The following is a 144,179-nucleotide window of genomic DNA, read 5'->3' on the forward strand; positions in this document are numbered from 1 at the left end:
CAAAATAATCAACCCTAACCTTTATCCTAACCGATCCCAATGACAACTCTATAACTGTCAAGTAACTCAATAAAAATGCTGAAAAAATTGTATAACTTGTTTTACCTTTTGTTTCTGAATGTTTCTAATATTTTTTTTCATTATAAGAATGATAAACGCAAATGCATTAAATAAGTCAATGAAAGTAATATATCAACACTTACCTAAAACTGAGAAAATTTCTAGTTTTTGGCCTCTGACCGTGTTCTAATGATTAAAGGTGCTAAATAAAGGCAACAATAGTATACCGCTGTAAGAAAGTCATAAATCGATCAAGAGAAACCAAATCTCATTATCAGTTTGCTACAATTCTAGACTAAATCCAATTGTACTACGTAGAATGTAATAATTGAAAGAACAAAAATTTGGCTCGGAAAATCCTATGGCTTACACAAATTATTTCTTTGGTCGAGTGGATTTAATAGTTTCTTGACAAGCGTCGTTCCAGCACTTCAGAAAAGGTTTGGACATCAAACAAAACATCTACTTATTTTTATCAAGGATGTTACACAATATTACAATTTAGGCTTTTCTTAGACCAGCGAAGCAAGATGTCAGCAAAGATCGGATTTTCTCTAATGTGTACCATTTTAGCATGATCATATTCATTCAATAATAATCAAATGAACTGTTTGTGGTGCTTTGTGTATATTGGTTCTGTGTTAGTTTTTTTATGCCATGCACTGATCTTTTAAGTTAAGGCAAATACAACTGATTTTTACAGCTGGGTCAATATCCCTAATGCGCCTCCAATTGAGGAACACAAAAGTTATGTGTAAACAAAAAATCTCTGTGTAGTGATATTGGACATGTTTCTATTTTTAACCATTGACTGAGCTTAACCATTTGTGTTGATCTGGAAAGTACATGAACCATAGAATAAATGTGTAAAAACTATGGAGTTATTATATGTATTCAAAGTATTAAATTTTCAAAGAAATTATTGTGTGAAAAAAGGGACTTTTTACCATGAAGAGCCGCATCATGAAAAGATTTTCGGGGTATGCTAATTTACGGAAAAATGAATCACACTTCGTACCCCGAAAATTTAACCACATATGTGAAAATGTCTCAGCTTCGAAACGAGCCATCATACATATCCAAGTTTACGATATGGACTGAGCTACAGAAGAAAACGTTACCATTACCGCCTATGGAAAAACAATTGCGCATATTGCCCCAATTTGAGAGATGGATCTGAGAAGTTGTCAGACTGATTTATCCATGATTGCATCTTGTACACAAGAGAAAATTGTGAAAATTAAGGTTAGTTGTCTTTTATAAACACCAAGTTATCATAGCTGGTTCTAGATTAAGATTATTTATAAAGATCAGCATCAATTTTCGCTTTTGAAATGTATTACTGGCACGGGGCTAGTGCATTTCTTTTAGGCACAATAAAAACTATGTTTACCCCGAGAGATTCCGAAAGTAACTTAAAAGGCACTAACTTCAATGTTCTTTTTATGGATACATTTAATATTGTTAAATTGTAAGTGAATATAACACACTAAAGACATTTTTATGTCATTATGGTTCCAGTCACTACACACGTGTTGTGTTGAGGAATAGCTGATAATCAAGGGAAATAACACTTTGTATGAGTATAATTTGACACATGTGTTTTAAACCATTATTTGATCATTAATAAGCAGCTGGTCACTAAAGTATGCAAATAAACAGACAAATATATTAAAGAAAAGCATGTTTTTTATACATTTTAATGCACAGTAACAAATCACAAGATAGTTTCTTTTCTCAAAGAAAAAGGGGGAGGGTCAAACCTTTTCACCTATTCAACTATAAAGGTACTATTGATTGTTCCTCATTAAAAAGGTTAAATTTAAGATTGTGAAACCACAAGGGAGAAGCAATTTCCTTTTTATTGATAAAACTTTCAAGAGTGTGATTTTTTTTCTCTCTAAATAATACAGTTTGTATTGAATGAAATGATAACACAACCTGAGTCAGTTTTTTGTTTTAGTTCAGTTTAGACGTATCGTTCCAGTTTAACCTGAGACGGCAAATAAGAGGTTTTAAAAAGTTCTGAATTACTGGTAAGCATTTGGTTTTATTAGGCAAAATCTAAATTGTTTATTTCTGGTATTTATGCAATTGAAATTACAGTCAAAGTTTTGAAAATATGCTGATATGTAAACTGTTGCTATGGTCTTGATATTATGTAAAAATGCTTAGTTACTGATCTTTTCTTCTCGACATTTCAAGTTAGACCATGAGGCAACTGTTCGTTATCCAACACTGCAAGCTGTACTTAGAATTATTTTAATCGATCTTTATTTAATGCCATCATAATACGTGTGATGTCATTATGTTGTCTTAAAACCTTAAATACTCATGTGCATTCTTACTGAAAAGGAAAAAGGGTTTCACTGTAAAACATTTAAAAAAAAACTTTTTTTTTAATAGAATTATGTAAAAGGACAAGTTTTGAAAATTTGCACTTCATTGCAATTTAATTATATGATAAATATGACATTCACAGCAGTTTAAAGTGGTTTCTATAGTTGAAAATACCTGATTTCTGCTGGTAAAAAAAATTAAGTATTTTAGTGATTTTTTTTATGAAATTTACATTTTGGCATAATTTCTCAGTCAAAATGCACTTTTAGACATATGAAAATTTTAATTATGCTTAGACTGGGTCTGTATTTTGTAATTGAAGGTTAAAATCATATGTTTTATCCATATCGTGACTTGTGAAGGTATACTAGAAGAAGTCAATTATACTTACACATTGTATTCAGAATTAATAAATATAGCGATAAAAGTGTCATTGTCGTATAGTGCTGAAACAACTTTATTTTTTTTTTCAGAAATGGACATAAATACACAGATTTATTCAAAAAGTCATACCGATGAAGATGACACAAGAATATTTGAAAAAATCAGAACTATGGATTTCAATATGGGTCAATATCCCTAATGCGCCTCCAATTGAGGAACACAAAAGTTGTGTGTAAACAAAAAACCTCTGTGAAGTGATATTGGACATGTTTCTATTTTTAACAATTGACTGAGCTTAACCATTTGTGTTGATCTTGAAAGTATAGGGCCAAAAAATAAATGTGCAAAAACTATGGAGTTATTATATGTATTCAAAGTATTAAATTTTCAAAGAAATTATTGTGTGAAAAAAGGGACTTTTTACCATGAAGAGCCGCATCATACATATCCAAGTTTGCGATATGGACTGAGCTACAGAAGAAAACGTTACCATTACCGCCTATGGAGAAACAATTGCGCATATTGCCCCAGCTTGTTCTTATGTTGTGCCGTTACACCACTGTCCCATGTTAAGGGAGTGTTGAACACTTACAAACATGATCAACTCTGCCACATTCTTTAATTGCCTGTCCAAAGTCGGGATTCTCTATATAGCAAGTTCAGTGGTTAAATTGAATCCCGTTTTTCAAGTCGAAGCCGCTTAAAGCCGATTATACGATATGGTTTTGTTTGCTTTACGGTGAACTATAATTGCTTATATCCACTTCATTGGAACTCTGGTTAATAGTTGTCTCATTGGCAATCATGCCAGTTTCCTTATCTGTATATTGCTTGTACATCAATAAGTACTAACTCGTATACAGTAAAACTTATTCGAAAGAGAAGAGCATGAAAACATATAATTTAATGAAAATTATTTGAATGAAATATAGTGAGTTTTTTTTCTCACTCAACACTTATTTCCAAAGGGAACGAACTTGTATCTTTTATATATCCATAATTATATAAACTTTAAATTGGTGATACTACAGAAACAGGCTAGTCTTTTTCACATCTACATATTTTCCCGTAATTGATTAAATCCACATGTCCACTTATATATATGACATTGCTACATATTTATTTAATCCTCCTGTGTTGCTGTTAAGAGTGAATGGTTAACAATGATTGCTGATGCTTTATAAGCAGAAGGTGTATTCCGTGTCAATGCATCTTGAACAGGAAAATATTACCGATATTTTTCTTTATTATGCATTCCATTTCGATATGTTACATGCATGTGTTAACTTAATGTATATAGGAACTCAGTTCGTACGTATATCGAGTGATATGGGTATTAATTGTTTATGCAAAAGTTCTTGAAGACCAAAGGAGGCAGAAATTCTATAACATACAGTTCAACTGCAAAAACCACCTATTGAACGCTTCACGATAAAGATAAAATATTTTTATGGTTAATCCATTGTTTTTTTGTAATTCCATTTTTTAAATATCACAATTTTTAACAGTCAACACTATTGGAATTTTGCCTTAAACTTCCTATGAAACTGCCGCAGCAAACCATACAATTGCTTTATTTCCTACCTCAATAAATTTGCTTTACATGAAAAATATATCTATACTTTCAAAAGATATCAAAATTACTCCTTAAGATATAAAAAACAAAAGCTAATGATATAGCTATTATACCTGTTTGGTCAACTTTCATCTTTGATTGACGCACGTTAGAATGCATTGTAATAAAGTCGGAAAGAAGTTTGACATACGAATTCTTATCTTTAACTCAAAGCAGTATAATGATCAGATTAATGCAACAGTAGTTTACAGATGTTCAAGTCCCGTAAATCGCTTCTCCCAGAAATTAGTTATATCAGTATTTTAATCCATGAACGCATACTTTTAATGGCGGTTGTAGACTATAGAATATTGGTTATTTCATCAGGGCGGTATGGGCAATAATATATTTTAGCATATCACCAAAGAACTAAAAACGCATATCTGTGGTAATATTTTTTCAAGCAGAATGGAATTGTAGGCAACATGATCGTTTATTTGCCAGATTATGAATAGAAGACTTCGGACTTCATAACAGTATAAGCAGTTCATTTGACCAAATAAATTTAGATGTACGAGTTTGTGTGGGCAATGGATCACTAATATGATATGAGTCTAATCATATATGCAATTTTATGAAAACACATAGTTTTATTTTGTTCAGATACAGGTAGCCATGGTTACATTATGATAATACAAAGGTGGAAAACATAAGAATCTAAGTAACAGCTCTTTGTAAATGACGACTTTGATGTACATTTATAATATTAAGGTTTTTTGTTGCAAAGAGGATTAGTCGGTCTTTCGTTTCCAACACTTAAAAGAACGACTGTTGCCCATGAAACAATGCAGGCAAAACAACTTGTCAATGTATGTAATTATTTACAGTCGACTCATGTTCTTGGACATGTGAGAATGGTGACACGTGCAATACAGATATGTGTTCTTGTAATTGCACGAGTGGATATTATGGTATGTGATATGTATCCGGAAACGTAGATATATTTTCATGTAGGGTTTTTTCATAAAGATATAATTTCTTCAGTTGTAAATGCAAAAAAAGAAAAAACAAACAAACAACCAAACAACCAAAACCAAAATAAAAAGTCGACCAAAGGCCGCACATTCTATGACCAAAAACACAAACCGACGAAATCTGGTAAAATACGCATGCAACATTAACCGAACATTGAAGCAATGTGTTTTTCTGACTTCCACTTACTGTACTGATGAGTATATCTTAGTATTTTAAGTTAAAGAATTCACAAGTTAACCTATACTTGGGGAGGTACAGTTTTTGACTGCCAATTCAGTTTGCCTTAGCAGCACCATTCACTCATAAACGTCTAAAAAGTAAAATAACAAAAATACGGAACTCCGAGGAAAATACAAAACGGAAAGTCCGTAATCAAATGGCAGAATCAAAAACTCAAACACATCAAACGAATGGATAACAACTGTCATATTACTGACTTGGTACAGGCATTTTCTAATGTAGAAAATGGTGGATTTAACCTGGTTTTATAAAAGATCCTAGACCAAGATGATCTCCATTCACATTCATTTATGGTCAGTCCATTCCCTCCATAACCTTCAATTCCCTTATTAACATTAATGGTTAAAGTTTACTGCATCAGATACGCATCTTCGACAATCAATGTCTCCTCAGGGAAGCTCGAGGCTATAATATTTAAAAATCCAAAATTTTATACAAACACTGACAAACAAAAAAAGACTTAAAGCCAAATCTGGACAAAAAAAATCAGTCATGAGGAAGACATATTCCTTTATTAATTAGCATAATGTCAAGAAATTTTTAAAAACAATGAGAATTTGATTAACTATTTGATGTAATGGAACACTTTTTAAAAATGCAAGCAAAATTCCGAAAACAATTGTCAGAGTTCGTTTACTACATTCATTAGTATTTATTGCAAATCAGCAACGGAATAATAAAATATCTAAAAACAAAATTTTGGAAGATCTATAAAACGCTAACAGACTAAACCAACTATATTTTTTCCGGTCAAAGAAAGACAACTCTAATGTGAAAATATGTTTAGTTGCATCCATCCATAACTTATCTATAAAAAGCACGTGACATAAGTTTGATATGTATATGAAATACAAATGGAGAAATTTGTTTACCGAAATCGCACCTGTAGCATTTTTAAGACACTAAATCCTGTCAAATGTCTGCCAATGCAAAAACATTCTGGCGTCAAAAAGATTTTCATTGCATGGAGTGTACTATAAGAACACGTTTTACATGTCTTTGCACTAAACAAAGTATTCAGTGAAATGGAACCTATCACATGGCGTTTAATGAGCTTCTTATGTGGTGATTTAATTTGTAATCTATAAAATTGCAAAAGAAATGTGAAATGCATATTTCATTGTATTACATAACATCTTTAATGTTGGTTTTTGTTTGTTTTTTTTAACTATAACTTTCCACGGGAAAATAAACTTTGTATTTTTGTTAAAGTAAACAATCCACGTAGGCTATATATTTTACTAGAGTAAAAGTAGTTTTAAATATCATTAAATAGGAAATCTATGCACCAGTCGATGGATGTTCTACGCTATGTAATAATGGAGCAGCCGTCAACGAATCCACTTGTGAATGTATATGCAACGAAAAACAAAACGGAAGCAAATGTGATTGTATATATCCCTTTACCGGTGGATACTGTGATACGTGTACATTTGTAATTTGTGAAAATGGTGGTGTATTCAATGCCACATCATGTGGTTGCGCATGTTTAGATGGTAATGATGAACCTCAATATAAAGGTGAGTAAAACGATATGATGTTATTGTATATTAAAATATGCAAATTAATATTTTAAATTTCCTTTTCTGAATGACGTTAATGTTAAGTCAATTAGATGGTGTGACTTTGATTAGACATGCTATACTGATATTATGCAATTGATAAGTCTTCAATATTGCCTTTTACCCTTGTGCAATACTGTCTATTTTAAATGAGAGTTTGTCGATACATCAGAAACAGGCGATATTTTAAGTGGAACATGAGGGGAAACCGAATGCTTGGTGTTTTAAGTTCTATGAAGTCTTACTGACATCGTCAAACATTGCTTGCATGGCCAGCATTGGTGAATCCTTATAAACGGATACCGATAAACATGTTATTAATTAATAACATTTCTATATTTATAGATACATACAAATATCACAGTAAAACAGAATACAAGCGTTTTATTAATTTTTGTTTGCAGTGAACAAACAAAACGTGACATAAATCGAAGATGAATGTTTATTTTTGAAATTTCAGATATTGCAAAATTAAATTATTTTATTTCAGTTTGAAATACGGATTAAAACCATGAAAACATATAATTGAAATTTTTCATGATTGAGGAAATTATCGGAATATGGTGTTTTTATTATATATTATTTATAAATGGGGTATTTGAGGGAAGAAGTATTACAAAGTTCGTTGAATCAAATAAGAAATAATCATAATAACAATAATCATAACTTTATCTGAGAAAATAAAAATGTATAACAAAAATACTAAACTCCAAGGTAAATTCAAAAGTGGGAAGTCCATAAAAAAATGATAAAATCGAACGTTGTCAACCAACGGAAAGAGCAGGACTGTCATATTCCAGACCTGGTACAGGCATTTTCCGAAGAAAATGGTAGAATAAACCTGGTTTTATAGATATCTAAACTACCAAATTTTATGACAGTTGATTATAATTCCATTGTATTGACAAAATTTTGTGAGCAATCCACACATAAATTATATGTTAATTTTACCATTATTGGGATGCAGCAGCAAAAACTTAGTAAACATACATCACAGAGATACAACACAACTGGCTAAAATATTAAAACAAACATTCAAATGAATATGATAAAGACGCCAACAAAAAGTTATTGTAGTTTAATCCTTTATTTTGTTATATCTGTTAAGATTTAACCCCATATGAGATCATGTCTGCAGTGCATTTAATCAATATCAGTTTTTGTCTGGGGTAGATTTCAACCAATAAAAAAGAGGCAGAATATACCAAATGGATAAAACAAAACATAAGTCGAAGATTAACCATCAAAACCATGCACAAAAAATAAAACGACGAAGACAAACAACAGACTTAAAGACAAAACAAAATAAACTAAAGATTATGAAACAAGAACCCTAAAAAAAACCCGAGTTGAATAAAAGTTCTAAAGAACAGACTGTAGATCTTGCTCCACATATGACGCCTATCGTATTGCTCATGACAAGGGGATGGGGGTACAATAATTGAGGTATATACGTGGTCATCTGCGACACAGATATCTCATAATGTTCGAACACAACATGATAATGTTCGCAAAATATTTGAAAGGGATGAATTCAACTAACCCATTGACAGCTCTTGGATTAACAGCTTCTCTGTAAGCCGCAATCACGTAAAGATGAAATCGTTACAGGAAACACAACCTCTGAAATATCGTTTCAACTTGGAATCATATACTCCATATGCAGGCGTTACAGGAATGTTGATGCAGAGAAATGAAAAGCTTAAAATTGACAAATCGTCTCTGAAGTCGTAAAGTTTTTTTCCCTAACCAACTCTCACTGTGAATTTGTTGATGATGTGCAAGATAGTTAACAGGCTTTAATATATCAGTGAAATCTTTCATTTTAATTCGTTGTAATAGACGTATTTAATATTGAGTTATGTAATGAGAGGATATGATCTTTTTAGTCCTCGGAATTCGGTATTTTTGTTATTTTACATTTTAGCCGCATGTAAAGTCAAAGGATTATGTTGGCGTCTTTTTATTCCTCTTAAGAAGTCTTCCTTTGTTGATTTCGCCCTATATGAATAAAGGACCACAGGGGTAAGACGAGAAACACATTTCCATTGCCGATTGATTTTTAAAACCATGTCCTCCAAATGAAAACAAAACATGTTATCAATACAAAAAATACAGCATCTTGATAAAATCATCTTCAGCCATTCTTCTTTTTTAAATAAGTAGATTTGTATTGGCAAAGCTGTTAAAACGTTAAAGAGCTTGTATGCTACAGTTATTTTATTAAAGATTGAAAAACAATAAATTATTGTACTTGTGTGAAATAAATTCAGGGGAAATTGAGCCTATTTCTTTTAACTATATATACACCATGTTTTCCAAAATATAACATCAATCAGTACACCTCAAACGGAGGAAGTGTTAAGAAATCATAAGCAGATATATAAAATAATAACCTTGTGTAAAGCCAAAACGAATGTGTCGACAGGATGTAATCGTTAATACTATCTAGGGATATTTATTTCCCTGTATTTGTGTTTTTTGTGTGATTATTGTGTATGATGTTCATTATACCACAAATCTTTTATGATTGATATGAGAATAAAATATTTTTAGTTTGATTTTGAATTAATAACCTGATCATTTAAATTATACTATAGTGTTTGACTTGGCTGTTTCTGTATTGGCCCTGTTATAGACTCGAGGTTAGCTGTATTGGACCCGAGTCGAGGGCCAATACCGCTAATTGAGAATCTATAACAGGGCCAATACAGAAAAAGCCAGTTCATAACACTTTTATTAAATGATTTCATTTCTTCGATTAAAATCCGAAACTTACCGTGAAAAAGATACAGAATTTAATTCATATCTGAACTTGTCTTTTCGCATTTACGATGGATTTTTTGTCAACATTGTCAGATATAATTTCTGATTTCTCGTCCAAGTACTTAATCGTATGCAATTGCAATTCATTTCATCCAGCAAATATAAAGTAGCTGGTAATAAATCAGACACTTTTACTCTTGGACTTGAATCGTCTGCGTTATGATGATTGATCAACGGAAATGAAACAGTGACAATAATCGAAAGTCGTACTCGAAAAGGCTGTGAAATATTTCCGTTTCAAGACGTTACAAAACACTGAACACAATTCAAACTTTTTTCTTATGATATTAGGTGAAAAATATGAAACAAATGTATTTTATGCATAACGATATGTCGAAGTTAAGTAATCTTAGGCGTAGGAAAATCGAAACCAGAAGTGAACGTTCCGTATTAGCCCGTGGGCAAATACGGCTTTTTCCGTATTGGCCCGGTCCGAAAAGCAATAGTAACTCTTGATTTGTATCGACAGGACAACGTCATCAGTATTGCACATGCTGATTTATCCGTATTAGGGCTAATTTGCTCATATCATTTAATAAAAACCAACAATAATATAAGTGTAAAAAGGAACATTCCAATTTTTGCTTATATGAAAGCATTTACACTAAGTAACTATTATATTATATAAAGTAGTGCATAGATTACGGTCATAACTGACACGAAAGGGCATTGTGGTAGATTAAGAAAGTACATATATAGTTAGAATTGTCTATAGACACATCACCGTCTAAAGAGGTTAAAAAAAAGGAACGAAAAATGTGTTTTTAATGTTTTCTTTTTACAATTTTTGTGTAAGAAATATTTTTACATGTTTCTGTGTTTTTAAATTATCAAAATATATTAATTTAGTGTTTTGTTGCATTGACGAACACCTCGCAACTTTTATTTTTCGTGTTTATACTTTTACCATCTAGATATCATATTAATTACGAGAATTGAAGTGAAACAGTGTATAATTTTACCACAATAGATAAGGAAGTTACATCTTAAAATACGAGATATATTGTGACCTACAAGTAAGATATGAAATAAAGGGGAGTATTTACGTTTGTGTATTCATACTTACTAATGGTAAGTTTGTTTTTTTCTAGAGATAACAGTAGTAGAATTTTGCAACATGTCCCCGGATCATCAAAATTTAATCACACATTTTCAGAAATACCTATTATCTTTCCTTTAAGGAGATATGAAAATGTTTTAATAAAGATACCAAACTTCCGAGATACATTCAAAAAGGGGAGAATATAGGGAACCTGAAAACAAACAACTGTTAAGTATATTATTTTGCCTTTGGTAAATGGAAAAGTCCACGACGTGTCTAGTAATAATAAATATCAGTTCACACGAAGACTCGGATAAGTCGTACCATTCATTCTGAATATAAAAAAATGATTTTCATTTACTTGCGTTTAAAGTTAATGCAAATGGCTGATATTTTTGTTCGAGCATATTGTTTTTCTTTAAATGTTTAGCAAGTCATACCGATATAACATGTTACTTTTATTATTCTTGCCTTAGTTCATTTATTTTGTATTTACATTGTATCATAGGTCAAGTTTATTTGTTCAGTGTATGTTCAATGGTGTTACTATGTCCTTTGATTGAGTTAAGCTATTTCAGTTGATATTTTATAGTGTGTCTTTCTATGTTGTGATGTTACAATATTGTTTCAGAAAAAGGATGAAGGTTTGGTACAACGTTTAAACCCGTTGCATTTGTTTGCATCTGTCCTAAGTCAGGAATCTGATGTTCAGTAGTTGTCGTTTGTTGATGTGGTTCATAAGTGTTACTCGTTTCTCGTTTTTTATATAGATTAGACTGTTGGTTTTCCCGTTTGAATGGTTTTACACTAGTAATTTTTGGGGCCCTTTATAGCTTACTGTTCGGTGTGAGCCAAGGCTCTGTGTTGAAGACCGTACTGTGACCTATAATGGTTTGCTTTTATAAATTTTGACTTGGATGGAGAGTTGTCTCATTGGCACTCATACCACATCTTCTTATATCTATATAGAGATGGGAAAAGGACAACTATCCAACATAATCAAATAACGTGGATTTAAACAATAAAAAAACACCGTGCTGCCTTCAACAATGAGAAAAACCCATGCGTACAGTAAGCTTTAAAATGCTTCGAAATGACAAAATGTGAAAAATTCAAACGACAAAAGCAACTGTCTGATTTATAACAAAATTATAAACGAAAATCAGACACAGCAATCATCAACATTCACTGACTTATCAATTGTTTATTATTTCTAATTTATTCAAATAAGTTCCGCTTTTATATAAATTACAACTAAGAATCTTTTATAGAGACATTACCAATTTTACCATTGTGAAATACGTTTCGTGGTATTGATTTCACTTCTAATTTGAAATTTTTTTCAATTGTGTCTACGTAATTTTGTTGAGAAAGATAATTCATTTCTATGAACATAAAATGCAAAAATGCTTAACAATTGTATGACTTCTTAAATCTTGTAGTGTATCATCACTTCACCTAAAAACTCTTGCAGTATATCGTTTCTCCTCACCTGTAAACTCTTATATTGTATAGATTTTAAAAGTGTATCATCACCACTTAACTCTAAAGGTATTTTGTTTTGCAATCTTTTAAGCCCTACGCCTCATCTTGTTTGTGTCGTTCGGGTATTAGTTCTGGTGTTTAATATTGTACTTTGTACATATTTGTTGGATACTGGAGTTGATATCAGTGTATATAATATGTATTGTTGACTAATATCTCTGAACTTCAGAACAATAGTCTTATACCCAAAACAATATTATAATTTGTGATCTGTATTCCTACAAAATCTGATTGACCTGTGTTGAGAAACATAGAACAAATCTAAAATACATCGATATATATTAATTAATCGAAATTTTCGTCTTCCAAACCGGACCTCACAACCTTTGTAAATATTCAAACTTTTTTAATTTTTTTTCCTTTTTAAAGACATTTGCGAAAATCGTAAACAACCATACCAACGTGAAATTCATTGATGTTTTTACTTTGTTTTTTTCTGTGCAAAATACCATATTGAAACTTATACAGTAATAATAAAGTTCTTTTGCAAATACAAGATCATGTCCCAAATTGATTACTTTAATTATATGATATCTTATTAAAAATTATAAGCCACTACTTTAATGTCAAAAGAATCCAATAAAAATATCGAATTTCTATTAAAGTACATTTAAATGCGGAAGTCAGCAAGCTTAAAAATAAAATAGCTAAGTACAAAAAAATGATTATTCACACGAAAAAATGGCTACATTCTACCGTAGTGGTGGAGACGTATTACTCAAAGAGACAAAAACAGTGATTAAGGTGATTTAAACATGGATTCAGCTTCAGTGCTCCAGCATGATCAATGTTTTATTGAGAATAAACCCCTAAATAAGTAGTTTGGGGATTATTCGCCCTAGTATTGTTTTGACCGAATTCAGTACCCGAAGTCAACAAAATGTAAACAACGTCACAAAATTTGGCCACGATGAGAGAGAGTGTCGAGTGCACCCTAAACTGATGTAGACGTATGATTTGCTTGTCCTATTTCGAAGTATATTTTTTCTATTGGATTTGGATTTAACCAGCCGGAAATAGTAAAAACACTTTCCTTACAGTAATGTAAGTTTTATTACTTACATTTTTTGCAAAACTTTGCGTTTATTTGCTTTTTTGTGAATTTTACTTCTTCATGTTAAAATTTGAGGTTCTCAGAAGGGATATAATAATGGAGAATTACCAAAAACCATAAGTTGCGCTTATTAACAGTATTGTAGATGAAAATGAACAATTAACATGGAATTCAAATTATTTGGGTGACAAAATGAGAATTTCATTAGTTTGGACTATGGGCGATTTAATGCACGAAAATAGAAGAATAAAACATAAGTCCAGATCTAATACAGATAGAGACAATAAACGAATAAAAACATGAAAAGAAAGAATGGTAAATTCACAGGATGAGGCTAATAAGACAGTTAATGTAAACATCGATAATTCAGAAGTTGTGATGGATTTGGGTGATGAAATACTACACGATGGTCATATAGATCTCCCATTAGTAAAAGAAGATACAAGTATACAAAAGATCTTACTTAACCAGACAGTCACCGTAGTGACAAATAGTAAATGTAAAATTTCAAATATTATTCATTTCAGAGAAAGAACAATATATAATTGATAACTCTGTGTATATATTAATGTGTTATTGTAAACTGTGATATGTATATACGAAGAGTGATTATAATAAGTTCACATATTCCCAACCCTCGCAAGAGTGAGTTTATGTTCACCAATAAGAATTTATAGCAAAATGAGACTACTGCTGATCATTCAAAACTTATTGAAAAGACAAAAAACTCAGAAGATTGCCTAACATGGTGCCGAATTACTCTAGCTAGTAGACCAAAAACTAAACAGGGGTGTCCCACAGGAAAACTTTTCAACAGAAAGTCTACGACAAAAAGCACTTCTACGTCTAAATATGTTACTATATTGCTATATCTTATATATGTTCCTGCAAGGTGATAAAACGCAAATCGATGGAGTCTTCAGAAGGATGACAATAAATTGAGTGTTGTTGATCATAACAGCGAAGTAGTTTCTAGTGAAATTATCGAGATGCACACAAATATTCACATCTATTAGAAAGAGTGTCAGAACTAGAAAAAAATCAGATCAGAAAAATGAAAAAGTCATTAAAATCTTATATGCTGACAACAATTAACTTCATAAGCAATATTCAGATTCATATACCTATATGGAGTTATTTTCTTTTAGAAAGTGCGATATAAAATGTAATCCTGATTCCCAGTTTAACAAAAATTGTATTGCCATTCAAAAGAATAATAGTTCAATTCGTAAAAAATTGTTGAAAAAATAATATGCTTTTCCACGAAAAAAATATAATTTCATCAACTTAGTTGGTACAATAGATTACTTACAAAGTGACTGATATTTTCCATGTAATAGTTATCCATGAGGACGCGGTGTGTCAATGTAAGATCACCCCGACGGCCGGAGGGTGATCTTACACTGACACACCATGTCCGAAAGGGATAACTATTTTACATCCCAGCTCTTCTAGACAATATGAAAACAACATTTACGCTTAATAACATCTAGTTAAGAATGCCATACAATAATTACAATACTTTATATATTACTTTATAGTATATACCCTTTGTGAGCCTCGGATACAATGTTTAAATATGTTGAATTAAAAGTGAGTTTGTATGCAGTCATCCTGGTGTAGAGGTATGAATCGTGGCTTCATATTCTTGAGTTCGATTCCCTGCAAGGGCACTGGACATTTAGTGGATTTTTTCTACATAAATTTTAAAAGTTAGTCTTTATTCCGCAGATATATTTTCAGTCTTTATTCCGTACATATATTTCTAAGTTTTATTGTGTGTTCGACATTTCCGCCAAAATGTTAAAGAACAAAAGAAAGCATGCAGAACAAAAAGATTCAAGGTAGGGTGATCTAGTAGGGGCGATCCGACTTAGATCACTCCTGTTAGAAAAAAGGAGTTGGGATGTAAACATCGTTATCGGGCGTTAACTTGCTTCATGCAGTTACAGATATATTCTTATTGTGCCTAGATAAAGATTTCTAAAGTTTATATCTAGATTAATAAGTGAATTTTATTTCACATAATAAATGAGTCTTAGGGCGTATCAAAACCTAAACGCACCAGTAAAGAATATCCAACTTTAATGTTTTCGGTAAAATGAGATGCAAATCCTGCAAATCCTTGCAGATATAAATATATAAGTCAAATATTGCATGTTTTAATGTTTTTCTTGTCGTATAACACACCTCGGGGTATCAGGATTGCCCAAAGAAAGAACTCTCTGCGGTCGGTCTTTCGTTTGATCATTTGATCATTCGGTGTTAATTAAACAACAAAAAAAACATTAAAATAGGCATTATCTATAACTTAAATGAGCTACTCCTTTCTCATCTAAGTGAATATGAGAAAAAATCAACACAAAGCGATGCCAAATTTAAAGTGCTATCCCAGTCGACAAAAACATAAGACGATTTTGATCTGAATAACTTTAAGAAAGATACTAAGACTACGAACAACGAACTAGATAGACATAACAAAATACAATCAACAATGCAAAAGAAATTAAATGAACTAAGATAAATTGTTAAACCTTCTTACGCATCGATAACTCCTCCTGTAAGAGATTCTGGTGAGTTAAATATCAGCATGTCAATATACTCTGTAGACATGAAAAAGTCTCAGATCAATGAACATTCAAATGTGTAGACCACCCTAGGAAAAAATAACGATACGGAAGTAACCTTACAAGAAAGTGACCATTTGTCATCTCCAGTAGACTATTCAAAACATTTTGTGTCCAATACCGAATTAGATCATTTAACGGAAACATTGAAAGTTTCAAATAAGGATCAATTAAACTTTTAGATACATGTACGTGAACAAGGAAATGCCGAAGAAATAAAACATTTAAATGAGGATATTTGTGTTGGTGTAACATACAGCAAGGAAACTATCCGCTAGATACTATTTATCCAGAATAGATCAATACGATCTGGAATTTAACAGTTTCTTGAAGTGAAAGGTGTCAATACGACGTTCCTACACCTATTTCACGGCAAATACAATTATTCACGTATATCAGCTAAATTAAACGTAACAGAGGAATCCGCTAGCATTATCGAGACCGATGCATTCTGGCCTGCCGGTGTACGCTGTAGGAGGTGACTGAACAATCACAACTGGCAACATAGATGGAAAGAAACCCTATAGAAAGATACAATTCGAACACTGCAAGACTATTTAACACTTGAAATGTTGTACAAGTATATAATGGTAATATTTAACATATGTTTTATCAAGCATGGAATGTCAGAGTTCGAGAGATTATGTCCTCTACCTTATGCCTTACAAAATTACTTGAAACTACAAACTGTGGTAGTGCAATAATATGTGAGCATAAGCCAAAACCAAATTTATTGTCTTATATGAATAGTATAGATATGAGATACAAGAGTACAACTGACAAGTTAAATGATTTTTGTAAATTCACTAGTACTCATGTTAAAGGTGGTATTTCTATTTTGTACAAAACATCTTTACAATTTTCAGTGGAAGAAATAATAGAAACAAATTCAGATAGAAATGTTGGTAATGAGCTGAAAAACAAAAGTTTAAGGACAATTTTCATATTTGGTGTTTACCTACCTGCTGATGGTTCAATCAATAATTATAGACAAGATGTTAAACGCACTTGATGATTTATACACATATTACATCAACTACGGCAAAGTAGTTGTTGCAGGTGATTTCAATGCTAGGTGTATAAACAAAAACTTACAATTAACAAACACGATAAAATCAAGAGCTGCACAACTTTGGACGTAGACACTATATTTTTCATCCATTTACTGACGCATGTAAAACACCACTCAGAGGTCCAAAGTTCACATTCACATTAAAAAGTGAAATGTTGGATTATATATTGATAGACGAGTCATTAGTCAGACAATTACGACGGTATGAAATCCTTATAAAAAGAACGTTTAGCTCAACGTCAGATCATCTACCAATTATCCAGTGTGTGGAACTAGACGAAAACCCCCAAGTTGACTTAAACAATTTTATAAAACTTCCACCTTTGCACAAGATCACAGAACATAATATTTAAAACTATCAAGATAATTTTTGTGCTCCTTTAGATATAATTACACGGAGGGCGCAAACAAATAACATTGAAATATACTTTTTTAACATGAACTAGTGAATAAGCTTATAAATACCACAAAAACACAATTCCGTGTTATTTGTATAATCCGCACACAAAACCATACTGGAATGCAGACGTGAAAAACGCACACAATAGTGAACGCAAAATGCGTAGAGTATGGATGCCAGACGGAAGACCCAGAGGTATGCAACACGAGTCGTACTTTAACTACAAACGAGTCAAACGAGATTTCAGAAACATTCAGAAACCTGCAAATGAATGATATATCAAAGAAACGTAAGATGACATTAATAAAGATGCCGAATGTGATATAAGAATATTCTGGAAATTAATTGAGCGCCAAAAACCAAAACATTCAAAAGTGAGTCAGCAAATTAAACATAATAACGTTGTTCACACATCACCAGAGTCGATTTGTAATGCATTTGCGAATTATTTCGAAGATCTTTATACACCAGTTTCGGAATGTTTTTTTATTTTTTCTTAATATTGTTATAGAAAAACAGCAAGTTCCTAATGACTGGTAAAAAGGACTTGTCGTTCCCTTGTTTAACGGAGGTGATAAACCTAAATTGAGCCCGGAAAGCTATTGGTCCGTATGTTAACTATCTAGGGATCTAGCTTTTCGAAAATGTAGTACTTATCCGCCTACAAACATTTGTCGTAATACCTGTAACGTTCCGAATTCTCTTTATCATGGATTTCAAAAAGGTCTGTGTTGTCTGACTGGGTCCTTTTGTCTTCTTGAAACAATTTACTATAATATAAAACAAAAGTGGAAAGTATTTGTAGCGTTTGTAGACATGTAGAAAGGCCTTTGATACGGTATGGCGTAAAGCACTTATGTTTAAATTATTCAACGTGGGTGTCAAAGGAATATTATGGTCCCTGACTAGTGATATGTATAGTAAAACACAAGGTGCAGTACTAGTTATTGTTAATCAATGTACCTGTTGTAGAAAACCATATTCATTTAGGCATTGAACTAAACGGGAAATTAAACGCACTTGCAAGAACGACAAAAGTTTGTATGAAGGGAAGAAACACTTATTTTGCAATTGTCAACTTAAGAGGTGATAATACAAATCCATTAGTTCTCGTGCAACTGTATAAGTCAGTCGTAATTCCTACTTTTGTATATGGCTGTGAAAATTTGGTGTGATCTGAAAAATCAAGATATTAAATTACTGAATAGTTTTTGAGGCCTTTTATAGCTGACTATGCTGTATGGGCTTTGCTCATTGTTGAAGGCCGTACAGTGACCTCTAGTTGTTAATTTCTGTGACATTTGGTGTCTTGTGAAGAGTTGTCTCATTGTCAATCATACCACATCTTCTTTTTTATATTCAGCATTTTGTTGTAAAGCACGTTCAAACATTCAAGACGACAAGAAGATCAGATATGTGTGAAAGTATGGTTGCGCTACGAAATATAATCTGAATGTGAAATCGAAAAACGTAAATTATACTTCTTTGAAAAACTTTGTAAATCAAAAAAATAATGTCCTGCAAAACAAATCTTTCTACAATGACTTTTTTCGTGCCTGTTAGATAGACGAAATCATATTGGATTTATTCCGGACGTATTAGGCATTCTAGATAAAAACAATTTGTATGACTTTTTTATCACCTATATCCGTGATGAATACTGTCCTGATCAACTGCAATGAATTCAGTAGAATCGAAACATGACAAAGACTGGCTGATTCCCATGAATTTTGACAATAACTTTAAGAGAATCAAATATATACATAAATCCTTACCTGCAGCTCATGTGTGGAAATTCCCTTCGAACAGCTCCGAAATTCGCACTGCACTGTCTATCGGAAAACTTATATCTTCCACTCCAAACCACTTTACCAAATCTTGTGAAATTTGTGAAATCTGTTCACTGACGTTTTTGTACATGCATGCTTTGGTTGTACGTGTACATCAAATATATGCATCAGTTGGCTGGATTAAATAATAGAAAACTTTTCTCTCGATCTCTATGTTAAACTAAGTGAATGTAATGAAGAATCATTATTTACAATTTGTCTAGGAAAAGACCATTCAACTGTGCTAAGCGACTTTGCTACGTCAATGTAATAAACTCTGCATCCGAATACAATCGTCAATTGTCCTATAAGATCTATAATGAGTTGATTAGATACATTCACTGTTTTAAAGATGAATCAATGATTTTATAATATGTAGATTATAAAACACGAAAGTAAGCAGATTTGAAAGACAAAGAAGTACATTATGTTTTTGTTTATTATATCAAACGATATACCTTACGAAATAAGTGCATTTCGAAATAAGGTTGAAAAGAAACAAATTGGATTTACCAAAAATAAATGTTATGTATTTTAGAAGTAATGAAACTATCTAATTGGGCAAAGTTGAAAATTGACCTTAGGTTTGATTGCACTGTTCTGTAGTGTACATTTGTTTATTGATTCGGCATATGGCTTGCTCGACCTCTGGCTTTTGGCTATCCCTAAGGAAATGAACAGCCTGTAATTCATTGGTTGTCGTTTGTTGCTGTATATCGTAATTGTTTTTCGTTTATTGATTGTTCTGTTCATAAATGAGGCTGTAAGTTTTCTCGTTTGAATTGTTTCGTTGTCATTTCGGGGATAGTTATAACTTGCGTAATATGCGATATGGGTTTACCAATTATCATGGTTAATATGTAAAAACAAAGTACTTGAATATTTAATTCCTGTGTTGTTGCCTCTTAGGTTTTACTGTACAATTTTCTATCTTAATTTTTTTTTTAACTTTTAAGCAAACAATCCTTTCCGTAGTTTATTAGGCTGAAAAAAATATCGTTTACTCTATCAAATGACAAAATATTCCTATTTTTTATAGGCGAAGAAACAATATTGTATTGCATAAGAGAGAAAACATTTATTCTGAAAAGTTCGTTAAAATTGTTGAAAAATTAAGCTGCTTTTCCTTGATTAATATGTCGTTAAACAAGAGAAAAATATAGCACCCTTTTATATAGCGTATATGATAAATAACTTGCATTTTTTCATACATCTTAACAATTCATTTGCTGCTTACTTCATGCAATTACTGTAACATATATATTTTGAGTGGACAGTGATTTCTAACATTTATATCATGATTATTCAGTGGTTTTTATTTCACATAAAAAATTAACCGTACGGCGTGTTTATTCATAATTGATTAAGAAAAGAATACTTCCACTTCAATGTGATCGGTAAAATAGGATACATTTCCTTAACATATTTGCAGAAAATATTTTTTGACGGTATACAAGTCAGATGATTTATATTTAAAAGGTTTTCTTGTCGAATAACACACCTCGTGGTCGGTCTTTCATTTAATCAATCCTGACACCTTCAGTGTGTTATACGACATGAAAAACCTTAAAATATGCATTATAATTAACATAGCGCCTCGGTTTCCACTAAGTGCTACATATATCTAGCATTAATGTTGGCTTACACCGAGGAATGCAAACATGCATTAAACATATTTGAGAATAGAATATGTTTTTTACAAAGTAGAAGAAATTATCCTGTCAGGATTCTATTATATAATTGGTCTTATCACTACTCTGGAATTGTGCAGTTTGGGCTTTGTATATTATTGAAGGCCGTATGGTGAAATATAATTGTTAACTTCTACTTCAGCTCCTACTACATTTATGTTTTTTTTATACTTAACGTGTTTCAGAGTCAACGTTTCATAAACTCATATTACATATACCCAATATACCATTTCAGTCAGTTTGCATTACTTGTTCATAATTATGAAACATCAGGTTTCTGCTTTGTAAAACATTTTCAAAAACATTTTGTTTGTTTTCTTTTCCCACCTGAATATTTAAAATTCTCAGACTTAAAGATGGCAATCTATTAGTACTGGATATACATATAATGGTGCATACTCTGTAAAGATCACGCAATTAAATCTAATGATATGTTTATGAAATTATGCAGCCCACACCGGATGTTTGACTTATGTTTAATATACATGTTATAGGTGAATAAACGGAGAAGTTGGGGAACACGCCAACGAAATCAACTCACCAATACAATATATCTCATTTATTTATATAAAAAAGTTGGATACTAATTGTTCTGGGTATAGGTTTTTCTCATTGCTGAAGGCCGTACGGTTGCCTATAATTGCTACATCCACTTTGAATTTTGAACTTTGGTGGATTGCTTTCTCATTGGCAATTATACCACATCTCCTTTTTTATATGTGTAAATGAGATATATTGTATTGGTGAGTTGATTTCGTTGGCGTGTTTTCCAACTTCTCCACCTGTCCAGAGAGTTGATGAAAAAGTCAGCTTATATACTGATTCTTGCAAACGTTCGACTATGCATTAAAGTCAATCATTAAACAGAGATTTTATTATACTGATTGGTTATTAATCAACACAGCGATTTAGTAAGTAGGTTGGTGATTTATCAAAATCGAAATAAGGTAAGATAATTTGGATACTAATTATTCTGGGTAGAGGAGGGTAGCAAGATCTATACGCTTAAGGAAAATGTTGTTTTTTAATGAATGTTAGACGGTTCTGTAGGTAGATTCTAGCAAACGTTGTCTTTTTCTAATAATCTGCAAAAGAGATTGCGTTCTCTTTGTGAAAATTCAAGGCGAGGTCGCCTTTTTCCTTGACGATTTTACAAAATTAGTCTATTAGTCTAAGCGTTTGAGTAAATATTACCCCGTTGGTAACAATTGTACAATGTAGTTACCTTGAGATATTTTAGACTAACAAATGACGTTATATTATTTCAACTATACATTGTACTGGCGTGATCAATCTGCACGATTTATCGAAACATTTACCATGTGGTGGTTGATACAATGGGAAGGTCAACTATCATCGACGAAGGGGTTATAGAATAAAGTAAAACTAATCATTACATTTAATGTTTCAGTCAAGTTTGCGTTAAGGGTTGTTTACTACTGTGGTCCATGCTTTGTAGTACTAACATAAACCCATATATGTTATAAAAGGTTAGCTGACCGTCATATGATTTATAGTGGTTCCAATTTTCGTAATGAACTGTTTGAGCCTAATTAAATTTAAGATAAATAATTATGAACTGATAATTGTTTCTGTCTTTATAGGATGATTTATTCGAAATCAGTCTGCCTATTTTGAAAGATAAAATGCATTGCATATCTCTCTTTCTGTAACGTAGAGGTAACGTGGCTGATGTTTTGAACAAATTTGAACACATATGAACTTTGTATTGTGATTTACATGACTGTAAACCCGATAATTATTTGCCTCCGCTGGATTATGAATTGTTTATTTAATATGAACTGGTGCATAACGAAACAGAAGCAAGTAAAAATAGAAATTACATGCGAGAGTAACAGTTTTACACGTTTCACTAAAGAAGAGGTTTACATGTTTTGAATTCTTGGTAAGTTCACCATATCTTTTTTTAAACATGCTCATTTTGTTGAATATAAATCAGTTGGTTTGGATGTGTATAGAGAAAAAAAGCCTCTACAAACAAGATAGGAATACCGTTACCTTCATCCCGGCAAATCCCTGAAAAACGACCTCTGTAATATTGTTTTTTGTTATAAACCAAACATTTTAAAGGACAAGACAACAAAAAACAAAATTAATCTTTAAAATTTATAACGAAAGTGTCATACCAATAACACGTCATTCTGAAATCAAATGCAACCGTAATATTCTCTGTGTACTTGTCCCAAGCCGGAAACCAGTAGGCCAGTGGTTGTCGCTGGTTGCTGACTGCCATTTTTGTTTAGGTTTTTTCATTGTTGTAGTTTAAATCATGATGATGGTTTGCTCTTTTGAATTATTTCAAATTTTCCCATACCAGCGGCTAAAGTAAGAAAACGTTTTTTCGGATAAAAGTAAAACTTCTGTGGCGTTTACATTGATCATAATGTACATCTAAATTCAGTCACGATATGTTAAATTTAAAAATTTACAATTGAAAGAAGGCAACGTCTAATTCATATTAATTTCGACCAAACATCATATTAATCGCCTTTTCCGTTTGAATACGTTAGAAAAAAGAAATCAAACAAAAAATATAATAGTTTCAATCTATTAGATTCAATTTCTGAGCAATGCACATTTCTTATACTCGTTTATTAAAAATTAAAGACAAAGTACGTTTATTTTCAAAATTTTAATTAATATCTGAATAAACTAATCCGCAAAATCATTGAATATGTATTTTTTAAACGATATCAACCTTCAAAAATGTATTGCCGTGTCACAGCATATGAACAGATATTTGGTCAGTAACGTATAATCTCAAATGAAAATTTATTATGACAGAAATTGCTTCATTTTACATAATGTAATAATATTTTATTCCATTATGAAAAATTTGCTTAAAAATGTTAAAATAAAATGTATATCATTTCAAATGATTATTTAGTTTTTTTAAAATCCAAAGAAACCGATATTCCTTTCATCAGATTTTAATTCAATCTTGTTGTAATCTACTAAATTATCGCATATCCGATAAAAATCAAGTCACGAAGACTTTTTATAATAGTGTTCCATTGAATAATCAACTCCACCTTATATAAGAATAGTGTATACACTTTCATATTTGTGTAAACTATGAACAAGTAGCCATTTGTAAAAACATGATATGTAATAGTCTTGAGATAAAAATCCACGAATTTAAGAATTATTCCGAAAACAAAATTCTTTGTATCTTTTTTAATTGTTTTATTACAAATAAGATACAATCATCGTTCTGGAGCGTGCAATGGATGACAGCATGTGTCTGAAGATTTTAATTATAACACTATGCAATTATTGGTTAGTCTTGAATACTGTTTTATTACCCCTCCACTAGACTGTCTATTTTGGGAGTAGGTCAAAACCTAATAAACAACCGACATTCTAAGTGTTAAAAAGAAGCTGAATGCTTGTTGTCCTAAATTTCATAATGTCTTTTTGACATGAAAATTTAATGAGTGAATGGTCAGAATCGAAGAATCCTTATAAACGAAGGACGATAAGCGTTAATCATAAAGGGTGTTTTGTTAATTTGAGTTCGCAATGAAAAAACAAAACGTGACATACATCGAAGATCATGGTTATCTCTTGGATAATAGATTTTGTTGAATTATAAATTTTCATTTCAATATAATAACATAAGATGTATGTTTCATTATTTTACGTTATTTTGATTGGCTAACAGCAATCTCGCGTCATTCTTCATTTCAAAATGAATTTCATGAACTGTAACATATGATGACACACGTTTCCACAATAAAGTGCACTGGTAAATAAAAGAAAAAAAAACATAGTAATCGTGTTTTCATGATCATAGCGAAAAAATGAAATTATAAGTATTGAATGCTTCTTTTAGTAATTTCATAGGGTTGTAAAAGCGTTGACCGTGCGTACATTTTTAGAATGAAGCGCTTTCGCGCTTCATACAAAATGTACTTCGGTCAACGCTTCTACACCCCAATGAATTTACAAAAAAAAGCATTCAATATTTAATTGAATTACGGATGTAAAACAGAAAAAAAAAAAAACATCATTGAAAATTGAAGATTTACAATTGATTAATGAAAATATCGGAATATGATGTATAAAACATATTTTATTTATAACTGCGGTATTTGAGGAATATTAGTATAACATAGTGTGTTAAATCGGATAAGAATTAACACTCTCAATAATCATAATACTAATTAATATAATCATAGCTTCATTTACCTATAACTTTTATTGGTCTCTGTTGAATTGTTGCACTTATTTTTATAGACTATGGTGATTTAAAGATTGGGATACAAACCTCTGTTGATGAAGACTATATATATCTCTAAATGTGTTTTTATTATGTAAGGTTGCTGTATCCCATTTCAATTTGTTCATTTTATTTATGAGATCACTCATATAAGAGGGTTTTTTTATGAACAGGTTTGAAAGGAATTGGAACTGATATTATTCTATTAATTAAACTGTTTCAACAAATCGAATAATCTATTACTTAAATCTGTCATAATAATTAAAGTTTTGTTAATTCAGTACACATATTTTCAACATTCATACTTCTATCTCTTTTTCTTAATATCAGAATCAATGTGTGAGTACATTTATTTAAATTGTTTAAATTGATATCTGGACAATAAATATGACTGCAAATAGTTGGCAATGGCGAGTTAAAACATGAAATGAAAGAAAAGAACAAAAACTGAAAAACTGAATATTTGATGTCAAATAAAAAAACGCTCACGAAGAAACTAGCACGTACCAATGTGTTCATGTCACATTTAATATTATTTTAATAAATCCACACGACCTTATAACATTATTTGCATTATAACATACATTTCATTAAAACTGATGTAAGTGGAACCTTTTCTTTTTCTAAACTTTTGTATGAGACCGCACCCTTTTCCTTATGAAACAAAACAAAAAAACTAATATATGAAATGCTTGGACTTGACAAGATTTGACAACCTGTAATCCAATACAAAAATTAATAAAGCACATTTCTGAATCATACACATATCAACATCTAGGCTACTTAAATCGATATAAACGACTACACTTTTCCCTTTTAAGCCGAGAATTTGTCGTCCTTCGACAGTTGTTTTATGTCTCCGTAAAGGGGTTTGGAAGGTGTCTGAAAATTTGGTAAATCTTATGAAACTGCAAGAAAGTATAAGTAAAGTGCACAAGTAAAATACATGGATCTACAGTAACAAAATTCAGTTTTACATGTACTTCATTGCGACGTTACTTTGCTAGCAATTTAAATCAACCAAATGAATTTTGTACTATAGTTACAGAATATACTATTGCACCAATTGTTTGGTGTCATGTTTCTTGATAGTGAATAAAACATCTGACGGAAACTGAAACTCTACTTTTGTAACCTAAAACCAAAGTGTTCCTTCGAATAACTATAAATAAAGGAGAATGGTTGATAAGGCTATATTTGTTTTTGTTCGGTTTTAATTCTTTAAATCTATTTTCATAATGTATCATTTTTTTTGGAAGCTTTTAGTCTTTTTTTTTGTATTTTTATTTTAAAAGTCAATAAAACAAGCTTATTTTTACTGGGTTTCAGACAATCTTATTGTTAATAGTTTACTTATAGGTCAAAACAACTGTCCCGTCTTGCATTATCCCCACTGATTATCCCGCATATTTCGAATGTCACGATGCTTTTGTTATTACATCAGTGCTAGAGCTGATTGTTCAATGATGTCATTGACGATCTCATTCTTAAAGGGAACTCAAAACTGTTAAATGACATCAAATTCATGCATAAATTCATGCGCGTAGGTACGTTTACGTCAAAACGCCCGGGCGTGCACATGAATTTTGGAAGAAAAAAAATTAATCTAAAAAGATTAAAGGAATTGGTTAAAACCACACGATCATTGTTCTTCTTGCTACGATGACTTGTATAATTGAAGATAAATCAGATGGTATCATATTACATATTTGTTCATTTTCAAGTCTGAATCTACTGTGAATTAATATACTCAGTTTCCTATTGATTAAAGCAATTTATTACATATAATACCACGTTAACAATTAGGGTGACGGTGTTTGACAGTCTGAGGGAAACAGCATCAAGGATTTAATAAGACAAAGCTTTTGTTGTTCTCAATTTAACTCAAGTTTTCTTTATCATATATATATGAATGCCGAGATACGATATGTAGTTTTCATTTTTATTTTACAACTGACCATCTATGATGGGATGATTTCCAATGAACTCTCGAGACTCCACCAGAGACTAAATGACGTAGAAATTACCGTCTATAACTGAATTGCAAATACCTGAATAGACACAAACACATACAGAATTCGGCTGAGCTAAGCATGTTTTCCGGCGCCCAAACCTCCCTAATCTGGGAAAGTGGTGTTAAAGTACAACATAAGAATAAATAATAAAAATCAGTTGAAAAGGACTTAACTCATTAGAACAATACAAGCAACAACAAAAAAAAACAAAAACAAAAACAGAAAAGACACAAAGTACAGATCTGAGAGTACTCGCAGTTATTGAAAGCTAGCTCAAAACCCACAACACTCTATAAAAAATCATGTATCTTAGACTAAGGTATCAATCAGTACATCCACAAGGATGCCTGGGGAATAAAAATATGGTCACTAGTAGTCTACAGCTCATCTTCCGACCGACACTAAAACTCTTGACAAAGTGGGGCGTCTGTTTGGCTGTGTGGGATGTACAATTACGCAGCCAAGTCTGACCAGAATATGGACGTTTAATCCGATGCCTCGTTTAGAGAGAGTGCCACGCTCTTTGCATGTTAAGGACCCTTGCAACCACTTTTTGAGCAGAAGGGTCCCTAGGTGACCTGTTGCAAGACAAAATTTCTGTCCCTATCCAATTTACCCTATTTTTCCAGTGGCAGTATAAATTTCCCCGACCTTCATCTGGATGGCCTCTATTACAGGACCTACCTATTGTATTAAATGTTAATTTGTTCTGGTCCTGAACATGAAATATTTGTCACTGGAAGTTAAGCAACTAACAATCACTCAATCATCAATTAGTACACATCCAACTTCTAATGGCTTTAGTGTAAAGACGTCATTAACATTCAGAGAAAAACATGACCTTGTGCAATGCCAAAATATAGGTATCGACAGATTGTAGGATCGTAAATGTACATCTGTATAACAATGATATTAAGTAACCCGGATCGCATCAAAATTAACGGGCTTGGTAAACAATGCAACATCACCGTAAAAATTAGGATGAATCGCGTTTATGTAAAGTTTTCTACAGGTAAAACCAAACTTCCAACCCAATCTTTGTATCTATGGAAGAATTAAGTGAAGGTTTTAAGTAATTTGTGGTAACGAAATCCTTGACTTAATAATTTATTGTAATCTATAGTTTACGTTCATTGAAATCCAAAACGTCACTACATACACGGACATAGCAAACGATTTGGGATATATAAACACCGTTAGGGGGTGCCAAAGGAAAATCACAGTCCAAAAAAGGAAAACTAACAATAGCGAACGAAAATTCGTTCCTTTTACCTGTAATTATTGTGTATATATTCCAGTTTAAAACTTAAATATATAAATCTAGGCCCACTGTTTACAGTAACTGGTTAGAACTGTTTTCTCTAGAACCATTAACCATTAGATTTCAAATCAACACAAGGAATACATTACAGATAAGAAATAAACATATACGTCTCCAAAGTATGTTGCTATTGATGGGTTTTTAAAAGATATCTCTTTCTTGATAACGCGTAAGCTTCCTGGGGGCTTCGCCCTCTGGAACCCGCGTACACGAGGTCTGTCACGGACCCGCTAGGGCATGTTGCGGCCACTGGGCCCCTCTCCGAGGTTCGCGCGTACACTTAAAAATTGCATAGCTACGCCACTGGAATTTACCGTAAAGCGTTACCTTAAACGATGACGTATACATGCAATAGGTGAGTATGTACATCAGGAATGTGACGCTTTGCGTTTCTGTTACTGATGTCGATAAATGTAATCACTCTTTATGTTCGTACGTCATCTTATACTGTAATATATTTTTGTTTGGTACCCGCCACAGTCATTACATGTATTTCAAATGTATATAATATTGCACTAAAGTGAAAATAATTCAATGTTTCATTTTTAATTTTAAAAAATGTATTTGCTAAACAAAATTTAATCGTGCTGAACCAACTATATAAAGATACATCTATTCATAAATGCAAATATCAAATATTTGAGAAAACAACTCGAAACTTCTAAATTTCATTTAATCGATAGGATAAATTGAAAGCTTTCATTAAAATGTTGTATTGAAAGTAATATTTGAAAGATATATTGTAAAAAAATAATCTTATATGTTACAATTGTTACGTAAAAATTAAATAGATGTTTTTAATAAGTTATGAAATTAAATACCGCCTTTTCTTTTCAGGTATGTTTTATTTTCTATTGCAACCAATCTAGATGAAGCAATGATTGACTTGAATCATTCACGTGCAATCAACTGGGTATAAAATATATGGAATACGTCTCTTTGGTCTTTTAACGACTAAACAAAACGGCAGTGCATAATAATGGCTCGAGAAAAAAGACTCAATCTTTTTATCGTTTTGATTTTAAGTATCCACAGCAAAATTTTGGTAAGTTTCGTCTCTCCATCATTCATTGCATTTTGCTCTATCATTTACATATAAAGTATTCAATACCGAATATATAAACTTTGGGGAAGACAGTTAAAATTCTATAAAGATTTATTTATTTATTTATTTATTTATTTATTTATTTATTTATTTATTTATTTATTTATTTATTTATTTATTTATTTATTTATTCATTTATTTATTTATTTGATTATTTGTTATACGTACCTTGCTTAGATATCATTCGTAAATTATCGTTCATACTTGTATGCCATCAATGGATAATGCATAATAAATAATATTCTAGCATGTTAAAGTTCATTGAAAAAATGATGTTACCACGTAAAATTACCATTTGTTTCGATCTGTATCAATTTAAACAATTTGGCTAATCCTTTTTGACTTTTCACTTTCTGACTATTGTCTTGTAACAGTATCAGGCACACGAAAGCTAAGACATGATAATATCACACCTACACAAAATTCAAATCCAGAGAAATGGATGTAGATAATCCTAATGGGATATGTTCAGATCATGTTTATTTATAGTTTGACGAAACATCCGTATCGAAAAAAGCAATTCCAGTTTTACGTACAAATACGTGATCTAAAATTATAAGATATTTGCCTAAACATTTCCACTCATCGAAGTGAAATAGAATACTACTAGCAACAGGAATATTTCGACAAACGAAAATTTAAACAACAATATAAGGCTCTATTAAGTCCTGCACTGACACAAGATGCGGTCTGCGGTCAAAAGTTTTAAATCATTTACAGGCACGGATAAAATAATTTCCTTATGGAACATTTCTTTTTTTTAAATATATATCGTTATTTTTTCAGGGTTTACGTTAGCACTTTTGCAAAAAATATATAGTTTTTCTAATGTATATGAACTCATTACAGATACTAGGATTACAATCAATTTTGCACGCGATAGGACTATTTCAACTACAAAAGACTCACCAGTAACCACGCCTGGTAAACCATCAAATCTCAACCAAATGGGTAAGCGAGAAAAAGTTTACTGGCACTTCCGGATGAGCTTTTCAGGTACAAAATATCAAAAATATAGATAGGGAAGGTCAACTTTTCATCAATTTATTGTCAATCTGTAAATATTTTGTTAAATAGGAGAATGTCATGCCATAGCTAACTGAATGAGAGCTTGTCTCGTTCATTACTCGGATAAATGCTATTTAAAATGACATCGGAATGACTTTCTCCCGCAGGTAAGTGCGGCCAGCTCAGTGAATTTTGACAAAATGACAGTGAGTTCACCAATACGAAACGTATATATCAGTATTTAAGTGTTCTTCTTAATCAATATAAACGTATAATAACAGTTTCTTTTCTATTTATTACAAATTTAATTTTATTAAGCTGAATATCTTATACAGTATGTCAGGTTGAGATTGTCTGGTATCGGTTGTGATATTCTGGAACAATGTTGAGATCAACTGTTGAATAAAACTTGTAATTGTCAATCGTATACGACCGTCAAAATTCGTGAACCCTCTGTATAGGGGTTGTCATTATGACTTGTTTCTTGTTTTCGCATTAGGTCTATTAATACAGATACTAAAGAGTAGAAAACGAGATGTAAAGTATAGCGCTGAAGATGTAAGGTCTAGCACCGAAGATGTAAAATCGAGCGATGTAGGTATTAGGTAGCAATACACAGTTAGGAGTTTGGTTTCGCAATTCGGCCCTGGTGAATTTGTCAAAAAAGAAATTTGGTGTGCAATAAAATTTTTCCCAGATAGCTGAAGAATAATATAACTTTCAAAAGAGGTTTAGATGAACATCAAACATTTATTTTGCATGTTTTACTAACTCAGTAAAGTCTAAATTGCATTTAATTGATAAATTGAACAACACTTACTGTTTTCTTGATGGTATTTGTTCGTTAAATAATCAAAACAAATTTTCTTAATATACTGCCAAAATTTACACATTGGAACTTATTTTAAATAAATCAAATATAAACGGTAATAACTGTCCTTTCCTAGATTCAGATATTTCCGTTTTACACGGGAAACTCTACACTAAAATTTACGAGAAAAGGGACGATTTTTCGTTCCCTATTTTTAATTTTCCTTTTTTGGATGGTGATGTTCATTTGGCACCATCTTACGGTGTTTATATATCACAACTCGTACGCTATGCCCGAGTCTGTTGTGACGTTTTGGATTTTAATGAACATAATCTATGTATTACTGGTAAATTATTAAGTCAGGGATTTCGTTACCACAAAAAAAGCTTAAAATCTTTACTAAATTCTTCCATAGATATAAAGATTTGGTTTTGAAGTTGGTTGTTCCTGTAGAAAACTTATTTCAAACGGGATAGCACGTCCTCATTTTTACGGAGATGTTGTTTAACGAGCCTTGAAATTTAAAAACGATCCGAATAAAGTTATCGACCCTTTAAATAAAATTATTCTAAAAGGTTACCAATTCAACAATGTAATTAAATCTTTGAATATTGTTTTTTTGGTATTAATATTGATTTTGTTATCAGTAAAGTAAAAGCACACTAAATATTATTGTTATATACATATGCACATTCTACAATCTGCCGATACCTGTATCTTGGCATTGCACAAGGTCATGCTTTTCTCTGACTGTTTATGACGTCTTCACACTAAATCCATTGGATGTTGGATGTGTACTGATTGATAGTTTAGTCTTAAATGCAAGATTTTTTTATTAGTAGTTATTGGCTTTGAACTAGCTGTCAGTAACTGCGAGTACTCTGAGATCTGTCCTTAGTGTCGTTTTGTTGTTGGGATGTACAAGTACCTGTTCACGTCTGTTTTTGTTAGATGTATTTCTATTTGTATCCTTCTGATGAGTTGAGCCTTTTTCAATTGATTTTTAATGTTTGTTCTTATGTTGTACTGTTACACCACTCAGGTTAGGGGGAGGGTTGGGCGCCCGCTAACATGTTTAACCCAGCCACATTCTGTTTGTGCTTGTCCAAAGTCAGGAGCCTGTAATTCAGTGGTTGTCGTTTGTTGATGTGTTAAATATTCGTTTTTTGTTCATTTTTTTGTACATAAATTAGGCCGTTAGTTTTCTCGTTTGAATTGTTTTACATTGGTCATTTCGAGGCCTTTTATAGCTCACTATGCGGTATGGGCTTTGCTCATTGTTGAACGCCGTACTGTGACCTATATTTGTTAATTTCTGTCTCACTTGGTCTCTTGTGGAGAGTTGTCTCATTGGCAAATTATACCACATCTTCTTTTTTATATTTACGGTGATTTTTCTGTTTTACAGTCCTTGTATCACAGTCCTTCTAAATGGTTTTCATTTGACATCTAGATAGATAAATGTCAATGGTTTCAGAAAAGATGTCACTCAAATGGATTGAATTTCTACTTTATACCGTATTTTGGGGACATTTGTGACATTTTTATCCCCCTTTTTCCAATCTTTTGTATCAAATAAATGCAAATTGTTTCTTTGGTAACACCTTAAAGAGATTACATTTTACCATTTTACCTATTGTAAATCATTCTATGGAGGATGTTGTTTCCAAATATATGCACATACACGACACAACAGTAAGCCTTATTTGTAAGAAGCAAGGCAGGTCTGAAAATTAAGATCTACAGCACTGGCCTTTGCACTTAACTATTTAGTATCCGTATTAGACCAACATGACTCCATATAATACCAACACCATAAACAAGTTAAAATGACGACCATTATATAGAAAGTTCGTGTATTTTGACGGTTGTATCCGATTGATACGTAGCTAGTTGAAAATGTTATTTAACAGTAGATCTCAACATTGTTCCTGAATATCACAACCGATACCAGCCAATCTCAACCTGACATACTTTATAACATATTTAGCCTCTTAAAATTAAATTCATAAGAAATAGAAAAAAAATACGTTTATATTGATTAAGAAGAACACTTATATACTGATATATACGTTTTGTATTGATGAACTCACTGTCATTTTGTCAAAAACTCACTGAGCTGGTCGCACTTACCTGCGGGAGAAAAGTCATTCCGATGTCATTTTAATTTATATTGGTCCGAGTAATGAACGAGACAAGCTCTCATTCAGTTATCTATGGCATGCCGTTCTCCTATTTAACAAAATATTTACATATTGACAATAAATTGGCGTAAAGTCGACCTACCCTATCTATATTTTTGATATTTTGTACCAGTCAAGCTCAACCGGAAGTGCCAATAAACTTTTTTCTCGCTTAACTATTTGGTTGAGATTTGATGGTTTACCAGGCGTGGTAACGCTCGAATCAAACAAATTAAAAAGTCCTAATAAAATAAGAAAGTGAGGAGCAAAGACGAATGATAATTTTTAAAAGTTTTGCCAAATACAGCTAAGGTTATCTATTCCTGGGGAAGAAAATCTTTAATTTATTTAAAAAAATCCATCTTTATTTACACAATTAATTTATATATATATGAACATTTCAATAATAATTCATGTCAACACAGATTAAAGAGCAGGGGAATTGAGATCGGTACTTTGTGTCAACTGTGTTTTGTTATTTGTTTCGTGCAAAGTTAAGATCTGATCAGTGGAAACCTTTTTTATTGACTATTATAGTGTGTTTTTATGTGGTATTGGTACACCACTATCCATTATTACGTCAGAGTTCAGCGCTTGCAAACATGTTAAAACACTTCAACAAACGTTGTGTGCCTGTTCCATTTGATATCGTCGGTTTCTTGTTTGAATTATGACATTCTCATTTGCAATCATACAACATCTCCATATTTTATATCACTATCATAGCAGCGATGCAGTTGTGTGAACATGAACAAAATATTTGTAGTTAAATTTCCGTAAATCAACTATGAGAAGATGTATCTGTGATGTCTTCATGAATGACTAAGATTGAATTTGAAACTTTACATTACAGCCGTTTTATCCCTTATTTTCTTATTTTCATCATTTCCTGGAATATCCCTACACAGAATACCATCATATAAATTTTACAGTATTTAGGAACAACAATATCTAAGGTGTAGAATCATCTTATTTCTGTACCGCTATTATAATATCTCGACGATGTCTTACACAATAGGTTCCCGCAAAGTTGAACTTATCAAACGCAATTGACATGGTGCAACATCAAAACACACTCCGATAAAACCACGCGGACTTTAACAAGTAAAATTGAGAATGGAAATTGGGAATGTGTCAAAGAGACAACAACCCGACCATAGAGCAGACAACAGCCGAAGGCCACAAAGACTGAAAACCCCATCGTATCTCTTTATTTTCAAAAGATATGCCTTCCAATTAACAGCCTTGTAGGAGGCAGATACATACATAACAGGCAAAAACTGTTATGCTAAAACTGATTTTTTTTTATTTGTTGATACATTTAAAAACTAAAAAAAGAAAAGATTAAACCAGAAAGAGTCAATCAAAATTGTAAAAGTAAATAAAGCATTTATGTAAAATATTGTATAACAAGAAAGATCGAATATACTGAAACCAGGTTCAGCCCACCATTTTTTTCTTAAAATTTCCTGTACCAAGTCAGGAATATAGCAGTTGTTATCAAATAGTTCGTTTCTATGTGTGTTGACGTTTGTTTTTGTTGCACTTCGGTGTTCCTGTTATTCTTTTGTTTTCCTCTTATAGTTGATGTGTTTCCCTCGGTTTTGGTTTGTAACCCGGATTTGTTTTCTCTCAATCAATTTATGACTTTTGAACACCGGTATACTACTGTTGCCTTTATTTATACTGAAATCAAGTCAATGTACTTTATTTTATTATTGCTGCTACTTAAATCATGCTTTATTGTACATTATTAATGAACACCATCGACCGTTGTACATCTAAATAGATTTCAAACAATGACCAATGAAGCACATATCTGACCCTTGATCTTCTCTGCAGATTTATTATTATGAATAGTATACACTTGTAAACAAATTATGATCTGAAACGGTTATTTGATCCGAACAGCTCTTAAAAGACAAAACATTAAACAATAAATTATGTTCAGTCTTTCCGTCAATTTTCAGAAATGTTCTTGTATACAAACTTGCATTAAAACGTAGAAGAGTCGTTTATATGTTAAATATCATTCTCACAATCAATTTTCCACATTACATATATCTATAGAAAATCACTTATTTAGAATCCGAAAATAACACTTCCAAGCAAGCGTAAAACATATTTACATTGTTAATGAAAATGATATAAAATCAACGTTTTATTGTCATTTTTATCTTAAAGGGATACAAAATAATAATTTCAGAAGGTGAATATTTGGACTCATGTTTGTTTTGCTGTTAGAACTCGTAAACACTGCAATTGTTTTCTTTCGTTGGTATATACTATTTTGCAGCTAAGTCATAACAAAATTGGTTAATGATAGCATGAAATCTGTGAATGGATTTATCACTAAAAAAATCACTTTCTCTTTCATTAAGCTACATGTACAAAGACTTTTAATCGAAACACTTACCATATTTAATTTTAAGTGGGTATGATCAATTGCCGCCGGATATACATATATAAACAATGACCCTTCTTAACAGTAGTTCTTCAGTCCAAATAAAAATTAAAAAAGCAAATAAATCATTCAAAATTTCAAATGTATGATGTTTTAAATTTTTTATGCGAAAAAACCTACTACAGATGTATATAATCTCAATATGAATGATATGCAAATTGTCTAATTCGTGTCCGACATCACTGATTCAAGTTAAATACTTAGGTAATCGAATATTTCTGAATTGTTTACATTTTTTCACGTTTCATTTTTTGGCATTTGAAAATGTCAAGTTTTTGACAATTTGAAGTAAAAATCTTTTTATTTGAATAATCATTGTCACAGTAATACTTTACGTCCGATCTATGATACTTAAATAATCATACACTTTTCTATACTCGTTAGTTGCGATCGAATCAAACTATTTCTAAACAGAAATCAATAACGAATTTGAAGAGAATTGAATACACAAAATTAAGAAAGATGTGGCAATGTTACCTATGCCTTCGAGCATTGAAGCAGAACACGCTTTTTGACGAAAAAACCATTATTTTAATATGGTTTTTCATCTGGGTAGTAGGAAATAATACGAATTCATGACAAAAATGTTTGTTTTTTCCGTCATTTGAATTCGTGTTATTTAGTTAACTAATACATGGAGAAAATTCAGTACAAGTGGGTCCGTATTTGTTTACATTTGGCTTTTTTAAATTCACATAATGAAATGCATGTTTGTCTTTCATTTACAAATATATACGTCGAATGAGGGAAATAATTTTAACATGCACTAAAATGATTAACAAACGAACATGGAGTAAGAGGGAGTTTGCTGTTTCCCCCATACAGGGGTGTGGTATTTATTTTTACAAATGCTGTCCTCCAGTCTAAACCAAGGTTTCAAAACTATATTTGAAGATGTCGAACTACAGTTTATCATTTACAAATATGTTTAGCTAAGGGATTATTATTTGATTAAACCTGTCATTAAATGTTTATATTATATCAGATTCATACAACATAAATAAGTGTAATATATTCTGTGAAAGACTTGAGCCACTGAAATGCTACAATGTTGTTTTAATATTGACTTAAAGGTGTATTACCGCAAATTTTTCGATGGCGAAGTCCGGGGATGACCCTTTTTTATACTTCAGAATGATATATTTACCTAATTGATAAGACTATAATCGACTCGAACGAGAATTATTGTTTTCCATTAAAGCTATATGTACAAGACAAACAGTGGCAAAATGGCATTTTTGTATATACTAGTAGTCAACTTATCTACAGTGTCGCATTAAAGATATTCGTAACGTTAAATAAGCTTTAGATAAAGTAGTGGTGAAGTCACTTCCTAATTGGTGAATATACCTATAATTAGAAATAAACAAAGTCAACGAAAACAGCAAGACTTCCGACTGTCACTTAACACTACACAGAAAATTGGAAGATTGTGCAATACCAACCTGGAATGAAACAAGATGCTCGTTTATGCTCATGGCGATTAAATATTCGATGGTAAGTCGCATTTACTGAGTCCAAATTGAAAAAAAGAGGGTGGGACTGTGATACACACTTAATGTGTGACATATTTGTTTGGAGGTCAAACAAAGCATGCTGGCGTCCGTAAAATGTTTGAAGAATGCAAATAACCTGCATAATCCTTTAACTTCGCCGTAAAGAAAAAATACTCTAATGGAATTATTCAAAGCTTGATGACTTCACGATATATGTGGATCGCATCTATTATAGGTTGCAATTCTGTAAATATAGACAATGCAATTTCCCATAGGAACTCCGTTTGCGGCTAAAACTGTGCCACTTTTACTAGGAAGTTTCGTGAAAAATTATATCCTAGAACGGAAAGTTGATATGCACTACTATTTTATTTCAAAGGTCAAAATATAGGGCTGTGAGGCATATTTTCAACACTTATATGCCCTGAGCTTCTAAGAGTTTAAACTTATACTAAAATTCTATACTACCCCTACGTCCACTTTTGGGCCTCCTAAGAATTAAATTTTAGGCAATACCATTTTTTGTCGATACTGGTAACATTTTCAAGATATGTCCCTATGAGATGAAACACAGAGATCATGTATGGGAACCAGTACGTTAACAAAATTAACATATCTATGAATATTATATATCTCCCCAAAAGAGGCGTGGCTTGTGAAACAGCTGTATTTACAAAGTGCAACCTATATTGAACTTGAAATAAAATACACTGCAGCGAAATATATGTAAAACATGTTTTACTATTAAAAAATATGAGATTAGGTATGATTTCCAATGAGGCAACGATATAAAAAATACAACAGGACGAGGATGTAAACAACATTAGGTTACTGTATATTTAACAATGAGCAAGCGTCTGATTTCTGCTTTCAGTTACATCTAAAAATTGACAAAGATGGGGTATTGAAAACTAACTTAATGGCAATAGAAATGAATTCAGCTTTCCAGTTTTGAACTTTCCGTTTCTAGAAAGAAATATCCAGCAACATCTTGTATAATCGTATAAAGGCGTATACATATACAAGTTTATACGGTATTTAAGGACATACATACATACAAGGAACTAGTCGTCAAGAAATGGGGAGCAGTCTCTAAACAAAGTTTACCCTTTACTGAAAAACAATAGAAAAGCAAAGGATATGGGGTATCTATCTATAACACAAAATCAGTACATGCACAACAAAAAAAACACACAAAAAGCAAAGGAATAGCGCTTTTATTGCTGTTCTTCATCTCGAAGTCACAGTGAGGCCTTCAACACGGATAAAAAAAAACTCTCACCTCACTGCAAGTTTAAAACGGCCCCTAGCACCACTGAATAAAACAAATAGATGTCAATCAAAACATCATGCATCTTGATGATTTCAGCCTTTGAAAACATTTTGTTTGAACCATAGTAGCATTTATAAAGTATGATTTGTCCTGATCTGTAAGATGATATTGATATAAACGTTGGCCATTCTTTAAAAAAAATGGAATCATTGTTTCAATCTGTACTTATTTGAAGTATAAGAAATAATAGTGGAAGCATCCTGTTCCTTTTCCGGACTTCGTTTATATTCGTGATTTTTCGTTAAACATCATACGAGAGCATACGAATTCTGGCAAATATGTATATCTGATTACCGAAAAATATAAGGATAAATTAAACAAAGTCATGCACCAATAAGTTTCGGTTCATCATCAGGTAGCAACTGTTTCATATAAACATGGAAAGAGGTTAAGTGGAGCTAGGCGATATTGCATCTGCACTGCGTATAACAGTTCTATAAATATTATTATTACTCACTATACTTACCACTAACTGAATAAAATATTAACGTCATGCTTTACTTTGAATGACTGTTATCCTACGGTAAACTTACACGTGCACGTAGTTAAAAAGCCCTTATGATTTCTTGGTGCTTTTGCACTGCTTAGAAAATATAATTGCTTCTTGTCAATATAGATCTTTAACAATGTTCGGCTGCATTTCTGATTAGACACAAAAATAATTTACAAGAAAAAAATCTGAAACACAAAACATGGAACAAATTGCATAACCTCATATTAAGTTCCGAATTTTTTCGTCGATTGTGCTGATCGCAGGAATTCTCCTTTCCTCGATTTAATCATTTTTGAAATTAAATGTTCATGCAAGGCGTCATTGTGTACAAAATAATATCTAGTGAAGGGAAACAATACATGCGATTTTTATTAAACAATGACCGTCTGTCCTTCTGATCAGTACGTGTTTGATTTTTGCGTAATTTAACAAGGACATGACACTCAGTTCTCTTATTTCATATTATTCCACTATTTAACAGGATATAGACTAAAAGATGTGCATTTTAATTACTCAATTGTTAAGCATGGTGAATTCAGATAATTTAATATATGTTACTTAATTATATGAGTGTATTGTCCAACTCAATTGTATGGGTATATTGTCAAATCTAAATATTCTGTGTACTGGTGCTATTGTCCTTTAGTTTCAAAAGCATTTAGACAAAAGTAATTGCAAGCGATGTTTAATTCCATATTGAAGAATACAATATCATGAAATTCGTTTGGATGATCTACAGTTGGCAGCACGTTATACTACATACGTCTACATACATACCTCAGTTTTAGACCCAGTGTATTCATTTATATAACTGTGCATCACGCTAATTGCATAGTACTTACATGACACACACTAAGAACCTGTAGATTTTCAATTATTTCATCTAAAGTTCTGTGATAACCAATAAGTGCCTGTCTGTCATTTTAATCGAGTCAACAATGATATATGATCAAAGGAAATTTCGTTAAAGTAAATACAGGTAACAATTCGTAGTACATAAAAAGGACAATGAAAAAGCAGATTTAAGTTTTAGGTAGAAAAACTCATCTAAACTTGTTATATTGGTAACACCTTCATTTCAGGTTTATTATTATTTATTCTTTATTATTATTTCTTAGTTCTTTATTTGTATGAAATAACCACATATGACATTTTTTTTCTGTAAAGGCTTTCAATGGTTCTTCCGAAATTTCAAGAATGTAGGTGACCTCTTCGTATCATAATCTAGATATTCTATCAGCAAATACTTATATACTATAGAATTGATAAATAGATGTTTTCATAATGGCCCGAGGTCTATAATAATGGCTTGAGAATATCTGTAATGAACTGAAGCAACACCGAAGGACATAAAAGTCATTATGAAAACACCTATAACTTAATACACGTATTACTCAACTAAACAGAGCAAAGATTTATTAACCAACTAAAATTATTACTAAATGTCCAGTTACTAAAATTGCAGCAGTGCATATTGCAGCCTACATAGAAAGCATTATTACGAAAACGTTATGAATATGACAATCATAATGAATTATTTGTCAATAACATTAACATTTAAGCACATTTAGAAACAACGAGGTTAACTTCCCGTGACCGATGATTATTAAGTCGAGAAGAGTTATTACCGAGAACTGTCAGTCATCTTCAATTTCGTGTCGTTTCAAAACTGGTTATTTATAATGGGTTTTTGTATACACAATGGCTGCAACAGGGCATTAAAACAATTAACTCATAGGCTTTTATACCACATCTCCTTATTTCATAGACAATATTACCAGCATTTCGTGTATCTTTTAGTCTAGACGCCATCTAATTAACCATCGAGATGACCTCCGAAGACAGTTCTAATATATATATATATATATTCTTTTAACGACTTAAAGAATAAGACTAATTAATATTAATCATACAGAAATAGTTTAAGTTTTCTAAATTAAGAATTTTAGTATAAGAAACATGATTGTTTTTATACATACTATTAAAACAACTTCTGTTTTAATAAACATTTCAGAATTAATAATCCTATGTTATATAAATCTTTGAATTGATTGAAAATTTGATAAATCGACAGTGGTTCAAATACCCTTACACGATTTCTCAAGAAATAATAATTGCATTACTGTATGGTTCCGGTTAAAAAAGTATAAAATGAAAACCTTTAAAATCAGCCCCGGTTTTTTGTGGGGTTCGGATTGATAAGCCTTTTCTTTTCTATGTTGTGTTTTGTAAACTATTGTTTGTTTTTGATCGTTTTTCGTTTTTGTCATGGTATTGTCAGTTTGTTTTCGACTTAAATATCCCTTGGTTTCATTCGCCTGTCTTTCAAAAGTCATACATTTCAGTTGCAATTTGAGCAACGGAAAGGTGACTACTCTACTTAATGATAGCCTTATCCTAAGAAAATTATTAATCACAGTTTACAATGTTTTGATATTAATATCAATGTATACAAATTACTTCAATTGTCTTGACACGAGTTATTAGTAATAAGAAAATATCATTTTATAAATTTGATGCGCTTTCCTGGAGTTACCGTTATCAGAAACAGTCAAACCTGAAACCTTGAAATTTAAAGATACTTAAAGAGCTAAATGACCAAAAAGTACCTATAGAAGGAGAATAGTAAAATTAACCAGCGGTCACCTTTGCATGATAATCGTTTTTCAGTCTGATAAAATTTAGGTCATAAAAGTTTTTTTTTCATATACTCACAACAATGCATCGATGACTCGGTGGTACATTTTTGATATCATTATTTCATCCATTCTGTAATGATTTCAAAGATAAGACACTCGCGTTAGAAAATTTAACAGATGTGTTTATTTGATTAAAAACAAACTATTGAACTTAAAATTATTTTGTTAAAATAGTATCAAAGAGATAGGATCAGATATGTTTCGAATAATGCCGATTTGTCGCCAAAAAAAAAGCTTCTTTTATGATTATCAGTTTTTAACTATAATAACCTTATATAGAGATCCCTGATATACTATGTAATATGTTTATTATTATTGGTGGCCTTCGGCTGTTGTCTGCTCTTTGGTCGGGTTGTTGTCTCTTTGACATATTCGCCATTTCCATTCTCAATTTTATTATGATAGTTTGTTTGTCAGTATCTGTTTATTGTTCCTTATTATAAGATATACCTAAAACATATAATATTATGCAGATAAAAACCATAGACAACATAGACAAACCTCATACATATCAATCAAAGACAACAACAGTGTACCGATGTTCAATTCTCATAAATCATATACAAATAAGACCATCAATACTGAATTATCAACCTTCTGTTTTTATGTTGAATTTTCTACTGAGTATTATTATTATTTTCTATTATCTATTTTAAAATTTTAAGGTATTGTCGATACGTTTCTGTCACTAACAAGGCATAAAGGTTCATCATCGAATTATTATAAGTAAGAAGATATCAAGGGATTTTTAAGAAATCAAACGTCAAACGCGGACAGACAAAACCGTGGACAACAGAAAATATAAATGACAATTTAGAAAACAATTAACAAAATTGTGTTTTGAGCAACGAATTGTGTTTCGATCTGATCTATCAGTTTAAATGGAAAACAAATATTTGATACTTTAAATGAAATCATAGTTGCAATGTCAATTAAAATGTAAGAGATTGCATACGGAACAAAATCGCATGAATCATTTATCAAAGACACTCAAACTGATACTAAGCTGTTCCCATATTAAAATTGATTTCAATTATTAATATAGTTATCAAAGGTACCAGGATTATAATTTAATACGCCAGACGCGCGTTTCGTCTTCATAAGACTCATCAGTGACGCTCATATCGAAATAGTTATAAAGCCCAACAAGTACAAAGTTGAAGAGCATCGAGGACCCAAAATTTCAAAAAGTTGTGCCAATTACGTCTAAGTTTATCTATTCCTGGAATAAGAAAATCCTTAGTTTTACGAAAAATATAAAGTTTTGTCAACAGGAAATTTACTAAAATGACCATATAATTGATATTCAAAACAACAACTAGAGTCTTCAAAGTTGACTAATGTATCTACAAACTAAATACAGGTTACATTAGCGTTTACAGAACCAGAAGAACTGTATTTGTTGTATTGTGTGCAATATGTTTCTACATTGATACCCAACCCAGTAATTACTGTTTGAATTGATCTGCATACATATAACACTAATCGACCGAAGACGATAACACATAATTGATATTTTGATTTATAATGTCCATAAGACACTATTTATAAATAGTACATGCAATTATATTTCTATATTACCCCGGTCGGCTTCGTATTTCCAAGTCTTTGTTTTTCTATGTATTGTTTTGAAGACTGCCTTTTGTAGCTTTTCGTTTCGTTTCGTTTTGTTTTGTTTTGTTTTGTGTATTTTTGGTTTTTTTTTTGCAATGGCATCGTCAGTGTATCTTCGGCTTATTATTTTGTTATTGTCCCTTTGGTATTGTCTGTCACTGTTTCTTTAAAAAAAAATAATTTTGCACTAATTAAAAATTAATTAAGTATAAAATGCATATTGCGTACCAATTAGTATTGTTTTATATAAAAAAAGATAGATATCCACATATGATGGACACGTTTCAAAAATCGAATTTCCAAATGTATTAGAAGAAAGAAAAAGCAATTGGCATAGTAATTGCCAGTATGGTAGAGACTAAACCAGCCTGGTAAACTTATCGGCTTCTGATTGCTTGACATTATCGTATTTAAAAAAACTTTTGCTTTGGTGAAAGGTATCAATATTGGATATTACTATTGTCTATACTCAATCTCTTCACAGAAGTGACCCAGTGTGCTGCCATCTTAATGCTCTGGGTAAAATCGTAGACAAAATTTAATTTTCTGTCTTATTCATGACTAATATAGCCAATTTGTCCATGATCACATAATGTAGTTAACTTTTCATTTCAAATTATATGAAAACTAAACCAAGTTTTTTTTTCAAAAACTAGTGAACATTTAAAATAAAATTCAATCATATGTGATTATATCTAATTTTATTTGATAAGGTCAACTCAGTTGCTTGATATATTTTGCATTCGCAACCCTTTAACTCTTTCAAAAGTATATAATCTGATTGATTGAAAGTTACATCATTAAAGGTGTTAAGCATTACTGCTTTGTTACACATATCTTGTGTAAAAGTTTAGGTAAGGGTTAAAACTGATTTACTTGTTAAAGGTCGAAATAGTTTATCATGTCATGACTTTGTAAAGTTCATTGTTAATTGAAAATGGAATATGGGCTGCGATATTTAAGTTCATGAGTAAATATAACTTGCGGTATACTCCTATTACATATTCATTTTAATGAATATTGTCAATTTGCTCGAAAATGTCCTAGTTTAGTTATATGTTTCGTCCTGAATAAGCATGTACATTTTACCATTAGACGTTAAGTAAGAAACAATCAATCAATCAACATAAATATTAAGTCTTCAACCAATTTAACAACCAGGTTGAACGAGCGCAGATATTGCGCTAATGAAATTTACTACAAATAACGCTAATATCAGCATACGCGTTGAAAATTTTATGTTCCGTAACAGGTCATTAACAAAGCGTAATTTAGGTTGGTTATGTGTGCAAGGTGAACACATTGATGGTAAGTAAGCTTCACATTATAATTTTTTGTGGAAAATGTTGAAGAAAATTATGTTGGAAACACTAAAAAGACTAGTTTGTCGTTTCGGGGCCATTTATAGCTGACTTGCGGTATGGGCTTTGCGCATTGTTGAAGGCCGTACGGTGACCTATAGTTGTTAATTTCTGTGTCATTTGGTCTCTTGTGAAGAGTTGTCTCATTGGCAATCATACCACTTCTTCTTTTTTATAGTTACTGCTTGATATCCAATGAATATCTTTTTGACCATTGTAAAGTAGGTCAACTTAACAAAAGGTATGGCCAATACGTAAATTGTCATACATATTTCCAGAATTAGTATTTTTAATTGATATGCCTATATTGACGGATTTTCTCCATTTCTGCGTATCATGTAAGCTTGAATATCGTTACCAAAGTTACACATCAGTGAATATCATATTAACTTTTTGTCAGTTAGTGGTGCAATTGTGTTTGTTAGTTTGCTATATAATAGATAAATAAATCGCTGAAAATAGAAACTGCAGTCTGTTTTCATATCATGTTTTTATCATTCAAGACAGAACTATTGCTTATATCATGGCCATACGATGGTTTAATGGCGGAAAGATTAATCAAAAACATTTTAAACAATCCCTGACTGTTTTTTTTATATCACAGATGTTTGTTATATATAGTACAAATTAGTTCAGTAATGAAAACCATGCAATAAATTATAAGTGCTCACAATATTGGCATTGGTCTTTTCTTTGAAAAATAGTTATCTCATTAGCAATCCACATTCTGAAATTTTATGCAAGTACTCAGGATTCCTAGTAAAATGCAAGATCTAATCACAAGACACCATTTACTTCCGAAACCATCGGTACATATTGATTTTCTCACCATTAAACCTGACCGAATAATGTTTGCACTGATAGACAAGACCTTTACCGTAGAGAAAACACAACAAATACAATTCTGCTAACCTATGTTAATCAAAATGATAATTTTATTTTCAAACATGCGTTTTGTCCCCATTGCCACTCTATATTACCAGCCAAGCATATTTTGTAATGATAAAATCTTAAGGAAAGGAAGACTGGATTGTGGCTACGTCAATTTGACCATTTGCATTGTCATCTGTGACACAGATATTCCATGACGATCAACCAAATCATAATGTAAGATTTTTCAACTATACAATGTTTTACCCTTGATTCGATAGCTTCCTTGTAAGCAGCAGCCATTTATCAGAAACGATCATGATAGAAAATACCAAATAGAAATTGTCACCCTAACAGCATTATTAGTGAGTGTGAAGATATTGTAAATTAAGCGGTTTAATAGCACACAGTATGTACAAAATTCACCAAAATTGACTGAAAGCAACTAACCCTGTATTATCCATGTATAAAAATCTAAATTCCTGACAATATTCACACTCAATGGTATGCATTGAAGCAATGCCGTTCTGTAATAAAATTGTTTATATTTTTTGTTTACTTTGTTTATCTAAAATTTTGATTTTGTGATGTTAATTGTATATAACTATCATTAAGAAAAAAGGTTTAAAAACTTTAAACATTTATGTTATTGAGGTGCATCTATTTGGAATGCAACAAAATTTATTTCGGTTTCATTTAAAGTCTAATTAAAAAGAAAAACATTGTTAGAATATTTGAGTCGGAATATAATTTTATCGATCTTATAAATATATGTTGATATAGTTTGTGGAGAAATGCACATGTGTTCACTATTTTTCTTTATTTTTTTTTATTTTGTCACGTTTCTATAATAATATTTTGTTAAAAATCATTAATGTAGGTGTACAGCTTTATGAAGTTTTCATCCGATGTTGAATATGGTATTATGTAACATGTAAATAATAAATAAATTCTTCGTCAGAAATTTCATTTTTATATTCCTGAATATCAACTTTATGAATTTACAATAAGCTAAAATGAGTTTGCAATTTTCCACCTTCATGGACATTTACTGCGTCAAGAAATAAAAATCTAGATAATAATATTTTTATGTTAATCAAAGAAAAAAACTCACCATCAATACTAGTATTAAAATTGTGAACGCCAGACACTAGAATAAAAAAATAAATAAAATGACCAAACAAAGTATAAAGTTGAAGAACATTGAGAACTATATGTGTATAGATCGAGCATTTGTTTCTCTCTGTTAAGCCGTTTATATTTGTTCATACCGGGGTCTTTTATAGCTTACTATACAGCATTGATATTGTTAAAGACCATATACGGCATTCTATGGTTACTTTAATCAACGTTATTGGGCATTTGTGGATCATACAGCATCTCAAAAAAGAACCGTCTGCATTTCTATTAGTCCCTATTTATATAGCGGTTCTACGTCTAAATGTATCTCCGTTGAACTGGGGTTCTTCTGCAGGAACATATACCCCATCGCTTCATGCATTCTGCCTGTGCAATATCCCAATCGATGTTCAGGTTTTACAAGTTCAATACAAATATTATACTAAACTTTACTCAATTCTATCATTGATACAAAGACTAGGTTTGAGAGTTTGGCACTATCATTTTTACGGTGATGTTGTTTACCGAGTCCGAAAATTTATAGGATTCAATTAAGTTTATAGATTTTTTAAATAAACGTATTCTAAAAGTTCAAACATTCAACACTGTTATTAGATCTTTGAAGATTGTAGTTATCGGTACAAAAAATAATTTCGTTATTAGTAAACTAAAATCAAACTAAATACTATTGTTATACACATATGTACATTCATAGTCCTAGTATCTTTTGGTACCTTTATTTTGTAATAGCACAAGTTCATGGTTTTCCGTGACTGTTAATGACAACTAAATCAATAGGATGCTGGCTGTGAACTGATTGTTTATTTTTTGGGCTTTGTATCAATCTGACGAGTAACGTCCTTTTCAAATGATGTTATTGTGTGTTTTATTTCACCAATGTTGCAGCTTAGGCAAGAGTTTGGCGCCAGCGTACATGTTTAACCCCTCCAAATTCTGTATGTCTCTGTTCCAAGTCAGGATCCTGCAATTGAGTGGGTGTCGTGTGTTGCCGTATATCATATTTGTTTTTCGTTTATTGTTTTCTACATAAATCAGGCCGTTAGCTTTATCCGTTTCAATCGTTTTATATTTGGAATTTCATAGTTTACTATGCAGTATATTTTTTGCTCAGTGTTGAAAGCCGTATAGTGACCTATAGGTGTTAACTTCTACGTCATTTGGTCTCTGGTGGAGAGATGTCTCTTTGGCTATCATACCACACCTAATTTTTATAAGCATATTCGTATATGCTTGTGTTGATACAAATTTTAAAAGTATGATTTATTTGGTGTTTTGTATCTTTGTAGTTGTTTTGTGCAGTATGTTTATCGTGCTTGTTTGCTACTTGTGGACCCTCGCTGGTTAATAATATTCGTGTTGCAAATAAAGCATTACACTAAAAATAATTGAAATTTGTTCATCACTAGTAATCACCATATTATACCTATTTCTTTTATATCTAATGCTTATTTGGCATTTTATAAACTATTTCACATCACTTTGAATTCTAGACCAACTCAAAACAAAATATTTTGTTAAAATTAGTTCGATCTACTGTTTTTGATTGTGTACAGGATATCCCGTTGATATTACTGTTGAGAAAGTGTTTGTGAAAAGATTATTCAAATGGAAAACGTATTATGATATTTAAAGTAAACCGTCATCATACTTAATAGAAATATAGTATCTATCTCACGCTGTTTATATAAGACGATTGATATTTTAACACTTTCCCAAAGATGAAGTGCAGACGATATTACCTTGGCAATACTACAATAAAAGAAATTTTAAAGTATACAAATAAGGATTGTATGTAACTGTATGTCAATTTACAGACCTTTGAATGCATAAATAGCTACAGAGTGCAAAATTTGTTATATTGTTGTTAAATACACTTCACTTTTAATTTTTACCTAAATGCAAGTAAACCTTTAAAACAAGTTTGACAGTAAAATTGAGAATGGAAATGGGGAATGTGTCAAAGAGACAACAACCCGACCATAGAGCAGACAACAGCCGAAGGCCACCAATGGGTCTTCAATGCAGCGAGATAGTGCATATATAATATAAAAAATTTTCTTTCTTTGCTACATTTGTTGTTATCTAGTTAAATTAGAGTCTCCCTTGTTGATCATCAGTGTATTTATACATGTATATTGTCGGAAAATAGTTTTGAAACATGTAGGAGCCTTAAAAAGAGGACGAAAATCAAGGCTTGTCAAGAATTTTCCTGCTTGGTAGCGAGCACAAATAAATTCTATATTTTGCAACTTTATACTTATATGTATCCTTTTATCCTGTTATTTAATTTTGACGCTTTAACGTTTATTTTTTTTCTGTTATTTCCTACCATTGTAATATCTTTTATTTTTCAAATCGACAATGTAGTCATTATGGGATGTCTCATAGTCGAAAACGGTGCGTTGACCTATAGTTACTATCATCTACCTCATTTGGTGGATAGTCGTTTCATTGACAAGTATACCAGATCTTCTTATTCTATATGGCTGAAACACAATTCGCAAAGTGGACCCTCAAATAAAATGTGACATGAAAAAGTAATCTATAACATCACTTTCTTTTTTATTGCAGGCAAAACCTTTGTTAGATGATAGTCACATCAATAAATACATCAGTTCTAAAAAACTTCGTGAAGGTAACAAAAACACTTTTTAGTGGGAAAAAAGGTTGGCAGGAAATGAACATCGATTTAGATAAGATTCATAAGTTTTACAACATATTTTAAAAATGAGTATTTAAAAAATCCATTACTTTGCTAAATATTAAGTGTTTTGCGTCTTCAATTATTATAAAAGTTTGATAGGCAATATTAGTTACTATATATATTAAATAACCAGATGACGATTAAAGCATTATTTATGCACACGGTATCAGTATCGAATATTCAATGGAATATATCTACGCCACCTTGTTGTTTGATAAATTGCTATGCATGTGACGGCGATAACAATCCTTGTTTGAAGCGAGTTTAGTGAAATTTAGCACACCAAAAAACAACATGTCATTTATTTGTTGCATCATACAATAATAATAGATTAAAATATATCAACAATCATTACATCAAAAATATAGGGGATAATATGATATCTACACTGTCTACATTCCTCATCTACTTTTCTCCAATTTGTTCGGGCATGTCACTTGTAATTCTGTTTTCAGTATATACTTTATTAACTTAAAGTTATATATTACTTTTAAATTTATCTACATATGTGTTTATGCAATATCGATCGTGTGTGTTCTATCAAAAACATACATGTATGTAACGTTTTTTTATCATGCACATCGGCTGACACTAAGGTATAATATCGATCTTTTGACGTCATTCGATGAAGTTCTTATTGGTATCTCGTAAATAACAAATCAAAGAAATAAAAAAGGGAGGAAATAAAAACAATATGAGTGCTACTTCTTGAAATCACACTAGCTTCTTAAAAACAACCCTTCACACATATAAAATGTATTTGTAAATATGTTTATATTATTTTAGATGGATTTAATGAGTTTGAGTTGACTTCAGTCCAAGAGGTAACAAGTTCACATCAACAGAGGTAGGATAATTTAGTTTTTGCAATACTGTGAGTTAAGATCAGATCATTTGCATTTATAAAAGAAATGTGCCATACGTGTATACACACTTCACAACATAGCCTTCCGTATACAAATAAGGATATATGGCATAATTGCCAATGAAGCAACTATCCACCCGGCCAAAATGACGTGGCTTAAGCAACTAAAGGTCACCATACGGCCTTCGACAATAGGTAAATCCCCTACCGTCTAGTCAGCTATAAAAGGCTTTGACGTGACAAACTTTGAAAAATTCAAATAGTACTAAATTGACTGCAAGCAAATAATCTACAGTACTGAATATACTGCAGTGGATGAGTCTGGAATTTAACTGAAACACTTAACATGACTTGTTCAGACTTTCCGAATGATATTAAGATTTAGATGACTGTTTTAGACAAGTATTTATACAATATGTCAAGGTCAATAAATACCAACAAATGTATATGCAATATGTCAAGATCAACACCAACAAACAAACGTATATGTCATATGTCAAAGTCATCAACCACAGAAAAATGTCTATATCATATCTAAAGATCATCAACACGAGACAAGTTTTTCTACCATATGTCAAGGCCAACAACAGGCAACTGTCTGTTTCATATGTCAAGGTCAACAACAAAAACCAAATGAAACTTACATATGGCAAGGTCAACAACAACAGGAAAGTGTCTATGCCATATGCCAAAGTTAACCACATAGCTCTCGACAAGTGTGCTTACCAAAGGTCAAGGTCAAAAACAACAAAACGAAAGTCTATACTATATGTCAAGTTAAACTACAACAGGCAAGTGTCTTTGTCATATGTCAAACGTAACACTAAACGATTTAGACAAGTGCAATACCATATATCAAATTCAACAACAGACAAGTGTCTATACCATATTTCAATGTCAACAGCAACAACAATAGACAAGTGTCTGTATAACCGATTATCGATAAAGATAAAACAAAAGAAAAAGAATAGAAATTGTGTATTAAACACAAATCAAAGAAGAAGCGCTTTAAATGAGGTTCATTATCTACAAGTTAACCAAAAGATTAAAACATAGTCAACAACATACAAATTGTCTGACTAAGGACAAACACACTGATAAATGTTAGAAGAAGCTATATTTTTGGTAGTTTTTTTTTATCCGGCTCATTGGGAAAACATAAGTAACATAGAACGTGCGACACGAAATCAGTATAAAAAAAATTTTTAAAATGCATTTACCACTACAATATCTGAATTGTAATCGACAAGAATACAAGTTCAATTAAAACAATACCAATGAAATAGTATTAAACAATGCTTACAGTTACAAAAACGAATGGTACATAAACCACTGTGATAAAGAAAATCAATTTAAACCATCTTACATGTTATCATAGGTCAAGACAGAAGCATAAACTATTTAAAGAAAACTTATTCTAATTGCAGCCTAGATGCTTCATCAATCCATCGACGAAGACGGTCAGTAGATTCCACAGAATCATATGATATTGAAATATCTGCATTTGGGGAATCTTACAAAATGACTTTCCAACATACCAAGTCGATTCTGCACCCTTCAGCTAAAGTTTCCATAATGATTGATGAAGAGGAAACAGAATGGAATGGAGACCATCCGGATTGTTTTTTGATTGGAAATGTCCATTCTCATGATGGAACTGTCTCGGCATCATTTTGCGAAGAATTGGTATAAAATTGTTTTTTTTTCGAAATTGTCAACTTTAAACAAAGGAGGGAATATATAAACTTGAAAATATAGTTACAAGTAAAAACTTCCGTCTACTTATTATAATTTTGAAAAATTCTGCACATGTATTTTAATAGAGTTCTCAGTTTTTGCAAAAAAGTGTTTCGACTACTTTATTTCACTTTTGTGAAAAATGCAACAAATACTGAATCTGTTAGAATTAATGAAGTTGAATAAATAACTCCATATTTTGTTCTCTGATACACAAAACTATGTCCGCCTAAATCTGTTAATGTTTAGTATGCATGAATGGTTTGAATTCGAATTCACTTGGTAATATCATACTGTACACACGTTCCAAACACGATGCACACAGTATGACTTGTTCTCGATTACTAAATCTAAACTGTAGCCACAACTGGTAACAGCAAGGATCATCCAATGAATAACAGCTACTAAGGTACTGGCAGGATTTTATATAAATGTGCACCTTAAGTTAAAACTTTAGTGTCATCATAACTTTCAATAACAACAATATATTAACCCTCATCTTAATCTCATATTGTGCATAAGAACGTAAGTAAATATAAAATTTATCAATTTAGCGAGGAATGATGTCAACTAGCGACCATGAGTTTCACTTTGAAGTTTTACCACATCGTATTCGAAAACGTAGTTTATTGAGGGATGAACCGCATACAACACTTATAGCAAGAAAACGAATTGAAGATATACAGTTCTCAGATTTAAGCCAAACGAACGGTAAGCATCGATTTTTCTAAAAACGTAAAAACGTTTATTTTAAAATTGTGCTGGCTGTTACTTAGTATATAGCTACCAATAACATAAGAGCAATAATAACATACTCTTTTATGAGAAATATACTTTGTAATATAATGATATAACTTGAATTTGTCAATAAAAGATGCTGATCTTGAAGGCAGCAATTAAAAAAGACATACGATAGTTTGCATAAAGAAGATTTTTGTTTAGGAATAGCTGTAATATTTTTTCTGTCTATGAGAAAATAACATAAAAAATGTGGAACACACTTAATTACCCGAATTCCTGTTTATTTAAAAGTGTACACCACATGTTTATGTTATTTTTCATAGACTGAACAAAATATAACAGTCATTCCTAATAATTTAATTTTTAATTCCATTTTTAAGTATTTAATCATGAAAAAACGTTGATGACGTCACGGTCACATGACAAAATTATGTCTATGAACTGATCGACAAAAACAATTTCAGCCAATCGAAAGACGTGTTACACCCAAAATTAAATTATCGAGGAAGACCCGATATCATATAATTGTAATATCAAGTAACCATGGATTTAGAACAAAGTTTACATCTTAGCAAAACATATCTGGTTGATCAATGAAAAAAATAAACGTTTCAGGCTTAAATGCAACTATTTACTACCACGCTCTGTATTGATAATGGATTATTCAAATTGAATATGTTTGTTTCGTACTCCATATCTTTAAGCTTTCTCTTTAGAGTTTCGTGAAGTACCGGATCAAAACCTTTTCATACTTTTCCAGATTACATTCCTATTAATCAAACTGAGTATAGCCATAAAAGAATACATAAACGGTCGGTACCTTCTTCTGACTTCACAATAGAATTGGCAGTGTATTGTGATGCTGACTTCTTGTCTTATAAACTACCAGCTACTGACATAACACGCAGAGTTGAAATCATGCTTTGCAAATATAATGCAGTAAGTATATTTATTTAATGTAAATAAATTTCAGAATACGCATTTTTGTTAAAAAATTGGTCCTGTCGTTATAAGATCCTCAAGATGAACATCACATAAAGAATGTCATACCTCGTCGTTCAAATGACCTGACAAATGATTATTTCACATCATGATCAAAAATAAAAATGTAGCGTTATTAAAATACCAATATTAACGTACTTTAACATTGGTTGATCGGGATGTATACATGCTTCAACTTTGGAAAGTTTTGTGTATGTTAACTAACTTGAACTACTCACAAGACCAAACAAATCGTTCACGTCCTTACCATACATATAATATTCACACTGGACATTAAGAAATCAAATCTAACAAAGGAGTTGAAATATAAGAACGTAAACAAACAGACAAACATGAGAGTTAAAAAAACCTGTCTGAATCGCACAAACCGAGTGAACCGAGATTATGGTAAATATCTAGTGATTTTATGATCCATTAGCAATCGTCATGGTCCAAAGTCTTGTGTGCTGTATACATTTCGTCTTATTCCTGGACCTTCTTACAACTATCGTTTCGGATATTGCCAATCAAAGACATAATAGTGAAAACGATGATGCAGAGATGTCATTTCTAAAACGTTTATTTGCAAACAACGGTCTTTAAATTACGCATTATACTGATCACTTATAAGCCAAATATAAAATACCCTCTAAAAATATATGTAACAATGATGTCTCATACCTATATTGTACCGAATTTAATAAAATACTTTAAATACATGTATACACACGTCTTGCAGAAAATCAAAACTGACAACTTCAAGCCTAAACCTCTTCGTTCATATATATTTTCTACGAATTATGTTAGCCAATGTTCAAAACTGGAAAAACAACTTTAGAATGACATTATAAAGTAGTGAAAGTGCCTTCTCGGGGCGGCTGAATCAAATGTGGATATTGAAACTTGTAAATATAGGATCCAGTAAAAGTTTGAGTCCTCGTACAATGTAAAAAAATATTTGACTTCTATATCTTGAAACTTTAACCAATTATGTCTGTTTGTTTTGTTCACACATTGTTGTCAATATAATGGAAATTTATGCGACTGTCATACAAGTGAGAGGTTTAGCTAGCTTTAAAACCAGGTTTTCACCACAATTTCCTACATAAGGAAATGCATGTTCGCAGTCAGGAATATTACAGTTATTTTCCATTCGTTTGATGTGTTTGAGCTTTTGATTTTGTCATTTGATTAGGGACTTTCCGTTTTGAATTTTCCTTGGAGTTCGGTATTTTTTCTTTTTTTACTTTTCAGTTGTCATCATTCTGATGGTAAAGAGAGATTAAAAGAATAAGTTGTACTTTATTTAATAAAAGAGTGGATACTGTACATACACATATCTTGTTTAAGGGAGAGAGAAGTCTTTTACTGTATACATAAAAAAAACTCTTCTTTAAACAAAACTCGAAGCTGACAATAAAGATTGACTTAACATATTTGTTAGTTTAGTGGACGTAATTTTCAACAAGATAGTCGCCTTTTTAATTGCTCATACCCATGTTATTCTCGCTAAACTGAGTCCCGTTTTGTATATAAATACACTCATCATATATATCAGGATTAAAATATAGTACGCCAGACGCGCGTTTTGTCTACAAATGATTCATCAAAAACAGTCGAATAAAAAAGTTAAAAGACCAAATAAAGGTTGCAGTTACAGTCATAAGAAACAAGTTTCTTGAAATTTGATGTTATCGAAATTATTGAACGAATGTATGTATATACTAAACTAAATATTGTATACACGTTTTTTATATTTATTACGAATCTATCGACGAAGTGCCGACGTTTAACGGATCTTGACATTTATAAACACTAAACACAACAGAACATGTGGAAAAAACGTGATATATAAGTGAATTAAAAGAATCATGACATTTGTTTTTCTATTTACCATGCATTCCCATTTGTTAATCAAAGTTTTCCTCAACAGTTGTTAAATGATTTGTTGTGTTAAATGTGTTCTTTAAGAGTCTGTTATTACTATTTACCTTCCTTGGTATGCTGTTTACATTCTTTCATCACGGCATTCCACTTGCACTGGCGCTGTGCTGTTGCCGAAGTTATAACGAGATGTCTCGGAGTTAAGGTCACTGCACACGGGAACATATCGGCAAATTAGTGTCTAGGAAGACAACAATTCACTTTTGGTACATTTATGGAGATTTTGATAATATAAAGGATTTTCTTTCAAAAGAAAGTTCATGTTCACCTCTTTTATAGTAAAACTTAGCCATTCAAGTATATAAAACATATCCAATTTTATTTTAAATTTGAAGTTTCATATGACTTTAATAAGCATTGAGAATCCAGAATGTTGAAAGGTTTTGCTAAATTCGGCTATGGTAATCTTTTCATGTGGTAGGCCATCCATCATACAGGAGCAATAAAAAGGATAAAAAAGAAAAAGAGATGTCATGTCAATAAAAAATCGAACTTTGATAATTATATTGAGGGTAGCTATCGCTTGAATTTAAGGATACCACTTTTACAGTTTAGTCCGCTTCATTATCTTGACATACCTAGAAATTGACAATAGGGGTCGATCGAAACCTAAACGTTCTGAATTACAATTAATGTTATTTCCATTTTATACGTATCAACATTCCAGTAGCAGCTTTAAATTGGCTGTATCTGTATATCTCAAAGTAAACGCGATATTTCAGAACTTGCTTTTTTTGTCATGATTTGTTTTGTCATAAATGTTTACTTTTCTGTTGAAAACAATCGTAAAGACAAATTAAAACAAAGAATGGCAAACGAAGATATATATTGCTTGTTTTAGGAACGTATACATATTAGTTTTATAAAGTCTTATGTAAAAAGTTATGTTCAAGGTAGAAACAATCTTTTATTTAAAAAAACAACGCTATGTTTGAACATAGGTCCTAAGCAATAGGATGGGTGCCACTAGTGGAGCAGATCTGCATACCATTTCATAACATTTGAGATCATCAACGGTTTTTAGAATGGTTCGTGTAACTCATTCGAAAGTTTTCAGTTTTGTTTGGTACTACTTATCCTTGCTAGCCGATTGTTGGTGCATTAGTACCCCAGAAAAAGGTGTCAAGCACACATAAATCATTAATATCGGCCCTTTTAAAACAGTTATTAATGCATTTTCCGAAATGATGAATTGCTCCAGGTTTACTGTGGAAGATAATTGTAAAGGAACAATTGAACGTATCATTCCAAATCTATTCATATTCCAAAGAAAGATTTTGTTAACTAATATATTTATCTTGTCATTCATCTTGACTGGGATCGAGGGTTGAATACTTCAATATCGCTTTTCGAATATAATCTCTTGAACTTATGAATTGTTAACATTTCTTTGGATGTAATTTGCTTATTAGATAAATTAGAACTTTATCCAAAGATGAAAAGATTAACCTAATCAGATATACAAATAAGAAGATGTGGTATAATTGTCAATGAGACAACTTTCGACCTGAAGCCAAATGACATAGAAGTTAACATCTATAGGTCATTGCATAACCTTTAACAATGAGCTAAACCAACATCGTGTAGAGTCTATTAATCTGACGATGATGTTATGATGACATCTGGAACGCAAGTCGGACACAATTCTACGAGACTTAATTCTATTACATTGTTTTGTAAGTAAGCATATGGAGAATTGTCTGTCTATCATAATTTTCAGAAAAATAATTGGACAAAAATTAGAATTGAAAAGACATTTTATTTTTCTAGCTGATTGCATCCTTAGAGGGAACACTCAGAATCACCAAACAAAAGCTTCCTAAATGTTTGAAAGTTCTTTGCTTTTAGTTGGTTGCTTATATTCATCTGTCACTAACATGAATTATAATATGAACACAAAGCAAACAAAAACACGAAAGCTGATTAAATGTATATTTTTTATCTTTGCAGGTGCAGTTTGAATGGAGTCGTGCTGATGTGTTAAATTATAACGTCACTCTATCAATCAAACTTTTGACGTTTTTTGATACAAACCCAGTGAGATTAATTATATGCATTTTTTGTTGACTTTTCAAATATAAAGTCCTCACTTTTTTCATGAATAATGAAAGATAACTACGACTTCATGTGTTGTATCTTCAATTCGTTATAAAATAACTAAAGAAGAAAGAGTTTACGGATTTAAATTTGTAAAAACGAAAGACAAACTTTTAAATCATTAAACGTCTTAAATATATTTGCTTTATCACATAAGAGGGAGTCTGAAATTATCTCTCACAAATTTGACCATCGGCGCTAACACTTAAAGCGTTTCCTCCTCGGGGGATTTGTTTTATTTGGAGGCCTCCGTATGAAATTATTCCTGTTGTATGTGCAATTCTACTGCTTTTGTCGTTTATCAATCCTTATATAAAAGGTTAATTTATTTAACAATGTTATGTGTTGGGAAATGTTCTGAGTTCCCGCACTTACTTGTGTTTTTCCGTGTTGTCATTGTGTAATACATTAAATATCAAACAATTCATTTATTTGGAAACACAGTTTCTATGTTAAATGTATTACAGTCGTAATGATACGTGTTTTGACTTTCTAATTCTTATACAGAAGATAGTTATGTTAACAGTCCTTTTTGTAAATTTAAGTTTTTGTCGGATATTCGTCCTTCATACATCAATAAAACAAAACAAACACCTGAAAAATAAAATATCTCTAACGCTAAAATCTTACTAGCATTTAGATGTACGTTAACACGTGGCGATGTTCAACGATATTTTAGAACACAGCTGTCCTAAAGATGTTACCTTTGTTATTTTTCTATTTCAGTCCTGGTACAACGCTTCCACTTCTCTGTCCGTTCCCTTGAAAACTATATGTACGGGAACTCAAACCTTAGCTTATGATCATGTACATGTTCATACAGGGTAAGAATTAAATCATTCCGACAGTATACCAAAGATAAACAGCTACATGTCGATTTGAAAAAAAACAGCATTTCACGCGTTTTAATTTGTTTGCATGTGTTGTTTACGAGTGGAATTTATTTAAAACGACATTTATACATTTACCAAAATAACTGTAATAACAGTACGTAATATTCCCATTGAATATAATTAAGAAATGTGTTATTTGTATATTTGAAGTGAATAATTTAGTCTTCACTGTTCCTTTCACAGCAAAGTGAATGCTAATTTATAGCTGACTTAAATGAAAACTGTAAGTTGGTTTTAGGTAAATATTCAAAGATCTTAAGTTTTTTGATAAATTGAGATGTCCAATTTTGTTACAAAAAATAAACTACTGGAAATTTATGCAGCAGTCAAGGATATTTTCATTGATAAAAATTTCACAAAACAAAATGGGAATTTAAAAATATTTTAATACAACTAAATAACATCTACAAAATCCAAATGAAACATAATTTTATGCCGTGATACACATAAAGCAAATACGCCATTTAATGAATTATTTATTACGATTAAAAATACGCTCAAAACGTATGCTTACTCTGTTTTTTGTGTCTTGTGTCGATTGGTAGCTGGCTCATTGATGTATACCCAAAATATCATCTTGTATTGCGCCTGACGAACGTTGCAAATGTTGCTCATTGACTAATCATTTTATATAATTATAGCATACCTAAACCAGAATTGGGAGGATTAGCTTACCAAAATGCAGTTTGCAATACTAGGTACAGATGTGGTGTTTCTGCAGATGGGATTACAACATATGTCGCAACAGTCCATGAAATAGGTCATAAGTATGTTTTTTCATGCACTTTGATAAACTACGATTTGACCCTTCATATGTGATGATTCTGTAAAATAGCTTGAAATGACAGCATAACATTTATTGATTATTTTTACATCTTAATATTGAATGTTTTCTGGATTTGTTCATCTTTTCGCGTCGTTTTGTCTGTTTTATGCCAAGTCGTTGTCAATTTTTCATCAACTTATGAGTTTTGATTGCCCCTTAATACAATAATACAAAGGAGAAATGAGTTTAAAAACATTTCACATCAGTAAAGGCCAAAAATGTTTGCAATTTTTTAAATAGTTAACCATAACTATTACAACTGACGTCATTGATTACAGCATGGGTATGCTGCATGACGCTGATAGAAATTGTTCATCTCCAGACGTTGGTATTATGGGTGGTGCTGGCGTGGGATGGAGTACATGTAGTTGCAATGATATGAACACAAGGTTACAGTAAGGAAATACAATTTACTATAGTAGAATAAAAGGTTCCTGTGGTATTTTAACATATTGCTGATTTCCTGACTATATGCTAAAAGACATATTTTTAAAGTAAAAATTAATTTTTGGATAAAAAGATAGTGACGAATTAGTAAAGCATTCGCCGCACCGTAATACATTTACAAGAAAAGATTTTAAAATAATTTTTTGTTGTTGTCCCATTTCGTATGTAACTGTGTTACTCGATTTGTTACGTACTCTTAATATTGTTTACAGAACTGGCAATCATGGGTGTCTATGGATAGAAAATATTGCTGATAATGAAGTTACCCCAGCATCTTTACAGGGATTGATATTAGTGCCAGAACTTCCAGGTAAATACACTTAAAAACACGTTCATTTCTGCAGTAGAAAATGAAAATTCAAGTTTAATATACGATAATTTGGATCATTTTCCGCTGACGTTTAAGGCAGTAGATATTGTGACCACCTTGTGCGACTAACACAATTCTATATCCCCTTGGCATGGATTATTAAATTTTGTATTCAGACCTGTGGTATCCTGTGACATCCATGTTTGAGTGAGTTCATCCAATGATTAAGGTATCAAAATTTGACCGAAATATGTTCTATGGAGATCAAAATAGGCGATTTTGAGGGACACGGCAATATATTAATTTTGTTCTGATATGCACGTACGTAGCACGTGCATATCTGTGTGCCTGGATCAAAACCAATTCAACATAATGTCTTCTTAGTCAAATTCTGCTCTTAAAAAGCATGTTACAGACTTCCTTGGTTGAAATTCTCACTAAATCATTGACACTAGCAGCCGTAGCTGTAGCAGACTGTTCGATTACATAAATTAACATCCACATATAACAATATTTGGTTGAGATAGGAATGACAGCAATTTCTATGGCAATCATATAGTTTGATTTAATGGTTGCCAAATGCGTAAAAGTATGAGTTTTGTAAACATTGAATTGTCGGGTGAATTCAACAGATTTCCAGCCTGGTTACGTGAAACAGGTTCGAATCATTACATAGCGCCATTTTACAGAAGAAATGATAAATTCAGGTAAAAAATTCATTTTTTTTTAATTTTTTTTTTGCATGATAGTTTTAGGGATATTTTTATCACAAATTTCCTGAAGGATACATGAAATGTTTTTCTGCAAGGTTACTGGAACCTTTATTTTCCAGGACTTGAAAAATACACTCGGTGAGTTGTCAAATTGCTCGTACCGACATTGTGTATATTAAATACTCGTTGCATAAATATGTAGTGTTTTGATGTTCATTTATCAATTTTTGGAATGAGTACGACTTATTTTGTTTTTCATGGTGTAATAATGATTACTTCAAACGAGCAGTTACTTCGTTTGCGGACACCAACGGTTTTAGTTTTAGTTTTTTGTTAATCAAAATTTTTCTTTGATCCGTTTTTTCATTTGGCCATGAATTTGTCCGTTTTCCATTTGGTCATAGATGTATCCGTTTTACATTCTGCCATGGATTTGTCGGATTTATAATTTGCCCTTTGATATGTCCGTTTTTCATTTGGATAAGGAATTGTATTTTTTTTTCATTATACAATGGCTTTGTCTGTTTTTCATTTGGCCATGTATTTGTCTGTTTTTCATTTGGCCGTGTATTTGTTTGTTTGTTTTTTTTTAATTTAGTAATGGGTTTCTATGTTTTTATTTTTTCATTACGTCAACACTTTGTTCGATAAGTCAAATTGACTTTGGCCAATTCTAATTTCAGATTTACATAACATTAGAATTGACGGGAAAATGCCTCATTTCGATTATTTTTATTTTTGGCTTTGTCTTTCCAAATTTTTGGGAATTTAACCGTTAGTTTTAGGGAAATTTTCATATACGAAGCACTAACTCCTGGAGTGTATTCCTCAAAAATTAACATTATTGTTATGACTGATAGAAGGAAACTCCCTTTTAGATTTTTAGTTTTCTGGTTTGTCGTTCCATAAGTTACGAGAAATTAATTGTAAGATTAAAGTATAACTTTGTCATGTTGTACATTGACTCGAGTTTGTTTGAGTAAATATTACAAACCGTTTGATTTAAAAAAAAACCAGTTTAGATATTTCATTCATTGTAATGGGACTTCGATCGTCATATACATACAAAAGTATTATCTTAATATTACATGTATGCCCTAAATCTAGTATGGTTGGATCATATACCACAAACCTAAGACTGTTGTTAGGGAAGGTGAATTTAGATTTGCTTTTGATTTTGAAAACTTTCTGGTTTGTCTTTTCAGATTTTCAGAGTGATTGGACTTTGAACAGCTATACTTTCCGCAATCATTATAATCCTAAGGACACCATCAGACATGTTTTCTATAGAGCCATTGTATTTGCTTCTGCTTGGATGCCTTCTAAATATCACTTTTAGTTTGGTAAAATTTCAATATGCATATATGATAAGGGAGTACCATGCGTTGATTTATTCATTTGGCCATGAGTTTGCCTATTTTATCCATGACTTACGTTTTTTTCAAATACTCCAGTGATATCTTCTTCCTCTCTGTGAATCCAAAAAAAAATTCTTATTCTTGTTGAGACGACCTGGCAGATATATAATAGTAGTGTGTTGAGTAATATATTGATTTATTGTAAGAACGACAATGTATTTGTTAACTTGTAATAGAAAGACCTTTTATGTGATGATTTTCAATCAGACATGACACAGTGCTTCATAAAAGTGGTATTTGGATTTGGATTTTTACATCGATATAAACCCTCAGTTTTTTTTTAGTTTTTTTTTTTTTGTGTGTTTGAATTGTTTCATTTATAGTTTTCTGTGTTGTGTTTTTTGAACTGCTGGATGTTTTTTTCTAACTGTTTGTTTTCTTTTGACTAGTGATTTTTATCTTTCCTCTTCCGTTTTTTTCCCCACCATTTTACATATGAAACAGCATGTTCACAAGACAAAGTTCCACATAAAATATAGTATATAATAATGTTCATGTAGGCATAGCAGCTTTAGACATATTGTTTTTTATTGGAGACAACATAGCTATAGAGGTTTAATATTAATTGAAAACTATATATGTTTATGTTCAATATAGGTAAACGTGCTATTTCGAACAGTTTGTATTTAAATAATTTCTGTAAACTAGCTTTCATACTTTGTTTTTATTATCAGGTCAGATGAAGACAGCAGATGAAATATGTGAACAGTTGTATGGAAGTGGATTTAAATACCGTGAATATCCGAATGTTGTGGTGAGCAAATTTTAATTTCTAAGCATTTTCTTCATTATGACTCATGAAATTGTAAAATCATTTTTAAATAGAAACTGACAGCACCAGACATTTATGCTGAGCATGGTGATTTCAGATTTAGTGATAAGCTTCATTTGTTGATGGCACGATCGAAGAAAAAAGGACGGGATTGTGGATACATTTGTGTAGTCACCTGTGACACATGTATTTGATACTTAATGGTCAACCAATTCGTGATAGCGTTCGTAATTAATTCTATCTCAGTATTTTAGTTTTATCAAATTTTAAGCCGGGTATCTTTGATGAAATTATACAATTACTTTTAATTGCATCACCTGTGGTTGTAAAAGTTGCATGTCAAAATGTTCGATGCCGTCACTAAAGTGATCACAAAAATCTAGAAATAAATGGTTATGTACTAATCAACAATACCTTAATTGAGTTTGTATCTGTCGGCAGGACCCAGTTTGTAACATTTATAGCTGTGTCGATCATAACGTTGGGAATACACATGGGCAGATGTTCAAGCAGTCTGATTCTGTTACCGGTTTATACTGTGAAGATCAAAAGGTGAATATAAAATAACAATATTGTTAGGGGTCATATATTGTGTAAAGTTCTGCTTCCAATGTGTAAAGAAACTTAGTTGTATATAGAACATTAGCACATTCACACTAATTTCTTTTCGTGCAAGTTGAGCAACTTATTAACTTTCATTGATATCAAAAGCTACAACTACGTATGCGAGTTATTCGTAACTGTTGATCTTTTTTCATGAATTGTTGTAAAACGCTATTTGTATGGGGTTAGGTTATCCCTGTCCTTGGTGCATTTACACTTTTCCTGTGAGAAAAATAGGAAAATACTCAAAAGGCATATACTCATGCGATGAAGGTTTTTTTTCAATAATAATAGTGAAAAAAATTGTATAGTCCGGCAAACAAAACACACAGAAAATCAAAACACTGGAGTAAACTCCGGAAGGGTAAATATTTTCTTTCTTTACTGGCTCCATTCTTTGTGTTGCTCATGGTTGGTACAAATGAGCAGATAAATCGCATTTATGTCATCAACTACAGAAAGAAGTGTGGAAGATGTGGCACATGTTGCTATTGTAAGTCAAACCTCGATGATTACTCTAATTTGGTAAGTCACATTTGAAAAATGAACAGGATTGTGGTTACGACAATTGGAACATGTCCCTCGTCAAAACGGTTTTCTATATAAGGGTAAAATCTCACAATGGTTGTTCGTGAAATTTTGAAAATTTTAAAAGGGATGACTTTAACCTTACCACTTGGAACTATTGGTTTAAAATCTTCCTTGCTCTGTCCATAAATCATGATAGGAAATGCAAGCTCTTGAATATCTATCAAATCGGAGATACATACTCCATATGCAGCGTTGCAGGAATGTTGCTTCAAAGAATTGGAAAGTTCACGTTCGGGAAGTTAAAATCATCTATTTTCTTGTTAAGTTTTGTTCTGAACCGACCCTCATTGTCAAAGTCCAGATGAAGTAAAAATATGAAGAACACTTAACTTTATCTGTTTTATGCTGTATTTCAAGTTCGATGGGATAGATGCGTTCAACATTGTCACCAATGACATTTATGATACCAATTTTACTGCACCAGATGCGCATTTCGACTAATAATGTCTGTTCAGTGATACACGAAGCCAAAAAATTTAAAATTCAAAAACAATTATTCAAATATTGATGAGCTGATGAAATCAAAAAGGACAAAACACTTTAAATTATTTATCGAGGGAAGGATTGAATTCAGGCTACGAGATAGTAAAATATCCGGCGTCGTCTCTGTCCTGGACAGTTCGTATCGTTTTATCAGACCATTAGGACACCAGGTTAAGTGTTCATTTAATCGGAATAAAGAATAAACATGAATATAATCAGACAGATGAAAAAACATAGGCCCGACGAAAGTAATTGTCGCGTGCATTCCAATTCCGCCAAATTAATAAACAAAGAAAATGTAAAAATTCACATGAGACAAAATTTAACATTAGAAATAACGATTTATTATTATATCGTTTGTATTTCTGGAATTGTTGTTCTTTTTTCAGCTTGCAATTATCATGTACACGAACTTTACCACACACAGTTTAATTTGATTTTTTTTAATCGTGTTATATGCCAACTTTATTAATTGCGGCACATTCAATTGAATCTTTACTTAGATCTGCTTTGGCGGTGCGTGTGTTGATTGTTCTGAAGCTCAATTACCTAATCCTGAAGTACGTGCAGGAGGATGGTCGGATTGGGGAACCTGGACAACCTGTTCCCGGACATGTGGACGAGGAATGCTTTACAGACGACGAATATGTAATAACCCAACGTAGGTTTTTTTGTAATTTCTTTATCTTTAAATGTTGATGATTATATGAAATAAAAGAAATTAAGGATATTTTGTGACTTATGAGTTGAATACAATTTGTTGTTTTTGAAATAAATCTTTTGTCAAATTGATATTTCGCATGCTACTAGACTAAAAAAATAACTTATTAAATTACTTGCTGTATTTTGACACTTCACATCTCCGAAAACGGTAATGCCGACTATTTTCATTAATATTCAACTGTTATTTCAAAACACGTTCAAACTAAATGGGTGTTACTGATAGACAGACATCCATGACTGAAATTTGGGCACTAAATCACGAATATGTACAAGATGTGTGTAAAATTCAACAGAAACTGTAGATTACTTGAACTTAACACTGAATTCTCCACTGTGTGAAAAAACTATCTGTGCAGAATTTTTACAGATCAATCAATGGAGATCTGGTATGATTTCTGAAGTCCAAAACGCATAAAGTGTTTGAAATGCGACATGAACCTAATTATGACGCAGGTCTTAGTCACATGTTTTCTCAATAAGTATGACAACAAAACAGAGGAAAGTGATTGTGACACACAAAAAAAAAAACAGCCATGTTTTGCAGATCTCAACTTATACTTTACTAATTAGTGAATAATCATAATAATTAGTAAATCGTTTTGTTTAATACTTTAGTCCAAAGAACAGTGCAAATTGCGATGGAAATGAATACGAAGCTGAAGGTTGCAGTCTTACGGTAGTTATTGGTTTGTTTTCTAATTTTTTATAATGATTGTCCTTGTCAAGCTATAATCTTTACATGATGATAAATTTATCATATTATTACAGTGTTGGATTTACTTTCTTTGTATCACATACCAAAAGAGACAGTTGATACCAAAGGGACAATAAAAGTTCATAAATCGAAGACCGGCAAAACAATTGCAAAAAACAAAAACGAGAAACACTGCATAGAAAACTAAAGACTGATCAACCCAAACTAAACCAAAACCTGTTGGTGATTTTCATGTGCTCCAGAAATGTGCGTAAAACATACCATTTGTTCTGCATAATATTTATATTTTTCGAAATAGATTGTTTGATAAATAATATAAACACTGTGTATTGGTCTGTTCATTTATTGAATAAAACTTCTAATTCATAGCCCCATTAGTTTCTATGTTAAATTCTGGAATTTCAAGCATTCATGACTACTTTGTCTTAAATTCAAATAAAGTGCTGTCATTTCATGTCAAAATTATACCTTATCCTAACTTGTGCCGAAAAAATTAAAATACCTTTAATTGCGTATTAAAGCGCACTAGTTCCCAGAAGTATAATAGTAAAAAAACATAGGTACTTCTGATCTTAACAACAGGGCAAATGTGCATTTCAATTATAATTTCATATATTCAAAAGAAACTTTCAACAAAGGTCCAGTAGTGGTCCCTAAGCATTCATTTGATACCAAAATTACCCAAATAATTTACTGATTGACAAAGTTACAGCTATGCGTAGGAAGTATTGTGTTTAAAATCTGTATACTTTCTTTTATGTTCTTTCTGAACCGGTCCGAATTAGTGGTTCCATAACTTACAGAAATATTGAATAGAAAAAACACACTATAGGTTTTGTTGCATTACAATGGTAATAGTGATCATCAACATCAAACATCCTTTTCATAATATTTTTCAGCCATGTGCTGGGGACAGTGGCACGGATTCTAATCTTATAGTACAAAGAGCAAACGAGACATGTCAAAGACTGATTGATAACAACATCATTAATGGAACAGAATATACAGCTTCCGGATCTATTTACTCATCATTAAGTATGTAGAAAAATCATTTGACTCATATCATGTTTACTTACTGTAGAATAAAAAGTGAAAAACAAAAATACCGAACTCCGGGGAAAATTCAAAACGGAAAGTCCCTATTCAAATGGCAAAATCAAAAGCTCAAACACATAAAACGAATGGATAACAACTGTCATATTCCTGACTTGGTACAGGCATTTTCTTATGTAGAAAATGGTGGATTAAACCTGGTTTTATGGATAGCTAAACATCTCACTTGTATGACAGTCACATAAAATTTCATTATATTGACAACAATGTGTGAACAAAACAAACAGACATAATAGGTAAAATTGTCAAGAATAGGGGTACAACAGTCAACATTGTGTTATAACCTTAATCACCTTAAAAAAACAAATATGTCAACAAAGAAAAACAAAAAGGCATATAGACAAAGCACATTAGCAAAAACGAAAAACAAGAATACAAAAAATTATCATAGCACAATAACACAATAGCGGGATGTATCAGTACCGAGCCACTTCTAACGGATATTACCAAAAAATAAACTAAACAGTAAAAGTAATAATTGACAAGGACAAATGAAAGAAAACAATAACACGTAATTAAGATGATAAACAACTTCAGTACCTAGAATCTATACTTCAAGACCATCGTGTATTATTTGTGAAGTTGACAAGGAAAATTTATCAACAAGTCTTGGTATCTTCCGAAGAACTTTTTTAGAAAAAGGCCGAAACGTTCTTAGTCATAACCCTGGTTCATCAATTTTTTGCTCAGACAGTGGTGTCGTTTTACAAAGTCTGAGTAGCAGCTACAAGCTCTTCAGTACCGAATGATTTGAGAAATGTATATCCCATATGCAGGTGAAGTTTTCATATTGCTACTAAGGTGGTGGAAATTGATAATTTCAAAGTTAAAATCGTCTCGTTTGTCATAGATTCTGGTACTGAGATGACCGCTTATGTCAAATTCGAGGTATAAGTTTAAAAATGAGGCAGTGGAAGCCTTGTCTGTTGTTTCTTTAATTTCTAGTTCAGGAGGATATATTAATGGAACCCAAACTAAAATATAAATTGTATATAATGTAGATAATTTGCTCACAAATTGTTGTCAAAATGATGGAATTTTAGCTAGGTATAAGACCAGGTTTAATCCCCATTTTCTACCTAAGGAAATGCCGGTGCCAAGTCAGGAATGTGACAGTTGTTTTCCCTTCGTTTGATGTGTTTGAGTTTTGATTTTACCATTTGATAAGGGACTCTCCGTTTGGAATTTCCATGGAAGACGGTATTTTCGTTATCTTACTATTTATTTGCATATCAACAATATATCCATAACGTTAGAAAACATCTCCCACTGTATAAGTTAAAAATACAAGTTCCAAATGTTCGCTCTGAGCATATACTTTTGTGGATTTGTTAGGGTTTTAACTTCCCCGCCACTGATAACACGCGTTACAGGTTTTATTGCTCTATAATCAACAAGCGTGTAATTATTAAGATAATCGTGATAATCTTAATTGCTCCTGATACTCGTACTTTATCAAATGAAATTAACGATTTCATCTGTCCAACTGAATGCGACAATACATCAGTTTTTTCAGACTTTTTAGCAATGACCGAACGAAAAATACACAATTTATCACATGTGAAGCAGGATATACTTACCCTTCCGGAGCACCTGAGATCACTATTGGCTTTTGGTGGGGTTCGTGTTGCTCAGTCTTTAGTTTCTGATGTTGTGTATTGTATACTGTAGTTTGTCTTTTGTTTTTTTTTTGTTTTTTTTTTGCCGTGGCGTTGTCAGTTTTTTTTTCGACTTATGAATTTGAATATCCCTTTGGTTTCTTTCGCCTCTAATTTTTTTTCAAGTTAAGAACATTGTTGATGTTTCTCATATCGTACTGTGTGATTATTTTTTTTGGGGGGGGGTTTGATGTAAGTAATAGATGATTGATAGTTGGTGATATATATTTATTAACTACTTTTTTACTTCGGGCGGTTTGCAGCTTGATGTATTGTATATGCAACTTTATTTTGACGTATACAATTCTTTTGTTTTTGTGTTGTTTGCTGTTGCTGCCTTATTGATGTTTATTTCGTATTTTCTTTCGAAAAAAAAATCGATTTTTTTTAGACCATGGTGTATGTGAAGTTTTTTGTGAATCAACTCCAGGGTATACAAGACCTGATTTTACTAGATTTGGATTGATAGAAAACGGTACGCCGTGTCCTGGAACCTTAGATACTGCGGATGCAAATCAATATCCCCGACGCCCAGGGTTTTATTCTGCTTGCTTAGAAGGATATTGTCAGGTAATGCATAGTGTTAATGGCTGTTTCAATATTTAGTAAGTTTAAAGTTAAGAAAAGTAAACAGTTAAAAGAAGAGAACAAAATATAACAAAATTCAAAGAGTCAGTAATACATGTCCAAGAATGACAAATAACATAAAATGGACAGACAAATTAATTCAATAAGCCTTAATGCATAGAAAGTAAAAACTGCGCAACCCCTAGAGTAGTAGATGGTAAGCAGTTCATACTGTTTTAGTTTCAACGATCGGAAAGCTTTTGAGAATTTAAAGTTGGTGCTATGTCAAGAAGGTGGAGACGGCTATTTGAGCAATTTGCAGGGTAAAATAAGTCTGATAGAACTTTATACAATTTCTTCAACATAAACTCCTTCTTGGTGATTGGAATTTAACACAGAATTGGTAAAACACCACATGTACCCTATTTGTTTGACGAAATCCTTTGTCACACGCTCATTATTTGGAGGGGCAGACATTTCAGTAATATAGAAACATGTTGATAAATATTGTTTCTTCTTATCTTGTAGAGATTTGACTGCGCCAACACTCTGAATGCTGGTGTATTTGATGGATGTGGCGTGTGTAATGGTGACAATAGTACATGCATTATCCTAGAGGGATATTTTACTGATGATGTAGCTCAATGTAAATATTAATATCTGCTAGTGATTGGTAATGTTTTTTCAAACATACAAAACAATTCATTTAAGGATTGTGTGTATTAAATGATCAGGATGAGACACTTATTTCATGTAATTTTTTTGTTCCTGAGTACTTTTACATTCGTTAGATAATAGCGACAGGTATTTCTAACACAAAATATATTACTATATTAACAGAATCAAAAACAATTATAGACTCTTTCCGCGTTTCTTGCATTGTTTTTATTTACTGTTGCATTTTTTAAATTTGAATCGAAATTTATTATTTTAAAATTTATTAAGTCGTTCAAATAAATAACTCATATCTATCAAAAATAAAATTCTGTATTGCAATCAACCTCATGCAGTTTACATTTAAAAGTACATATAACAAAAATACCGAACTCCAAGGAAAATTCAAAACGGAAAGTCCCTAATCAAATGGCAAAATTATAAATTCGAACACATCAAACGAAAGGATAATATTTGTCATATTCCTGATTTGGTACAGGCATTTTGTTATGTAGAAAATGGTAGATTAAACCTGATTTTATAGCTAGCTAAACCTCTCACTTGTATGAAAGTCGCATAAAATTCCATTATATTGACAACAATTTGTAAACAAAACAAACAGACATAATAGGTAAAAATGTCAAAAATAGGGTACTGCAGTCAACATTGTGTTATAACCTTAATCACTATAAAAAAAATATATGTCAACAGAGAAAAACAAAAAATGTTACCAGCATAAACGTTACTATCAAGCAGACACGGTTAGTCCGCACATTGAGATTTCCAATTCCCGAGAAAATGGCCAACGTCGTTCTTCTTTCATTATGAAATTATGTTTTGAAAAATATGTTTTATATAGGGCAACGAAAAGAGTGGACACAAATTCCTGTTGGTGCATATAACATTGAAATATCATTTGTATGGAACGATATGAAGAAATATTATACAGGTAACAACTCACCCACGATGTATGTTAGCTAAGCACTGCAGGGAAAGTATATTCGTTTCATTTATCATATGAATTCATACATGCAATTTCGATTTACCTGCAATACCTAAAAATAAATATAAAGACGCCATTTGGATCATTTTCTCCAGACAAATCAAGGATCCCGTAAATATCCAACTGAAAATTTTACATTATAGATTTTGAGGATTTGATTACTGTTCTTGATATAGGTTTCGTCTAACAAAATCGTTTTCATATATTCAACTAAAGTACATGGCGGCATCGGAATAACAAATTGAACCAATCGAAAGAAAAAACCAACAGCCTATTTCAAACAATTCCTTTTAGACATGAAATTTACATTTCAGGTATTGAGGAAAACAAATATAAAAGATCATTTAAAGAATGGTGTATCGATTTGTCATTTCAGAAATATTTGATGAAGATGGGACTCCAATTATAACGAGTAGCATAGCCGGTGAATCTAGAATATTTCAAACTGGAGATAGTCCGGTCTATTTTAACGGAACTTGGTGGCATAATGATGCTTATGTTGCTATCATGCATGCCGAAGGACCATTGATAGGGCCAGTGATTGTGAAGGTTTGTAAAATGAATTAATACACATTTATGCATGTGAATATTAATCAAAATCGTATTTTGAAACCTTGAAATAAAACTGTATTCCCTCAATACAAGTGCAGTTCGGGGATTATCAGTTGGCAAAGTCAGCTTTTTACTTATTGTGTAAATAATATAAAAGTAGAAATCAGGTTTGCATTCCCTATTCTTGTTTTGATCAAGATGTTTTATTCCAAAAGGCTAGTTGTAAGTATTCATGACACAAAATCATTACACAAACTTGACAAAACTTAAACTATCAGAAACATCACTATCCCAACCGAACGTGTGTTATTCTGGTAAAAGTCTCATGTGCGTCTAAAACAGTAAATCGCATTTTTTTTTTAATTTACAGGTGTATAGTTATGGATCAAACAGTAATACTGGAATGAAGTATGTTTATTCTGTGCCCATTAACAGTAAGTTTTATTAGCGTAATCGCTTACTGAGGCATATCCTTTTATTGGCATGTTACTCTTAAATCGATATATTGTATCCTTCTACATATTTTATCAGATTAAGAAAAGGTTTTATCAAATCAGTTACTTGAACATAATTATTTTTGTGTTGCATCTCATACATGTAATTGTCTTCGTTATTGACGTTAGGTTGGATGTCGACAACACTCTTAAGGCCTGATATCAAAATCTAGATCAATTTATGAATCTGAAAGAATATATTGTGATATGTTTTTATTATAAAGTTAAAAAAAAGGATAAATGTGTATAATAAACATATAGAGCAGTTACATTATGTTAAAAAATACAAACACATAAATTTGTACTAATTACGTCATCAGGACAGCTACTTTTGTTGTACTGAGAACTTTTTACAATCAAGCGTTTTCATGCAGTTTTTATACTATTGAATTTTAGCATAGAAATCAATCTTTTGTACGGTAAAAAGGAAGTGAAAAGATGAAAATGAACAATGAATCGATTATAACTAGCTACATTTACTAACACCAGTAGAAACCAGTCGTATATATCCCGGTTATTAAATTATTTTGAAACAAATGAATTGATGGTGGAATGGAAAATTATCAGTAGCTAAGTAGTAAGTGCTCTGTACTGACATGATTCAACACATGCCGTTTTTGAATTCTCCGTTGATAGATTTAAAAAGAAAAGAAACTAGGTTCTTATACCCCATGCCTTTGACTTTCGGTGGATTTTTTTCATTTTTTACGAGTTCCTGTGTCCCTTCTTTTATTTTTCAAATAGACTATCTTTTACTTCAAAGTTGTTGACATAATCTATTATTTTAACAAATAACTTTAAATCAGATACAGAAGGGAAAAAAAATAAAGAAATGTAATTCCCAAATTATTTATTTGTTCTATAGATATGGGTTAAAAGATGCTAATGTTTCTATATATCATTTGATTTTTTTTAATTTCTGTTCCAAAGCTGCAACAGACAATATGATAACAGACGAAATGACAACAGCAGCATTGATATCTATTCCAGTGACCACAACAACCATTACACAAGCAAATATGATAAATGTTACAGATGCCATTGACACAACAACTGTGGAAAAAACAACTATTATGACTACAGTAGAAGCAACAAATACAAACGCAACAACAACAGCAACACTACTAACTTTTAATTGTGAGTTTAGACAAGTAGTAATTTCACCAAATGTAAATAAAATATTATGTGTTCTTATCGAATGCAAAGCATTTATTATGTGACAGTAAGAAAGGATGAAATTTGTTTTACGTACCTTTCTATCAATTCGATCATCTGTTGTATAATTCATAAAAAAAATAACAGGAATCCCTCAAACACAGAAAAGTACATCAAATATCGTTACCTGACTCTTCAAAAAAAAAAAATAAAGACATTAAAAAAACTCAGTAACATATGGTCTAGTTAGCCTGTGTTCTGACACTAAATAATTTTGGGTTATACCATCGTTGGGTCTCTATTTGGAGTCTTTTCTGGTTATATCCCTCCTCCTGTATTTCTGTATTTTCTTAATCCCTGGCTTTCAAATTGAATATGGTAAATCATAAGAGGCGCATCCACTGTTATTTTGATATTCCTAATTTATGATATTCATTCATTCTTCTGACGTTTAAATTAAATTATTTTCCTAAAAGTTTCACACGATATGATTCAAAATGTTAATTACATATATAGTTTTTTATTAAGATCTGTAACTATAGAAATTAAATGTTGTGTTTTTTAAAAAATTTACAAAATGAAAACAGGTGATTATTAAACTTCTAGCTTCTGCGCTCTATGCAAAACGTGATCGTCACTTGCATTAACTTCGTATAAATTTTAAAATAAGCAGCATTCAATTATATGAGTTAGTGATTAGATGTGATTGTCTACCACTAGGTCAATACAACTGCAAGTGGACATCCATTCTTCGAGTTAACTATCTACCTGAATGCAGGTTTTGTAATTGCATGCTTTAAATGATACATCCTTCAGGCATATTTTCATTTTTCAAACGATTTAAAAAATGTTATTAAACTGTTGATACAACTCCATTGCGCACATTTTGCATTAGTCAATTTTACCTTATCTAATTGGATTCTTTTTGGTTTTCATGTTGTTTAAAATTGAACCTTTAAAATGAGTGTTCCTGTGGATATCTGGATGAAGATATCAACTGAAACAACAACATATATATCAAACGTTGACATAACCATAACCGGGTCAGAGTCATTGCAAGCATTACAGTTGTACTTTCCTAATATTCCAGTATAACCTTCTTTTCCCTGCAAAATCCTGATATATATGACAAGTTTATTGACCGTAATGCATTGTTTTACTGTTCTGCTTATTTTATGTAAAGGTTTTTCAAGTTATGTGACCACCGAAAGGATAAACATTGCTTTCAATTTGCAATGTGTAGTTTAAAGTAAAACACCAGTACTGCATCTTTTTTTAGAGGAAAGACACATTTAGAACAGAAAGATGCATACGCCAAACAATACTTTCTGCAACGTGTGTATTCTTATTTATAAAGTTGGGTTTACTAACAAAGTAGCGTTAAAACGACCAGCAATTTGCAAATTTGATAATTGAGCTTTTATCATTAATACGTTGCATGGCATGGAAATACAACTATGTTAAATCTGCAATTGTGCGGAAGCACATTTTTGTTCTTCCATCGCCAGGATTCGAACTCGTGCTATTGGGATATCGAGACAATACTGCATGCACAGTACATGATATATTAGGCATGAAGATGGAATAGATTGCAGATTATATATATTTATATATATATATATATTCAAAATTCAAGAGTCTATCCAAAATTGAGGTAAATTGTATGGCCTTCCAAATACCGTTTCGATCCCTAACATCACTGAAGAGACATTAATTGTCGAAATCCGGATATGGTGTACTAATTTTTGCACCTTTTGTTTGCGGTATACCATCTTTTCCGCAAGTTTATTGTTTTCTGTTTGGTATTAAATTAAAAATTTTAAAAGATTCATTATGTAACAACTTGTGATCCGTTTATTTGGCAATCGCCAATGGCAGTCAGCAGGATTTAAGAACATTTGTTGGTCGACCTGTTAGTCAAATGCGTTTTGTTAAAATCTACTTTTTCACTATTTTTGGTCTTTTGGAAAATGTTGTTTGTGCTGTATTTAGACCCCTCTATCAAGAAATTTGTTTTGCATGCACACGTATAAAAATTGCGGTTTTTATCCAACGCAATCATAGGTTTGAACGTTGTTTTCAATTAAGACTTGTTTATATTTTTTCGTATGGGCTTGTATTATATTTTCATTCGGGTTTATATGATCCGTTCATCCTATTTCTAATATTTTGATTCTTCAAAATTCAAGAGTCTATCCAAAATTGAGGTAAATTGTATGGCCTTCCAAATACCGTTTCGATCCCTAACATCACTGAAGAGACATTAGTTGTCGAAATCCGGATATGGTGTACTAATTTTTGCACCTTTTGTTTGCAGTATACCATCTTTTCCGCAAGTTTATTGTTTTCTGTTTGGTATTAAATTAAAAATTTTAAAAGATTTATTTTGTAACAACTTGTGATCCGTTTAGTTGGCAATCGCCAATGGCAGTCAGCAGGATTTAAGAACATTTGTTGTTCGACCTGTTAGTCAAATGCGTTTTGTTAAAATCTACTTTTTCACTATTTTTGGTCTTTTGGAAAATGTTGTTTGTGCTGTATTTAGACCCCTCTATCAAGAAATTTGTTTTGCATGCACACGTATAAAAATTGCGGTTTTTATCCAACGCAATCATAGGTTTGAACGTTGTTTTCAATTTAGACTTGTTTATATTTTTTCGATTGGGCTTGTATTATATTTTCATTCGGGTTTATATGATCCGTTCATCCTATTTCTAATATTTTGACTCTTCAAAGTTCAAGAGTCTATCCAAAATTGAGGTAAATTGTATGGCCTTTCAAATACCGTTTCGATCCCTAACATCACTGAAGAGACATTAATTGTCGAAATCCGGATATGGTGTACTAATTTTTGCACCTTTTTTTTTGCGGTATACCATCTTTTCCGCAAGTTTATTGTTTTCTGTTTGGTATTAAATTAAAAATTTTAAAAGATTCATTTTGTAACAACTTGTGATCCGTTTATTTGGCAATCGCCAATGGCAGTCAGCAGGATTTAGGAACATTTGTTGTTCGACCTGTTAGTCAAATGCGTTTTGTTAAAATATACTTTTTCACTATTTTTGGTCTTTTGGAAAATGTTGTTTGTGCTGTGTTTAGACCCCTCTATCAAGAAATTTGTTTTGCATGCACACGTATAAAAATTGCGGTTTTTATCCAACGCAATCATAGGTTTGAACGTTGTTTTCAATTTAGACTTGTTTATATTTTTTCGTTTGGGCTTTTATTATATTTTCCTTCGGGTTTATATGATCCGTTCATCCTATTTCTAATATTTTAACTCTTCAAAATTCAAGAGTCTATTCAAAATTGAGGTAAATTGTATGGCCTTCCAAATACCGTTTCGATCCCTAACATCACTGAAGAGACATTAATTGTCGAAATCCGGATATGGTGTACTAATTTTTGCACCTTTTGTTTGCGGTATACCATCTTTTCCGCAAGTTTATTGTTTTCTGTTTGGTATTAAATTAAAAATTTTAAAAGATTCATTTTGTAACAACTTGTGATCCGTTTATTTGGCAATCGCCAATGGCAGTCAGCAGGATTTAAGAACATTTGTTGTTCGACCTGTTAGTCAAATGCGGTTTGTTAAAATATACTTTTTCACTATTTTTGGTCTTTTGGAAAATGTTGTTTGTGCTGTATTTATACCCCTCTATCAAGAAATTTGTTTTGCATGCACACGTATAAAAATTGCGGTTTTTATCCAACGCAATCATAGGTTTGAACGTTGTTTTCAATTTAGACTTGTTTATATTTTTTCGTTTGGGCTTGAATTATATTTTCCTTCGGGTTTATATGATCCGTTCATCCTATTTCTAATATTTTGACTCTTCAAAATTCAAGAGTCTATCCAAAATTGAGGTAAATTGTATGGCCTTCCAAATACCGTTTCGATCCCTAACATCACTGAAGAGACATTAATTGTCGAAATCCGGATATGGTGTACTAATTTTTGCACCTTTTGTTTGCGGTATACCATCTTTTCCGCAAGTTTATTGTTTTCTGTTTGGTATTAAATTAAAAATTTTAAAAGATTCATTTTGTAACAACTTGTGATCCGTTTATTTGGCAATCGCCAATGGCAGTCAGCAGGATTTAAGAACATTTGTTGTTCGACCTGTTAGTCAAATGCGGTTTGTTAAAATATACTTTTTCACTATTTTTGGTCTTTTGGAAAATGTTGTTTGTGCTGTATTTATACCCCTCTATCAAGAAATTTGTTTTGCATGCACACGTATAAAAATTGCGGTTTTTATCCAACGCAATCATAGGTTTGTACGTTGTTTTCAATTTAGACTTGTTTATATTTTTTCGTTTGGGCTTGAATTATATTTTCCTTCGGGTTTATATGATCCGTTCATCCTATTTCTAATATTTTGACTCTTCAAAATTCAAGAGTCTATCCAAAATTGAGGTAAATTGTATGGCCTTCCAAATACCGTTTCGATCCCTAACATCACTGAAGAGACATTAATTGTCGAAATCCGGATATGGTGTACTAATTTTTGCACCTTTTGTTTGCGGTATACCATCTTTTCCGCAAGTTTATTGTTTTCTGTTTGGTATTAAATTAAAAATTTTAAAAGATTCATTTTGTAACAACTTGTGATCCGTTTATTTGGCAATCGCCAATGGCAGTCAGCAGGATTTAAGTACATTTGTTGTTCGACCTTTTAGTCAAATGCGTTTTGTTAAAATATACTTTTTCACTATTTTTGGTCTTTGTGAAAATGTTGTTTGTGCTGTATTTAGACCCCTCTATCAAGAAATTTGTTTTGCATGCACACGTATAAAAATTGCGGTTTTTATCCAACGCAATCATAGGTTTGAACGTTGTTTTCAATTTAGACTTGTTTATATTTTTTCGTTTGGGCTTGTATTATATTTTCATTCGGGTTTATATGATCCGTTCATCCTATTTCTAATATTTTGACTCTTCAAAATTCAAGAGTCTATCCAAAATTGAGGTAAATTGTATGGCCTTCCAAATACCGTTTCGATCCCTAACATCACTGAAGAGACATTAATTGTCGAAATCCGGATATGGTGTACTAATTTTTGCACCTTTTGTTTGCGGTATACCATCTTTTCCGCAAGTTTATTGTTTTCTGTTTGGTATTATATTAAAAATTTTAAAAGATTCATTTTGTAACAACTTGTGATCCGTTTATTTGGCAATCGCCAATGGCAGTCAGCAGGATTAAGAACATTTGTTGTTCGACCTGTTAGTCAAATGCGTTTTGTTAAAATCTACTTTTTCACTATTTTTGGTCTTTTGGAAAATGTTGTTTGTGCTGTATTTAGACCCCTCTATCAAGAAATTTGTTTTGCATGCACACGTATAAAAATTGCGGTTTTTATCCAACGCAATCATAGGTTTGAACGTTGTTTTCAATTTAGACTTGTTTATATTTTTTCGTTTGGGCTTGTATTATATTTTCATTCGGGTTTATATGATCCGTTCATCCTATTTCTAATATTTTGACTCTTCAAAATTCAAGAGTCTATCCAAAATTGAGGTAAATTGTATGGCCTTCCAAATACCGTTTCGATCCCTAACATCACTGAAGAGACATTAATTGTCGAAATCCGGATATGGTGTACTAATTTTTGCACCTTTTGTTTGCGGTATACCATCTTTTCCGCAAGTTTATTGTTTTCTGTTTGGTATTAAATTAAAAATTTTAAAAGATTCATTTTGTAACAACTTGTGATCCGTTTATTTGGCAATCGCCAATGGCAGTCAGCAGGATTTAAGAACATTTGTTGTTCGACCTGTTAGTCAAATGCGTTTTGTTAAAATATACTTTTTCACTATTTTTGGTCTTTTGGAAAATGTTGTTTGTGCTGTATTTAGACCCCTCTATCAAGAAATTTGTTTTGCATGCACACGTATAAAAATTGCGGTTTTTATCCAACGCAATCATAGGTTTGAACGTTGTTTTCAATTTAGACTTGTATATATATATATATATATATATATCGATAAACGTCTTCAAACTATTGACTGACTAATTTAAACCATACAACTTTAAATATGCTATCTTTTTAAAGTGAAATTCCTTACGAAGGTTCTATACAGGCTGAATTTCAATGATTAACAATGATAATGTTGCATCGGTTCCATATACCAGATGCGCAGACAACAATTTCCTGACTATAAATTTTGTTAGAAATAATTTTGGAGATTATTTACACAATTACAGTGCACATAAGTTAGTCATTGGCATATCACATGACAAATGTCTTATCGACTGTTAAACTACTTTAACCATGCTTACCGATATTGGATCAGTGGGAGCAAGAATCAATAATTTTATTCAAATGGGAAATAATGCACATTAGAAGAACAAGAAAACTTGCTATGTTTTAGAACACAATAAGGTTGAAAAATCGACAGACAAAGAAAAAGAACTTTACATAACCATTAGGGATGATCTAACGTGGAATATTTGAATGGATAACATCTCAAACAAAGCAAATATTAATATTGTGTCTTGATCAAAATGTCCCTTACTTTTATAAATCTTGTTCTAGCAAATTGATTTATCGATATGAAGCTAATAAACAGTTCCGAATACTTTTAAAGATAGTTGCTCTATATACATCACAAACCTTCGTATGTTTAATAAGTATATTATTTTATGTTCTTCATTTCGATTACTGAGATTGAATCGTCAAATATATTGGAGTCCGGGATTTTTTTTTAGCTGATCATACATTTGGTTTTTAAACCTTTCTCGTTTTTTTTTTATTATACAAACTCCCATAAGACGTTCAAGACTACATAAAAACTCCGTCCAAGTGATTTTGGCCCTTTATGTTAATTTCTGTTTCGGCATGATCTTATATTAACACAAGGTTTAGTGTAAAACGTCATTATTTCAGAGTCGTTGTTAGAAAAAAATATCTTTAACAGGGACAATTAGCAGTGTTACATTTGAAATACTATCTCAGTTTGTTAATATCTATTGCCTCTCTTTCAAGAATATAAATCAAACAAATGTAGATAAATTAAATCATCGAATTGTACATCATTAATATATACACTGACATTAATATTACTTCTAACAAAACGTCAATGTAGGCTAATTCCTCTTCTGTCAGCTGTGCTGCCCTACAAGCGTCGTAAAAATACTGATTGAGATCATTGTAGGTTAGGTGTCCGCCTTCGATTCCAGGCGAGTCTGTTGCATTTGACTGATCTCAGTTTAATAGTTATAAAAAATCTTTGCTTTAAATCTCAAATCATGTTTAACTGACCCTTTTCTGCTGGCAATGTATGTACCAAGTTAGGAATATGACAGTTGTAATTCATTCTTTCCATTGTTTGATATAGTCGAGCGTTTGATTTAGTCAGGTTTTAATGATTTATTTTTTTTTGTTTTTTTGTTTTGTTTTTTTAGTTTACCTAGAAGTCGGTTTTTTAATTCTTTTTTGACAGTTGCATTCAGTTAATTTATTACCATTTTTTCATGTTTTTTATTGTCTTTCTTATTTTCAGAGGACCCGAATATATGTAGATCCAACAGATTTTAAACTTTTATTTCATTGAACTTAGAGGCACTTGTTATAATGTATATCTTTGTTATTTATAGAAGAGCTGATCATGACAGTTGTCATAGTGTACAGATTTATATTTCAGTGAAATATGTGTATGTAGTTGGTGGATGTGGGGGTACAGGAGTATTGATTACAATAGTAGTCCGTCTTCATATCTTATACAGGAAGAAAAAGAAAAAGTAAGATTATTGTCATTTGTTCTAAAGACATCTGCTGTATAAGTTTTTTTTTTTTTTGTATCATACCTAATTATATTGGAACAGAGGTATAATACACAGTTGATAAGAAACTGCTGTTATAACCTTTTTTTATTATACCTGGTTTCAATAGAGCGGGCAATACTAATTTGACTCGGTCTATCCATCTGTCTGTAACACATTTCTCAACAGCAACAATTCATAGTACCAATTTGGTACCAATCATCACATTGGTAAACTTTACTGTGTAACATACACTTATCTGATTCATTTTTACCACATACTTCGACATTGCTACACATTTTAGAAATCAAACATTTTTATTGCATTTCTATGAGCAGCAAACAATCAGAACATCTTTTATATTTATTACCAAGCTTTAAGTATTGGTAAGCAAAAGTGTGTACTAATCTCATAGTTTGATCAATAAAATTTGGCATTCAAATTTAAGTCTTCGACATTTTTGCAGTTCAGTAAAAAAAAGGAAAAATTAACAAGATCTAACAAAAAACGTCTTATGAATTGAAGATTCATTTATATTTCCCAATTAGATTACCCAAGTTTTTTCCAAATGAAAATAACAAAATTGCATTAATGTTTTTAGTAGATAAATCATTTGGACCCTCAATAAAGAATTTCTGGGCCATTGGACTGTCTGTATAGTTTTGTTAGAAGTCATAAAATATATGGCAGACGCCACCTACTTTTTCAACGCTCCCTCACTTAAATTTCCTACAACTGCCTACAACTGCCAGTTGTTAAGAAGCCATCATTTAATCAATCGATGAATCTGCAGACATTTGACAAAATAACATAGATTTTCTGTATGCAAAGTAGACTATTGACGGAAAGGTGCACTGAGAAACCTTTAAGGCCAAAGAAATTAGATATTACAAAATCAAATGATTTTAGCTTAAAGATAACTGTTAAGTATGTAATTGTTAAGTAAACTGTAATGTCTTTGAAACATTAAGAATATTTACGGCAATTTAAGTCGAATTATGTTAAAAAAAAAAAAAATTCAAAACTCATTCAGGGTTCCGCAGATACTCTGTGTTTTGCATGAAGTGTAAAAGTGTAATGTTGACTACCAAAATATTAAATCCATGCATTCATCAAAATTCATTAAAATACGAAAAGAATCAAACTTTTTTTCTTCAGATGATATTCCTCGATCTTGTAGAAACTTCTGCCAAATTTCATAAGACTCCAATGATAACAAGGCAAATGATATTTATAGAAAATAATCCAAAACCAGACCATATGCTAACAAAATGAGGAAAACAGTATTTTTAAAATTTGCTTAAGACCATCATATAGCTTTCACTCACGATTCATTGTATTAAAAGAAGTTTGTCAAAGTTATCGGTGTCTCAAAAATATCTGAAACCTAATGGTAAAGGAACACAAGTTACAAGGTTGACAAAAATTCATAAAATGATTGTTTTGTTTCAAACATTTTTAAAAGCGGAATTGTGAAATAATATAGCAGTCGTTTTTGTTCAATTTAGTATATATTAGCTCAAAAACATTGCTGATGTATTATTGGCTGATTGTTTGAATCTATATCCATGCCAACTTCAATTCAACCCTTAACTGGGATGGGCCACACATGTGTTAAGCATGCTAAGTTATCAAAAGGGAGAGCATGTCAACATTGAAAAGTTAAACAAGGCAGACATGGAGAAGAACACTCGAGTCCATGCGTTGTTAATTGTTTCCTTATGGCTTTCAAAATATGGATAGTCGTTTGGTATGTTTTAAATTAAAAATGAGAATTTGAGTCGAATCGGAGAACAATATTTTGTATTGGGGTATCCAATTTTATATGTCACATTATTGTCGCTTTATATTCAAATGAACGCCAACAGAGTGGGTAGGCTGATATCTGTTGCAACATCGTACGTTCAATGATTGGGAAACAACAACGAAGAACCAATATTGACAGCGCGCTGTACAAAGTTGAACACCATCTTAATATCAATAGCGACAATAAAACGTGCCTGGCTGGATAAAAGAAACATTTTCACCACAAACTGCACCTAAATCTAGACCCACCACCGTTGTCGACGCCAACAATGTAATGAAGGATCGATATGTCTCGCTTCTGTGATAAATATGATCTTTAGACAAACATTATTGAGTTGGTACTTGCATGTGCTCTATATTTTCATTGTTTTAAAAACTTTCGAAAAAATGACCCAAACCTATATTTTTTTTACTGAAAACGCAAGGTATTTCCCTTGACATAACAACTGCTTCTATTAAGGCATCATGGTTCAAAACATTAAACCCCACAAAAATGGTAATCTTAAATTAAATGGTCAGATTTCAGGAAATCATTAGACCAAATCATCAGTCAAATAATAAACCAAGGTTAAATGTTGGTCCTACCATATGTTGAAGCATATTCATCCAGTTTCGAATGAAAATAATATATATATTGCAGTTTTAATAGAGGACCATGAAATGTGCTTATGAAAACAACATGTTGTTTCAATGCTGAAGTTAAAACTGTTTGTGCTTATAAGCAAATATGCTGTGGTTATTTAAATCATTATTTCAACAAGAGTCCGATTAATCTGCGGTAAACAAGGCCAAAGATTACACACACACACACACACCCTCACACACACACACACACTCTCTCTCTCTCTCTCGCTGTGCCAGATCTGGACTGAATCAACTAATGTTATGTTATAGGGAAAAGTACACAAATGGCAATCCTACAGATCAGGCAACTATTCTGAATTCTTAATTTCAAAAACCTAGAAAACATGTCTATCATTGTGACACAAACGATTAGTATTCATCAACGTTTTCATGATTGGCACCATAAAGTTTGAGTATTGAGTATTGTTGATTTCAGTCATTCTTTAGCTGAATTCCCCTGCCGAATGTATGTTCACTTAAAATTACTGCAACACTTAAAAGATATTTTTTCTTGTTTTCTTACAGTAGTGTCAAGACCATCTCCATCAAAAGTAAGCCCAAGAATATCACAGATCCGTTATTTATGAAAAGAAGAAAATGACTAAATGCACATGTTTGCAGTAGGGATTTTTTTTGTATATAACAATATTTTTTTATTCTACGTGCTGTGCTAACTAAAAGTGTATTTCTTACTCATACTATTATGATTAACTTTCATATAATATTCTCATTTCTAGGACTATAATGCCTCATCTGAACAGATAGAAAAGGCATTTCCATACAAGATATATTATTATTTCCATATAATAAATTTATTATTGTTAAGTTTGAGTATATTGTATTTTTGTTGAATTCTTCTCACACTGAATGTAATTTTACTATTTTTTTAATAAAGATTTTTATGAATTTTGTTGAATCATTAAAGCCTTTGTAATACCATATTTTCCTTATTTAGCATATATATTTAGAACCCATGTAGATATGTTCAAACGTAATTTAAACAAAACTATCATTGAAATATACGCTTGATGGTTTTTGTAAGATGCAAGATTTGATGAATAAAATATAATGTTCTTAAGAAAAAAAGAAAAAAAATTTCCGTGTTTCAATGTAATTATATTTGTATCTACATACAGGTCAACTCAATTTTATATTCTTCTAACATATGAATATGTATATGATAAGGCCACTTTTTCGCCCCTTGAAATTGAATAAGTATTATAAATATGCCAAAATAACAGTCCTCCTGCTTTCTGAACACTGTCAATCATCATAAATTAAGTTTTTGAATTTTGTTTTACATATTTGCATTTTAGCTGCCAAAATAGGTTAATTTATAAATCTTGTTATTTAGGTATGAGCTTTACCCAAAACGATATTATGCCACAAGCTGTTTTTTACAAATGTGTGTAAAATATCTTTTTGGGCAAAAGCCTTAGCTTATATCTATAATGACAAAAACCATTTGCCATTTTATGTCAAATAGAGCAATTTCGAAATGTTTATGACATCATGGTGACATTAATGGTGCCCTTTCTGCACTAGTTATTTATTCATAACATTAACATATTTTTTAGGCTAAAACACATTAAGTCATTTTGTAATTTCAGGAAAAAAGAATTGCCCTTATCATACCTCTCTGGCCACTAAATTATTATAGATTTTAGTCATAAAATAAAACAATTCACAGGTGTCATCTACTGGCATAGCACTCAGAATGACTGGTACATTTAAAAGCTGTACATTTTTGAGTGGCTACGGTAACTGAATATATACTAAATTAGGCATTCATTATCATCAGTTACACTAAAAAAAAACTGCACTGCATTTCACAATCCCACTATCATTCACCATATTCATAATATTAATAAACTCATTATAGATAATAGATGGTAAAGTTGTGATTCTCTAATTTTTGTGCTATTTTCACATTTTTTGATCGGTGATAGAAAACATGTTTCACCTCTATAGTGAAATATCTGTTCTCGGCAAATGATTGGTCGAAATTTAATTATGACGTAAAATTTTCTTGGTTTCTTCTGAATTTCCTATTGTGACGTCATGAAAAAAGGCGACAATGCCTGATTACATCAAATATAAAGTACACAACTTTCTGCAAATCTTTGAAAAGGAAGGATAACAATCATTAGAGAAACAGATTCGACCACTATAACTCGTGTATTACGATATTTCTCCACTCTCAACAGTTAACTTTACTTATTTAAAAAACTCGGCAAGCCTCGCGCTTTAAATATTAAAATTTAACTGTCCCGAGTGCAGAAATATCGTAACACACTTGTTGCAGTGGTGGAATCTATATTTCTAACATTTATTGACAAATGTTTTAGAGGAGATTTATCCAGATTTATCTAGAGAAAAAAAGATAAACAAAATATTTCTTCACTTTTGGTAGCATATATAAAATGTTTAGTTTTGCTTTTACGTCAATTGGAAAAGAAAAGATATATAGAGTGCTTGCATATGGGACAACTATTACATAACTATAGGGAAATAATTAATACTAGTCAATCAATAAAACAGCATTTTGTTACTGATATTCATCTTAAATATTAAGAAAGGTTACACCATTACAATAAAAACTTATTAGCTTGTCTCAAAGTCAAGACCACTCTGAGTTTGAACTGAAGCAGAATTCTTCAATACTTAATTTACTTGAGTAATCTGACCTGTGAACCTGTATATAGTCTAATTGCATTGTACAAAATTCACAACAAAAGTTTCAAATGTTAATCACTACTAGACAAACTTTCAAGGCAAAAATTGTCAAGTTTCAATATCATGTCAAAATACAGCCATTACTGAAAATTAAATGTTTTTCCAATAATCATTACGTAAATCATTTAAAACAATAAAAGGTATTAACAATTAGTCCCAAACCATTCAACATGTTTTCAAACCATTATGTGAAAGTGCATATATGTATAGCAATACTATTTATATAAAAATAAGGAGATATGGTATGATTGCCAATGAGACAACTATCCATCAAAGTTCAAATGAAGTGGATGTAAGCAATTGTAGGCATCCGTACGGCCTTCAAAAATGAGAAAAACCCATACCGTATAGTCGGCTATAATAGGCCCCGACATTAAAAATAGGAAACAATTTAATTCAGACAACAAACGGCCTAATTCATAACAAAACAATTTACGAAAGACAAATATGACATACATGAACCAACGACAACCACAAACTACAGGTTCCTGACTCAAGACAGGCACATACAGAATATGGCGGGGTTATTGGGTCCTCAATGCTCTTCAACTTCGTACCTTATTTGCCCTTTTTAACTTTTTAATTTGAGCATCACTGATGATTTTTTGTAGACGAAACGCGAGTCTTGAGTAACAATCAATTTCAATCCTGGTATCTTCCTATATATAAAAATATAATAGGTATCGACAGATTGTAGAACCATGAATGTGTATAACAATAAAATTTAGCATTGCTTAAGTTACTTACAACAAAATCAGTATTAACATAAAAATAAGGAGATGTGGTATAATTGCCAATGAGACAACTATCCATCAAAGTTCAAATGAAGTGAATGTAAGTAGTTATATGCATCCGTACGGCCTTCAACAATGAGAAAACTCCATACTGTATAGTTGGCAATACAAGGCCTCGACATGAAAAATATGAAAAAATTCAATTTAGAAGACTAACAGCCTATTTTATAACAAAACAATTACGAAAAACAAATATGCCAAACACGAATCAACGACAACCACTGAGCTACAGGTTCCTGACTTGGGACATGCATATTTAGAATGTGGCGGGGTTGAATATGTTTGAGGCGCCCACCCGTCCCTCTAACCTGGGACAATTGAATAAAGGCACAACACAACAAGAAACTATGCAAAACAATAAACAAGAAAAAAACAAAGATGAGAAACAGCAATAAACGACAACCACTGAATTAAAGGCTCCTGACTTGGGACAGGCACATATAGAATATGGCGGGGTTTAACATGTTTGTGGGCTCCACACCCTCCCCTTACCTGGGACAGTGGTGTAACAGCACAACATATGAACAAGCTATAAAAATCAGTTGAAAAGAGCTTACTTCATTAGATCGATACAAAGCATGAAACATCTAACGAAAACATAGACCGGACGTGGCAGCGTATCTATACATCCCACAAAAAAACTATGTGTACAGACCTGAAAGTTCTTGCAGTTACTGACAGCTAGTTCGGTATTTATTTTTGCTATTTTACTTTCTCTAGTTCAAAGCCAATAACAACTAAACAAAATACGAATCTAAGACTAAAATATCAATTAGTACACATCCAACATCCAATGGATTGAGTACAAAGACGTTATCAACAGTCATAGAAAGATATGACCGTGTGCAATGCAAAAATATATTGGTATCGACAGATTGTAAAACCGTGACTGTGTATATGTGTATAACAATAATATTTAGTATTGCTTAAGTTACTTACAACAAAATCAGTATAAACATAAAAATAAGGAGATGTGGTATAATTGCCAATGAGACAACTATCCATCAAAGTTCAAATGAAGTGAATGTAAGTAGTTATATGCATCCGTACGGCCTTCAACAATGAGATAACCCCATACTGTATAGTCTGCAATCAAAGGCCTCGACATGAAAAATATGAAACAATTCAATTGAGAAGACTAACTACCTATTTTATACCAAAACAATTTACGAAAAACAAAAATGCCAAACACGAACCAACGACAACCACTGAGCTACAGGCTCCTGACTTGGGACATGCACATTTAGAATGTGGCGGGGTTGAATATGTTTGAAGGCGCCCACCATTCCCTCTAACCTAGGACAATGGTGTAACAGCACAACATTTGAACAAGCTATAAAAATCAGTTGAACAGGGCTTACCTCACTAGATCGATACTAAGCATGAAATACCTAACGAAAACACAGACCGGTCTTGGCAGCGTATCTATACATCACCCCCCCCCCCAAAAAAAAAAAAAAAACAAAACAAAAAATACACTAAGTAAAGATCGGAGAGTACTTGCAGTTACTGGCAGCTAGTTCATAGCCAATAACAGCTAATGAAAAAATCATGTATCTACATGTAAGACTAAAATATCAATCATTACACATCCAACATTCAACGGATTTAGAAATACGTCATTAACAGTCAGAGAAAAACATGACCTTGTGCAATACCAAATTACTGGTATCGACAGATTGTAGAACCGTGAATGTGCATATGTATATAACAATAATATTTAGCTTGGTTTTAATTTACTAATAAAAAAATCAATATCTATACCAATAAAAACAATATTCAAAGACTTAATTACCGTTTCGAATTGATAACCTTTAAGAATAAGTTTACTTACAGGACTGATAAGTTTACCTGGTCGTATCTCAATTTCTGGGCTCGTTTAACAACATTACCGTAAAAAATAGGATGTGCTATTCTGTTTGAAATAAGTTTTCTACAGGTACAGCTATAAGCTTGCAAACCAAATCTTTGTTTCTATGGAATAATTTAGTAAAGGTTTTAAGTAATTTGTGGTAACGAAATCCCTGACTTAGTACGTGTTTGTAAGTTACAATTAATACATAGATTACGATAGATATAAGAAGATGTGGTATGAGTGCCAATGAGACAACTCTCCATCCAAGTCACAATTTGTAAAAGTAAACCATTGAAATTTAAAACGACAATACAGACACGGGCATAGCAAACGATTTTGGATATATAAACACCGTAAGACGGTGCAAAAAGAACATTACCATTCAAAAAAGGAAAATTAACAATAGGGACAGAAAATTCGTCCCTTTTGTCGTAAATTTTTGTGTAGAGTTTTTCATGTAAAACTGATATATCTAAATCTAGGAAAGGACAGTTATTGCTATTAATGTTTGATTTATTTAAAGTAAGTTCATTTTAATTATGGTTTTTGCGACTGTCATACAAGTGAGAGGTTTAGCTAGCTATAAACCCAGGTTTAATCCACCATTATCTACATAAGAAAATGTCTGTACCAAGTCAGGAATGTGACAGTTGTTATCCATTCGTTTGATGAGTTTGAGCTTTTGATTTTGCCATTTGATTAGCGACTTTCCGTTTAGAATTTTCCTCAGAGTTCGGTATTTTTGTTATTTTACTTTTTAGTGATAACAAAATCAATATTTCGTATGGTTTTGTGTTCAGTTCCGTATGTTGCATAATCTTATTTGTTCAGTTCTTTATGTTGAAAGTATTGACAAACATTTCATATAAGACGTTATATACTGAATGAATTCAGATAAAATTGTTCCTTAATTTTATGTTCTGGTGATCTTAAATGGTCCGTGTAACACTAATCAATTCAAAATTTCAAAAAGTTTTCAAATTTTAGTTTTTTTGATTTTTGATCAAAGTTTTAAAATATCAAAATTCCAAATTTTTTATTTGTTTTTAAATTTTGAAAATTTCACCAAATAATTAAAATTTTAAAATTATAAACTTCGTTTTAAAATTTAATACTTTAGATATTTAAACTAACTTTAAAAATACTAAACAGAACGTACAATTTTGATCATTTCGCTATTTGAAAGTTTGAATTTTTTGATTTTTGATTAAAATATAGGAAAGGAGGAAAGGTCTAAAAAGTGGATACCTGTTACAAGAACGGAATAAGAATGGAAGGAAACGAAATGAAATTTACCAAAACAAATCAAAACGAAAGCAATATTTTCTGAAAAACTAAATATAATAAAAATTATATAATCAAGAGGCTAATTTGTGACCTAACGAATTACTTATTACCGTGTTTTTAATAACATGAGCAACACGACGGGTGCCACACGTGGAACAGGATCTGCTTACCCGTCCGGAGCACCTGAGATCACCCCCAGTTTTGGTGGGATTCGTGTTGCTCAGGCTTGAGTTTTCTATGTTGTGTTTTGTGTACTAATGTTTGTCTATTGGTCTTTTTCTTTTTTATCCATGGCGTTGTCTGTTTATTTTCGACATACGAGTTTGAATTTCCATCTGTTATCTTTCGTCCCTCTTTTGTTTGATCTACAGGGTGAAAAAGAGAAATATGTTTCTTTAAGTCTAAAAAATAATGATTTTTACACACTTTGATTATCTAACTAAATGAACAATATGCAGAAATTATTTGTCGACTTTGTGATTACTGCTATTTTTCAATAGCGAATAAAAGGAAACGGGATATTCGATTTTTGAAATAAGGGATAGTTCCGTATTTGTTATTTGCACTTTTGTAAGTTATCTTGCGACAATCAACTTTGAACAAAATACAAGTACGCAGCCACGTCCAGTCAGAATGGGTCAAACCCGGTAATAAGTAATTCGGTAAGCCACAAGTTAGCCTCTTGTTTTATATTTTTTATTATATTTAGTTTTTCAGAAAATATTGTTTTCGTTTTGATTTGTTTGGGTAAATTTCATTTCGTTTCCTTCCATTCTTATTCCGTTTCGCACTTATAACAGGTATCCACTTTTTAGTCCTTTCCCCCTTTTCTATATTTTAATCAAAAATCAAAAAATTCAAACTTTCAAAAAGCGAAATGATCAAAACTTTACGTTCAGTTTAGTATTTTTAAATATCTAAAGAATAAATTTTAAAACGAAGTTTATAAATCTAAAATTTTAATTATTTGGTGAAATTTTCAAAATTAAAAAAAAAAAATAAAAATTTTGAAATTTTGATATTTTAAAACTTTACTCAAAAATCAAAAAAACTAAAATTTGTAAACTTTTTGAAATTTTGAATTGATAAGTGTTACACGGACTTTAAATACTTACTTTCATTGAAATCTCATTGTTGAACGACAGTATAAAAACAATAGCTAGCTGCGGTTATAATAAGCCAGTTCCTGCTGTAGCGAGCATATACATTATCGCTGCTTTCAAATTATTGACCTGTATTTCTTTCCCATGTTCAGGTTGCTGGTCATCCTGCTAAACTCCTTAGGTGATTTATTGTCTATTTCACTTTTTCGACATATAGTGTGGATAGGAAAAGTTGGAGGAGCGGCTTTGGCTCCATGTTTTGTGCATGTGCCGCTACAGACTGGTTGAGGCGGGTGTCTTACGTTTTTATATCTGTGTTTGTATGTCTGGTTTTTTTGGGGGTTTGATGGTGGTTGGCGTGGTCTGTTATACTGTCCAATGTGTTTGGCACTTTTTTTTGTAGCATTTAGGATAAGATCAATGTTATGCAGCGGACACTGTTTTATATTTTATTAAGACTTTATTTGTAATACTAATATTATGCAATTGATAAGTCTTGAATATTGTCTTTTAACCCTACCCTAGACTATATTTTAAGAGAGATTGGTTGAGACCTCATAACCAAGTAACTTGCTTAGTGTCACTCAGAAGGAAAGCTGAATACTTGTTGTTATATGAAGTCTTTCTGGCATGGTCAAACATTGAGATATTGGTCAGCATGGTTAAATTTTTATAAACAATGGCCGATAAACTGATTTTTCTTTAATGACATTTTGATATTTATAGATAGAGGCTAATATCAAAGTCAAACAAAATACACGCGTTTTATTAATTTTATTTTTGTTATATAAAAAAAACGTGACATACGCAAGATAAATCGAAGATTAATGTTTTTATATACAGATTTTGTCAAATCAAAACATTTTATTTCAAATTGAAATATACGGATTAAAACAGTAAAAAAAATATTGCAAAATGAAGATGTAGATTGATTAAAGATGTTATCGGGGGAGGGGGTGGGGGTCTCAACGTACAAATTTATGTACAGACGTCCGACTGGTGTTTGAAAACCACTCCCATTCATGTATTGGTCTATGAGAAAATTCCTACCCATTCATATATTTCATAGGAAAATCATCAATCCAAGAAGCTAGCACGTACCAATGCGTTCATGACACATTTATTATTATTACAATAACTCCACATGACCGGATAACACTAGCTAGATTTGTATAAATCATATTAATGATTCAAAATGGTATAACTATCTAGACTAGTACATTTTAAATCGAAACAAACGACGACGCTATTGCCTCTCTAGTCGGAAATCGGATGCTTTTCATCACTTTTTGATACGTCACCGTAAAGGATCGTAAAGGGGTTTGGAAAATGTTGGTAACACTTATAGGTTGCATTTCTGTAAATATAGACAATGCAATTTCCCATTGGAACTCCCTTTACGGCTAAAACTGTACCACTTTTACTATGAAGTTTCGAAAAAAAATATATCCTAGAATGGAAAGCTCATATCTCAGGCTCATATGCACTACTATTTTTTTCAAATGTCAAAATATAGGGCTGTACGGCATATTTTCAACATTTATATGCCCGAACTTCTAAGAGTTTAAACTTATACTAAAATTCTGTACTACCCTTACCTTCATATTTGGTCTACCTCAGAATTCAAGGCAGTCGCTAATTATGTTTATTTATACTGGTAACATTCCCAAGTTATGTCTCTATGAGAAGATACATAGAGATCATATCTGGGAACCAGTACGTAAACAAACCAAACTATCTATGAATATTATATATCTCCCCAAAAGAGGCGTGGTTTGTGAAACAGCTGTATTTACAAAGTGCAACCTATAAGGTTGGAAAGAAGTTAACAATTACGACGGGCGAAGAAGTGGAAGTAAATTTATTTTCAACTGTATCGTTAATTAGAAACGAAAATTGATATACTAAGAAATAAATGTCGGCTATTTGTGTAACTATAGCGAGAAAAGTTTCGGAAAACTCTTCATTCATAATACTTTGAAAAGTCCGGAGTCATACAGTACCGTCAACAAATGCCCGCTTTTCGCTAAAAATAGCTGCGGCACCATATATTTCTTTTGCCAATTTATTCACACCAAAAGGTGTTGAAAATTCGAAATTTGAAATTATTGCCCACAGGGTTTTTATAATACAAATGCAGAACCCAAAAATGCTACTGTTGTCGCCTATGCAAATAGTTTGTTGATGTGGTTCATAAGTGTTTCTCGTTTCTCGTTTTTTATATAGATTAGACCGTTGGTTTTCATGTTTGAATGGTTTTACACTAGTCATTTTTGGGGCCCGTTATAACTTGCTGTTCGGTGTGAGCCAAGGCTCCGTGTTGAAGTCCGTACTTTGACCTATAATGGTTTACTTTAACAAATTGTGACTTGGATGGAGAGTTGTCTCATTGGCACTCATACCACATCTTCTTATATCTATTTCCTTTAAACAATAACATTGCAATTTTTTTTTTATAAAAACCCAAACCATGATGTACCTATCTAGATTAAATAATGAAAATATAAACCCACTTCTTAATGAAGCAGTGAGACAGTCGTATAAAAGGCGGTTTGAACATTACGAAGTCGCATTTAGAAAATGACTATAGTAAATTAGGGCAAATTTAATTAGGACTAATGTAAACACACAGCCGTGATGTTGATCAGTGAAATACAGGTATAGAAAAGACCGACTAGTATAGATACACCTTGTTTAACATGTTGACGGCAGTAAACAACTGAAAAACCTTTCGAACTTATCGAAATCATCGTGTCATCCATTGCATTAGGAATCACACAGCACGGGCGTTTGCCATCAACTTCTGTCAATCATAATGGGCTTCATCCCGTTCCGAAATTAAAGCTACCAAGGAGTGAAAATTTGATATTTCTGGATAACCGGTTGATAGACCTTCTCGCTATTTGTTCCAATCCGGATAAGTTCTGAAATTAACAACCTTTTCATGACTCTAATTTGCTTTTAAGAAATTGGTTCATAATTTTTAAATATTCGCTTTTCCCCACCATAGCTCATTACTGATGACCTTTGATTTTGCAAAAAATTGACCCCAACAGGAAGTTTTCTGAGTACATGTAACTTTATTTCCGGATTTAACTATATACAAACCACCAACAGAAACGAAACGGTAAGTTTTTTTTAGTGGATACATGTGACCATTTGTAAGATTTGATGGAAATATGGCGTATAAATGGAGGCGAGAAGTATTGATGTATGACATTTAAACTGCCTTGTGGAAAACAAGAATAGAGGGGCATCATATATATATATTACTGTTATTGTATTATCGTAAATCATCGTATACAGAAATAGGAGAAAAAAAAAAAAAAAATTCAATACGTGAAAAAAGGTAAAAGAATATTCAAGAAAAAATGACTAAATGAACACACAAAACATGTATTTAAAATAAGGGGATGTATTCATTCCCAAAGCACCTGTGGTCTAAATATAACTAGCAAAGATGACTGAGGGCCTGGATTGGGGTTCTTCATTTCTGTATTCTTTGATTGTTTTATAGGTCACTTTTCTCTATTCTTTCAATTTGTGACCCATTATTCACCATTCTTTATATTTTAGAACCCCATTATTCTCTGTTTTTTTTATTGTTTTGTTTTTGTGGTTTTTTTTTTTTGCCATTTATTCTGTATGTACATTTTGCCTATTATTCTCTATTTTGTAAACCCCATCCAGATCCTCATGGATTTCCTATCCTATCTTATCCTGTACATTTCCAAAGTCACAATGATTTTGTTATTACGTTACTGCAAGAGCCGATTGTTCAATGACGTCATTGGCGAAACTCAGTCTTTTGAAAAGGAACTCGAAAATTTAACACGACGTCACATTCATACGTCATCAACGTAAAGCGATCATGCACACATGCGACAGGTAAGTTTTCAGTACCTTAAGGAGAATGTAAATCAGGCATGTGATAATCTTCGTTTCTGTTACTGATGTCGATAAATGATATAACTCTTCATGTCCGTTCATCATCTTTGACTTACAAATAGTTTTGTTTTGTACCGGTCCCTTTGGTCATTTGGGGCAAAACGCGTCAAAGGACATTGTGACGTAAAGATATTTGCTTTGTGACGTCAAATTTTCCCCGTATTCCATATAATTCATTTGTTAAAAAAAAATGTATAAAATCGTTTCAAATAAAAATATAACGCATACTGGTTGAGGACCAACCGTCAGAAATTCGCAGTTTTTGTTAAATAATATTTTATCCGGAACTCTTTCAACAAAAAAGGGTTACCGAAAGTTAGGGTTAGGACCATAGACTCGGACTTTAAATTCCTCTTATATATATATATATATATATCATAGGTTTGAACGGTGTTTTCAATTTAGACTTGTATATATATATATATATATATATATATACATACATATATATATATATATATATATATATAAGTCTGAAAATTACACCCAACAGTGTTAGAATTAGACTTTAATGCTGACAAATTTTTGTCCCTCAACGGGATTCGAACTCACACCTTTGATACACTACAGCACCAATCGCTTAGCCTCATGTCCAGCGCTCTAGACCACACGACCACATCCGCTATATAAAAATATAACTTCAATAGTCGTAGTGTTACCTTGTCACGTAAGGCGAATCTAGAGATAGACATAAGACATGTGTTTTAAGCGTGTGAAGATATATATATATATAACGTCTGAATAATAGTCAACGATTTTTCCCACGAGGGCGCTGGATCGTTACGAGTAACGATACATGTACACAATAAATAAATTATATAAACGCCTAAAAAGTGTACACAACAACACCAATAACAAAAAAAAAAGGAACTATAAATGTAATTATTTATAAATATTTCGGATAACAGATATCCTTCATCAGTAAATATGATTGTGATGTTGAATGAATCATATATCAGTCTACTTAGATTAAACTATAACAATCTTGAAATTTATACAATAAAAAAGTAAAACCGAACATCAGGTAAGACGCTTGCACAATTCTAAATATGTGTTCAACACGACATAGGTTATATGACTAATTACAACAGAGAGTTCAAATATATGCTTTAAATAAAATAATAATGTGCGATATGAACTAGCACAATTCTAAAGCTTTAACGATGACGACAGTTATGATGTTACAAGAACGATTGCGTCAATAAGAATTCCAAATAAACAGCACTGAACGATCTAAATTTGTAAATATTTCAAATTTGACAACGGTAGAGTAGTTACAACAGAGTCTGCGTATTTAAACATCGCAAACAAACACATTATCTCAAGAAAATGGAATCTTTGAACCCTCTCTCACTTGAAACGATCCTTGTCTCGCTTGATGTTACCTCCCTCTATACTAACATCCCCCATGACGATGGTATTGAAGCCTGTAGGGAAGTCTGGAACTCTCGTAACACCTTACATCCACCGACTGAATGTCTCATCCAGCTTCTAACTTTGGTATTACAATGCAATAACTTCACATTCAATGGTGAACACTTTCTCCAAGTTAATGGAACAGCAATGGGAACAAAGATGGCCCCGTCTTATGCCAATATTTTTATGGGGAAATTAGAACAGAGAATTCTCAATTCTTCTCTTTATCAACCCCTCTCTTGGTTCCGATTTATCGATGATATTGACATGAAGTGGGATAATACTGAACAAGAGCTAAATTTGTTCATTCAACATGCCAACGATGCCCATCCCTCAATAAAATTCACATATGAAATCTCTGACTCTAAGATCACATTTCTTGACACTACAACGCAAGTGAGGGATGGAAACATATTTACAGATCTGTATTGCAAGCCCACAGACAAACATCAATATCTATCTCCTTTGAGTTGTCACCCTAAACATTGCACCAAGAGCATTCCCTACAGCCAGGCCATACGAATAAAAAGGATTTGCTCCACCAACGATATTGCAAAAAAAAAAAACGACTACAAGAACTTCGCGGTCACCTAAAACATCGGGGCTACAAAAGAAGACATTGATAAAGGTTTTTCTCGTGTCAACAACATCAGCCGAGATGAACTTTTACAATATAAAGTCAAAAAGGTCAACAGGAGGGTGCCTTTTGTGTTGACTTACCATCCAAAATTTGACAACTTATCTCACCTAATCCGCGAAAATTAGAGAGAAATCGAAAAACATCCTAAACTATCCAAGATCATTCCCGAGCCACCTGTACTGGCTTTCCGTAGGCCCAAAAGCCTTAAAGACTTGCTTGTGAGAGCTGATTTATCCTCTCAAGCAGGCTCTTCGTCTGTGGGCTCTTGCAAGGGTTGCGGAAACAAACGATGTCTGACTTGCAAACAAATACTGGTTACCCAGACTTTTAACAGTCACTCCACTGGTACAGAATGCACCATATTTTGCAATGTTAATTGCAAGACTACAAATGTTGTGTATCTCCTACAGTGTAAATGTGGTAAACAGTATGTTGGCGAGTCAGAACAGCCGTTTCACAAACGAATGAACGGTTATCGTAGCGACTACCAATGCAAGCCAGACCTCCCTCTCAGTCGACATTTGAGATCCCCTGGCCACACTAAGGCAGATCTCAATCGACTGACCATTACAATCATTGACCACAACTCTGCTTGGTCTAGGGAGGATAGACTCACTCGGGAAAGATTTTGGATAAGAAAATTAACAACTTTGGCACCAAATGGGATAAATGAAAAGATGTAGTTCGACTCCATGCAGTGCTTCACATTTGGGTTATATTACTTATTATTACAGTCTCTGTTTCTATTTCTTTACCTTACTCATCTCTAAAATAAATCTGTTGAATATACCAATTTAAATTGCTTAATTTTTGAGGGATGTAAAAGTACCAAGCCACGTTCAACTAGTTAACCTTAGTCAAAATTTATTATTATATTTTAACGGCCGGTTGTTTGCAATGTTTAAATACGCAGACTCTGTTGTAAATACTCTACCGTTGTCAAATTTGAAATATTTACAAATTTAGATCGTTCAGTGCTGTTTATTTGGAATTCTTATTGACGCAATAGTTCTTGTAACATCATAACTGTCGTCATTGTTAAAGCTTTAGAATTGTGCTAATTCATATCGCACATTATTATTTTTATTTAAAGCATATATTTGAACTCTCTGTTGTAATTAGTCATATAACCTATGTCGTGTTTAACACATATTTAGAATTGTGCAAGCGTCTTACCTGATGTTCGGTTTTACTTTTTTATTGTATAAATTTCAAGATTGTTATAGTTTAATCTAAGTAGACTGATATATGATTCATTCAACATCACAATCATATTTACTGATGAAGGATATCTGTTATCCGAAATATTTATAAATAATTACATTTATAGTTCCTTTTTTTGTTATTGGTGTTGTTGTGTACACTTTTAGGCGTTTATGAATATATATATATATATAAACAAGACTAAATTGAAAACAACGTTCAAACCTATGATTGCGTTGGATAAAAACCGCAATTTTTATACGTGTGCATGCAAAACAAATTTCTTGGTAGAGGGGTCTAAATACAGCACAAACAACATTTTCCAAAAGACCAAAAAAGTGAAAAAGTATATTTTAACAAAACGCATTTGACTAGCAGATCGAACAACGGATGTTCTTAAACCCTGCTGAATGCCATGGCGATTGCCAAATAAACGGATCACCAGATGTAACAAATGGATCTTAATAATTAATGTAATACCAAACAGAAAACAATAAACTTGCGGAAAAGATGGTATACCGCAAACATGAGGTGCAAAAATTTGTACACCAAATCCTGATTTCGACAATTAATGTCTCTTCAGTGATGTTAGGAATCGAAACGGTATTTAGAAGGCCATATAATTTACCTCAAATATATATATATATATATATAAGATCTTATAAACAACGAAAACAGCGTTTAAATAATTTATCTTCCTTTTGTGTAACACATTAATGTCCAAGCGAAGAAAACCATTGTAGTGTATTTCAATGATGTTTGCTATTAATCTTAACGTTAAACATTTTCATTGCTACAACACATAACTAAACTCTAAGCTGTTTTCGCCATGTACTTTTTCAAACAGTTGTGCATTTAAAAATACAGTAACTTGTGTACACTCAGTCCACATGCATGTTGACATCGATGTGTGAAACAATAACACTACAATGTCATAAAAAGTCTTTCCTTCGGAATTTAGTTTAAACGAGGTTTCTTAAGGGTTCTAATTTAAGGCTATCAATAATGTGTTACACAAAAGAAGGATTAATTATGTAAACGCTGTTTTCGTTGTTTAAAAGTCTATGGTTCTAACCCTAACCTATGTTGAAAGACGTGTATAATGTCAAATCATAAATACACAAATTGTTTAGTCTCAAAGAAAACTTGTAAAATTTCCGCTGCTATTTTTTCTCAATTGCTGAATAGGTGCTATTTGGGTACTCGGTGCAATTAGGATCAAATAAACTAAACGGAGTTTTTACAAATAAAGTAATAAAGTTTGTCTTACAAAAAGTCTGATTTACGCGACGCTTCCGATATTAGATAAAAGTGCAGTTGACGGTGACGGGTAACTTGTAAACGGTAGGAGAGATACATTTATTCATAACTGCAAATATCAAATATAAGATCAAATAACTCGAAACTTTTTAGATTTTAATTAACGTTTTGCCGCCCTAGGGACATAGATATTTATCAATTATGGACTGTTGACGAGGTCAATACGTTATATATGGACCTGTTCAGATTACATTGACCGAGGACGAAGTCTCAATATAATCTAACAGGTCCATATATAACGTATTCGCTGAGTGAAAGTCCTTAATACATATATTAACGTTACATAGTATGTGAAAAGTGATATTGATTCGATGTTACAATTTTTGGAAATGATATTGACTAGATGTTACTATTTTTGGAAATGACATTGACTCGATATTACTATTTTCAGTAACTAACATGGAGTCAATATCTTTTTTAGACGCCCGTTTACAGAACGTACTATGGTATACCGTTGTCCGTCCGTCCGTCTGTCCGTCCGTCGTAAACATGTCGGACAATAAATCAAAAACACTTTACCCAATTTGCATGAAACTTTGGTCACGTGAATTGTCTATATCTATTGCCGTAAGCTCCCTTTCGATTTTTATAAATTTTAGATTTTTTTTATTTCCGGGTTATGGGGTTTTATTCATTAAAAAAGGGGAATTTTCCAGTTTTCGGACAATAACTCAAAAATACTTTGAGCAGTTTCCATGAAACTTTTGTGAATTGTTCATATATATTGACTTAAGTTCCCTTTCGATTTTTATAAATTTTAGATTTTAAGTTTCCAAGCTATGGGATTTTATTCATAAAAAACGGAGGATTTCCAGTTTTCGGACAATAACTCAAAAGTGCTTTGAGCAGTTTTCATGAAAATTTGATAACTGGTTTATATCTATTAAAATAACCCTTTTAGGTTTTTTTTTTTAGAAATTTCTGATATGACATTGAGGAGTTATGGAACTTTATCTGTTGAAAAAGTGACGGGCGTATCATGCGCTCATGGCGCAGCTCTTTATTAAAAATAGTAACGTCGAGTCAATATGTCAAAATAGTGAAAAAAATAAAAGATGTATATTGTGAAACACGTGACCAAATAAACCAATTAGAAACAAGAAACATCATGCAAACGATATGTAATATATATATCAATATACCTGCATGGTCGGCAAACCGAGCTTAGGTTCAATCATTAGAATATGACAACAAATATTTTTTTAACAAACTGAATTGTTCGTTACATAGTATGTGAAAAGTGTAGGGTTGAAAATTATACTTTCTGTTCTGAAAACATATTACCATAACCTTGCAATATTACGATATATAAGAAATCACTGGATCCTTTTTTTAAAAAACGATGAAATTAAGAACCGACGAGAGGGACTCATAATCTTTTCAATTTCATTTTCGTGCTACCTTTGTTTTTACCGTCAATAGTATTTTATGATTGGTATATATTTTACATCAAAGAAAAAACATAGGAGCAAGAAAACTAAAGAAAGCAGTAAAAAATCAGAAAATTTCAATATAATTTTATATATATATATATTTTTTTACAATACAATTTGAATTGAATGGAATATCTAATAAAATATGAAAAGTCAACACTTTATAAATCTCATGCGATCTAAGCGTTTTTCTGGATTTACTTTCATTCAGTACGCTCGAAGCCGAGTATTTGAAAGCCAAGAATGTATAATACCGAAACATTTAAAGAGCTATACGACCAAAAGGACAATACAAATATCCAAACTCATCTGAGGTTAACTTTGTCTGATGGAGTTTAATTTTTTAAATTTATAAACTGGACAATTTTAAATGACTGATTGTTGGGTGCTTAACGTCCCAGTGGCAAATATTTCATGCATTTTCAAGACGAGAACCAATTAACATTAAATCCAATATGTAGGTCCTGTAATAGAGAACGTTCGGTATAAAGGTCGGGAAATTTAGACTACCATTGAAAATTAGAATATATTCGATATGGACAGAAATTTTGCCTTCCAACAGGTCATCTACGGACCCCTCAAAGAGCTGTTGCAAGGGTTCTTAACGTGCAGTGAGCGTGGCACTCTCATCACACCCCATTCAGGCGTTACGCAATGCTGCGTACTTAATCATCCCGTACACCCGAACGGACGCCCCGCTTAGGCAAGGTTTTTACTGCCGGTCGGAAGAGGACCTACGTGACCATATATCTATTTCCCAAACAATTTTAGAAATGTTTGTCATAAATCATGTCAGTACCGATACACTGACTACTGAGCTGATGATAAACTCGGGGATTTATCCAATGTATCAAATAAACAATGACATAAATAATCTGTAAGCTTTATTACGATCCTATTGAAGTAATGAAGAAAAAAAATAAATGATAAATACAATGTATGTGTTTAATATGCGTACACCTCACGAATATAATTCTTTTAATTTCTAATGAAATTTCACTTCATATTAATAATATCTCATGCCAACACAACAGTGTTGACTTCTGAGCTGGTGATACTCTCGGGGACGAAACAACATATGTTAAAGGACAATAAAAGCGATAGCCTATCACATTAACATTTTTGTATAAATGAACATCATGAGCAACTCCTTGTTGTGTAATTGCCCCGTAGATCTAGGGGGTTTCCTCTGTCTGGTGTGATCTACTGGTAGAGAACAGAGAGACCCGAATGGAGACGTACATGGACTGGTAGAGAGCAGAGAGCCCCGAATGAAGACATGACACAAGAGTCACGCCTGACCACACTCAGCCTCTTCTTGACCCGTAGCGATACCAAAGAGACAAGCCAAGATAACCACAGATAGAATCCTTGTTGGAATACCTAAAACTAAGGTAAATATCATCATATATTTACACCTGTATGTAGTATAATCCTTGGGATATACGTTGAGCCCAGCTAGACAGGCCGAGTAACACTTTACTGGTAGTTGCGGATGGTTTAAATTTTGGTCCTGCAAGGATTTGGACGCCATCTTGGCTTCTCCAAAATTTTTAGTACAGACAGTCAACCCGAGAATTGTAGTTTTATCTTAGGGGTGGTATCAGGTCCCGTGTTTTACTTTCTGGGTGAAAGTTAGTTGAAATACATCGTATTTGAGTACTTTTTGGGCAGGGACAAACTTTTTAAAAGGTTTGCTTAATTCATAGCGAGGTCACGCGAGGTTTTTTGCCGCGAGATTTGGACGCCATCTTGTATTCTGAAATACGGATGTAAACAAACGGATGTAAACAAACACAAGAGCGGTTACTTTTATATTGTTCCGTTGTATATTTTATTATTGACTTGACTTTTTATTGAATAAAGAATTATTGTTGATTAGTATATATATATTGCTTTGTAAATTATATTGAAATAAAGTCAAATAAATTTAATAACTTTGTAAAAAGTACAAGTCACTATGCAGAGTACTCAGGGGTATATGGTCAACATTAACACCTGTCCTAAGGTTATACTTACCTGCATACCTGGCATAGGGGATGCCATAGTAGCAAGGATCATGGATATGAGGGAAAAAGGTATCCACATTGATCGAGATGTTTTGTTCCAAATTCCACACATGAGAGTGACAGAATGTACCCTAGGCATAACTGATTTTTCACCGAGACCACAGGCTGAGGTCAGTGAAGCCAGCTGTGGTAGGGCAGGATCTGTGAATATGTCGACTCCAAAGCCTGATCACGTGATTATTGATATGGACCAGAGGAGTGTCAGGGTGCGAATTTGAAGGATACAGATATTTCATGCATCTCACAGTATGAGGCACCACCTAATCACCATGTCCCAAGAGATAGACGGACAGAAGATCAGAAACAGATTGCACATCTTCAAGAATTCAACTCTAACATAAGACACTGGTTAGAAGAATGCGATCCACAAGATGAGGTAGCATCGTCTTGCTCAGAGGAAGGAGCCTGCTCCAGTCTTAAATGGGAGCAACGTCGCTTGGAACAACCACCAAGGCATTCTGAACATTCAACTATGTTAGAACAGTCACTTTGTGAACCACCACAGGAGAGCCTCTCTACAGAGAATTTAAACTCAGAGCTTGAGAATCTGAGTGTTTGTGAAAACAGTGAGTATCGTACTCCATCACCAAGGACCAACATGGTTGTTCACCCTCAACCAGACAGTCAACAGGACCGTGATATCCAAAAACAACTAAATGACAGAATGTTTTCACCACTTAGCCAGAACTGGCATATTCCACACACTGAAGTTGATCAACAGGAGGATTGCAACCGTCAACAAGAGTTGCAACAGGATTCACCAAGATATAACAGCCCTGCACCAACTAATTATTATAACCAACAACCAAGGTTCTTACATACACCGACATCTGACCATGTTCACTTTTCATCAAGTGAACAACATGAGCACCACCGTCAACAAGACGTCAACAGTCCGCTTCACCAGTCATTTAGTGTTGAGGGTCAACCAACAAAACCGTCAAATTTTGCCCACCTTCAACAACCAATTTTTCAACACAGTCATCAGGATGTCAACCAATATCAACATGGTTACAACAGTCCACACCGACTGGAATTCAACAAGAGTCAACAACCAACTGTACAAAATCAGACTAATGTACTGAGTCATAACATCAGTTATCCTATCATAGTAGTCCCACGAACCAACAACCAACAAGGCTAAAAAAAGTGTGCAAATGCAACAACAAGTACAAGGCCTACAACAAAGGCTAGACCAGCTTCAACTAGGGGTCAATAACTATGCACAACCTGTGCGACAATAGCATCAAGCTGCAGCGTCGGTTTCTTTACCTCAACAGCAGCTACAACAGCTACAGGTTAGTGCGGATGTTCATCAACAACCAACTTATCAAAAACCAAGGTTTCAACCACCCAGGTCTGTACCAAGAACCCAACCACCCAAGATGATTGGTCACCCAACATCAATGTTCCAGCCTCCTAGAGGTGGACCACCGCCACAGGCACCAACAAATTTACCGCTTTACAACCAACAATACATATCTGGTTTAACGTACCCAAGCTTGGGTCAGCCTAACCTTTCAGGCTATCAGCTACAGCCACAGTTACAACCATTACACTTGCCTTATCAACAGTTATCTATGTCTGGCACACAGCAACAATCTTCACCATCAGGAGCACCTCAGCCACATGATAACCAACCTTCAGCAAGACCGAAGGAATATAACTATAATAGTGATTACTATGGGAGACATCGAAGAAGTGATCCTGGTCATAAATATCAGGTGACTCTGACACGTCAGATGTTTCAGCATACCGCCATACCAGAAATAAGCGCAGATCAGAACCTGAGTACAACAGACCTCGTGAGGATCAACAGCGTGATTTCTCACCTATAAGGAGTGTAAGGAGGAGTTCTCCGTTACACCGTAGTCGTTATAGTCCTAGAAGGTCCAGAGGGTCTATTGACTCACAATCAGAATCTGACACAGATAGGCGAGTTTCTAAAGGCAGTCGGGGAAGTAGGAAAAAGAAGGAGAAAATAGAGAAAAGACAATTTCTGTCCTCGATCCCCAAAACACTCCGTTACAGTGGAAAAGGTAACTGGAAAGCCTTTTACACCAAATTTTCTGGTTATGCTAAAATTGCTGAGTGGACAGATGATCAAAAAAGGGAACAGCTCTGCTGGTGTTTAGATGATGCAGCCAGTGAGTACTACACCTTACTCCTAGAAAATAACAAAACAGCCAGTTTTACCGACATCATATCCAACATGAACAAAATATTTGGTCATCAAGAACTGCCAGAAACCTCTCAAGTTCAGTTCCAGACAAGTGCATAAGGCGAAAAGGAGACCTTGGAGGAGTGGTCAGAAAGAGTATTGTCTCTCGCCACAAGAGCCTATAGCAGGTACAGTGAACAACTGATGACTGAACAGGCAATCATGAGATTTTGCCAGGGTTGCAATGATACAGTTGCAGGAACAGAAGCCTGTATCTCTAAACCTAAGTCTATGGATGCAGCCTTGGATAATTATGATAAGATGGTGTCAGTACACCAGAAAGGCAGTTAGTGCTATTCAAAAACCTGGTAAGCAAGCAATTTCAGAGAAGCCAGGTAACTCACCAGTAAATCTTGGTGTAGGAAGCACCAATTCCTGTATGGACAACCGTCTCTCTCGCATGGAGGATTATATGGAGAAAATAATGTCAACAGTCACCAGTTTGGTACAGGAAAAATCAGCCAAACAGGGAACCAGTCCGAGTTCTAGGTCAAGAAACCAAGACAATAGGTCCTCAAATTATACGCCTAGACGTAACTATGGCCGAGGACGTGGGCGGAGAAAAAATTCTACTGACAGAAGAGTAAACCAAAGGGGCTATAATAACAATAAATGATATTATTGCCACAAGCAGGGTCATTACAAACGAAATTGTCCAGATCTATGGCGGATTAAAAACCGTCAACAACCAAAACAATTGACACCTAAAAATAACACTCAAGATGAAAGGAGAGTAGAGTTTGAGGAAGACAACTTTGTGCAGGATGAAGTAGATAAGACCTCCACTGGAGGTGCATCTATAGGTACCTTAGGGTTTGCACACTTGTTTCGATGTGTAGTTAAAATTCAGAATAAGGAAGTTAATGCCTTGATTAACACTGGGACAGAAGTAACCATTTTAAAAGACAGTGTTTTTGATGCATTGACTCAGAAACCTTACATTGTAAGGGAAACTACCATGCATGGTGCAGGCAGAGACATGCGTATGACATGTAGGATAACTAACCCTACTGAATTTTCAATTGAACACCGCGCATTCAAAGAAACACTACACGTAGCACCTATCGATTGTGATATGCTGATAGGGGCAGATTTCTTAATTAAACATTGAGCTATTCTTGATGTACCTGCCAAAAAGATGAATTTAAGGAATACACAAGTACATTTGAAATTGGGAGGAGAAACTTCTCCAACAAATGCTCCAGTGGTAAACAGGGTCACAGTACAACAAACTGTCAAGTACCACCGAATTCAGCTCTCCGTATTGATCTGGAGTCAGCAGACATGGCCTCAGATTACCTCATTGAACCTAAAAGCAACACAACTCTACTGGTCCTTAGAACAGTATGTGCAAAAGGTCAAAAACCAACTCTATGTTTTCTAAACATAACAGATAATCCTGTTAGAATTCCAAAGGGTGACGAGGTAGGATATACACAAGAGTTCAGGGTCATACAATCAATGGACGAAAAACCTCAGCCAAGTGTTGGTACTTGCACTACCCCTAGTACATTAAAAAAGCAGTCCCAAGTCTGGGATACCGAGTCATTTAAAAGACTTGTACGAAGATTCGTGTTCTGTATATTGTCAGGTTCACAAGGAGCACTACTAAGACAGTTGCTCAGTAATTACAGCGACGTTTTCGCCAAAGAAGATTTTGATCTAGGCAGCTTTAGCGCCATAGAACATACCATTGACACAGGGGAGGCAAAGACTATTCAACACCGAATGAGGAGAACCCCTGCATGCTTTTTAGACGAGGAAGAAGCACATTTACAAAAAATGTTAGATGCTGGAGTGATACAACTTTCCATGTCTGAATGGGCCTCTGCGCCAGTGTAAATAAGAAAGAAGGACGGGGGAGTGCGCTAGTGTATTGACTATAGAAAATTAAAATCAGTGACATCCCGGGATTTATTTCCTTTGCCTCTCATTGACGAGTGCCTGGACACCTTGGCCGGAAACGTCTGGTATCCCAAACTGGACGCAAATAGTGCTTATTGGCAGATGAACATCAAGCCTGAAGACAGGAAGAAAACAGCCTTTGTGACCAAGTATGGTTTGTTTGAATGTGTTAAAATGGCGTTTGGACTATGTAATGCACCAGGGACCTATGCCCGAGTGATGAACCTTGTGCTTAGGGGGCTGACTTGGAAAACTGTCCTAGCTTTCCTAGATAATATATTAGTTTTAGCAACATCTTTTCAGGAACATATAAAAAATCTGGATGTATTCAAAAGGTTCAGAGAGTACGGTTTGAAGCTCAAACCCAGGAAATGTGCTTTATTCATAACCTCCGTCGATTTTTTGGGGAGGAGTGTGAGTAACAAGGGACCTAAAGTTGGACAGCAACATTTACAACCGGTTAGTGGTTGGGCCGTGCCTATTTGTACTAAAGATGTCGAAAGGTTCCTTGGATTTGTGAATTATTACCGTTCCTTTATCAAAGACTATGCAAAGATTTCAGCACCTTTGTATGAAGTTACAGGGAAAAAACCATTCTTTTGGACTCACCAAAGACAATTGGCTTTTGACACCTTAAAGCACAAATTAATGGTAGTTCCAGGTTTTGTCTTACCCAGCACCACAGATAGATTCATTTTGGACACAGATGCATCCGAGAATGCTATAGGAGCTGAGCTGAAGTTCAAAATGGAAGAGAGAGAACCATAGCGTATGGTAGTTTCATCATTACTCCTGAGCAGAAAAATTACTGCACTACACAGAAGGAATTACTGGCCGTAATAAGATTCACACGGCAGTTTCGCCACTATTTGTTAGGCAAAGAGTTTACAGTGAGAACTGATCATAGCAGTCTCACTTGGCTTATTAATTTCAAAGAGCCACAAGGACAACTTGCCAGATTGCTAGAAGAACTAAGTCAATATGACATGATCATAAAACATAGGCCACGACGTTTCCATGCAAACACAGATGCTTTGTCTCGACCATCCGAGACGTTGAAAGAGTGTATACACTACAAGCCGAACGTAAGCCTAAAACAATTACCTTGTGGAGGGTGTGAATATTGCCAACGTGCCCATAGACATTGGGCCAGATTCCTTACAGACATAGACGAAGTTATACCATTGGTAAAACCAAGAAATAGACAGAAACAGTTCAAAAATGTGTCTAGCGCCATGTTACAACACGTGAGACCTTGGCTCCACCCAAGCTCTAGATACAACTGAATTTCAGATTGTCCCTGATTTACCAGATGTGGACTTCAACCTCGACCTCATGGTCTCATCACCCACTCTTGATCAGCAGAAGGAAGTTAACACATGGTTCCGTCCAGTCTTAAGGACACGGTTATGCAGTTCTGTCATGAGCTACCTAGTGCAGGACACCAGTGTATGGTTAGGACCATGGCTAAGGTTAAAACAAGATATCAGTGGTATAGAATGACCTCTGACATACAGCAAAAAAACAAATTGCAATTTTGTCAGAATTTTAAATAAGTTGCAATAGGTGGAGAGCAACACTTACAGTCAAGTTACAGTAATACAGATAGTTCATATATGCATCTATGTCATGATCGCCGGTGAAGGTACTATCCTTAACTGATATTTTTTTATATTGTTTGAACGAATCTGTAAAAAATTGTGCCCTTAACATTCACGAACATTTTGCATACACCGAAGAGTGTAATTCATTCGCTTGAATTAATGATAAATGTATTTGTTGTAAATTTCAAAACTTGATATGTTTGAGATATCCTGATTTAATGTGTCATTTCTTGTTCGGTTCAGTATAAAAATGTTTACGTCCTTAGATAACTCATACCTTAGATTTATAGGAATGTTTTAAACTTTATCGATCATAACTGTATTGTGTGCCATTTTAGTCTGTCATTTGAGGTAAGTATTTAAAATCATATAAAACTTCACATTTGAAACAAAGTTGAATATATTTTATTCACCTGAAAAGGCTTACTATAAATCAATTACTTTCTTGAGAAAAACCCTATATCTTATCAAAATTTACAAAAACGAACTGCAACAGAATTATTATCCTCCTAAACTCTACTTCGCCGAAAATTTTCCTTAGAAAAACAAAGGATATGGGGTATCTATCTATGACACAAAATCAGTACATGCACAACACAAAAACACACAAAAAGCAAAGGAACAGCGTTAACTCATGGTTTTCTTAACGTTTTATAAATTAAAAAAATAATATTTAAGGTATTAACATGCTAAACAATAGCACATAATATCAACGAAACCGACAATATGCTCATCATTTCGCTTCATTATGGATTTCGTGATATATTCATTGATATTAAAACAAAAAGCAAAAACGCTAAATCGCCAAACTCAAAAGCAGATAAACACCATAAACGAGAAATGCTTTCCTTCCGCGTTTCAACTTTTGTATTTTCGGGTTTCGCATAACCGTACGTGTAATACCTTAATTTGTGAACAGCTTTAATGTCCTAATAAATATATATTATTCTAATATGTTTCTTTAAAAATGGTATCGAAAAACATAATAAACAATAGGCAATATTCATAAAAACCAAACAAGCTTTATTTCCGACTGGATTTTGGCTTTAGTTAGATTATCCTTCGTATTCATTTATCAAACAGTTGAAAATCCTCATAATTGGTGATTTTAATCTGTTTTAGGCTACGTTGGAACTAGTCTGATTAAAATCCAACCTCTCACTTGTTATCGTTCATTTATATATCGCGCGACTTATCAGAAAACGGGAGCGCTGAGAGGTTTGATTTTAATCAGACTGCATTGGAACATATATAATGTAATTACATGCTGATAAATGCGACGTAAGTTTATTTAGCGGAGGGAAATTCCTTGCGGCAATTGTATATCTCAAATAAATGGTAATTTTTTACTAAAAATGTAAAACTTAAATATTATATATTATTCGTATTATGCGAATAAAATATCTTCTGACATGACTATTTTAGAAATATGTTATCCATCTATTCAGACATATACAGATGTAACAAGAGTCTTCCAAGTTAATGTAGTAAGACAACATGCAGTTTGATATACATTGCATTTTTGGCAGACGGTAAAATGCAGTTTTTTTTTCATACCCCCAAATTCCCTTGATAGTGATACAATCATCAAAGAACACAATGAAAGCGATTTTCCTGTAAATATAAGTTAATGTTGAAATGAACTTTTGAAAGAGGGGCGAAAGATACCAGAGGGACATTCAAACTCATAGAACGAAAATAAACTGACAAGGCCATGGCTAAAAAAGAAAAAAACAAACAATAGTACACAAGACACAACTAAAGACTTAGCAACACGAACCCCACCAAAAACTGGGGGTGATCTCAGGTGCTCCGGAAGGGTAAGCAGATCCTGCTCCATGTGGCACCCGTCGTGTTGCTCATGTTATTACAAACCCGGTAAATAGTCTAATTCGGTCGGTCACATTCGTGAATAGGGAACGGGATTGTAGTTACGACATTAGGAACATATCCGATATCATCCGTGAAACGGATATTCCATAACGGTCAACCAACACGTGATGGCTTCCGAAAAATTTACGAAGGGATGATTTCAACTTCACCGTTTGGTACCCTTGGTTTAATAGCTTCCTTGTGAGCAGCAACCCTCTATCAAGGAAATCATGATAGGAAATACAAGCCCGGGGATGTCGTATGAATTGGGAGATATATACTCCGTATGCAGGCGCTGCTGGAATGTTGCTAAATAGAAATGGAAAGTTCGCAATTGGGAAGCTGAAATCATCTCTTTTGTAGTAAAGTTTTGTTTTCAACCGGCCCTCATTGTCAATTTCTAGATGTAAGTCAAGATATGAGGCAGACTTAACTGTATCTGTTGTGTCCTTTATCTCTAGTTCGATGGGATAGATGCGTTCAACATAGTCACCAAATGTTGAATTATTAAGTGAGAGAACATCATCTATATAGTGGAAAGTAAAGTTAAAGGATATAGCCAACTTCTTTTCTTTCTTCCTAAGAAGTTCCTGTATAAAGTCAGCCTCATAAGAATAAAGGAACAAGTCGGCAAGAAGAGGGGCACAGTTGGTTCCAATGGGAATGTCGATAGTTTATTGAAAAACACGTCCTCCAAACGTAACAAATATGTTGTCAATCAAGAAATCAAGGATCTTGATAATGTTTGTTTCAGAGATTTTTCGTTTGAATCAGAGTGATTTTTTACAAATTAGGATTTATCCCTCACTAAGACAAGATACTTGTATCTACAATGGCCATTCTTTTTTATGAAACAAAGCAATAACAACTCTTTCAATTTGTCTTTTAGTTTGGAATGGGGAATACTTGTGTAAAGTGTAGAAAAGTCAAATGTTTTAATACTATTGCAAGATGAAAGAGTCTTAGATTGTATGTACTCTAGAAGATATTTGGAATTTTTAGTATCCACATCTGATTCACGCCACCTCTAGAATAGGCAGTTTCACAATAACTTTGAATCCCGGCTTTGATTGCTGATAAAATTGATGTTAACAATTTAGAAAGAGGTTTTGTTGAGCACTTTGAAGACCCAGCAATATACCGTTACTTGTTAGGACATTTATGTAGTTTAGGTATCCAATACAGTGATGGAAGATCCAGTTCTTCATCTTTGGTTGAAATTCCAAAGGAACATAGAACAGACCTATGATTCTCCAGGATTTCCTCTTTAGTAAGTGTGTAGGGGGTTTATGTTGAGTTTCCAAGTGAATTGTCAATACCTAATTCATTTATCAAGCAGTTTATGTAATTATGTGATTTACACACAAAAACGATATTGTTTGGGGCTTTATCTGCGGGGACAACAACATATTTGTCATGAAGGTAGGAAAAGTGTTTTGCAACATTTGGTTCTTTAAAGATTGACGTAGCCTGGGTATTGATAGATCTATTCAGTTTCTTAATTCTGATTTGTATCAACAACCTCACAGCCTTAATCCATTCGGAAAGAGTATCTACGTCTTCTTTCTCGCGTTTAATCCATTGCCTGGCATAATCCTCGACTGAATCCATCAGTATTTTTAAGTTGTGTTTCCAATTGATGGATTTAGGCTCACGATATTTCGGACCTGTTGAGGTCACCGATAATAACGTGGCCAGCCGGATTATATATGAATGGGGAACTAGCACAGGTGCAATCAGGAGGTTTAGACTTGAAGTCGTCAATATTGAGATCCTGGAAAACGTGTTTGTAATTGAAAATTTTAGTTGCAATTGGTTTAGTATAGGTATAAGAAATGATTGGTACAGACTGATCTTTAAAACAGGGAGGTATTTTCGATTTAACTAATTTATGATGAAGGATATTACCCAAGTTGACGGCATCGATACTTTTGTTGGCAAAGGAAAGTTTAAGAAAGTTGCACTAGTGTGAAATATAAATCCTGCAGAAATTTCCTAGTAATTCATGTATTACTTTTTATTTTAGCAATATGGTAATCACACAGCTGATTTGTTTACTTGTTTGTTTTGTATTGACGAGGGAAGAAAACGATTATTTGAAAACAAAATGTTGCTTTAGCCCTAAATGTCAATGTAAAACTTCAGGTAAAAAATATGGTGCACTGGACTTCAGTTATATCCAGAAAGCTCTCCCACAAATGAGCGGTCTTATATAATGTATCTTTATTTACTTTTCGTCTTTTCGATTATATCAGCTTATCAAGTTTGTATTTGGTTTCAATATTTAGGCTTTGATCATGACGAATTGACACATTGATTGTCGAAATTTTGAAATTTACGGTCTTTTTTAACAAATTGTTAAATAACAAAAATACCGGACTCCGAGGAAAATTCTAAACGGAAAGTCCGTACGCAAATGGAAAAATCAAAAGCTCAAACACATCAAACGAATGGATAACAACTGTCATATTTCTGACTTGGTACAGGCATTTTCCTATGTAGAAAATGGTGGATTAAACCTGGTTTTATGGCTAGCACTCGTATGACAATCGCATAAAATTTCATTATATACTACCTTTAAAAGGGATGTTTCTCGTTGTAATGATTCTAAAGGCACAACAATCATTCCAAACCAAATCTATGAATGAATGAAATAATTTAGTAAAGCTTTTAAGTACTTTGTGAAAAAGCCCGAACAAAAGTATACATGTATAAGCTGTGATAGTGACATCCTCAAACCGAAGACATATTTCAAAGGCTCCAAATGTTCAAGTAAATTAATTATATATTGGTCCCTTCGTCTTGTGATAATTCATGCACTTTTCATTTCAGAAATATGGCAAATTCATTACTTATTCTCTTTCTCGCGTTTTTTGTTCTTATGATGACAGTAAGTGTACGGACGAAAACCACATGTTTCTTTAATCAAAGATGTCGATGTAAAACTTCAAATAAAACATATGTCGAGGTTGATTGTTCACAAGCAAAACTAAGGGATATACCTTACCTGCCAAGAAATGTGAGCAGTGTTGATCTAAGTAACAACTATATACATAACATACCGGAACGTCATTTTAGAAACAACGACATCTTAACTGAAATAAACCTTTCAGTAAATAGATTACACTCTCTGAATAAGGAAATGTTTTATGGACTGAATAGTGTTTTAAAGCTTAAGATGAACAATAATAATATAACAAAAACAACCAAAGATGCGTTTCTATATCTACGAACACTATCATATTTAAATGTTAAGAAGAACAGTATCAGCTGGAGAGATAACAACGTTACATTTCCTCAATCTTTACTCACATTGAAGATTGATTACAATGCTTCTCAAGAAAAACTACCGGAAATGCCTCGTTTAGAGACTCTTGACGTTTCTGGATCATCTGGGCACTGCTACGTACACAGCGTGAAACCGGATACGTTTAGATCTGTACCAACAATACATAAATTAGATATGTCTGCGTGTAAAGTGAATTACGTGTACAAAGGTTCATTCAGCTTTATGCGAAATTTATCAATGCTAGACATTTCTTTTAACACATGTCTAAGGTTTGATGGTTTGGAAAATGTGACAATTGATCTTCCATTTACGTCGATAAAAATTCTGAAATTTAATAAAATTCACAAGACATTTCAAATGAATACGAAAGTTTTAAAGCAGCATTTTATGCACTTAAGATATACAAACTTGGAAGAAATGCATGGCGATAGTAATAGAATCCAGCTCTTGGAAGATGGAGCTGTACAACAACTTCCGTCTTCCATTCGAAAACTCTTTATGTCCGACAATGAATTTTCGTATGGCCAATATTTTTTCGATTTTATAACTATGCAGATTGAATTTGTAAATGTGTCGTTATTGTTCAGTTCGCGAAGGAACAATGAACGTGAAGAAATATGCGAGCGTCCTGATGAATCATGTTGTAATCAAGAATGTAAACCAATTCATACACCTGCTGAAAATATATTCCGATCAAACTCTCCTTGGAAAATATTGCCAATTCCTCGAAAACTGAAAAAAGCTCTTTACAAAGAATGCTATCTTCGCTATGAAATTCCACAGTTTACAGTTTCCGAAAATATATTAGAATATGTAGATTTAAGTTATAATATTTTCTATTCGTGGATAGGTCCACTTCTTACATTTGCTCATGTTCAATTTTTAGATTTATCCAATAACATTTGCTCGAATGTGTCAAAGGAATTTTTTAAAAGCGTCCCGAATGTAATAACATTACTCGTACAAAATAATCTACTTGGATTTGTATTTCCGGATGACAATGAAGGAGAAATAATGCAGCATATGCCAGCCCTTCAAATCGTTAATTTGGCAGAAAATAGGATTCCAAGTTTACCGTATATATTTTTTAAGTCTCAGGCGAATTTGATAGACATAAAATTAGGAGGAAATATGATGGATAATATTACCTTCCAAATTAACCACATGAAACGGTTGTCAAATTTAGACCTTTCTAATAACAGAATTTCTAGTTTAGATGAAAATGCTCGTGGTTATTTAGAAGAAGTGTACAAAGTGAAAAACAAATTGTCAATTGATATAAGTGGGAATCCGTTAAAATGTAGTTGTGATACAATAGAATTTATTAAGTGGATGTCAACAACAAAAATCAAGATTCACAATAAACACAAAACATCATGTCTGACGTCTCATGGAGACCCAGAATCATTACGGAAACCAAAAAGAGTTTTTGAAAAGCTTCAGATGGAATGTTCGTCGTATTCGTCATTGATTGTTGGCACAGTAGCATCATTGGTCGTTTTCTTGTTTGTTTTAATTTGGGGCATAGGTTACCGCAATAGGTGGCGCTTGCGATATATGTATTACATGGTAAAAAATAAATATCAAGTGCAAAATAAAGGAAACTCCGACAATGACGGCCAATATGAGTACGATGCTTTTATATCCTACGACAACAACGATAGATTTTTCGTTCATGACAAACTTTTACATTGTCTAGAACGCGAAGCTGGATTGAAGCTGTGTATCCATAAAAGAGATTTTATACCTGGAAATGACATTGCAGGAAACATCACATCTGCAATTCACAACAGCCGAAAAGTGGTAATTGTAATGTCACATAATTATCTAGATTCGTACTGGTGTATGTTTGAATACAACATGGCAAAAGTGGAAAGCATTTATTCCAGAAATAAAGAAAACATATTATTTTTAGTATTTCTAGAGCAAATGTCACCAAAAGATTTACCAATGATTGTTTTAGAGTTAGTTCAATCCCACTCCTACATCGAATATCCAAACGATGAATTTGGTGATACAGTGTTTTGGAATAAATTAAGGGAAATTTTATCGTAGTAATCATTTTCTCTCTCTTCTGACCTCTTAAACTACTTACTTAAATACTAAATATATACATGTAGTAAGGTATTTCCACGTGTATAGATATATCATACGTTTATCCATATAATATTTAAAGCAATAAACAGTATTATTAAAGAAAAATCACTTATTTTGTAGAACTTTAAGTAAATTTAATTCGGAGTTCGGTATTTTGTTATTTTACTTTTTAAAAACAATCAAATAAACGTCTAGATGAAGATTTGAATACAATTTACCATTAAACCGAATTTAATGATTTTAATAAACATTTTATTTCTTTACGTAAAGGTTAGACAATACTTGGTCATGTTTCATGAAGATTTAAAGCCCAAGGCATAGCCGAGGGTTTTAAATGTTCATAAACCATGACTAAGTATTGTCTGACCAATTTAGAACATATTCACACCTTCAAGTGACCTTACAAAATTATCCTTTCCCATTGTAAAATTCAAACCTTGATTAGAATTCACTTTTTATAATGAAGTGTTAACTTGATAAACAAAAGGAATGAATAACATATGTAATGGTCATTTCAATGGATGGAATGATATAGCAATGACATAGTTTTGTGAGGACAAAAAGGATAAATTGTTCAAACATTTAGTTTTTCTTCTGCTTCAGGTAAATTTTCATACTTATATACCTTTAATCTCTTGGTTATAAAAAGCATGCAATGTTCTATAAATCAGCTTTTTGAATTTATATATTTTTTCAGTAATTATAAAACTCACTCAATAAATTTAAGAATTACGATCATTCAACATCAGATGCTTACTTTTTATTGGTGTATTGTTTTTTTCTGTTCGAAAAGTTCCTTTGCTTTATATATCAGCAGTCTGACATTACAATATTCAAAATGTGTTTTTTTTTTATAATTCTATTCTCTTTCATCTTTAATCAGTAGGATGTTTTCCTATGGAAAATGCCTCAGGGCATTGTACACTTCATTAGTGTAGTTATTAAGAGTTCACTTTCATAATTAATCTTCAATGAAAAGTAATTCATGTATAGCATTTTATAGTGCATGGAAAGCCATGTACTATGAAAATTAGAAGGAAAAAAAACTGATTTTTCATTGGACGAGAAGGGGTGAGTATGTTCTAAATACGATTTCGATTCAACACAAGTACACACATGCACACGAATAGGAGATTAACATTTTTTTATTGTTGGAATTGTTACGCAAAACAGCCAAAGAATAAGTCTTATAGCAAAAAAATGCACCGGGTTTAAATATGGGTTCTAATGATATATTCTGCAATAAAAACTCTTGATCATTTAGACGTAGAATTCTCCAACTATGCATTGCTAAAATTTTCTCTACCTTTGAAATTTGCTAAACATTCGTTTGTTTTGGTGTGATGTTGGGTTGTATAAAAGTAAGGAGTTTTTGGTATGATTGCCAATCCGAAAACTATCCAGCCAAGTTCAAATGAAGTGAATATAAACAATTATGGGCAACCGTAGACTTTAATCAATATCTGTCTTCAGTGACATTATAAGTGACATTATACCTGTATATTTAAACATGTTTTTGTGATATATTTTGCCATGCAATTAGAAGTTATAGGTAAAAAAATAAACTTATTCAATGTTTGGTAAATTGAGAAATATCGTCTTTAACTTTCCTTCTTTCTATTTTTGAATGAATATTTCTCTTTACATCAGAGCTTTCTTTACAGTTTGCTTTGTAGCAATGTCGATTTCTGTAAAACATTAAGCTAACTAACGAAAGGCAATGACACAAAAGGGAGATTAAAAAAGAAGATTTTCATACATCCTTTGCTTTTAAAATAGTCGGCTTTGAGCGTTCCGGTTGAAGGTAAATCTATGAAAGCTTTACGGACGCATGCAATTTATAAAATGCTGTTGATATTTTTTGATAACGGGTCAATATAAAAATAGTTTTATTTCATTATTTACTATTGTCCATAATATCTTATTCATTTTCATTTAATTTTCTGTGGATTCATTATTTTCTTTGGGTATAGATGGACCACGGATTGAAATGAAGTTTGGAAAAACCACGAGATACGAAAATTGATGTGGTTTATAGTTAAGATTCCTTGTCAGTAGAATAGACTCCAGAGGTCACGAATGTTATCTCAACAGTATGATATTTGTAATATTGTTTTTGTATTAAACTTGATTCAGAGCAGTGCGCTGTTATATGATCTTTTTGTTACATATTTTTATCCTGCAATTGACCTTTTTACTATACAAATACAGGTGTACAGATAACACGGAGCGATATTTTATACAATATAGTGTCCTGGTAATTTCATTCTTCCTAGCGTACAGCTTTATTTGAATTCATGTAATCATGTATTAGTTTTTCGAGGAATGTTGTAACTTTTTTTCACCCGGTCTTGCAAACATGGTACAAAACCCTTAGGTTTGAGATCAAAGGTCGTGAAAGTTATATTAGAAAAAATATAAATAAAAATAACTTGTCAAAAATTGAAAAAAATTAAAAATTACGCGCAAAAAAAAACAGTGCATATATAAATGCAGCAAAAACAACAAAACAGAGACATTGTGTTCTTGTATTGTATATTCAAATGTAATATTAATGTAAAATCTGCTTTCATCAAATTAAATGCAGCTATTTGGAAAATATATCCAGATTTACTACTAACTAAACACGCAATTGCATTCACTCTTAAGAGAGGAAACGAAAAGTTTTAGAATGTACTTTTTTATTGTAAATATTGCATCATTGCATCATAAATTGATGAGTAGATATGCAAATATCCTCTTCTTCAAAAGTCTGTTCGATTGCGTGTTGAACTTAGCATCTGATTCAGTCAATAAAAATAAGATAAACCCAGCTTTATATATCCCTCGAGTTTTTCAAATTGTTTAATTGAGGTGACTAATGTGCCAAAAGCTGAATAATTCTTTTTATGTAATAGAGCAATTTTATTAGACATGATGAGCGTTAAACATATTTTCAACATTAACAAAGTGTACCATTTCCAGTAGAGAAATTGATTAATTCTGACTTTAACTTTCTTTCCACAAAAAACCTACATTGGAATGGATAAAATATGAGCAGACCTCTCAACATTTCAATTCTAAAATAAATGAGGCATTATAAATTGCAAGGGCTACATAACTATTATATAATTTGTCATTTAATTATATGGGAAAACAAGTTCTAATGTGTGTCAGATTCAAACTTTTCAAACTTTCAAATCTGAAAGAAGAAATTAGACATAAAGATGTATCTTAGTCATGAGTAATATGAAACAAAAACAAAAAGAAAGCCTAGGTATCAAATCGTAAGAGGACCAATTGCGAAAAGAAAGTTGACCCCTTGCCACTGCAAAATAACGCACAAAAAAAACTTTAAAAAGTGCCAATAAAAAAATCCAAGTAAAACGGTAAACAATATAATGTGTATTTATTGAAATTGAAAGCGACAAACATACATGTGGCGAGTGATTTATTGTTTAATTGTTTAAAACTGGTTAAATGTGGAAAACCGAATTTAATATCAAAAGGCAATACTTGTATTTAAATCATTATTAACTGATCTGGTTCTTAACTATTTACAAGAAAACTTTCATTTTACTGATAATCAAAATTATAATTTACGTTCATCTGATGAAAAACGATAAATCTTCCAAAGCCAAAAACAAATGTTTTGAAGAAAATTCTTTACATATTATGGTTCTCAAATATGGAACATTTTACCAAATGAAATAAAGATGAGTAATACACTTGTATCTTTTAAAACAAAATGTCACAAATTCTTCATAAATTGTGCAATAAATAAGCTTTTTCATTAATATCTATATACAATTGTATCATGTGTATATGGTGTATATATCATTATAATATTGTATGTACTTTATGAATATGTTATGATTTTGAAGACTCCCAGGAAGATTAGTTTTTACTAATAGGTCTATCCTCTTGAAATAAAGATTATTTATTTATTTATTTATTTATTTAAATGAATATCAAAAATGGTCTAGCATCACCGCATTTGCTTGTGCCTGTCCCAAGTCAGGAGCCTGTAATTCAGTGGTTGTCGTTTGTTGCTGTGTTACATATTTGTTTTTCGTTCATTTTTTTGTACATAAATTAGGCCGTTAGTTTTCTCGTTTGAAACACCATATTTTTAGAAAAAGACAAAAAGGTTCCACAATTACGATTTTCAAAAAAAATCAAAGAGGGCGTTAGAGGTTGTTGTTCACTCAGTCATCGTTGCTTGAAACTGTGAATGGAGAAAGACATGTTTTAAAAGCTTTCATGTCTATCGAATGCACTTAAAATTGAATTTACACAAAAGTAGAAAAAAAATGATGCATATTTTTTATGTTACAACTAGATATAACAAGGAATAAGTTGAGGGAAAAGGATGCGGCACGCCTCCACCGAATTAGAAATTTGAAATGCATGTACAATATAATAAATCAATATAATGAATACATTTACAAAACACCGCAATACATATTAGATATAAGTATTGACATTTCTATATTGTCTAATAAATTGGTTTAAGGTCATCCCCATTAACCATTGGAAACCTTCAATTTGATATTAGTAACAAGTATAGTGGGTTCTACTGACAAACAAAACAGTTAAAACTACGCTGGCTGTGGGTTTTTTTTTTTGGCTGTGAGCTATGTATTTACATACATTTATCGCCCTTTGGCTGTATTCAAGTTCGGGAAATTTTGTAAGAATCTACATTGGGTCAAATTAGGTGCTATCTCCCTATTGCCGCATTGGTCATAAAACACCGATTAGTATACTTTGGCTTAAACATTTTGAGTTTTAGCGTTCCGATCGCTCCAAATTTATAAAGTGTCATTTCAGCATTTTGATAAGATGTATAAATACAAGTATTTTCCAATCATAGTTTTCCAAAAACCCGTCCTGTAAGATCATAAATTAAAGAACCTTAGTGAGCGCGCTCACATACCCCACGTCCTCACATTGTCATTGGAGAAATAAAATATGTGTAAGAAAAAAAAATTGAATCATAATTTCCTGTCAATATGCACATCTACATAGTATGTCCTTATTATCTACAAAGTTTCATGAAATTATGTTGTGTGGTTTCAGAGGAGTTGCGATGACAAACTGTTGCAGAAGTACATTGAAGCAAATAAGTTCAAAGGGGCGTAACTCCTAGAAAAAAAATTGAACCGTAATTTCCTGTCGATATGCACATCTACATAGTATGTCCTTATTATCTAAAAAGGTTTCATGAAATTCTGTTGTGTGGTATCAGAGGAGTTGCGATGACAAACTGTTGCAGTAGTACATTAAAGCAAATAAGTTCAAAGGGGTGTAACTCCTAGAAAAAAAATTGAACCGTAATTTCCTGTCGATATGCACATCTACATAGTATGTCCTTATTATCTAAAAAGGTTTCGTGAAATTCTGTTGTGTGGTATCAGAGAAGTTGCGATGACAAACTGTTGCATAGTACATTGAAACAAATAAGTTCAAAGGGGCGTAACTCCTAGAAAAAAATTGAATCGCAATTTCCTGTCGATATGCACAACTACATAGTATGTCCTTATTATCTAAAAAGGTTTCGTGAAATTCTGTTGTGTGGTTTGAGAAGAGTTGCGATGACAAGAAACAGGACTGACGGACTGACGGACGGACGGGTCAAAAACATTATACCCTCCGCAACTCGTTGCGTGGGGTATAATAAAAGTGAATAGCAAATTCATATCAGCAATTAAGAAGGGTGTTCAGGAATTTTAAGATTTAGGCCCAACTTATTTTTCAATTGCTTGGTAATCTCTCTCTCTCTCCGATGAACCCTCTGCCAACTAATATGGTCGATATGGCAAAAAATAGAACATAGGGGGTAAAATACAAGTTTTGTCTATTATTTTGAAAACCGTTATAAATAGAGCTCTACCAATTGTCCTTATTCGTCAAAATTGTCAGACAACTTCTTATAGGAGTTATTGCCCATAAATGACAAATATTGCCATTGCTATTTTCAGTTTTGACTTTTACCTTGAAAATTATAATAAAAAGGGAGAAACTTTAAATTGCAAAAATGATAAGCAAGACAAGTTCTACGAATAAGTTCTAACTTGAGTTATTGCCTTTTGATGACGACTTTTACAAATTTTTTGTGTGGGTTTTATATGATAAAAAATATAAAAGATAAATAGACAAAAATGATCAGCAAGGCAAGATCTACTATCAAGTCAAACTTTGCTGATATATTAGCAGACTTTCACTCTTTATAGGCATGATTGCCCTTTAATTGAGGATTATGTTTACCTTCTTGTATTTTGAGCAAAAAATAAAGAGCATAGAGAGAAACTAAAAAGACTGAATGATCAGCAATACATGATAAAAAAAAACCCAGAGATTTGTGTCAAAAATTCTATTCTCGTCTACAGTGTTGGAGAGCGTTCTTTGTTGAATATGCACAAAAACCAAGGTGAGCGACACATGCTCTTTAGACCCTCTAGTTCCATATTTAGGAAACATTTAAAGATAGAATTGGTTATAATTCAATGAGAGAATCACTCTCCATAAATACTTCTAAAATATAAAATAAAAATAGTGTGTAAAAGACCTTATTTTTATGAATAACTTAAAACACTCAAGTTATCCAATAAAGTTTAGTATAATTGTTGATTTTAAATGATTTTTTTTTGAAAACTTCAAAAACACTAAATGACACTTAATGTCTTGTTGGTTGAAAGTGTAAATGTCAAGTTTAGAATTTTTGGTGTATATTGAATGTGAGTTCACAAAATATTTTTAAACCAACATTTTTTGAAACATGCTCAGAAGGGATGCTGAGAAAAAGACATCCGATCAACCTTGAGGCAGCTTTATTTTCACCTTAGTTAATCATACTTAATTGTAACAGATATTTACCTATTATATATGGGTTTGTATTCTGCAAATTCAGAGTTTTTTGCATGCATTTATTATGACAAACACAAATTTAGATCAATTATTGCATTTCAGGAAAGTTGCTAAGAAATAGTGTGTAGGAAAAATTGAAGTGTTAGTTATTATCTGAAAGTATCTAATATCTTTACTATCTATACTTATTCTATTTGACAGATTTATTTAATTTTTGTTGGCAATTTGTTATTGAAGGAAGGTAACTTATTTCTATTTTGAAATGTGAACTTATCCTTCAAGGTGAAACATATATAACAAAATGGAGGATATACCAGGTTCTTCATTTCTTTGACAAAGCCCTGGAGAAAGCAAGTCTATCTGACATTACAATTTGTAAGATGAACAAACAATACCCTACCATTTCACAGACACACAATGCTGAGGTTTGATGAGTTAAATTATGAATAATAAATAATATAATTGCTATTATTCTCCTTAATTGATAGCCACTGTGATTACATCTTGTTTACTTGCAAGGGAGCTGTGGACAATTGTTAATCATGCAAATTTCTTGCTAGTCATACGTATTTGTTTTATTTATGGCAGCTAAACATTTTCAGCAGTCATTTCACAGATGACTTTTGTCTTTGAATTTTTCCACCTGAATAGGAAGGAAATGCTTTCAATTTCAATCAGCAAATTAATATTAATTGATCAAATATTTATACTACAATTAGTAGTTATCGGATTCTGCAATTGGTTAATGAATCATAGTATTTCAAATTTTATGAACAAAAACTTTATTAGAATATGGCCCCTGTCTTTAGGTATTAAGAATCGAAGCGATTTGTTCATAAAGATCAATTCTATCATTTTACAGGTACAAGATGGACACAGATCAACATAACACAAACTACATGCAAGATATTCAAAACATTAGGACTTTCGTGCCCAGCCATAGTAAGAACTCGATAAACTTAACTGGTATACATGTGAATTATTCGGTCAGAGTTTAATGGGAGCAATGATTCAAAGTAATAATTGGCCTTGCCTTAAGATAAGCAAAAACTAATTGCTGCCTCCCCCTAAATGCAACATTCTTTATCCAGATTTGATTTGAAAAGTTTTCTGACAGAAATTTCACTGGCTACCTAGGTGACTGATTGCACAAGTCTGCCTTAGAAAGAAAGACCAATACCTCAATTTTCTATTGTTTAAACTCAGACTTTTTTTATATATATTAATTTTTATTCAAACTGGGAGTGGATCAGATATGAAGTTATTTTGCTAATTGAACTAGTTGTATAAAGTTGACTCTGCCACTCCAAATCTAGAATTCTTCCTCATTTCCAATTTGTTTTTTCTGATTGACAAACTCTACCAAAGTTTTGATAAGAAAACAATCCTTATTTGTATTTGAATGTGGACCGAAATTAAAGGTTGGGCTATTTGATGTTTGCCTAATTATAAAAAAAGAAGATGTGGTATGATTACCAATGAGACAACTCTCCACAAGAGACCAAATGACACAGAAATTACCAGCTATAGTTCACCGTACGGCCTTCAACATTGAGTAAAGCCCATACCGCATAGTCAGCTATAAAAGGCCTCGAAATCACAAATGTAAAACAATTCAAACGAGAAAACTAACGGCCTAATTAATGTACAAATAAATGAACGAAAAACAAATATGTAACACAGCAACAAACGACAACCACTTAATTACAGGCTCCTGACTTGGGACAGGCACGTACATACCGAATGTGGCGGGGTTAAACATATTAGCGAGATCCCAACCCTCCCCTAACCTGGGACAGTGGTGTAACACTACAACATGAGAACGTACTATAACAATCAATAGAAAAGGCTTAACTCATCAGATGGATACAAATAGAAATACATTTAACAAAAACACGTGGACGTGACCAGGTACTTGTACATCCCAACAACAAAAAGACACTAAGTACAGATCTGACAGTACTCGCAGTTACTGACAGCTAGTCCAAAGCCAATAACAACTAATATAAAAAATCATGCATTTAAGACTAAATTATCAATCCGTACGCATCCAACATCCAACATACATGGACTTAGTGAAAAGGCGTCATTAACAGTCAGAGAAAAACATGACCTTGTGCAATGTCAAGATACAGGAGTCGACAGCTTGTAGATCCATGAAAGTGCATATGTATATAGCAATAATATTTAGTTTGCTTTTAATTAACTGATAACTAAGGCCTCTTCCTACCCCAAAAGTATTTCCAAATTTCATAATGTTCTTGTTATCAAACTCACCAAAGGTCTTGGTAAGAAAAATTATTCCATTACATTTGAAAAAGATCTGAAAAAGGAATTTAGCCTCTATCCCGCTAGAAACTTAGTATTGACTGACAAATGAAATAAAATATTGACAGTTTAAAGCATTATCAAATCTGCAACTGTTGCAGATAAATGGATCATTGTATTAAAGTAGAATATGATTTAAAAATTGTGACATTTGAATGTTTAAATCTTAAAAATAGCTTTAAAGATTGTGACGATACCCACAAAGATTCTTCATGTGTACATTAGTTATTGTGATATAGCTGGAAACATTTTCAAGTTAAAGTAACACATTGAAATCAATAAACTTCATATTATTGTTCTGCACTGCAGAGAACCAACATGTATACTATTTTACTTCCCAAGAAGGGAGATAATCATGATTATATGTTATACAAATATATGTTATTGTTTAATAATAAGAAAACAGAAATACTAGTTACCTGAATATAAAGCTTTGATGAAAAGTTCTGATAAAATAAAGAAATTTCCCAAAGAAGTTTATGAAGAGACAAAGCGTATGCTTCAGGTGTAATACCACCATTGATTTTTCCCTATTAGTCTTTGTTAAATTTGCACTTTTCAAAAAATTGTGAAGAATTTATCTTTGTTTCAAGTAAAGAAATACTTGACATGAGTAAAGTTGTATCCTGTCCAGTACTATAGACAAATATCACATAACATTTCATTCCATATAAGAAAATAACCATCACTGGTAGTTAACCAATCAAATTTTCACCTCTTTTTTATCTGTGTACATACTTTAGTAACCATGTAACCTCAAGTTTCCGAAATATTCTATAGAAACCCCAAATAAAAAATATTGGTGCTTTGAAATACCTAAGATATATGTTTATGACTCAGAAATGTTTTACTGCAATGAAATGTAGGATTAATTACCTACAACTGTCAAATTCAAGGGAATATTTTTTTTCGACCCTTTTTCGTATGTAATCGGATGTGACGTACTATGATTTGGTGGTATTACCCCTTCACGTTAATGTACCTGTTTTGTTCCAAAACTGAATTGATATCTTATTTTTTGACCTATTATCTAGGACTCGGCATAGTAATATTATGACCAATGATAAGCAATTATAAAAAAATATTGGTTGAGATATTGGTTTGTCTGCAAAACCCAATAATCTTATTTTGACCAGACAAGGTATTATTATGTTTTCTATTGATGATATGTCAATTTTTAATGAAGAAAAACAGAATATTATCAGAAAAAGTAGACTGCAAGGACGGAATGTTTCTGATATGGTTGTATAGACTAACTCTGGAGATGGTGATTGGTGGCGAATTGGGTTCTTTGGTAGTAATATCAAGGAGTAACATCAATGTCAGTACTAATCAACCAAGATGACTAGAGTAGGAATACAGTAACATGAATTTTGTATTACTTACAGTGCTAATTGTTATTGTAATATTTCTAAGGGTCTCACAAACTACTAAAGGAGACCTATACTGTCTGCCTTAATTATTTTTTGAATATAAATAACAGTCAGATGGTAGTTTATGTAAGTGAGACAGCAACTCAAAAACACAATCAAAATACATCAATAGGTCAACATTATATCTGCAATAATAGACAAATGTCTATAATAATATGTCGAGTTTTAAATCGGCCAAGTATAGACTAGGAATTAAACAATGAAATAAAACACCTGTCATCAACACAGCATTTCTTGAAAGACCAGAGCATAGTCCACTTGGGATCTTACAGCTTGAGGTTTGTCAGACAACATTTTGTCGTCACAAAAGAAAAGACATTGATGATATTGATATCATGTCCAAATGAAGTCTTGGACATACTGATATCCACAAATAAACTGCCGCTTATAATTCGATTTTCTCAGTTAACTCTGTTTTCATATGTCTATGGTGCCAAATTTGACAACATCATTTCATGTCGACAATTTAAGCTTCTTCATCTTCAGTAACGAAAAAGAAAAATAACAAAAATACCGAACTCCAAGTCCCTAAACAAATGGCAAAATCAAAAGCTCAAACACATCAAACGAATGGATAACAACGTCATATTCCTGACTTGGTACAAGCATTTCCTGATGTAGAAAATGGTGGATTGAACCTGGATTTATAGCTAGCTAATCCTCTCACTTGTACATGTTGTACGACTGTCGTTAAATTTCCATTATATTGACAACAATGTGTGAACAAAAACAAAATGGACATAATAGGTAAAAATGATAAATAATGGGGTACAGCAGTCAAAATTGTGTTATAATCTTAATCACTATAAACCAAACAAATATTTCAACAAAGAAATACAAATAGGCATAATGACAAAGCACATGAGCAAAAAAGAAAGACAAGAATACAAAAACTATCACAACACAAAAACACAATGACGGGTATAAGTACCGAGCCATGTCAAATGAATATTATCAAAAATAGAATAAACAGTAAGAGTAATAATTTACAAAGAAAAATAAAAGAACACTAATAACACGTAATTAACATGATAAACAACGGCAGTACCGAGAATCCATGCGTCACGACTATTGTGTATTATTTGTGAAGTTGATACGGAATATTCATCAACAAGGTCTTGATATCTTTCTATCAAGCTGTTTAGAAAAAGGACGAGACGTATGAGTGGCCGTTCGTGTCATTGTCGGTATTAAAATACCGTATGAAATTTTCAACGCGTTCGTTTTTACTTTCAACGCGTTGGTTTTCACTTTCAACGCGTTGGTTTTTACTTCCAACGCGTTGGTTTTTACTTCCAACGCGTTGGTTTTTACTTCCAACGCGTTGGTTTTCACTTTCAAAGCGTTGGTTTTCAATTCTATACCGTAAGTTGTTCATTCCATACCATAAGTTTTGCACTTTTGTTAGCCAATCAAAAACTTTCTTACAAAATATCATCTAAATAAGCGGTCACACTAATGACTGGGCCGATGACAGGACCAAATCAGAAACGCTAATAACTTTCTTATATCTCAAAGGAATTATCTCAAATTTAAAATATAACAAGATTTTATAAATTAATACATAAATGTTAGAAAAAAAAGAAAAAACGATATTAAAAGCTTGCGAAAACGTGACCTGACCAATGTTGACAATGACCTGACCAACATCGACAATGATAGGACCAAATAGAAATTCTAATAACGTTTTAGTTTCTCGAATGATTTATCTCAAATTTAGATTGTAATAAGATTTCATCATTTAATACATAAACAAATTTTCAAAGCTTGCGAAAACGTGACCTGACCAACATCGGCAATGACCTGACCGATGCAATGTTGTAATTTCTTTGTTTTAAAAAAAAAGTATCATTCAAACTTTAAATGTATAATTCTCAATAAAAAAAAATACGTCAAAGTTTGATTGTACAAGAAAGCAAAGTTATGTAAAAGAAATTAGTTTACCTATAAGAATAGCTGAAAGGTAATGCATGTAAACGATTATCAAACATATTGACAAAACGAAAAATTTATCTACTTTCGGGACAAACTAAAAAAGATATCCTGAACAAGGCTCGGGCATACCTCAAGTAGATCGTGAAAATGTTTATTTATGTTTATAAAAATATTTTAAACTACAAAGATATTCTGCAAAGGCTAGAGCATACCACAAGTAATAGACCGCGAAAATAATTATTAACTTATATGGAAATATTTAAAAAAACTATATATAAAATTGAGAATGGAAAAGGGCAATGTGTCAAAGAGACAAGAAACCGACCAATGAGCCCAAGGCCACCAATGGGTCTTCAAGAAAGCGAGAACATCCTGCAACCGGAGGCGGGCTTTAGCCGGTCCCTAAACAAAAATGTGTACTCCTTCAGTGAAAATGGACATTACACTAAACTCAGAAACATATAAATGACCTTAAATTAAAAAAAAATATATAAGACTAACAAATGCAAGAGGCTCTTGGCTTTGGACAAGTGCAAAAAAAATTAACGGAGTTAAACATGTTTATAGAGATCTCCACCCTCCCCTTTACCTCTAGACAATGTAGAATAAACAAACTCACGGCAATACACAGAGTAAAACTCAGCTTAAAAGAAGTCCGAATGTTGTTAATTACTGTAGTGATAAACTTTATAGGGTTTATCAACTTATTTATTGCATATTTTACACCTTTTGTTTGTTACTGTATAATTGCGATCAAACGTGTCAAATAATGACAAGTTATGGACATCAAGTTAATGGCGTCTTCAACCTATGCCAACAGTTGATCTTGGATATGGATCAAAATTTAACAATCTAAAACTCGCGGAGTTGGTCAGGTGATTGTCAACGTTGGTCAGGTCAAATCTTTTACCTATCTTTTAAATAAGATAACAAAGAAACTAGGACTTTTCATCGGTCAAGTCGTTGTCGATGTTGGTCAGGTCATTGTCAATGTTGATCAGGTCGCGTTTTCGCAAGCTTTGAATATTTGTTTTCGTTTTTCCCCTTATATCTAAGTAGTAAATGATGAAATCTTATAATATTTCAAATTTGAGATAATCTTTTGAAATAAAAAAAAAATATTAGCATTTCTGATTTAATCCTGTCATAGTCCTGTCTTCGGTCCAGTCATTAGTGTGACCTCTTATTTGGATGATACTTTGTAAGAAAGTTTTTGATTGGTGGACAAAAGTGCAAAACTTACGGTATTGAATGAAAAACTTACGGTATACAATTGAAAACCAACGCGTTTGTTTTTCATACCGTATGAATAACGAATCAACGCGTTGGTTTTTACAACCAACGCGTTGAAAATGATAACCAACGCGTTGAAAGTGAAAACCAACGCGTTGAAAGTGAAAACTAACGCGTTGGAAGTAAAAACCTTATTTGGATGATACTTTGTAAGAAAGTTTTTGATTGGTGGACTAAATTGCAAAACTTACGGTATAGAATAAAAAACTTACGGTATACAATTGAAAACCAACGCGTTGGTTTTTCATACCGTATGAATAAAGAATCAAACCAACGCGTTGAAAATGATGACCAAAGCGTTGAAAGTGAAAACGAACGCGTTCAAAGTGAAAACAAACGCGTTGGAAGTGATAAACCAACGCGTTGAAAATTTCAAACGATATGTTCATATCGCCAATGACACGAACGGCCACTCATAGAGACGTTCTTTAACATAACCCTGGTTCATTAAATTTTTGCTCGGACGTTTTATAAAGTCTGAGTACAAGCTCTTCAATACCGAATGAGTTGGGAATTATAAATCACATGAGGCAGAGGAAGCCATGTCTGTTGTTTCTTTAATTTCTATTTCTGGAGGATACATTAATGGAACCCAATCAGAAAAGTTTGGTTTGTTAATGGAAATAACATCATCAATACATCTTGATGTGAAATTAATTGGTCTGGCTTCTTTGATCTTCTTGTTTTTGACAAGTGTCTGAAGAAACCCTGATTCATACGAAAATAAGAAGAGATCGACAAGGAAAGGCGCACGGTTCGTACCCATAGGAATGCCGACAATTTGTTGAAGAAATATTGAATGGAATATTTGAATGATATTCTACAGAGGTATTGAAGTGGGTAAATTTCATATGGCAGCTATTGTTCTGTCTACCATTCTAAACAATATAATTAAAACATCAGAGGAGGTCTTCTTGGTCAAATATTTTTCATATGAATTTCAGTACAGTTCATGACAATTGAATGGCTGTTGCGATGATAAAATATAACCCACTACATAGGATGAATTGCAAAATAATATTTAACATAAATAGTAATGAAACCTACCAGGCAATATTTGTAATAATGTGACAAAAATTATAAGGGTTTGTATATAAATAAGAAAAAGATGTGATATGAAATTAGCTGAAACGTGTTGATTTATTTATTGTTGTATATATCCCCTGCTTATGTATATTGATTGATTGCTGATAGTTTATTGTCCATTCGGCTTATATATAATCATGTCGTTATACTCACTAAAATCTTTGGCTGTTTATGAAAGTATATATTATATAGCAATGTCACTAACTGTTTGAGAAAACCAATCTTGTACTTCTTTTTCTGCAAGTTGTCTTCTGGAAATTTATATGAAAAATATGTACATAACAGGATACCTTTATTTGGGCTTGTTCCTTTGTTCTAGGTTGTAAAAAAATCCTAGATATATTGAATATGTTATCTGCAAAGTTATTTCCAAGGTTGTTTGAAATTGTTTAATGAGTAAAATTGAGAATGGAAATGGGGAATATGTCAAAGAGACAACAACCCGACCAAGGAGCAGATAACAGCCGAAGGCCACCAATGGGTCTTCAACGCAGCGAGAAAATCCTGAAGACTGGATTAGATACAAATTATATAATTTATATTTACCTAATCATAGCCGTGCTATAAAGTCTTAAATAAAATTTCAACTAGAATTGAAATACGTCAAGTAAAAAAAAAGTTATTAAAATCATGATAATAAGGCAAATTGAGAGATAGTTGGAAAGGAACTTGATCTCAATCTTATCATAGGGTATTAGACATAATGATGGTGTTAGATGGTTATGCCAACCAATATTTCAGATAGCCTGTTTAATCAATAGTTCATAAGAATATGTGAATATAGACAAGAGTAGTTTACCGATGTTCAAGTCTCAACAATTGAGTTAGAAGACAAATCAGGGTTACATAAAAAAATACTGATGGAATCACATCAACTCATAAAGAAACGATATCGAGCGTGTCAACTGGGTAAACGTCTCATATTATGCACGCATCACACACGTTGTTAAAATGTCTTAACATTGAATAAGACACAATCGGTAAAATTACAGAAAGAAAACTATTCTGGCATTTTTATTTAATACCTTAGACAGCGAAACATGTCCTTAGCGAGTTGAGACTGATGTATCGTATTGGCAAACCTGTTCGTAATTTGACAGCAAAGTTTATGTAATATTCGTTGTAGTCGTTCTTCTTGATAACGTTAAGTCTGTAAGAACAGTTTTTGTGGATAGAGCACACCTCTGCTAATGAAGACCGTATAATGTGAACATGCACGATGATAACGTATCAACTGAGATGTGTAAACGCCATACGATGGGTCTGAGGTTTTGTTACCGCTGAGAAATGAATAGTTGACAATGGGAAAGTTGAAATCGTTACGTGTATTATAGATTCCGGATTGAAAATGAAATGGTCTACCTGTGTCAATATCAAGGAAATGACCAAGATAGGAAGCAGACCTTCTTGCTTTGTTAGTATCTTTAATATCAAGTTCAATAGGATATAGGAGGTGCAAGCACTCATTAAAATGTGTGCTTGTTATGACAAGACATCATCAATATATCTGAATGTGAAAGTAAACATCTTTGAAAGTTGTTTTGTTTCCTTTTGTCTTTGAATGGGTTTTGTAACCAATATTGTTTATTTATGCTATAAGAACTCTTACTGGAAACAGCTTTCATTTATTGACATTATGATAGTTAACTTTTGTAAAAACACAACATCGAATGTAAATATAATACTCCAGAAAAAAAAAATTTGAAAACTAGGAATTTAGAAGTAATTGATGGCAAGCCAAAGACAGAAGCATATATAGTACTATATTTGTCTCTGCCAAAGGGAAGAACTCACAAAATAGCTTTTGTGCCTTTTTCTGTGATTTTTTTATAATATTCTGGTAAAACACTGTAGATACAAAATCAAAAGTGAGGATGATATGGGATGTCAATATGTTCAATATCTCATTTTTGTGTGTTTGGCATGAAAGAATGATTACATTTATAAATACTATATAGAGGTAGACACAATATTAGCTCACTAAATAGCTATTGTTGTGTAAACTGTTCATGAAAAAATAATTTTGCCCTTCTCCAATTAATTGTTTTTTGTTTATGTGTATTCACGACTGAAATGGCTGCAAAATTGGATAAAAAAAGAATCATCGACAGTTTATTTATATATTGAAGAAATGAATGCTTCTTTTTGTAATTTTATTAGAGTGTAAAAGTGTTGATCGAAGCATCATAACAAAAATGTGTGCATGATCAACACTTTTACACCCTAAATAGAATTACCAAAAAAAAAACCTATTAATTTCTTATAATTACATTTTTATGCAAACAAGACCATGAGAAAACCAAGCACTTTTTTGTAGAAGAACGTGTCATCGCGAATGTAACATTTCATTTTGATATGAAGGTAAATTTTTGAACGACGCGCGATTGTTGTTAGCCAATCAAACTAACAAATTCTCGTGAAACATATATGTAATATATTTATTTGTTTTTGGAAGCATACACATTGGTGATATTTGTTTATATAAAGAACAATAATAATGTTACTGAATGTATAAACCATTCAACTAATTTTCTAGTGCACATAAACTCTTTCATTGTCGTCTTCTTTGTTCATTTTAAATCTATGTGACGTTAATTCAGGTGAGCTATTATTATCTCTTGGTGTAAGATATCGTAGTTTTAATCTTTTTAAAATATATAGTTCTTGAAACCTCTCGCCCTATTTACACTTAACATGACCACATGAAAAATTCAGACCCATGCGAGCCCCGATATTGAAGATGTATTATACATATATAGTATATTTATTGTATATTCATATTTTTTTTAAACATGGATAGGGCATTTATTTGAAAAAAATATCTGTTAAAAGTGCATTCCAAACAGTAAAGTATAATACGTAAGGATAAAAAAATAAAAAAGTATATTTTAAAGATAAAAAAGATAGACCAAGTTTTATCATGTAATGTAGAAAAAGGAGAAGGAAGCTAGATAAAGTATTTTTGTTCAATCTTATCGTTCTTTCATCTCAGTAATACTTTATTATATAGGATTAAGAAGAAAAAAAATCATACGTTAAAACATTTCTAAGAGGTAAGAATTTTAGCATTTACTTTAATTTCATTTCAGACTGATATCAATCATAATGTATAATATTCAAATTCTGTGTTTACTGGGAAACATTTAACACGTTTAAGGCATTTAAATTTAAAGGAAAGTAAATAAGGACATATAAAACTATCACTAGCCAAAAATGTTTACATATTTAGTTGGAGTTAAAACCAAAATGATCTTGGTATCATCAGAATGATGTTTTGAAACTTGAAACTGATCCTGAGTTCCTTAACGACCATAGCTAGATTTTTTTCTTATTTCCCTAGATACAACAACATATTTAAACCTTGACCGAGATAATGATTTTAAAGTTGGTTATTTCAGTACTTGAGAACTATGGAAAGAAAGAAAATATACATTTCACAATTTAACATATAACATTTCAAACATTCCGCAACATTGTATTTAAAAATCCTTGTAATCAGTATCACGAACGCAAAAGTTAACACACTATTGATTCGTATTAACCTTAGATGACAAACGAGTTAGTTTTCTCTTGTTCTCGAGTCACCGGTTACAACTGCTAATAGCAGGATGTAAGTATCGAAAGAGATTAAATAAGGTAATGTTTGAGTTAGTTTTTGCACGTTTTTGCACGTTTCAAACTTTGCGAATATCTTAATAGCATTAGAGATGGTTCTTTCAAATAATGACTTTAACTTTTCCTTAAATAGATATAAGAAGATGTGGTATGTATGCCAATGAGACAACTCTCCATCCGAATCACAATTTGTAAAAAGTAAACAATTATATTTTAAAGTACGACCTTCAACACGGAGCTTTGGCTAACACCGAACAGCAAGCTATAAAGGGCCCCAAACTGACTAGTGTAAAACTATTCAAACAGGTAAACCAGCACCAAGCCAAGACTCGAATTTTTATTTTAAACATTTTACAGTGTAAAGCCGTTTACAGGGTAGGATATCAAATTATGTATTGGAACCTCTCTATATTGTTTTTATTTTGTATCACGTCCAAATCGAAGAAAATAAGACTGGTCCCTTTTAAAACAGTCAAAAGGCATATCTGTTTTCAGCAAGATATAATTGATTTTCTTTTCCCGTAAGAATAAAAAAAAAAAATTTATTTGGGTCGATCATCCGCTACTGTTGTTCAAAATCTTTTATCAAAAGATTTTTCAGAGGAAAAGAAAATTAATTTTGATTCATTAATTGTTTTCTACAAATGGAAATAATTCTTGTACTAGTATTCAACATTGAATTAATCTATTTCTTGTATTTATATTTGTCAATCGGGACGTAAATATAAAGAATCTTTGTTTAGTAAGAGGAAGTTTTAATGAGATCGATGCACATAGTTTGATATAAAGAACAGTTGTTTTGTTCTATGTTAATTTGTTAATTTGTTAAAAAGAAATTTGATTTATAAACTCTTACTCGAGGTGAGTACAGTTTAGATTTCTGAATTATAATTTTACTATATTCAGCAAACCCAAGCGATTCAATACTTTAGTTGGAATCAAGTACCAAGTCAACCTTGTACATAGAATGTTTAAAAAAAACACAAATCTTTTATCGCTGTCAAGCAAGACGTCGTAATACGGGAAAAGTGTGAAAGTGTTAGTTTTATCATGATTAACTATTATATACCAGTGTGTCGTCGAATTGCATACAAAGTCGCCATCATAAATTGTAAGAATGTACGATTGACATATATTGGAAGATTAACAACTTTAGTTATGGTTTCACAATCGTCGCACACTTTAATGCGGCACTATCTAGCATTGTCCTTATTGAATATGTCATTTTGCTTGCTGATTTAGGAAAATTGATAGATGTTTTTTTTATTCTCTATTCATAAACCTTAAGTAATTCTCTATATTCGAACTAAACTTTTTTTCCATTTCTTGATATAAGCTTAATTCAAAATTCTGCTTTGTAAAAATTAGATGCATATATTATGGGCTTCCCAAACAACAACTTAATCTTCCAAAGATGATAAATACGTAGTTGTTTTCATGCAGAATTTACTAAGCGCAATCTAAATCTACGATGTTCAATGAGCTTAGGGGTTTCTGACCCTTTCAAAAGGTCAGAAGTTCTGGATGCGTTATCCACCTTTTACGACAAATACGTTTTCGTTTAGGCAGAAAAAGCCTGTGATGATATTATTTTTAAATGCAAAAATTATTATTTGGAATATTTAACTAAAGAATTTTTACAATTTTGTAGTGGGTTCATGGTCTAGTAGTTGAGACCGATAGCTGCAGTGCTGAAGGTCCCGGGTTGGATTCTGACCCAGGACGCTTAAAATTCCAGTAAAACAGAATAGTGATTTTCACCCTCCCACACACATCGCCTATCACTCCCTTTGTTATTGGGTGGGGATTACCCTTGTAAAGTTTGTTGTAAATACTTTAGTGACACATCGCCTTTAATCCCGTTATGGAGTACAAACGGATTACACTGTATTCTCGCAGAATAACGGTGGAAACTACCAAAACATACATATTAATATTAAAACCTTTGATTGTTCTCCTCATAACACTATTATTCCCCATGCTATATTTAAACATCAACTACTTCATTTCATTACAGAGTGGTGAAAAGTAAAATCACAAAAATACAGATCTCCGAGGAAAATTCCCTAAACAAATGAGTGGTTTTCACACAAAAATGGGAAGCGTCGATACAATAGGTCAGTAAAAATCTTTGTGAAGAACCACACCGATTCCCACAATAAATGCATCGAAGATGCAATTATCAAAATACTAGACTTTTGATCATTTGGACAACATATTCGTTGAGTTGAGTAATGATATTTCAGGAGACAATCGGTATGTAAATGGGTACTAATGTTCAACTGCTGGCAGACTTGTTTTTTGTGCTCTTATGGAAAAAAACGTTCTTAAATTTATTGATGATGTTTTGTCACTCAATACCCACATTTCCATAACTGCTTAAATCTCATATATCTCAGTGAACGTGGAATTAAGTATACTACCCAAATTAGATCTAAAATCTATGACCGTGATGATTTCAACTTTCCAATTGTCAAGTTTCCATTACTTAGCAGTAACATAACCACATTTCCATCGTATGACGGTTACATATATTAGTTATTACGTTACGCTCGTGCATGTTTACACTTTACAGACATTCAGACTTCAAATAGGAATATGCTTCTTTCACGAAAACTGCTCCAAAAGAGTTATGAGGAAGAACGGCTGAAATCAAAACTACATTAGTTTTATGGTCACCATCACGAATTGAAACGAAACGATTTGTCAGTGTTTCAAATCACTAGCGACATGTTTTCGTAGTCTAAGATCGTGAGATACAAGTGAAGTCGTCTGATCTGTAATTTTGCCGATTGTGATGTTTTTACTAATATGAACCCGCATGGCGGGCATGCACAACAGGGGACGCTAACAATGCCGACGCACTCCGCCTTGCTCCTTATGGAGTACACACAATTCCCTAAGTTTCTCTTGATTTGTCTGTTCCTAGTCGATTTATGAGATTGGAACATTGATAAACTACTGTCGTATACATTTTAGGTGCTCTTTTTGTTCTGATTTTTACTGATTTCTACTGTTTTATTCTAAATATATCTTTTTTTCTCTTTTTGGAAATACTATAAAAAATGTAGCCATCAACGCCAAATTCCTTAACAACTTATTATGGGGACCCTTTATAGATTTAAAATGAATGAAATATTTTTACTTAAATAAGAAAACTTAAATATAGAAATTCAACTTTTTGCTTGAATTTTCAATCGTAAGAAAACTTATCTTCATTCTTTATGGTAAAAATATTTAATCAAATAGAGAGTTAATGTAAAGATATTGAATAGCTAATTAACCCTTACCTTCATTTAAAAAAATATCTTAACTTTTTTCAAATAAGCAGACTTTGAAATGGCATATATTTTTTGTTTCAAAAATTTCCAGCACATTATTTGTTAAAAGTATTATGGGTTACTATTTTTATCAATTCATAATATTGATTTGAAAATAAGTGTTATTTTAGGAACATTATGCAAATCTCAAGCTTGATATGAAATGTCTTCTGACATGACTATTTTAGAAAGATATAATCCATTCGTTCAGACATATACATATGTAACACAGAAATAAGACTATCCCAAGATCCCATATCGCTGAACTTGTAAAAATGTGTCATTTTGATTTATATTTACCTTTACTGCAATTAGTTGAATTAGTGTTATGAAGCAAGACAATATGCTCGGTAAACCCCTCAATACTGTTTAACATTTCTGGAAGTTTTTGTTTTAACATCTATTTACTCAAACTTTATTTAAGAGTAATTCAAATAAAACAAACACGGTGTCATGGATTTTTTGGCAGACGGTAACGTAGTTTTTGTTTATACCCAAACTTCCTTAGTATTATTACAATCACCAAAAAAAAAACGAATAGTCTCAAGGTCAATGAAAGAACGTACAATGAAATCAGTACAGATATGCACTCAACCACATTTTATACTTGCATAATAATAATATACCGTATGAAAAATAAGTTATTTTAAAGGAATCTCAAGAACTTAATATGTTTTGGTAATCATATGGCCATGTTTTAATCCACGACTTCTTCATAGTCTAAGGCATAAACGTTTTGACAAAAAATATAATTTAAAAAAGTTTGGCCTTGTTATTATTCGTTGGTTCATGTCTGTCATACATAATTTACTTAAATTGTTTTGTTGTAAATTAGGCCGTTAGTTTTCTTGTATGAATTGAATCACATTTGCGATGTCTGGGTTTTTTAAAGCCGGCTCGTGGATTTTTCTCATTATTCAAGGCTGTACGATGGCCTATAATTACTTACTACAACTTCATATTGATTCTGGCTAATACTTTAATAATTGACAATCATACATTTTTTTTTTTTTTGTACCACACGTGCTCCTATGAATTTAAAACGCTCTAGCATCCAATTGTTAAATAAAGTGTGATCAGTATAAACATAGAAATCCGATAAAAAAAAACATTTCAATAAAATTATGAATTTTGACAATTATGACAATTGAAAAATAATTTTAGAATTTCAGAAATTACCAAAAGGGTTACTATTTCTTCTACGTTTAGGATAAATATAACTGCTTAGTTCTTCATATTGTCCGACAAATCAGTAAAATACTAGGTAGTTATATTATGTATTAACGTTTTACAGAATTAAATAATATGTGTTTCTACATTCCATGCTAACCTGTTAAAGAAAAGTGAGTACACGAACATATGATAATAGTATTTCATTTCTCCTTCTTGCACTTTAATAGGCACCTACTACATGTATGTATTAACTTATCTAAAATACACAAAATCCTGTATAAGTTTGTTTGATCTCATCTTCAAAGTGCGTATTCTACATTACCTTTTTCCTACTGAATTGCTCTTTAGATAACTATCGCAGAACTTATAATTCCAGTTTGTTAAATCGCATATAAAAATTGGGGAACATTAAATGCTGAACAAATGATATCAATGGGACTAACACTAAGTGGTATCAACCCAGTGCTAGAAGAAATAACACTTTATGTGATTGGCGCATTGTACGTTTTGTCTCTTGTTATTTTATTTAGTTGTTTTTGTGTTTAGTACCACAATGATGACTCAATCTCTAATAAACTTGTTTGTAGGTTTTGTTCTAATGCTGTGTTGTTACATCACTGTTACAACACAGGAATATAAGGGCTGATTTAAGCAACTTCTTACAAGTTTAGCTCATCCACATTCCTTATGTGTTAGTCCGAAATTACGACAAAATAGTGAAGTGTTTCTCCCTTGCTGTTGTCTGTCATTATTGTTTCTCGTTAAATGTATTATTTTAACCAGTTTGTTAATTTATTTTACATATATTGTCTTAGCCGTATTTGTTTTAACTTTTCAGAGCTCTCTGTTTTTAATGCTTTTCAACTTTGTATTTGCTGTGGTCGTCGATCTATTTTGATTCGGGCGCCACTTAAGAGTCTGTTGTAGACACCACGAGGGTCACAAGCCTGATATCTATCTTAGAGTTTAATTACCTTTCAATATGTTACGTTACCAACGGTCTACTGGATAAATGATCAGCTCATTAAATGACTAGCGGGAACGTTGAACCACCAATTTGGAAAAAAATAGTATATTGGGTAAGGAATAACACTTGCCCTTCAATACATTATCTACGGCACATCTGATAATTATTGAAATCATACATTTTGGTATGGTAAGCATGTTATGGTTGTCTATGAACATAAACAGCTAGTCTTGTTTCAACTCGGAGTTGGCCATTTTGAAGCTATCAAAAGTATAACAAAATAAAATATAAAAAGACAAAGACAAATCACACGGGCCACCCCGTCTGAATCCGCCAATGCAAAGTCCTAGATACAAACTTTAAACTTCAACTAGAATAATTGGTGCATTTTCAAATGATAACTTTTAAGCTTTAGTCGATATTTATCGATTAATTTAATACTTTTGTCAAGCCCTACACAATGGTTCAGTTATCTTTTACATTTTTGATTTTATAGCGAATATTATGTATAACGTTGAATCTGTGCACTTTAACTATACTGAACCCTTAAAGAAACATCGGATTTCTTTATAACGTTGATACATTGTCAAATATGGATGTAAATCTAATTTAAATTAGCAACCTGAACTGCAAACAAACCATCGGCACCTATCAACGACAAATAAATGCTGCAACCGCCCGTCTTAGAGATGCAACAATATGATATGACATCGTCCGGCCTGGGTCCTGTCCAGACTGCTCTTCCCCACCGCGAAAGATTGCTGTAGACTTTACAGCGTCAGAACTTGTGCCATCAGCAATGGATGACCGTGATTATCTCAGATAAAAGCAGATATTGCATTGTAACTAAGGATGGCAAGACAAGAGGCTGGCAAAGAGGAAACACATAAACAGCTGACTGTGATATTGAGTTATATAATTAAGTTTTGTTCCAATGTTTTGCCGTATGTTTTGGTTTTACAATAAATATATGCGTTTCGGCATGATAGAGCCCATGCACACATCACTACATCAACGAGAAACGATTTGCAGCACGATAACATTGTTGTCATGCCATTTGTTGCCCTTATTACATATTGTGATCCTATTGAACATATTCAGAATGAATTGCAAAAAAAGCAGCTAGAACGTAGAACAACCAAGATCAAAACTGATGATAAACTAAGGACGACCTTACTTGAGAGTGTTGTCCGTTTTTTCAATAATATTCAACATCCGCTTATACAGATCATGCATAAGTGCGTCTATACTATCATCGCCCGTGCATGTATTACCCTTTATTGACCTAAGTTATATATGTTAAACGAATCTGCAATAAGTTTGTCAACTTATCATTCAACAACATGCTGCATACACCGAGGAGTGTAATTCATGCGCTTTAATTAATATTAAATTTATTTGTTGTAAATTTCAAAACTTAAAATGTTGTGATATTCTGATTTATTATGCGCGTTTCATTTTCGGTCCAGTATATGAATGCTTACGTCATCAGGTAACTTATACCCGATCTTTATACACTATGAATGTTTTAACGTATATCGATCAGTACTGTATTGAGTGGCATTTTAGTCTGTCATTTGCGGTAAGTATTTAAAAACATATGATGTATCAAATTTAAAATAAAGTTGAATATATTTTAAACAAATGAATAATAAGTTTTTACAATACAAAAATGTACGTGTACTTTCTTGTTATAGAAAATCTGTTATCTTATCAAAATCTACAGAAATAGCCTATTACTGAATTAATTTATACCCGTACTCTATTTTATGTACTTAAAATTCCCGTATTCCTTTTGGGATGTATTAGAAAAACCCATGGTTTTCTTAACCTTATATAATTCAAATATTTCTATTTTTTTGTTTTGTCATTAAAAGATTTTATAGTATTTGATTTAAGCTTTCTGTTCGGTGTGAGCAAAGGTTCCGTGTTAAAGGCTTTTAACATAACGTTTTATATATTTTGACTTGGATATAGAGTTGTCTCATTAGCACTCATACCAAATCGTCTTATGTATATAAACACTTAAAATCCCTCGAAATTGGTAACTTTAATCTGTTATAGGCTAGTTTGAAACCCATATGATAGAATTACATAAAATTACCACGGCGGAGTGAAATTCATGACGGTCATTAGTTATCTCAAATAAAAGGACTACATTTTTTCTGACTTTAGAAAACTCAAATTTTGAAATCCAACTTTCGACTCTAATTTAAAATAACAAGACAAAATATCGTCATATATATTTAGGATATATTTCAAACCGATAGATAGTTTTGGTAAAGATATTAAATAGCTATGGAACCCTAACCTACTTTTTTAAAAGATTATCCGAAAATTAACTTTGAAGTGCCGTTTATATTTTGTTTCTCAATTCCTCAGAAAAATATTTGTTGAAAGTATTATAGTTTAATAGTTTGGTCAATTCATAGTATTGATCTACAAAATAAAGTGTTATTTTTGGAGCATTTATGCAAATCTCAAGTTCGAAATAAAATCATGACCTTTTTAGAAATATGTAATCAATCCGTCCATACGTATATGTATACATATGAAACACAAAAACAAGAATCCCCCAAGATCCCGAATCACTTACTTAGTAAAAGGTGAACCTCCTAACTGACTTTAAAAATTTCTTTCAGTTTTTTTCAGTTTAATTTTTTTTACTCAAACTGTTTTCAAGGTATAAATATTATTAGAAACTCTGGCAGTTTATTTAATTTTTTTTTTCGTTTTTGAAATTCCTGTGCAATAACGGAATTCAAACTTCGACAAATAAAAAACAAGAACGGGTGGATGTTTTACTTTTTTTTTAGACAAAATTGGAGTTTGACATGAATCGCATTTTGACAGATTGTAAAATTTCTTCTTCTTTATTCATACCCCAAAAATAACCTTTATATATTTACAATAATAAAAAAAACACAATGACAGCGATTTTACTGTAAATATCAGATAATATTTCACAAACTTTAGAAAGTTGCACTAGCGAAATATAAATCGTGGAGAAAT

General features: G+C 32.3%; 2 protein-coding genes across 7 annotated transcripts; both read left to right on the top strand.

The window, feature by feature from the left end:
* The first annotated feature begins 6,910 nt into the window (after nucleotides 1-6,910).
* LOC127716338 (A disintegrin and metalloproteinase with thrombospondin motifs 16-like) lies at nucleotides 6,911-85,282 on the top strand. 6 transcript variants are annotated; one of them, XM_052222508.1, is made up of 25 exons: nucleotides 10,943-11,073; nucleotides 29,679-29,886; nucleotides 49,990-50,053; nucleotides 50,909-50,969; nucleotides 52,415-52,673; nucleotides 53,279-53,435; nucleotides 54,226-54,404; nucleotides 58,341-58,427; nucleotides 59,214-59,311; nucleotides 60,022-60,147; nucleotides 60,485-60,601; nucleotides 60,866-60,963; nucleotides 63,769-63,848; nucleotides 64,308-64,418; nucleotides 66,047-66,204; nucleotides 66,882-66,942; nucleotides 67,881-68,016; nucleotides 70,144-70,322; nucleotides 70,848-70,965; nucleotides 71,833-71,922; nucleotides 72,353-72,525; nucleotides 72,899-72,962; nucleotides 73,953-74,159; nucleotides 81,829-81,925; nucleotides 84,902-85,282. In XM_052222508.1, exons 2-25 carry the CDS (start codon nucleotides 29,821-29,823, stop codon nucleotides 84,975-84,977), a joined length of 2,862 nt encoding a protein of 953 aa, XP_052078468.1. In that variant the 5' UTR covers nucleotides 10,943-11,073; nucleotides 29,679-29,820; the 3' UTR covers nucleotides 84,978-85,282. The 6 variants fall into 6 exon arrangements, with proteins under 6 accessions (XP_052078469.1, XP_052078468.1, XP_052078467.1 ...); XM_052222507.1 differs by lacking the exon at nucleotides 10,943-11,073 and adding an exon at nucleotides 21,844-22,005; XM_052222505.1 differs by lacking the exon at nucleotides 10,943-11,073 and adding an exon at nucleotides 22,192-22,209.
* Nucleotides 85,283-114,618: 29,336 nt separating this feature from the next.
* LOC127716342 (toll-like receptor 4) lies at nucleotides 114,619-117,126 on the top strand. Its single transcript, XM_052222513.1, has one exon. The coding sequence runs from the start codon at nucleotides 114,619-114,621 to the stop codon at nucleotides 117,124-117,126; it is 2,508 nt and encodes an 835-aa protein (XP_052078473.1).
* Nucleotides 117,127-144,179: the final 27,053 nt, after the last annotated feature.

Source organism: Mytilus californianus, unplaced genomic scaffold (assembly GCF_021869535.1).
Source record: "Mytilus californianus isolate M0D057914Y unplaced genomic scaffold, xbMytCali1.0.p SCAF_9, whole genome shotgun sequence".
NCBI classification, from domain to species: Eukaryota; Metazoa; Mollusca; class Bivalvia; order Mytilida; family Mytilidae; genus Mytilus; species Mytilus californianus.

Coding starts and splice junctions, on each gene's coding strand:
- LOC127716338 (XM_052222508.1), top strand. CDS start 29,821: ATGGCTCGAGAAAAAAGACTCAATCTTTTTATCGTTTTGATTTTAAGT. Junction 58,428..59,213: donor CGTTTTTTGATACAAACCCA/GTGAGATTAATT, acceptor TTTCTATTTCAG/TCCTGGTACAACGCTTCCAC. Junction 71,923..72,352: donor TATGAAGAAATATTATACAG/GTAACAACTCAC, acceptor TTGTCATTTCAG/AAATATTTGATGAAGATGGG.
- LOC127716342 (XM_052222513.1), top strand. CDS start 114,619: ATGGCAAATTCATTACTTATTCTCTTTCTCGCGTTTTTTGTTCTTATG.